This window comes from Eulemur rufifrons, chromosome 30 (assembly GCF_041146395.1).
Source record: "Eulemur rufifrons isolate Redbay chromosome 30, OSU_ERuf_1, whole genome shotgun sequence".
In the NCBI taxonomy this organism is placed as follows: Eukaryota; Metazoa; Chordata; class Mammalia; order Primates; family Lemuridae; genus Eulemur; species Eulemur rufifrons.
Window position 1 is genome coordinate 17,744,290 of NC_091012.1, and position 144,179 is coordinate 17,888,468.

The 144,179-nt window shown below is 40.5% G+C and overlaps 2 protein-coding genes and 1 non-coding gene across 4 annotated transcripts; 1 reads left to right on the plus strand and 2 right to left on the minus strand.

Annotated features, from left to right (window-relative positions):
• Nucleotides 1-37,183: 37,183 nt before the first annotated feature.
• Nucleotides 37,184-101,996, minus strand: VAMP7 (vesicle associated membrane protein 7). 2 transcript variants are annotated; one of them, XM_069463359.1, is made up of 8 exons: nt 101,936-101,996; nt 94,822-94,976; nt 88,829-88,886; nt 86,269-86,406; nt 83,605-83,695; nt 64,723-64,790; nt 40,892-40,984; nt 37,184-38,899 (listed from the first exon to the last, which is right to left on the minus strand). In XM_069463359.1, exons 2-8 carry the CDS (start codon nt 94,965-94,967, stop codon nt 38,831-38,833), a joined length of 663 nt encoding a protein of 220 aa, XP_069319460.1. In that variant the 5' UTR covers nt 94,968-94,976; nt 101,936-101,996; the 3' UTR covers nt 37,184-38,830. The 2 variants fall into 2 exon arrangements, with proteins under 2 accessions (XP_069319460.1, XP_069319461.1); XM_069463360.1 differs by lacking the exon at nt 88,829-88,886 and having other exon boundaries at nt 94,887-94,976.
• On the minus strand, nt 98,552-98,737 carry LOC138379191 (U2 spliceosomal RNA). The gene has a single exon (XR_011231987.1). It is a non-coding gene; the product is annotated as a U2 spliceosomal RNA (small nuclear RNA).
• A 35,128-nt stretch (nt 101,997-137,124) lies between the features above and the next one.
• LOC138378804 (DNA fragmentation factor subunit alpha-like) lies at nt 137,125-139,616 on the plus strand. The gene is given in 3 exon segments (XM_069464148.1): nt 137,125-137,260; nt 137,570-138,219; nt 139,347-139,616. Coding segments are annotated over 3 exon segments (1,056 nt in total).
• Nucleotides 139,617-144,179: the final 4,563 nt, after the last annotated feature.

Sequence of the window (144,179 nt, forward strand, 5' to 3'; positions counted from 1 at the left end):
CACACACCACACACTCCGCACACCAAGTACTGCACACACATACTACATACGCCACATACAATGTGCTACAGATGCATACCACAGAGTCTCACACACCACGTGTGACACACGCATACCATACACTCCACACACCAGTTGCTATACCCACATACCACACACTCAACACACGATATGCTACACATGCAACCACTCACTATGCACCAAACATGCTACACACACATACCACAGAGTTTCATGCACCACATGCTACACAGGCATACCACACACTGCGCTCACCACATGCTACAGACGTATACCACACACTCTGTACAGCACGTGCTACACATGCATACCACAGACTTTCACACACCAAATGCTACACACACATACCACAGAGTCTCACACAGGACATGCTACACATGCATACCAGAGGCTCGCATACACCACGTGGTACACACACATAGCACACACTTCACACACTATGTGCTACAAACACATACCATGCACTCCATACAATAGGTGCTACACAAGCATAACAAACACTCAGCACACCCCATGCTATACACGGATACCACACACTCTGCACACCATGTGCTACACACGCATACCACAGAGTTCCACACACCACGTGCTACACATGCATACTACACACTCTGCACCCCACGTGCTACACATGCATACCACAGACTCTCACACACCATGTGCTACACAGAGATAACACATACTCCACACACAAAGTCCTACACATGAATACAATACAGTAGGTACTCGATGTGTGAGACACACATATCACACACTGTGAATACCATGTGCTACACACGGATACCGCACACTCTGCACACCATGTGCTACACACGCATACCAAGGAGTTACACACACAACATGATACACATGCATACCACACACTCCAAACACCACATGCTGCATATGCATACCACACACTCTGCACACTACGTGCTACACATGCATACCACAGACTCCACGCACCATGTGCTAGACACACAGAGAACTGAGTCTCACACACCACATTCTACACATGCATACCACACACTACACACACCACGTGCTACACACACATACCACAGAGTCTCAGACACCAAGTTATACGCATGCATACCATGCACTACGCACACCATGTGCTACAGAGGCATACCACATACTTCACAAACCATGTGCAACACATGCATACCACGACTCCACACACCATGAGCTACACATGCATACCACACACTCCACAACCCACGTACTACACACACATACAACAGAGTCTCACACTACAGGTTTAACACAGGCATACCACAGACTCTCACACACCATGTGCTAAACACACATAACACCCATTTCAAACACCACATGTTACACACGTGTACCACACACTCCGCACACCTTGTGCTCCACATGAATACCATATATGATGCATGCCATGTTCTACAGATGCATACCAGGCATTCCACACACCACATGCTACACATGCATACCATGCACTCCACACACCATGTGCTACACATGCATATCATGCACTCCGTGTGTGCAGTGTGTGGTATGCGTGTGTAGCAAATGGTGTGTGAGAGTGTGTGGAAGATGTCTAATGGTTTGTCAGTGTGTGAGAATGTGTGTGGGTGTGTTTGAGTGTGAGTGTGTGTGAGTGTGTGTGGGTGTGTAATGGTGTGTGGGGGTGTGTTTGAGTGTGTGTGGTTGTTTGTGTTTATGTTTGAGTGTGAAGGGCGTGTCTGGGTGTGTGTGGATACATGTCAGTGTGCATGAGAGTGTGGGGGTGTGTTTGAGTATGTGTGGATGTGAGTGGGAGTGTTTGAGTGTCAGTGTGTGTGTTTGAGTATGTGTGGTTGTGTTCATTTGTGCTGCAGTGTGTAGGGTGTGTGGGTGTGTTTGAGTGTCCATGGGTGTGTAAGGTAGTATGTGGGTGTGCTTGCATGTGTGTGGGTGTTCTGGGTGTGTTTGAGCATGTGTGAGTGTATGTGTGTTTGAATGTGAGTGGGTGTGTGTTGGTGTGTTTGAATGTGAGTGTGTCTGTGTGGGTGTGTCTGGGTGTGTTAGAGTGTGTGTGGGTGTGAGTAGGTGTGCTGGAGTGTATCTGGATGTGTATGGGTGTGTGTCGGTGTGTCAGTGTGTGTGGATGTTTTTTAGTGTATGTGGATGTTTGTGGGTGTGTTTGAGAGTGAAAGGGTGTGTGGGTTTGTGCAGGTGTGTTTGAGTGTGTGTGAGTGTGAGGGTGTGCGTGGTTGTGTTTGAGTGTCTGTGGATGTGTGTGGGTGTGTGTGTGTGGGGTGTGTTTGATGGTGTGTGGCTGTGTGGGGGTGTGTTTGAGTGTGTGTGGACATATGGGTGTGTGTCAGTGTCAGTCTGTGGGGGTGTGTTTGATTGTGTGTGGCTGTGTGTGGGTATGTTTGAGTGTGTTTGGATGTGTGGGGGTGTGTTTGACTGTGTGTGGGGGTGTTCCAGTGTGTGTGGAGGTGTGTGGTATTTGAGTGTTTTTGAGTGTGTGTGGGTGTATTTGTGTGGGTGTGCCTAAGAGTGTGTGTGGGTGTGTTTTAGTGTGCGTGGGTGTTTCTCAGTGTGTATGTGTCAGTGTTTGAGTGTGTGGATGTGTATGGGAGTGTTTGAGTGTGAGTGGGTGTGTTTGAATGTGTGTGGGTGTGTTTGATTGTGTGGGGGTGTGTAAGGGTGTGGGAGTGTTTTTGAGTGTGTGTGGGTGTGTCAGAGTGTGTGTCTGTGTGTGGATGTGTGGGCGTGTTTGAATGTGAGTGGGTGTGTTTGTGTGTGCGTGTCTTTTTTTGTGTGGGTGTCTAAGGTTGTGTGTGGGTTTTTCTGAGTGTTTGTGGGTGTCTTTGAGTGTGAGTGGTTGTGTGTGTGTTTGAGTGTATGTGGGTGTGTATGAGTGTGTGGTGGTGTGTGTGGGTGTGTTTGAGCGTGTGTGAGTGTGAGTGTGTGTGGGTGTGTTTGAATGTGAGTGGGTGTGTATGGGTGTATTTGAATGTGAGCGGGGGTGTGTGGGTGTGTTTGAACGTGAGTGTGTGTGGAGGTGTGTCTGAATTGTGTGGATGTGTCTGAGAGTGTATGGCTGTGTGTTTGTGTTTGAGTGTGTATGTTTGTGTGGGGATGTGTAAGGGTGTGCTGGGTGAGTTTGAGTGTGTGTGGATGTGTCTCACTGTGTGTGTGTGTGTCAGTGTGTGACAGTGTGTGTCAGTGTGTATGGGACAGTTTTAGTATGAGTGGGTGTGTATGGGTGGGTGTGGATGCCTATGAGTGTGTATGAATGTGTGTCGGTGTGTGTGGAACTGTTTGAGTGTGCATGTTTGAGAATGTGTGGTTGTGTTAGTTTGTGTGCGGGTACGTGTGTGTGTGGGTGTGCTTTAGTGTGTGTGTGTGGGTGTTTCTGAGTGTGTGTGAGTCTGTGTGCATGTGTTTGAGTGAGAGTGGGTGTGTCTGAATGTGTGTGGGTGTGTTTGAGTGTATGGTTGTGTGTGTGTTTGAAAGAGTGTGAGTGTAAGAGTGTGTGGGTGTGTTTGAATGTGAATGGGTGTGTTCGCGTGTTTTTGAGTGCATGTGAGCGTGCACGGGTGTGTGTGGGTGTGTTTGAGTGTGGATGTTTGTGGGTGTGTGTGTTGGTGTGTTTGATTGTGTGTGGCTGTGTGGGTTGTGTGGGTGTGCTTGAGTGTGTCTGGATTGTATGGGTGTGTGTCAGTGTGTGTGGGTGTGTTTCATTGTGTGTGGATATTTGTGGGTGTGTTTTCATGTGAGTGTGTGTGGGTGTGTTTGAGTGTGTGTGGATGTGTTTGAGCATGAGTGGTTGCGCGTGTGTCTGTTTGAGTGTGTGTGGATGTCTGTGGGTGTTTGTCACTGTGTGGGGGTTTGTTTTAGTGTGTGTGGATTTTTGTGGGGTGTTTGAGAGTGAGTGGGTTTGTGTGGGTGTGTGTGGGTGTGCATGACTTTGTATCAGTGTGTGTGAATGTGTGTGGGAGTTTTTGAGTGTGAAAGTGTTTTTTGAGTATGTGTGGGTGTGTTTCTTTGTGTGTGGCTGTGTAAGGGTGTGGGTGGGTGTGTTTGAGTGTGTGGGGGTGTGTCTCAGTTTGTATGAGTGTGTGGGGGTGAGTTTGAATGTGTTTGGAGGTGTGTGGGAGTGTTTGAGTGTGAGTGGGTTTGTTTGAATATTTGTGGGTGTTTTATTTGTGTAGGGGTGTGTAAGAATGTGTGTGGGTGTTTTTGAGTGTGTGTGGGTGTGTCAGAGTGTGTGTCAGTGTGTTTCAATGTGTGTGGACGTTTGTGGGTGTGTATGAGTGTGAAGGTTGTGTCTGGGTGTGTGTGGATATCTCTGAGGGTGTATGAGTGTGTCGGGGTGTGTTTGAGTATGTGTGGATGTGTGTGGGAGTGTTTGAGTGTGAGTGCATGTGTTTGAGTATGTGTGGGTGTGTTAGTTTGTGTGGGGGTGTGTGGGGGTGTGTGTGGATGTGTCTGAGTGTGTGTGGGGGTGGTTGTTTGAGTGTGTGTTGGTGTGTGTGTGTTTGTGTTTATTCATGTGTGGATGTGTTGCATGTGTTCAGCATGTGTGTCAGTGTGTGTGGGTGTGCTTGAGTGTGACTGGGTGTGTTTGGGTGTGTGTGGGTATGTTTGAGTATATGTGTGTGTATGGGTGTGTTTGAATATCTGTCAATGTGTGTGGGTGTGTGTGGGTGTGTGTCAGTGTGTCAGTTTGTGGGGGTGTGTTTGAGTGTGTGGGAGGGTGTGGGTGTGTTTGAGTGTGTGTGGATGTGTGTGGATATGTTTGTGAGTGTGTAAGTGTCCGTGGGTGTATTTCAGTGTGTGTCAGCATGTGATTGTGTGTGCCTTCTGCTTGAGTGTGTGCGGGTTTGTGGGGCTGGATTAGAGTGGCATTGGTTATGTGAGAGTTTGTGTGTGGGTGTGTTTGAGTGTGAGTGGTTGTGTGTGTTTCATACTCAAACATACCCAAACACAGCCACACACAAATACCCACAAAATGACACACTGACACACACCCACACACATCCACACACACAGTCACACTCAAACACACCCACACACACTCACACAAAAATAAACACAAACACACACAAACACCCACACACTCACACTCAGACACACCCACTCACACTGAATCTACCCACACACATCCACACACACTGAAACACACCCACACACAGCCACACAGAATCAAACACGTGCCCACGCACTGAAACACACCAAAATACAGCCTCACAACTCAAAAACACACGCACACTCCCACATACACAAACAGACCCACACACAAACACACCCCCACAAACTGACACACACCCACACACAAACACACCCACACACAGCCACTCACATTCAAACACTCCCCACACACACCCACATATTCAAACATACACACCCACTTACACACCCACACACACTGAAACACACACAACTACTCTCACTCAAACACATGGACACACACTCAGACACACCCACTCACATCCTCAGACACCCACACAGAAACAGACACATGGACACTCACTCCAACACACCCACTCACACTCAAACACACTGACACATATCCACACACACCCAAACACACAAACACCCCCCCACATTCAAACACACCCACACACTGCCACTCAAATTCAAAGACTCCCCCACACACTCACACACACGCTCAAATACTTCCACAAACTCCCACACACTCAAACACACCCACACACCCTTACACACCCACACACTCAAACACACCCCCACACAAACACACACTGACACTCAACACTACTACACATATCCATGCACACTCAAACACACACATACTCATACACACACCCACACACAACCACTAACACTCAAACACACCCACTCACATCCACACACACTAAAACACACCCCCACACACTGACACACACTGACACATACCCACACACATCCACACACACTCAAACACACCCACACAATCTCTCACACACCCACTCACACTCAAAAACAACCCCATACTGCCATACACACTCAAACACATGACACAGCACCTCACACACTGACACAGACACACACCCACACACACTGACACACTGACAAACACCCCAACACACATCCACACACACTAAAACACATCCACACACTGTCAAACACAACCACACACACACCCTCAAACACACCCAAACACACCCACACATACTCAAACACACCCACCCCCCACACACACTCACACTGAAGCACAGGCACACAACTCACACACATGCTCAACACATGCACATAAACCCACACAAAAAAACACAAACACACACACACCACAAATCACACTCAAACAACCCCCCCACAAAGACTCACACTGAGGCACACCCACACACACCCTTACACATGCCCACACACACTCAAACACACCCATAACTCACATTCAAACACACCCACACACTCAGATACACCTACACACCTTAGACACCCACAGAGAAACACACACACCGACAAACACTGAAACACACCCCTCAAACTGAAACACACCCACACTCATCCACAAACACCCACACATACTCAAACACACACGGTCACACTCAAACAGTCCTGCACACATTCACACACAAACACACCTTCACACTCAGACACACTGACACACAACCTTAGACACCCACACACTAACACACTGACACACACTCAAACACACCTGCTCACACTCAGAAACACACACACATCCACAAACACTGACACACACTCAGACACACCCACACACACTCAAACACAGCCACAAACAACCACTCACACTCAAACACATTCACACAAACCCACACACGCCCACACACACTGCCACACATTCAAACACACCCACACACCCTTACACACCCACACACACTCAAACACATCCACACACTCACTTACAAACCCTCTCACCAACAAACACACCCACACATACTGAAACACCTACACTCAACACTCCTACACACACCCACACAGAATCAAACACACCCACACACATTCATACACAAACACACACTCCCACACACAATCACAAACATTCAAACACACACACAAACATCCACACAACTGAAACACACCCACACACACTGACACACACTGGCACACATTCAGAACATTGAGACACAACCACCACACAACCTCAAACACACCCCTGGCACTCAAATACTCCCTCACATACCCCCCCACGCTCAAACACAACACACACCCTCACACACTGACACACACTGAAACACCCCCACACACTCACACACTCACAAACACACCCACACACAGCCACACACAAACACACCCATACACTCAAAGACACCAACACAAAGCCACACACAAACACACCCCCACACACTGACAGACTCCTACACACACACATCCACAAACACTCAAACAAAACCAAACACAGTCACACACAATCAAACACATCCCCACACACTGACACCGACATGCACCCACACATCCACACAAACTCAAACACACCCACACACAGCCACACATACTCAAAAACACCCCCCCACACACACTCACATACATCCACAGACTCAAACACATCCATGCACACCCACACATCTACAGACATTCAAACACACCCGCACACACACACACATACTGAAACACACCCATAGCACCCAGTCACACCCACTCACATGCAAACATCCCACACACACTGACACACATGATCAATACAAGCACACACATCCACAAACACAAAAAAAGTCAAACACACACACTTCCACACCCACACCCACTGAAATAAACACCCCCACACACAAACACTTACACTCAGGCACACCCATACACACCCTTACACACCCTCACACACTCAAACACACCCACTCACACTCAAACGCATGCACACACATCCACGCACACACAAACACACCCACACACAGCCACACACAGACAAACACACCCCCACACACTGACACACACTTATGGACACCCCCACACATCCATGCCCACCCACTTACACTCAAGCAAACACACACACGCTCAACACATGCACACACACCCACACACAAAAAACACAAACACACACACTTGCACACCAACACACACTGAAACAAATCCTCCACACACAAACATACTCAGACACACCCACACACACCATTACACACTCTCACACATTCAAAGACTCCACGCACACTCAAAAACACCCACACACATGCACACACAAAGACACACCCACATAGCCTCTCACACACCCCCACGCACTCAAACCCACACACACTCACAGACACCTAGTCACACTCAAACACACAACACACCCTTACACACTTACACACACAAAAATACCCCCCACACTCAAACACCCACAAACACACCCACACATATCCACAAAAACTCAAATACACCCACACACACCCACACACACACTCATCGCATATACTCAGAAACATGCACAAACACTCAAATACACCCACACACAATCGTACACATTTACACACATCCTCACACACCCACACACACCCTTCACACTCAAACACACCCACAAACATGCACACACACTAAAACAACCCCCCACACACTGACACATACCAACAAGCACCCACATACATCCACACACACTCAAACACACCCACACACAGCTACACACAATGAAAGACACTCACACATATTCACACATACCCACACACATCCACAGACACTCAAGCACACCCACACACACTCAGACACACCCACACACTCAAATACACATACACACACACACACAAACACACCCACACATACTGAAACACTACACTCAAACACTCCCACAGACATCAACACATACTCAAACACACCCCCACACACTCATACACACTGATACATATCCACACACACCCAGACACACCCTTCACACTCAAACACACCCACAAGTATCCACACACACTCAAACACACCCACACACAACCTTAGACACCCATACTCACTCAAACACACCCACTCACACTCAAACACACCCACGCACATCCACACACACTGACGATCAGACACACCAACACACACACACTTAAACACACCCACACCCCTACCCACACACACCCACACACGCTAAAAGAGCCCCACACACAGTGACACACACCAACACACACCCACAACAGTGAGACAAACCCCCAAACACTCAAACCCAGCCACACACACCCTTACACACGCCCATCAAAACAAACACACCCCCACACACTCAAACACACCCCCACACACCCAAACACACTCAAACACACCCAAACACATCCAAAGACACTCAAACACACACACCGTTACACACCCACACACAAACACACCCACCCATACTCAAACACACACACTCACACTCAAACACTCCCACAGACAACCACACACCCTCAAACACACACACACACACACACACACTCGTACACAACCACACCCACCCATACAAATCCACTCACACTCAAACACACCCACAAACATCCACACACAACCAAAAACACCCCACTCATAGAACCACTCACAAAAACAGTCATTCAAACACACCCAAATACAGCCACACATACTCAAAAACAAACACTAAACTCAACCCAACAAACCCACACACACTCAAATACACCCACACACCAACTCACACAATCACACACACCTGAACACACCCACACACACTCATATACCCACATCCACACACACTCACACACACCCCTCACACTCAAACACACCCACAAACATGCACACACACTAAAACTCCCTCTACACACTGAAACACACCAACAAACACCCACACACATCAACACACACTCAAACACACCCACACAAAGCCACACGCAATCAAACACACACACAATCACACACACCCACACACATCTGCAGACACTCAAGCCCACACAAGCACAGCCACACACACTCAAACACACCCAAAAACAGCCACACACAATCAAACACACCCACAAAAACACTCACAACACACACGCTCAAACAATCCCACACACCCACACACACTCAAACACACCCACACACACACTCATACACATCCACACACCCAATAACACCCAAGAAAACCCACAAACATCCACACACAATAAAACACACCCACACACACTCACACCAGCACACATTTATAACATCCACACCCACTCAAACACAACTACACCTCTCACACACATACTGACACTCAAATACACCACCCACACCCCCACACACTCAAATACAACACACACACCCTCACACACTGACACACACTGACACACACTGAAACACACCCACTCACACTCACACACTCACAAACACAACCACACACAGCACCTCACTTTCAAATACACCCACACATGCCCACTCACATTCAAACACACCCACACACATGCTCACACACACTCTAAAACACCCCCCACACCCCCCCACACTCAAACACACCCCCACACACCTTTACATACACACACCCCCCCCACAAACACACCCACCAATACTCAAACACACACACACCCTTATACACCCCTACACAATCAAACACACCCACACACAAACACATGCACACACTCATACAAACTCAGGAACACCACACACACCCACACACACCCAAACACACCCACAAACACCCTCACACACACCCACACAAACAAACACAGGCACACATACTCAAAAACACACAGTCAACCACTTCTGCACACATCCATACATACTCAAACACACCCACAGAGACCCTTAAAAACCCACACATATTCAAACACACTGACACACTCCTTTACACACCCTCACACAAACACACCCACACATACTCCAACCCACACACACTCAACACAGCCACATACATCCACACACACTGAAACACATCCCTACACATACATATACATATACACCCATACTCTCCCCCAAACACTCAAAAACACCCAAAAACATCCACGCACACTTAAACACACACCCACACACACTGACACAAACAGACACACACGCACACACATCCACACACACTCAAACACAACCACACAAACTCTCACATACTCAATGACACCCTAATCCACCCCCACACACCCCCACACACTCAAACACAAGTCACACACTCTCACACTCTGACACACACTGAAACAATCCACACACACACACTCACAAAGACACCCACACACACTCAAAGACACCCACCCACTCACACACAAACTCAAACACACCCAAAGACAGCCACACACAATGAAACAAACCCCCACACACTAACACACATTGACACACACCCACACACAGCCACACACAAACAACCGCAACCCCACGCACTGACGCACTGACACACACTGACACATATCCACACACACTCAAACACACCCCAAAACAACCTTATACACATCCACACACACTCAAACACACCCACCCACTCCCACACACCCTAAAACACACCGACACACAGCCACACACAATCAAACACACCCCACACACTGACACAAACTGATACACAGCGACACATATCCACACACACTCAAACACACACACACAGCCACACACAATCAAACACATCTAACATACTCACACACACCCACGCTCATCCACAGACACTCAAACACACCCGCACACACCCCCACATACTCAAACACACCCACCCACACCCACTGACACTCTGGCACACGCACACACCCTCACACACAGGCTCAACACATTTACACACATGCCCACACAAATAAACACAAACACACATACTTACATCCCAGTGCACACTCAAACAACCTCCCCCACATCCACACACACCCAGACACACCCAAACACCCAAACACACCCACAAATATCCATAAACACTGAAACAGCAGCCATACACAATAAAAAACTCCCCCACACAATGAAACACACTGACATACACCTACACAAAACCACACACAATCAAACACATTCCCACGCATTGACATGCACCAACACACACCCACTCACATCCACAAACACTCAAACACACCCCCACACAGCCAGAGGCAATCAAACACACCCCCATACACTCACACACACCCACACACATCCATAGATACTCAAACACACCCACACACATGCACTCTCATTCAAACACACAACACACACCTACATACTCAAACACACCCCCAAACACCCTTACACACCCACACACACTGAAACACACACACACAATCACTCACACTCAAACACACCCACACAGATTCTCACATATCCAATGCCACTCTAATCCACCCCAACAAATCTGCACACACTCAAACACAAGGCACACACAATCCCACATTAATACACACTGAAACACACCAATGGAAACACACACTCACAAACACACCCACACACATCCACACACACTCAAACACACCCCCACATACTGACACACACCAACACACACGCACTCAAACACACCCACACACAACCAAACACAATCAAACACATCCACACACACACCCACACACATCCACAGATATTCAAACACAGCCATACACACACACACACCCAAACACACCCACTAACACTCAAGCACACCCAAACACACACATGCTGAACACACAAACACACCAAAAAATGTATAAACACAAACACACACACTTACACACCAACACACAAACAAACACACACACTCACACTCAGACACATCCACACAAACCTTACACACCCCTGCACACTCAAACACACCCATTGACACTGAAATTACCCACACACATCCACACACACTGAAAAACACCCACACACAGCCACACAGAATTAAACACACCCCATAAACTGGAACACACTGAAACACAGCCTCACACACTCAAAAACACCGATACTCTCCCACACACACTCAAACACACCCACACAGTGTTTGAGGGTGTGTTTGAGTGTGTGTGGCTTTGTGTTGTGTTTGAGTGTGTGTGGGAGTGTGTGGGTGTTTTTGAGTGTGTGTTGATGTGTGTTGGTGTGATTGTGTGTGTGTGGAAGGGTGTTTGTGGGTGTGTTTGAGTGTCAGTGGGTGTGTCTGAGAGTGTATGAGTGTGTGTGCATTGTGTGTGGGAGTTTGATTGTGTAGGGGTGTGTGAGGGTGTGTTTGAGTGTGTGTGGATCTTTCTGAGTGTGTGTCAGTGTGTGTGTGTGAGGGTGTGTGGGGGGGTGGGGTTGCGTGTGGAAGTGGTGTGTTTGTGGGTGTGTTGGGGTGAGTTTGAGGGTGTGAAGATGTGTGTGGATGTATTGTAGTGTGAGTGGGTGTGTTTGGATATGTGGGGGTATGTGTGGGCTGTTTGCGTTGGGTTGTGTGTGCACGTGTGTGAGTGTGTGTGGGTGTATTTGGGTGTGTTTTAGTGTGTGTCGGTGTGTGTGGATATGTGTGGGTGTGCTTCAGTGCGAGTGGGTGTGTTTGAGTGTGTGTGGGTGTCTAAGGTTGTGTGTGGGTGTGTCTGAGTCTGTGTGGGTATGTTTGAGTGTCAATGGTTGTGTGTGTGTTTCAGTGTGTGTGGGTGTGTAAGGGTGTGTGGATGTGTGTTTCAGTGTGTGGGTGTGTGTGGGTGTGTTTGAGTGTGTGTGTGTGTGTGTGTGTGTTTGAATGTGAGTGGGTGTGTATGGGTGTGTTTGGGTGTCTTTGAATATGTGTGGGTGTGTTTGAGTCTCTGTGGATATGTGTGGGTGTGTGTGAGTGTATAGGTGTGTGTTATTGTGTGTGGCATTGTGGGGGTGTGTTTTTGTGTGGATGTGTGTGGCTGTGTGTCGGCGCATGTCAGTGCATGGGGTTGTGTTTGATTGTGTGGCTGTGTGTGGGTGTGTTTCAGTGTGCCTGGATGTGTTTGTGTGTGAGTGGGTGTATTTGAGTGTGTGTGGGTGTCTGTGAGTATGTTTGTTTTTGTTGGGTTTTGTGTGGCTGTGTGTGTGTGTGTGTTTGATTGTGTGTGGGTGTCTTAGGTTGCTTGTGTGTGTGTTTGTGTGTGGGTGTCTAAGGTTGTGTCTGGGTGTGTCTGAGTGTGTGTGGGTTTGTTAAAGTGTGAGTGGTTGTGTGTGTTTCAGTGTGTGGGGGGGTGTGTTTGAGTATGTGTGTGTGTGTGTGCATGTGTTTGAATGTGAGTGGGTGTGTATGGGTGTGTTTGGGTGACCTTAAGTGTGTGTGGGTGTGTTTGAGTGTCTGTGGATGTGTGGGGGTGTGTTTGACTGTGGCTCTTTGTCGGTGTGTTTGAGTGTGTGTGTGGAGTTGTGTGGGTGTGTTTGAGTGTGTGTGGGTGTGTTTTTGAGTGTGTAAGTGTGTGTGGGTGTGTTTCAATGTGTGTCAGCATGTGTGTGTGCCTTCTGTTTGAGTGTGTGGGGTTGTGTGGGGGTGTATTTGAGGGTCGGTGGGTATGTGAGAGTTTGTGTGGTTGTGTTATACTTTGTGTGGATGTGTGTGAGTGTGTGTCTGTGTCAGTGTGTGTGGCTGTGTTTAAGTGTGTGTGGATTTTTGTGGGTGTGTGTCAGTGTGTCAGTGCATGGGGTGTGTTTGTGTGTGGCTGTGTGAGGGTGTTTGTTGGTATGTTTCAGTGTGCGGGATTGTTTTTTATTGTGTGTGGCTGTGTGGGTGTGTTTCAGTGTGTGTGGATGTGTGGGTGTGTTTGAGTGTGAGTGGGTGTGTTCGAGTATTTGTGGATGTGTGTGGGTGTGTGTTATGAGTGTGTGGGGGTGTGTTTCAGTGTGTGTGGATATTTGTGGTAGTGTTAAGTGCGAGTGTGTGCATTTGAGTATGTGTAAGTGTGTTTGTTGGGTGTGCGTGTATGCGAGTGTGTAGGTGTGTTTGAATGTGTCGGAATGGTTAGGGTCTGTGTGGGTGTGTTTGAGTGTGCGTTTTGAGGTATGTATGGGTGTGTTTGTATGGGTGTGTGTAAGGGTGTTTGTGGGTGTATTTGAGTGTGTGTGGGTGTGTTTGATTCTGTAGTCGTGCATAAGGGTGTGTGAGGGTGTGTTTGCATGTGTCTGAGTGTGTGTGAATGTGTGTGGATGTGTTTGAGTGTGAGTGGGTGTGTTTGAGTATTCGTGGATGTGTGGGGGGTGTGTGTATGAGTGTGTGTGGGTGTGTTTGAGTGTGTGTGGATATGTGTGGTAGTGTTGAGTGTGAGTGTGTGGGTTTCAGTATGTGTTCATGTGTTTGTTGGTGTGGGTGGTTAAGGGAGTGTGCGGGTGTGTTTGAATGTGTGGTGGTATGTATGGGTGTGTTTGAACTTGTGTGAATGTGTGTGTCGTGGTGTGTTTGAATGTGAGTCGATGTGTGATTGTGTGTTTGAATCTGAGTGGGTGAGTGTGGGTGTGCTTGGGTGCCTTTGAGTGCATGTGAGTGTGCAGGTGTGGTTGAGTGTCCATGTGTGTGGGTGTGTGTGATTATATTTGGGTGTGTTTGTGTGTGGCTGTGTGTGGGTGTTTTTCAGTATGTGTGGATGTGTGTTGGTGTGTGTCAGTGTGTGGGGGTGTGTTTGATTGGGTGTGACTGTGTGTGGGTGTGTTTGAGTGTTTGTGGATATGTGTGGGTGTGTGTCGGAGTCTGTCAGTGTATGGGGGTGTGTTTGATTGTGGATGTGTGTGGGTATGTTTGAGTGTCTTTGGATGTTTTTGTGTGTCGGAATCTGTCAGATTGTGGGGATGTGTTTGATTTTGTGTGGCAGTGTGTGGGTGTGTTTTATTGTGTGTGGATATTTGTGGGTGTGTTTGAGTGTTAGTGGTTGTGTATGTATTCGTATGAGTGTGTGTGGGTGTGTTTGAATGTGAGTGGGTCTGTGTGGGTGTGTTTTGGTGTGTGTGGTTTCGTGTGGGTGTGTCTGGGTGTTTGCGGATGTGTGTGCATGTGTTTGAGTGTGATTGGGTGTGTTTAAGTGTGTGTCAGTGTGTTCATTTGTGTGTGTTTGTCTAAGGTTGTGTGTGGGGGTGCGTTTGAATGTGTGTGGATGTGTGTGGGAGTGTGTGGGTGTTTTTCAGTGCGTGGGGGTGTGTTTTATTGTGCGTGGCTGTGTGTGGCTGTTTCAGTGTGTGAGGATGTGTGTGGGTGTGTTTGAGTGTGCAGGGGTGTGTAAGGGTGTGTGTGGGTGTGTTTGAATGTGTGTGGGTGTGTGTCAGTGAGTATGAGTGTGTGGGAGTGTGTTTGAGTGTGTGTGGATGTGTGTGTGTGTTTGAATGTAGTGGGTGTCTTTAAATGTGTTTGCGTGTGTTTGTGTAGGGGTGTTTAAGGGTGTGTGTGACTGTGTTTGACTGTGTGTGGGTGTGTATGTGTCACTGTTTGTGGATGTGTGTGGGTGTGTTTGAGTGTGAGTGGGTGTGTTTGAGTGTGGTGTCTAGGGTTGTGTGTGGGTGTGTCTGAGTGTGTGGGTGTGTTTGAGTGTGAGTGCTTGTGTGTGAGTGTGTGTGGGCGGGGTGTGTCTGGATGTTTTTGAGTCTGTGGGGTTGTGTGTGGGTGTGTTTGAATGTGAGCGGGTGTGTTTGGGTGTCTTTGAGTGTGTGTGGGTGTTTTTGGGTGTGTGTCTGTGGATGTGTGTGGGGGTGTGTCAGTGTGGGGGTGTGTGCTTGATTCTGTGTATCTGTGTTGGGGTATGTTTGAGTGTGTGTGGATATGTATCAGTGTGTTTGATTATGTGTGGATGTATGTGGGTGTTTCTGAGTGTGTGGGCTGTGTTTGATTGTGTGTGGATGTGTGTGGGTGTGTGTCGGTGTGTGTCTCTGTGTGGGGATGTGTTTGTGGATCTGTGTGGGTCTGTTTGAGTGTTTGTAGAGGTGTGTGGGTGTGTTTGAGTACGAGTGGGTGTGTTTGAGTGTGTGTGGGTGTGTTTGTGTGTGGGTGTCTAAGGTGTGTGGCTGTATCTGAGTATGTGGGTGTGTTTGATTGTGAGTGGTTGTGTGTGTATTTGTGTGTGGGTGTGTAAGGGTGTGTGTGGGTTGTTTGAGTGTGTGTGTGGGTGTGTTTGAATGTGAGTGCGTTTGTTTGGGTGTGTTTGAACGTGAGTAGGTGTGTGGGGGTGTGTTTGGGTGTGTTTGAGTGTGTGTGAGGGGCCAACAATCCCAGGGTGACACACTGCACACTGGCCGATCCCTCCCGCCCCCCGTGAACATCTGAACACATGCTGACACCTCCCGCGTGACCCTCTGCTTGCGGGCTGACATCACATGGTCACCATCTGCACACAGGATGAAACCCCATTGGTGACCCTCTGTAGATGGGCCAACACCACACAGGTGACACTCTAAACTCACGCCAACATACCCTGGGTGACCCTCCGCACTCCTTCAACACCCCCTGGGTGAACCTCTGCACACGGTCCGACATCCCCCAAGTGACCCTCTCGACATGGGCTTACACCCCCCCCCCCCGCGTCCTTGTGCACAAGGACTGACACCTCCGGGTGGCCCTATGCATATGCAAACCCCGTGGGACACCCTATGCACACTGGCTGGCACCCCCAGTATGACACTCTGTGCACGGGCCAAGAACCCCTGGGTGACACTCTACACCCAAGCCCACACCCTGATATGCACCCAGCCTCACCCTATGCACAGAAGCTGACAAGCACCGTGTGACCCTCTGCTCACGGGCTGAAACCCCCTGGGTGACCCTCTGCACACGGTCCTACAACCCCGAGCTGACCCTCTCAACATGGGTTCACATCCCCCAGGTGACAATGTACACATGGACTGACACCCCCCGGTTGGCCCTGTGTACAGAGGATCAAAGCCCCCAGGGAAATCTTATGCACACTGGATGGCACCCACAGTGTGAAACTGCGCACAGGCCAACAACCACCGGGTGACATACTGCACACCAGCCGACCCCCCCCCATGAACATCTGCACACATGCTGACACCTCCCAGGTGACCCCCTGCTTGCGGGCTGACATCCCCCAGTCACCCTGCCTGAACAGGCCAACACCCCACTGGTGACCCTCTGGAGACGGGCCTACACCCCACAGGTGACATACTTCACACAGGCCAACATGCTCCGGGTGACCCTCTGCATTCTTGTCAACTCCCCCCTGTTGACCCTCTCTACATGGGCTGACAACCCCCAAATGACCCTCTTGACATGCGTTTACAGCCCCAGGTGACCCAGTGCCCATGGACTTAGAACCACCTGGTGGCCCTAAGCACATGGGACCAAAACCCCCCGGAGACCCTATGCACATTGGCTGGCACACCCAGTGTGACACTTTGTGCACGGGCTGACAACCCAAGTGTGAACCTCTGCACACAGGCTGACACCCCCCAGGTGACCGTCTGCTCTTGGGCTGACACTTCCCGGTCCCCTCTTTATAAAGACCAACACCCCACCCCGACACCCCACAGGTGACAGTCTTCACACAGGCCAACATACCCCGGGTGACCCTCTGCACCCCTGTCAACACCACCCGGGTGACACTCTGCTCATGGGCCAACAACCCCCAAATGACCCTCTCGACATGGGCTTACACCCCCTCGGGTGACCCTGTGCCTTTGGACTGAGAACCGCTGGGTGGCCCTAAGCACATGGGACTAAAGCCCCTGGGAGACTCTATGCACACTGGCTGGCATGCCCAGTGTGACACTCTGCACATGGGACAACAACCCCTGGGTGACTCTCTGCACACAGGCTGATACCACCTTGTGACCATCTGCATGGAGGTTGACACCCACCTGTGTTCCTCTGCAAATGGGTCAACACCCCACAGGTGACAGTCTTGACACAGTCCAACATACCCCAGGTGACCCTCCACACTCCTGTCAATACTCCCGGGGTTGTCCCTCTGTTCACGGGCCCACACCACTCGGGTGACACTCTGGACAGAGGCTGACAACCTCCAAGTGACCTTCCCAACATGGGCTCACACAACCCTGTGACCCTCTGCACACAGGCTGACACCCCCTTGGATGACCCTGTGCTCACAGGCTGACACCCTCCGGGTCATGCAGTGCACTCAGGCTGACACCACACCCGACACCCCACAGGGGACACTCTTCACATAGTCCAACATACCCTAGATGACCATCTGCATTCCTGTCAACACTCCCTAGTTCACCCTCTGTACACAGGCCTACTCCACCCAGGTGACCCTTTGGACACTGGCTGACAACCCCCAAGTGACCCTCTCGACATCGGCTTATACCCCGCTGGTGACCCTGTGCACATGGACTGACATCCCCCGGGTGGCCCCATGCACATGGGACAAAAGACCCTGGGAGAAACAATGCACACTGGCTTGTACCCAAATGTGACACTATGTGCAAGGGCCAACAACCCCAGGGTGACACTCTGTACACAGGCCGATACCCCCCGAGAATCTATGCACACAGACTAACATTCCCGGGGTGACTCTGCTCATGAGCTGACACCCCCTTGTCGTCCTCTACATACAGGCCAACACCCCACAGGTGACCCTCTGCAGACCGGCTGACGCTCCACAGGTGACACTCTTCACACAGGCCAACATATCCCGGGTGACCCTCGACTCTCCTGTTAAACCCCCCCGGGTGTCAGCCTGTGTATGCACATGGTCACCCAGGGAGTGTCAGCCCTTGTGCAGAGGGTAATCCGGGTGATGTGGACCCGTGTGCAGATGGTCACCTGGGGGGTGCCACCCGTGTGCAGAGGCTGACCTGGTGGCTGTCGGTCCGGGTCCCCAGAGTTACCAGTAAGGTGTAGGCCAGTGTGCAAAGGGTCACGAGCAGGGTGTTGCCCCGGATGCAGAGGGTTACCCAGGAAGTGTCACGCACTCTCCACGTCTGGCTTTCTGACCCCACGTCTGGAGTCTGCCTCTGCACGTGTGCCTGTGGGTTTGGTCGTGGGGGTGAGGGACAGTGGTGTGTCCATCTGTTTGGGTGGGGGGTGTGTGTGAGTGCTCCCCTAGCAGGCATGCTGTCAGTCTCCCCCTGCCCCCGATGCAGACAGGTGATCTAGGGAAGTGCCAAGGCAGGGGGCGGGCAAAGGCGTCGCTGCGGCGCCGAGGGCGGGGTCCTTGTGGTGGGGGCCTGACCTGCGGTGCTGGAGGGGGGCGGGGCAGGGGGCCTCCAAGGGCAGCGGCGGCGCCAGAGGGGTTGGTGGGTGGGGCCAGATGGGGCCCGCCGGAGGGGTGGGGAGGGACCGGGCACCGGGCACCGGCGAGGAGGCCGGGTAGGGTGGCGGGCAAGAGGGAAGTGCCAAGGCTCCCGTGGTCCCGAGCCCTGAAGCCCGAGTGGACCGCAGCCCGTCCTGAGCATGGTTGGTCTGCTGGGCTGACAGGGAGTCGGTGGGGTGTGTGAAGGGCCCTAGCGTGCAGGTCTGGAGAAGCGACTGGGAGGCCGGGCACCCGGTGTGACAGAGGCCTCTGGCGCTCTGCCGTGCAGCGGGACAGTGCCACGCTTGTCGGTTGGGGCAGAGGGCGCTGGGAGGCGTGGGGGCGATTCGTGTGCCCGGCAGCCCGCCCCCCTGCCCCCGGCCCTGCGGCCCACAGACCTTGGGCCGAGAAGGCGAGGCCAAGGGTTAGCGCTGGTGCGGGGGCAGCGGCAGCAGGCGGGACTGGGCAGGGAGGGACCCGGAGCAGCTCGGCCTCTTGGGGCATCCAGGGGCAGCCTTCCTCGTCTAGGGCCACACCACCCTGAATGCGCCCAATCTCATCTGCTCTCGGAAGCTAAGCAGGGTGGGGCCTGGTTAGTACTTGGATAGGAGACCGCCTGGGGTGCTATCGGCTTTTGCCTCTTGTTTTGTCCGGCCCGCCAGCCTGCGGGTAGGGGGAAGGGGGGCCCCTCCGCCCGCGCGCCCCGCCCTGGCTCCCGGCCCCTGCGCCAGTCCCTGCCCCGCGGCCTGCTCCCGTCCCCCACTGCAGCACTGCCACGCAGCGGCAGAGCATCCCAGCCCCTCCTCCTCGCAGCCAGGCCCCAGCCCTGGGCCCACACTGGGCTGGAAGCCAGGGTACTTAAGTGCTTCTGGGGCTCCCCACCCCCTCCCCCCCCGCACACCGGGACATCCCGTACACCAGGCGCGGGACAGCCCACGGCAGAAAACCGTCACCTGGGCTCCCGGACCCCTAGCCCACCGCGGACTTTGTCTCCACCACACACCCAGTCCTCAGGCCCAGGCCTCACGCTGGGCACGCACCTCACCAGGGTTCCCGAGAGACAGACTGGCGCGCGCGCACACACACAGCAAGTCGCCGGCCACCTGGGCACAGAGGACACGCAACAGGAAACCAAGGAACGCAGGGAGGACCATTTGTGCAGGGTCATGGGGGGGGGGGGGGGTGCCGGCCCATGTGTAGAAAGTCACCATTCGGGTGTCTTCCCATGTATGGTCACACAGGGTGTGTCAACCCATGTTTGGAGGGTCACCGGGGGTGTCGACCCGTGTACAGAGGATCTCCGTGAGGTGTCGGCCTATAGGCAGAGTGTCATGTGGTGGGTATGGGTCAGTGTGTGGAGGGTCACCCAGGTGGTGTCTGCCTTGTGCACAGGGTCACCACTGGGTGTCGGCCTCTGAATGCAGGTCACCCGTGGGTGTCGGCTCTTGTGCGGAGGGTCACCCTGGGTGTTTTGTCCCATGTGTGGTTTCTCACCCTGGATGTATCCACCCATGTGCAGGGGGTCACCCGGTGGTTGCTAGTCTGTGTGCAGACAGTCCCCTGTGTGGTTTCGGACCAAGTGCAGTGGGTCACCCATGTGGTGTCAGCCTGTATGCACAGTGTCACACGTGGCGTGTTGGCCTGTTGCAAAGGTTCAGCCAAGGTGTCTTGGCCCATATGCAACGGGTCACCTGGGGGGGTGTTGGCACATGTGCCGTTTGTCACTGAGCTGTGTTGGCCAGTGTGCAGTGCATCTCACACGGGGTGTTGCCCATGTGCGGAGGGTCACCCTGGGGGGTTTGCCTTGTATGTGAAGGTCACCTCTGGGATGTCCTCCTGTGTGTAGAAGGTCCACCGGGGATGTCGGCTCGTGTGCATGGGATCACCTGGGTGGCTTCGGCCTGAGTGTGGAGAGTCACACGTCGGGTGTTGGAACGTGTGGTGAAGCTCACCCAGGGGGTATCGACCCCTGTGCGGGAGGTCACCTGGGATGTGTCGGCTATGTGCGGTGTGGCACTAAGTGGGTGTTGGCCAGTGAGCAGAGGGTCACCTGTGGGGTGCTGGACATGTGCGGAGGGTCACTTGGGGGGTCTGGGCCTGTGTACAGTTGTGGGTCACCTGTGGGGTGTCAGCCCATGTGGGGTATATCACCTGGGGGTGTCAGCCCCTGTGCAGAGGGTTACCCAGTAAGTGTTGGCCCTTGTGCCTAGGGTCACCCCAAGGGTGTCAACCCATGGAGTCACCACGGTGGAGTCGGCCCCTGTTTTCAGGGTCACCAAGTGTGTGTCGGCCCATGTGCAGTCAATCTAAGGGTATCAGCCAGTGTACAGAGGGTCACCTGGATAGTGTCAGCCCTTTTGCCGTGTGTCACGTGGGGGGTGTTGGCCCCTGTGCAGAGGATCACAATGGGTTTGCCTGCCCGTGTGCAGAGGGTCACACATGGGGTGTCAGCCCATGTGCAGTCTTTTACCAGGTGGGCGTTGCCAGTGTGCAAAGGGTCACCCAGGGGGTGTCAGCAGGTGTGCAGACGGTCACCTGGTGGGTGCTATTCTGTGTTCTCATGGTCACCCATAGGGTGTTGGCCAGTGTGCAGAGGGTCTCCCAGGGTGTGTCGTGCCGTGTGCAGAGAGTCACCCTGTGCTGCTTGGTCCATGTGTAGAAGGTCACCCGTGTGGTGTCGTTCTGTATGGGCAGTGTCACACATGGCATGTTGGCCTGTTGCAAAGGGTCAGCTAAGGAGTATTGGCCCATATGCAAATGGTCATCTGGGGGGGTCGGCCATGTGCATAGGATGACCTGTGGGGCCCCCGTCAGTGTGCAGAAGGTCACCCGGGGGTTTTGGCATGCACATCACACCTTTTAAAATTATTAAACTCTAAAAACATGACACACCATTGCTACAGGAAAACACAGGAACTCTCATTCACTGCTGGTAGAGAGTATAATGGTACAGTCACTTTAGAAGACAATGTAGGAGACCAGAATATGCCACCCCAAAATGTGACTATAGAAGACCACAATAGACCACCCCAAATATACCTTTTTTTTTTCTTGAGACAGGGTCTTGTATGGTCACACAGGCTGGAGTGTAGTGGCACAATCACAGCTCACTGCCACCTCGAACTCCTAGGCTGGAGCCATCCTCAGCCTCCCAAGTAGCTGGGATTACAGGCATGCACCACCACACCAAACTTTTTTTTGTGTGTGTGCAGACGGGTTCTTGCCATATTGCCCAGGCTAGTCTTGAACTACTGGCCTCAAGTGAGCTTCCTGCCTTGGCCTCCCAAAGTGTTGGGATTACAGACATAAACCACTATGTCCAGCCCAGCATGATTATTTTGAGAAACTACAGACACAGAAGAAGCTCTGAAAACAGGGTAGAAGTTACCTTTTTGTAAAGGAAATTTACATCCATCAAGGAAACCTACCTCCATTTGTAAAGGTGCCTCCCACTCATAGCAAGAAGGGAAGGATGACTAAATCATGAGAAATGCTTATCAATGCAGAAGGCACCACTTAAATCTGGATAACAAACCTTGCTGTTGTTTACCTTGTTTGTCCTGGTTACATTCCCACTACTGACCCCCAAAAGACCCATTCTTTCTTTGTTGCAGGTGAAGATATATATATCCCTGAACTCAAAGCCACCTCTTGGAGATTTATTCATTTTTCCTGGGTATTTCCCATGCATACATAAAGAAAAAATTATTCAATTATACTTGTTGAAGCCTGGTAATGTAAACTAAAATAAAGTCCTTAGCCCCATGCCAACTGAATGGACTTTCTCTTAGCCAAGCAAACCTCAGAAAACCCTTAAAACTGAGTTCCAGGAACTTAGATAAAATTGACCAGCATTAATTAAAAAAAGGCAACCAGAGATCATAAGACTAAGAAAACAGTTTCTTTGTGACAATAACATACTAAATTATTAACACGACCCAACCCCTAACCCTAAACCCTAACCTGAACTCGAACCTGAACCCGAACCCAAACCCTAACCCTAACTATTGACTCCTGCCCCCTGACTTCTAACCCCTGACTATTGACTTCTAATGCCCCACCCCTAACCATTGTCTAACTTAATTCTAACTGTACTACAAAGTTAAACCCATATCCAAATTTGAATTTTAACCTGATCCTATTTTCAAGTGTTTTGGAACCATAATTCACATTTTCACCTGATCCCCAATTCTTTTCCTTTTTCCCTATTTTCAAATTCTCCCTAATTTAACCCTGAATCAAACATTAATTTTTAACACTCTCCCTAACCCTTCATTGCCTTTCTTGCATAGTCTAACAATTTGTCCCACCCTCATCCTAAAACCTCATCCCAAATCAAGCCTCAACATCCTATATAGACATTACCTCATTCTCCCTGACTCTAGTTCTAACTTCTCATCTCTAAATTTACCCAGGACTCTTGCAGACTCCTGAAACCTCACCGAACCCCAACCCCAACCTCAGGAGGGTTTACCCTGCCTGATCCTGCCAAGTATTTGCCTGGATCTTCACCCCATTCTCTACATGAATCCACAGTTGAACTGGAAACAGGGCCCAAAGACGATTTATAGAAGTTCCCATTTTCTTTTGAGCCCTCCCGCCAGTGTACCCCCAGCCCACATGGCATACAAGACATGTTGTTCTCACACCCTTGCACACAGCAACAGCAGCATGGAGGGGTTTTGTTTTTTGAATTTTTTGCTAAGTTTTTATTTAATCCAAGGACTTTGCTTCATATAAAATGTCATTATAGAAACAATAGCAGAATCCAAAGTTTGGCTGATAAATAGTACTCAGGCAGCAAACTAGTCAATCACACAATTTTTTTTTTTAAGTAGGTCCCAGGTGTGTTGCATGGTTGGGATGACTTTTTTTTTTTTTTTTTTTTTTGAGACAGAGTCTCACTCTGTTGCCCAGGCTAGAGTGAGTGCCGTGGCGTCAGCCTAGCTCACAGCAACCTCAAACTCCTGAGCTCAAGCGATCCTCCTGTCTCAGCCTCCCGAGTAGCTGGGACTACAGGCATGCACCACCATGCCCGGCTAATTTTTTCTATATATATTTTTAGCTGTCCATATAATTTCTTTCTATTTTTAGTAGAGATGAGGTCTCGCACTTGCTCAGGCTGGTCTCGAACTCCTGAGCTCAAACAATCCGCCCACCTCGGCCTCCCAGAGTGCTAGGATTACAGGCGCGAGCCACCGCGCCCGGCCGACTTTTTTTTTTTTTGAACACCGTTCTTAGATATAAAGTTTTGCAATAAACCTTTGATTCATATCATATATAATTAAAAATTAACAAAGAATACATTGTATCAAAAGTACAAAGATATGCATTTTCATGCACAGACTTGTATATACGTATATATTTTACATGCGCACACAACTTGTTCAAACTATAGCCACTGCTTGACTGGTTCCAGATGCATTTCAAATTCGGCAACTCACTATGAGATTTCAGGGGAAACATGACACTTTGATAAGAGATAGTACAGATACAAACCCCAAAGTCAGGAAAACAAGACATAATATCTCCTTTCTCTCTTCCATGTAATTTTCATCACTTTCAATGCCTAGAAGATTTCAGACAAACCAGCTAAGTAAGCTGTGTGGGTCTAGAAAAGAGGATTCTGGACCAAATATGGCCCAGGGAAACGACTGTGGTTCTGCACAGAATGGATACATTGGACGCCCAAGATAATATGTGCCAGAGGTGAGGGGAACGAGAGATATCAAATCAGTATCAAAATACACGTCCTTCTGCTTTGCAACATGAACACAGCGATCACATGCACAGTCCAAGCTTCCTGTTTAATTTTATTCTATTAGAATAAAATACTCTATTACCTCTAAAGTTTCAGAGTGCTGTGCCTTCACATAAGGAGATTCTATAAAAAGGTTTGGTCACAATCATTCTGAAAGCTGAGACCAAGTAGTGCTCTTGTGTCTCTTATTTCTATTAAATGTGTGTCTTTTCTGCATAGCCCTATGGGTCACAATCATTCTGAAAGCTGAGACCAAGTAGTGCTCTTGTGTCTCTTATTTCTATTAAATGTGTGTCTTTTCTGCATAGCCCTATGGGTCAATGACATCCACTCACTGAACACACCACCACACATACTACATCTTCTGTGAGCACAGACACATGCACACACAGACACATCACACACAGTTTCTTTGAGAAGAATCATGCCAAGAATCCAACAAGATCATCAAATTTCAAAACATGGAGGACACACCAGAATCAGCTTGTCTAAATGCTGTCTTTCTTCATAACACAGGGGGCCTCCCAGTGTTTGGTGCACATTGAACAACATCCCAAGTATGGTTTTCCCCTTTTGAGAGTGGCCCTGAGGTTAGATTTCATTTTGCTGCCTGCTGCAGGAACAGTGTGGGGCCCAACCTCAGCTGTGGAGGCTGAGTTTCTCCATCAATTGCCTGCTCTGAGTTTCAGCCAGGGCTCCCTCCCTCCTGCCCTGCTGCCCCACATCCCAACCCCTGGTCCAGTGGCTCCCTCTTCCCTGTTAGCCTGTCCCTGTCTTCAGGCTTATGCGGAAAGAGACTCATTTCACACTTGGTAGGCACCCATCCCTGAGAATCAGATACAGAACAATTTGAAACCCCTCACACAAGCACACGGTCTGCCGCTCTGAGCTTCCCCAGGAACTCTTCCCTTCAGGGGAGGAAGAAGCCAATGGTTGCCGTGTTTCCGACCATAGTGTCCTGCTGCATCTCATCTCATGTTCTCCACTGACATCAGCTTTCTACCCAGTTGCCGTTTTAAATCGTTTTCACAAAACCCACCTGTGGCGGTTCCCAAGGCCTCCCTCACACCACCACGCCCAGGAGCCTGGTGTGCAAGGGCCCGGAGGTCAGGCACTTGGTCAAGAGCAGCAGGGGCCTAGGTCATCTGCGGGGCCACATGGACTGGACAAAGTCTATCCAGGATCATCTCCTCACACAGGTTACAAAAACACAATGAGAAGTTGACATCTTTCTACAGGTTTGATTTTTTAGAGTTATATTAATGTTTTCTTCCCATTTTTCTGGTGTTTGATTTTTTCTAAATAAGTATATAGAAGTGACAAAACAATGAACGGTGTTGTGATTAAGACCAAGACCAACATCAGGAACACTTCCCAGATTTGGTCCTTGTTGGGGTTAACAGTGTTTAGGGGGAAGGACAGAGAGCATCTGAGTGTGTTTCTAGTGAACATTTGCTGTTCAAGTATAAAGAACAGCAAGGAAATGTGTGTCTATTGGTGCTGAATAGGGCTGTGCAGGGCCCCAGCTGGACTCTCAGGCCTTGCCCTGATCACCACTGACTCCACCCAGAGGCCGTGACATGATTTTGGCCATGCCCTGCTCCCCCAGACCACATGTCTGGACAAAGGGTGCCCCCCAACAAGATTTAGACCTCCTAAAAAAGGGCCCGAGCACCTCTCCTGGATGCTGGAGCTCAAGACTCAGGATTTGGACTTGCTAGGGCATTCTCAGCCACACTGAGCAACTTCGTGTTCAAGATCTGAGGTATGGTGTGAGACCCAGGAAGGCAGCACATGATGGGGAGAGAGAGCCACTTCCCTTCATAAAGGGCGTTATTAATCCATCCAGCACAAAAGAGGAGGGAGGGAGAGAAGAATCTCCACCCAGGGGCAAGGCCTCTCCTCCCTGGGGCTGTCTCGCCTCACTGCTCCTGAGTGTCCATGGGAGCACAACGTGGACCTAACCCTAACCCTAACCTCAACCGTAACCCCAGCCCAACCTCAACCCTCTAACCCCCTAACCCTAACCACAACCACAACTCTAATCCTAACCTCTAACCCTAACCTCAACTCAAAACCCAAACCCTAACTCTCACCCTAACCCCTAACCTCAACCCTAACCCTAACCCCAACCCTAACCCCCAGCCCCCTAAACCTAACCACAACCACAACTCTAACCATAACCCCTAATCCTAACCCCAACCCCTAACCCTCTTTCCAAGGGGATCCCCCCCCCCAGAGAAAAACCTTAAAACTGAGTTATCAGCTATGACAAGATAGGACATATAAAAGACAATTACACATGTGCGTTTTCTTTTCATAAATATTCATGACTCCTATAGCTTATTAAATATGTATATTTAGCTACCCCACTGAGTATAAAATTCTATTCCGTTTTATCTCTCCCTTGAAACATGTGCTCCTAGCTTATGGCAGGAACAGTGTTTCTCAGCCTGTCAGAATGGCCACTGTAGATTGAGAACCCTTCACAAGAAATAAAGATCTTCTTTTTCCAAAGTATAAACCTCATGTTTTGTTATTTTTTAGTTAACAACTCTAATCTAACCCCTAAACCCTAAAATCAAGCCTCGATCAGAGCCCACACACAGGCCAGGATATGAACTCTGATCCAAACATGAACAAAATCTCAACTCCAATTCCACTCCTAACCCTTGCCATAAACCTCAGTCTTGAACTCAGACCCAAATCCTGTACCCTAAACCCAAACCCAAACTCTGAATTCCAAACAGACCATGACTTGAACCCTGACCCTTACATCAACCCTAAATCCTTAACCAGAATTGAACACAAACGCAAACTTTAAACCCATAATTTAACTTGACCAAAAAACCTAAACTTTAAACCCAAGCTCAAACCTGAAGTCAAACAGTAAAGCTGAACAAAAATCCTAGTCCAAACTCCTAAACTTTAAAACTGAACTTAAGTCAGGACTGAAACCCGTATGTAAACCTGAACCAAACCAAGCCCAAATCAAAACCCAACTCCAATTACAACCATAACTGTAACCCTAATCCTACCCGTAAACATTAACCCTGAACTCTAACTGAAACCCCAAACCCTTAACAGTTAAACCCACATCTGTGCCTGTGCCTCTGGATACATGGCTCCTCCCTTTGTGTTCATGGCTTCTACCTCTGAACCTGAGACTCCTCATCTGGGCCTGAAGCTCAGGCCTCTGCTTATGGTCATGTGGCTTAGCCCTCTGTTTCCCAGACTTCACCATCTGGATCCAGGCCCTTTCCTCTAGCTCCAGGGCTGTGCTGCCTGGGGCCAGGCATTTTAGCATCTGCCTCTTGGTCAGCAGTGCCACCCTTTGGCCCTAAGACACCTCTACCCTCTAAACTCAGGATCCATCCTCTGCACTCTTGGCTCTACCATCCTCTGGGTTAATGGCTCTGCTCTCTATCACTATGTACTTGGCTCTCTGGTCTCTGAAGTGGAATGCTAAACTTGAGATAGCAGATTAACCATAACCCCTACACACTGAAACTGAGCATGACTGAGAGTCCAAGATCAAGTCCAAACACAAACTCCAAACTAACCCAAACCTGAACCCCATGCAAACCCCAGAACATTATTCTTACATGTGAACCAGAATACGTAGCTGAATCCCTACACCCTAAAAATAAGTTCCAGAACCACAATTGAAATCTCAACCTGACCACCAACCCAAACCCCAAATTCATTCCAACACTAACCCTAACCCGAACTAAAAACCGAACAGTGAACATGAGTCAGAACCTAAGCCTAAAACATTTGAACCCTAAAGCAGAGCCCAAGTAAGAGCCCCAGCCTGATCCAAAACTCCAATCCATACTCATACTAATGCTGTCCCCAACCCCAAACCAATGGCAACCCTAATCCAAACAGCAATAATCCAAAGCATTCCCAACCCAATCCAAGTCGAAGTTCTAGTCAAAACCACCACCAGCTCCAACACCAATACCAACCCAAGCCAAGCCCTACCCTCAGCTCTAGTACTAACTTGAGCATTAACCCAAATGTTACAACAACCTGGACCAAAACAGCAATCCTAAACTCTAAAATCATACTTGACTCTCACCCAGATCTCACATATAAACACTAAAGACAACCCCAAAGGACAATACAAACCCGAACCCTAAACTACAAAGCCTACTCAAACCCAAAGACAAACTCTGAACCAGAATCTGAACCTGAGCTCTAACCCTAAAATTTAACCTTAACCCTAAACCTGAACCAGAGCCTGAACTCTAAACCTGAACAAGAACTGAAAACATTAAACCTTAAAATCAAGCCACACCCTGAACTCAACCTAGCGCCTCAAAGAAAACCAAAGCATGAATCCAAATCTGAACTGGCACCCTTACCCTAAACCCAAACCCCACACGTAACCTGAACACTAAACCTTACCACTGGCTGGGCGCGGTGGCTCACACCTGTAATCCTAGCACTCTGGGAGGCCGAGGTGGGCGGATCGTTTGAGCTCAGGAGTTCGAGACCAGCCTGAGCAAGAGCGAGACCCCATCTCTACTAAAAATAGAAAGAAATTATATGGACAGCTAAAAATATATATAGAAAAAATTAGCCGGGCCTGGTGGCACATGCCTGTAGTCCCAGCTACTCGGGAGGCTGAGACAGGAGGATCCCTTAAGCTCAGGAGTTTGAGGTTGCTGTGAGCTAGGCTGACGCCACGGCACTCACTCTAGCCTGGGCAACAGAGTGAGACTCTGTCTCAAAAAAACAAAACAAAACAAAACAAAACCTTACCACTAACTTGAATATGAAACTTAAACCAAGCCTGAGGAAAAACCCAGGCTGAGGCATCATATTCTGATCCCATTCAAAACCCTGACCTGATCATTTACCTAGACCCTGATTCCAACGCTAACCTCGACCCCAACCCTTTCCACAGTCCCAAACTCAAACTCAGCCTCAACAGCAGCCCAAGTACCATCCCCGGCCAGGTCACCAACTCTAGTTTGAGCAGAGCACTAGTCCAAACTGGAGCCCAAGTTGGAAAACCAAACTTTTAACCACACCTCAAGCGCAACCACAACCACAAATTAGAACCAACACTGTCCCCAGGCCAAAAACCTAAACCCAAACCTGAACTCAACTTGACCTCTGCATCTAAACCAGATTACACTTGAACCTGGACTCCTACTCCAACCATGCACCCAATACCTGACCCATGTGCCGAATCTCACATGGAACCAAACAGAAACCCTAACTTGAACTTGTACCTAAACAAAAATCCGTAAAAATAAAGGAAAGCCAGAATCTGAGCCCAAACCCAAGCCCAAGCCAGAAACCCAATCTAAATCTAAACTCAAAACATGACTCAAACCCTGAACTAAACCCTAACACTAACTGTAATCTGAAACCAAACCCCAAACAAATCTGCTCCTAGACTCTGACATGGAATAAGAGTGAGATTCTAGCCTAAAATTTAAAACCAAACCCGAGTAAGAGCTCAAGCACAAACATAAATTGAAATCCCAATCCATATCCAGACCAGAATACTGTCCCCAACCCAGACACCAACCCTGACCCTAATCCAACCACGACCACAATCCCAGCCTGACTCTAGGCCCAGATCTAGTCCCAGACATAACACCAGCCTGAACTGAGCCTAAACCCTAGCCTTAGTTCAATCCCAACCCTGAGTACAAATACAGCCCCTCATTTCCACCCTGACCTAAACTCCAACCTAAACCACAAATACTACCGCCACAACTCTAATCATATCTATACTTGTACAACTATAAATCCATACCCAACTCCAACACTGATCCTAAACGTAAACCCTAATCCTTGAACCCAAACCCTAAATTGTAAATCTGAACTCAAACCTGAACCTTGAACCCAAACCACTAAACTCTAAAATCAAGCCAGAGCCTTAACCTGAACCGGTAAACCCTAAATCCAAGTCAGAACCTAAACTGGAATCCAACCCCAGCCTAATCCCAATGTCAGCCCCAGTCCCAGCCCCAGCCCCAAGCTAGTGTGAAGCAGGTTCACTGTGCACTGGTTACCAACTTGTCTGAGTAAAACCTACACAAACACACACACACACACACACACACACACACAATTACATGAAGCAAGTTTAGTACCTATAGATAGGGAGCAAGGGACAATAGAAAGCTAGGATTTATTGTGAGCCAGTCCCCCAAGGCTCAAAAAAGCTGCCCAGGGAAGATGGAGTCTCATCTGCACATGCCCTACTTGCACTGCCGCTAAGGGACATTGGATGGAAAACAGTCTGCCCTGGGTTTTATACCCTGGGGGACCCAGGAACCACTGCTCTAAAGCATTGTAGCACATCCTGTCCTGAGTGAGGGGCACTGAAACAGAGCCAGGGTGTTCTGGCCATCTCCCCCTTATCTCACTCAGGATGTTGCATTCCCAACACATTCTAAAATTATTCTTGAGAACCACAAGCGAGAAAGGAGAGGGAACTGGAATGGTCCAAGGCCACCTGGAGAACTATCCTGCACCTAGCCTTATCCCAAGGCCCTGATCCAACCTCAGTCTCAGTCAGAGCACTAGCTTCAGCCCAAACTGAGCTCTAGTCAGAGCCCCATTATGAACTGGAGTCCAAGCCTGAGCTTGAACACAGACCACAAACTGAACCAGACTCCAACCTGAAACCCCAACCCCAACTCCAACCCAGAACCAAACTTCATTCTCACCCTGTCTCTTACCCGAACCCCAAATCCTAAACCCAAATATTAACCTAAATTCTGAAACTGAACGAGAACCCAAGTCTGAATCCATAAACCCAAAAACCAAACTCCAGTCATAATCTAAGCCTGAGCGCAAATCAAACCGTAAACCTAGCCCAAATACCAAACTCAACATACATACACACTAACCCTAATCCAAACTCTATACCCTAAAACCTAACCATAAATATAAACCTTAATTCATAACTCAAACCCCAACCCAGACCTGAACCCAAACCCCTAAACCCTAAAACTGAGCCAGAGTCTGAACCTGAAAGAGAACTCCTAAACTCTAAGTCCAAACCCGAACCTGAACTAGAAGCTCACTCAAACCCCTAAACCCTAAACCTGAACCTATGGCTATAACTGGACCAATCCAAAACCAAGCATACACTCTGACCATGACCTTAACCCAAAACCTGAACTTAACTCCAATCCCAAATCCTCAACCTGAGTTTGAATTCAAACCCTAACCCCAATCCCTGATGTGAACACTAATTCTAAAACAGACCCTCATACTGAACCTGAATGCAGTTCCCTAATCCCAAACCTGAAACCTCAATCCAAACTTTGGGAAATAAAACATTGTGTTTTATGCCACTAAGTTTTGGGGTTGTAGTTATGCAGCAATACATAATTGATAAACCTGAAGTTCGTGGTTTATGTTTCTCATCTCTCACTGTATAACTGGAAACAATTTTGCACTGGCAAGATGGAGGAAGCACACTCTACTGTGTGTGTCCCATGGAATGCAACTACCAATCCTGGACAGAATGTATGAAGCAGCTAATTTGAAGACTAAAAAATTGTGTTAACAGGCAGATTAGAGACCGGAATCTGAAGTACCAACAAACCTGAAGTGAGCATTTCATTTATTTTTCTTCCCATACCATGTGGGCTCCTAAGGGAACCCAAAACCTAACCCCTAGACCCTGAACTACTAACCCTAACCTCTAGTCTTAAACTGTAAACCTGACACCTGTTGAATTTACCCATTTTTCATTATGAAACAATCTTCTTTATGCCTGGCAATATCCTCTGCTCTGAAATCTACTTCATCTATTATAATAGGTACTATAGTTTTCTTTTGATCAGTGTCCACATGGTATATTTTCTCAAGTTTTTACTTTTAACCTACTTTGTGTATTAATGCTAAAGTTGGTTTATTAAAGGCATCAGAGTTGACTCTTACTTTTTAAAAGATCCACTTTGACATTTAACACTTTATCTTTTCATTGATGTGCTTAATTTTGGATAGTTTCTATTGCAGTGTCTTCATGGTCAGTAATCTCTACTTCTGTGATGTCTGTAAACTTATCTAGTGTATTTTAAATTTTTTTTTATTTCAGCATATCATGGGAGTACAAATGTTTAGGTTACGTATATTGCCTTTGCCCCACCCGAGTCAGATATCCAGTGTATTTTTCATCTCAGAAATCCTAGTCTTCATCTCTAAAAATTCAAATGGTCACATTTTATTTCATGTCTCTGCTTACCTTTTTGAACATATGGAATACAATATTAACAACTGCTTTTCTGTCTTTTCTAATTCTAATATCTGTGTCTGTTCTCCATTTATTGCAATTGGTTGGTTTTTCTCCTTATCATTGGACATATTTCCTGCTGCTTTGTGTGACTGGTAATTTTTGACTTGAGACCTGACACAGTGAATTCCACCTTGCTGTGTGCCATGTTTGTATTTCCATAAATATATTCTTGAGGTTTGTTGTGTGATGTAGTTACCTGGAAACAGTTTGATCCTTTCAGGTCTCACTTTTAAGATTTATGAAGCTGGATGAGAGCAGTGTTTAAGAGCAGTGGCTCTCAACCAGGGATGACTTTGTCCCCCCAGCTTTGTGGGAACATTTGGGACATTTTTGGTTGTCAGAACTGGGGAGAGAGTGCTCCTGGCATCTAGCGGATTGAGGCCAGAGATGCTGGTAAAATTCTACAATGCAAAGGATAGCCCCCCACAACAAAGAATATCTGGCTCCAAATGCTGACAGTGCCAAGGTTGAGAAACCCTGATCTAAGGCTATTTATTCTCCACTGCTGAAGTAAGACCTTTCTGGGTACTCTCACAAATACTGTGAATCATGAGGTTTTTTCCAGTCTCTATGAATGCATACAGGCACAACTACTCATCCTGTATGAATGCAGGGTACTCTGCTCTCTAATCTTTTTTGGGTGGTTCCTTCCCTGGCATTCGGTAAATTCCTCAGATCTAGAGTCCTTTCTGTGCAGCTCTCTCCTCTCCAGTACTCTCTCCTGCAAAGAATATGTGCCTTGATCTCCCTGGAAATTTCAAGTCGTATCTTAATCCAGAGAATCTGTCAGGCTCTATCTACCTGGGTTCTTCCTCACTATATTGTGGCGTAGATACTCTCAATACAGTAAGCTGGGACAATGTAGGGCTCAATTCTTTAACAATATCACTGTCCTCTGTTGCCTAGTGCCCAGTGTCTTGAAGACTATTGTTTCATATATTCTGTCCTCTTTGGGGGGTTATTTCAGGCAGGAGGGTGAAAGTAGTCCCTGCTACTCCATCTTGGCCAGAAGTGAAAATCTGTAAGTGGCAGCCTTGATTTTAATATTAAAAAGTGCATGAGACTTTTTTAAGTTTTCTTTGTGCTTCTCTAAACTTCGAATGGGAATAAAAAAGGCAAATCAGGGTGTCAGCCTGTGCATTTAACTTTCTTATCCAGAGCATTGTGATTTTCCTTCTCTTTTGCAAAGAGATGTAGGAAGTCATAGCATATTTTGGATTTAGATTGTTTTGGTATAATGAACCCCATGGACTCAAAATAATGTTGTACAATGTACTCTGACCACAAAAATTGTTTTAAGTTATCAAAATTGCCTTGACAAAGCAGTAAGTAGAGCCAATCCTATGAATGAGTCTATGAAGAACTGGACTATACTGGACTGGCACCACTGCTCTTGCCAGAAGCTGAGAATTTCATAGAATCCTCTTACACTAAATGGTTTTAGGATTAGGTTTTGTCAATGAGATGTACTTATGTGACTTCGAAAACATAAAAGAAGCAGAGGACATTACCTTCCAGAGCACATAAAGATGTTTAGATGCCTTGTATGTCCCAGATTTTCCTCCATCTTCTCCATTCCACATCCAACTCATTCTCCAGAAAGCTGGCCCTGTTGACCCACTGGGGCTACAAGCATACCATCAGGTACACTTGGCATTAGGTCTACTGAGGCCGTGGCTTTCACAAACCTTTCCACATATTCCTCCACGCTAACTGTGGCAACCAGACATACAGGGATTCTCAGGTTTTCCAGCAAGCTCCAACCTGTCCACCTGTGTCAATGCTTCAAGTGGAAGTGCTCTGGATAAGAAAGTTAAGAGTATTCCTCTGATGCCCTGGTGCCTCCCTTCCAGACCTTCACTTCCTGGTTTGTCACACATTTGTGTAAGCTTGAATACTACATTAAACACGTTGTTTCCGTAATACTTGTCTTGGTTCTGTTTTCCTCACTGAATTCAAACTGACACACAGGTCAACCACAACCACCATTTATTAATCTTGAGGAGATAGAGTGTGAGAAACAGACCTGTTTCTAATGTAGAACACTGTTGTAGGGTCTAGGGCTGCTATTATTGTTGTTACATTCATTTGCAGCGAAATACCCTGGGAAACAACCCAATATCTTTGTCTATCTCCAGGCCAGGAAAGACAGGTACGAGCATGGTCAAGCAAGGAGGAACCACTACCTAATGCAAGCAACAACCATTCATTTCTTAATGAAACCTCTGGATTGTGACATTATTTGACCCTGGGGCCAAGGGTTTTAAGAGAAATAGCTGGTGTTACTTCTTCCTTTGTTCATAACAACCAAGTAAATAACCATCTCTTTTTTTTTTCTGAGTGTCTGGTTAGAGAATGCATACTTCAGTTGAAACCTGGATGAGACCTAGGGAGAACTTAGGCTGTTTTTAAGCTATTCTACCTGTACAAAAACATATTCTGCAATACCTGACTTCAGACATCTTAGGTTCAAAGGCCACAAGTGACTGTTCTGTTATGGCCTAACTTTTTGTATATTTTATCTATGCCCCTTTTTCTTTTTTTTCTGTTTAGCTAGGCCTGTTTGCAATCACGAATTATTCTTTCCTACCCTATTATGCCTTTCTTTGAAATATCTCTTTCACAACTAGTCATTTAACTTTAAATAGAAAGATTTTTCAGAATTGTGCTAAATTAGATGACAATCTCTGGGGTTCTTTTTCTGTTTTGACTAAATCATGGGCTCAGGATGATAGTTGTAGAGGCTGTGTGATCATTTCAGGATCTTTCATTAGTTTCAGCACGGCCTATATGTATTTTTTTGGGGGGGGGCATTTCATAATGTATCCAAGTGTCTCTCTTAATTTCTATTTCTTCCATACCTGGTGATTACTGAGATTGTCACAACATTTGTGTCCAAGAGCCTTATATAATGTTTGGTTGACTTAGAAAGAAGAGCTCTTTAAAGTCACAACTACGTACTCTGAATTTTTGGTACCATGAAGTGGAGCAATGGTGGGATGATATCAAATGTTGTGTAGTTTAAGTAGGGTTGGTATATATGCTCTTTTGTCTTATATAGGTGCCTTTTCTTTTTCTTATGGCCTATATATTTTTTAAAGTTCTTTTTTGTCTTTTGGTTTTGAAGAAATTCTACACACCTGAGCCTATATTATAGACTGTTACTGAATGGCTCCAGGTACCACTTAATACATTTTCAGCAAAAGTAAAATACTTTTCTTCTGTACACTGTGGCAAAATGTCATCAGAAGAAATTAGATTCCAGGAAGAACTTCTAAAACAAGCAACCCATTGAATTACTCTTAAATTTTATTAATGTCTTCAGTTGTGCATCATTTAAAATGAGATTTGTGCTTTAAAAAGCATTCTTATACATAAATAGACCAAGGAACAGTTAAGTAATTGATCCCTAAAACATGCACATCAATTTTATACAGGTGTATATAAGAAAGGGAAATAAGCTTTAAGTTTTTTTCTTTGGATTAAAAACATTTGGAAATTATTATTCAGGAATGCCAAATGTTTTTCTGGAACAAAAATGTATTACTCAATAGGAAATGCTGACATAATTAAAATGCATTAGTGTTGATAAAGAGGACTGGAAAAACATTTGTGCTATATGCATGATCAACAAGAAAAGAGTTAACAGTGGACCTAAGACACATGTCAAATAAATGAATCAGGTAGCATGAATTGAAGGATTCACATGGAATAACAGGTACTGTGAGCCAGATTAAGGGACACATATATTCAAGGCACATGACTAGGCTAAACAGGTGGCTAGGTTCTATAGACTAATTGTTCTTTCATTGGGAAAGAGTAAAATGTAATATAATTTCCACTTAATGGCACTTATTGATAAATAAATACAATGAGAGCTAGGGCAGCAAATGTCTTCCTTTCAGATACACACCCAAAGTACATACTAGGTAACAGATGCCAGAATGGCTGAAGTAGTATGACTACAGTCCAATTTTCTTACACTGCAGTTAAATGGATGTTAAACTATTTTGTATTGTTTCTATACATCATACTGTCTATTCTCTTTCAAGTTTCACAAAAGAATTCTTCAAAACTAGCCATATTAAAGAATTTATTAAAGCCCAAAGAATGCTCAAAATATTGTTTAACAGAAGTCAAACCCAAACCCTTCAATTGACTGCTGACTATGTTCAGTTTGGGCTTTTTCCAGAATGGAAAAATTTTCCCACATTACTTCTCTTTGTACAACTAAAATGCTAGCACATCCACTGTGGTTCCCTTCTTTTTCTTTAGTGAGTCAGAGGAATTTGCCTCCCCACCCCTCCACTACCCATTCTATTAACAATTGCCCTAAATATCCACAGAAGAAAAAGGAATATATAAAAAAACCTCAACCTTCAACAATACTTAAACCATCATCTTCTCAAATCAACTATAATGGGGAATGATTGAAATAAGAATATTTTGTACTTTACCCAAGTTTCAAGCAGCACCAACAATCTAATTCCCCAAATAAACAACTATTCTCCATTTCTGTTGTTTTGAAGCACCTAAAACTCTTCAATAAGGAAAGACATTAAGATGAGATGTTAGCAATACTATCTGTCTCTTGAATACTTTTGTGTGCACATACAAAGTTCCTCCATAGTTTTAGCAGACAGCTGAAAAGACTGGTGGATTCCACATTGGCGATAGCTTTGTGCAATTAAAAATAAAAATGCTTCTCTAAGTAGATGACACTAGTTAACAAACCAAAGAAACAAGCAAAAGCCCCTTTAAGGCTACTGCAGCAATGAATGGTTCAATCTGACATTCACTGGAATAAAATGGTTGACAGGACACAGATAAATCTTGAGGCATAGAAAAAGATTTAAAAAAAAAAAGAAAAAGTGAGAAGAGGGTTGAAGAGACTGGCAGACACTATCTGTCAGTACTGAAAGGCTTGAGTCACACAGATTGCTTTTAACTCCTTGTTCTCTCATATCCTTGGTTAATGACAACTTTTTCTTATTTCTTCACGCAGTTTGGCCACGTAAATCCACCACAGAGAGGTGACACAATGATATAGATGAATACCTGGAGGGAAGAGGAAGGCAATTTTATTTTTCTTGGATCTATTTATTATATGCTCCTAAATAATATATAAAGGACAGTAAAGCTCTATTAAGAAATACTCTGGTTACATTAGAGTAACAGTTCTATAGTAATATAACACAATAATCAAGTATTTTCGAAGACAAAAGTGGAGTTAAAATGACCCTTTCGAGTATAACTCTTACCAATTTGAATTCCACTATGTTTTCTTCAGTGGGAGGGAAAGCAGTGGAGCTGTTGCTCTTCCCTGGTAACTAGGCAGACTCGAGGCTTTATGAGCAACTCTTACTGATGTATTGTTAACAAGTTACAAACATCACAAATAACCATGATTCCCTTTAAGTATGGTTTTATTAACTATTAATATATTTTTAGATTTTGAACATGGATTTAATTTTTCCTTATTATGATAGGGATACATGAAAAAAGCACAAGTACAGGCTATACATCCGTACTATGCATGACCAAGAATGCTGCTATCAACTGTTTGGTGGATAATGACACGATAATTATGATTACCAAACCAAAGAAAATTAGATGATGCAAGTAACACTGTAAAACCGCTGGTTCTGTGACAGATGTGTAAGTTTTTTAGTGGTAGTATTGTAATTTTAAATTATAATATTGTGAAAAGTCTCTACTTGGTCACGTTATTACATTACAAAAAAATAGATTTAGGGTTCACTGCATTAAATTAGTCATTTTATTTTGATTTAAATTACAACTTTTTGAGATCTTTAAGTGACTAATTTCATTACTCACATGCTTGGGAAAAAATGCATTTATGAATTCCATCCCCCCTTCTGCCTCCCCCACTCCAAAAATAAGGAAAGGATTTTGCCTTATTTCCCTACAAATGTTGTGGGGTGGGGGTGGGGAATTACAGCAAATTGTGGTTATTAATGAATCAGTTAAACTACTCACATCATATTCATACATACACACACATACATATTCCACAAATGTTAAGTTTACCAACTTGACATAAAGTTAAACTATTTCCCACAGCTGAAATATAAAGATTTTCAAGCTGAAGTATAGTATGTTAGGTGACAACACCTTTTGGCAAAGATTTATACTGCACTTAGAGCAGTGTTCTGCATGTAATAAGCAGTCAGTAAATATAATCTGAATTTAATAATAATTCAGCTGCATAAATCAATCTAAATTCCCAAACAGACGAATAAGAAAGAAGCTAAGCTCAGGAGGCTAAAATGTGCCTTTAGAGTGAAGATCTTGAGCAAGGAAACATTCAAGTCCATGGTAACTTTTTCCAGTATAGAATTTATAGATCTATGACTGCTATTGTCTGTTAAATAAATCCAGTTCTCTAAGGTGGAGGATCTTCAAGCAGAGGTCGAGGAGAAGTGAAGCAGAGTCAGAGTTATCTAGTTTTGCAAGTGACTGGAGGATGGGGAGGAAGCACAGCTTTACGTATCCATGAACCAGGGTAAGGCATGCCCCCCACCCTGCTTTAGCCATAGTTCTCAAACGTTTGGTTCAGGACCTCTTTTTTTTATTATTTCAGTATATTATGGGGGTCCAAAGTTTAGGTTATGTATATCAGGACCTCTTTATACTCTTAAAAATCACTGAGAACACCAAACAGCTCTTGTTTAGGGAGATTATAACTACTAACATTTGCCATATTAAAAATTAAACATTTAAAAACACATAATTAACTTTCAAATAATAATAAACCCATTACATATAAACAGAAATAATATATTTATTAAAAATAACTATATTTCTGTGAGGTCAGTTTTATTTGTCTCCTTACATATACTAATTCTCAACAGGGAAGAGGGGTTTAAGTATAGATCATATGTCATAGTGTCTTCATAGGAAAGCCTGTGTTTCACCATTAAAAGACATCTGTAGCTCATTTCAGGGTGTTTCATTGAGAAATAATTCTAATATCTAATTTCTTAGAGATTGAAAAATAAAATCTACACTACAGATACAAAAACTTACAATTGATACGATGATGATGATGATAGTAAGCTTGAGATTCTTCATACACATGGCTCGGGCAAGATTTCTGCTAGTAGTTTTGAAGGTGACAGACTAGAAAAAGAGCATAAATTGTTTAATCCTTGGCACTGACTACATGGGTGATTTGCAGTAATACTCTGCAGAAATTTTACTTTTATTAATTATATTTATAAAGTTCCAATGTTCTTTGCCCCTTCCCTCTCTTTATAAGTAGAGACTGACCATTCATACTCACTGGTTTCCAAAAGCAGAACTCTACCAGGCATATCATAAGCAGTATGAGCCCAGTAGCAAGGCTTATCTCTTTTTTCTTCTCCACTGTAGCAATGCACATGATGTTGAGCGCCAGAAGTAGTTCTTTCCGCAAGTGAAAAAGCATTCCCCTCTCTATACTTCCAATAAGAAAGGCTCCTTCTAAGTCAGCTGGCTGCAAGCACATTTGCCTATTTTCCCCATTATATAATAATTCTGGGGCTTTGAGACATAAAACGATGTTAGATTTCCATAGGAATGTATGTATTTACTTGTGTGACAGCCAAAACCCATAGGACTTCATTCCTTCAGTTACCCGTTTTCATTTGCATCATCAATTTCTCAAGATCTACTAACCCACCAGGGCACAAACAGTTTAAAACAAAAAGGCAAACAAACAAGCAAACAACCACACTTGTTAATAACCTTGCAATTCCACTCCCAGGTATATACACAACAGAGACCTATGCACAAGTTCACCAAAAGACATATATAAAAATGTTCCAAATATAAAACCATCCTCATATAGCCATCTAATCTTTGACAAAACAGACAAAAACATACTCTGGGGAAAAGAATCCTTATTCAATAAATGGTGCTGGAAAAATTGGATAGCCACATGTAGAAGACTGAAACAGGACCCACAGCTTTCACCTCTCACAAAAATCAAATCACGGTGGATAACAGACTTAAACCTTAGGTGGGAAACGATTAGAATTCTAGAAGAAAATGTAGGAAAGACTCTTACAGACATGGGCCTAGGCAAAGAATTTATGAAGAAGACCCCTAAGGCAATCACAGCAACAACAAAAATAAATGAATGGGACCTGATTAAATTAAAAAGCTTCTGCACAGCCAAAGAAACAGTCACGAGAATAAACAGACCACCTACAGAATGGGAAAAAATTTTTGCATACTACACATCAGATAAAGGACTGATAACAAGAATCTATTTAGAAGTCAGGAAAATCAGTAAGAAAAAATCGAACAACCCTATCAAAAAGTGGGCAAAGGACATGAATAGAAATTTTTCAAAAGAAAATATAAGAATGGCTAACAAACATATGAAAAAATGCTCAACATCTCTAATCATCAGGGAAATGCAAAACAAAACCACAATGAGATATCACTTAACTCCAGTGAGAATGGCCTTTATTAAAAAATCCCAAAACAATACATGTTGGCGTGGACATGGAGAGACAGGAACACTTACACTGCTGGTGGGACTGCAAACTAGTGCAACCCCTATGGAAAGCATTATGGAGGTATCTTAAACAGATTCAAATAGACCTACCATTCGATCCAGCAATCCCATTATTGGGCATCTACCCAAAGGAACATAAGTCATTCTATGACAAAGACACCTGTACCCAAATGTTTATAGCAGCACAATTCACAATCGCAAAGATGTGGAAACAACCCAAATGCCCATTAATTCATGAATGGATTAGTAAATTGTGGTATATGTATACCATGGAGTATTACTCAGCTATAAGAAATAACAGTGATACGACATTTCTTTGGTTCTCCTGGAGAGAGCTGGAACCCATTATATTAAGTGAAGTATCCCATGAATGGAAAAACAAGCATCACATGTACTCACCAGAAAATTGGTTTCCCTGATCATCACCTAAATGCACATTTGGGAATGATACCAATAGGATATCAGACTGAGGTGGGGGGTGGGGGGAGGGGATGGGTGTATGCCTACATGATGAGTGCATTGCACACCATCTGGGGAATGGTCACGCTTGAAGGTCCTGACTCGGGGAGGGGGGGTGTGAGGAGGGGATGGGTGTATACCTACATGATGAGTGCAATGCGCACTGTCTGGGGAATGGACACGCCTGGAGCTCTGACTTGGGGGGATAGGCGGTACATGGGCAACGTATGTAACCTGAACTTTTGTACCCCCATAATAAGCTGAAACAAAAAAAAAAAAAAAGAAAAAAAAAAAGATTGGGAATAAGAAGATACTATCACTGCACTGTTTAAAATGGCACTGGTGGTCTTTCCAAGCTTTAAGAAAAGGAAAAAAAGAGGTGCAAGAATTGGAAGGGAAAAACACAAAGCCCTTATTATTTATATCTTGGTGGTGAGAAAGGACTTCCTAAAAAAATTCAGAAGCACAAATCATAAGGCAAAAATTATTAATAAAAAATTTAAAGTGTAAAAAAAAAAGCATCCTCAGATATAAGACATCACTGCACTGATTTAAAACAAACTCATAAGTTGGGGTACATAAAAAAGAAGTTAGATAATATTTTAAAAATGTATTTTAATAAAATGATTGGCATAATTTAAAAAATTATAAATAGCAGAATATAAATGACCAAAAGAAGCTTCTGTGGGAGCAACTCAAAAAATTCTCTCAGAAAACAGAGCAAAACATCTAGGTTACAAATTATGAAAGATGTTTTAAGATACATGGAAAACTGATCAAGCAAATTCAGGATCAATTTATACAATAAACAGATATTTAACAAGTGCTTACTATGTGCCTGGTCCTGATTTAGGTACCTGTTAGCAGTTATAGAAGGAGAGAGTACAGACAAAAAAGAAGAATCAATCATCAGGGGACTAATAGATGAAAATATCCCCAAACTAAGAAAGACTTGGCTCTTCAGATTGAAAGGACCTACCCATTATGTGGCAAGAATATTGAAAGTTAGCACATACTTCCTATCTCTTGGTAAGATTTCAGAACTACATGCTTTTATTTGTTTCTATTTTACTTTTTCTGCTTTGAGGTATCATTGACAAAAATTGTATATATTTAAGGTATACCACATGTTTTGGTATATGTATATATTGTGAAATGATCGCCCAAATCAAGCTAAGTAACATATTCATCACCGCATATACTTTTTGTGTGTGGTGAGAATGCTTAAAATCTATTCTCATAGCGTATTTCAAACATCCAATATATTATTAACTACAGTCACCATGCTGTACATTAGATATCCAGAGCTTACCAATCTTATAAGTCTGTACGCTTTGACCAATATCTCTCCATTTCCCCTACCCACTGGCACCTGGCAACCACTTATCTACTCTCTGCTTTTATCTATCAACTTTTAAAAAATTCCATATATAAGTGAGATAATACAGTATTTCTCTTTTTGTGTCTGTCATATTTCACTTAGTATAATGTCCTCTAAGTTCATTCATCCATGTTGTTGCAAATGGCAGAATCACCTTCTTTTTTTAAGGCCAGATAATATTTCACTCTGGATGTATGTGTGTATGTGTGCGTAGATAACACAATTTCCTCATCTATTTGTCCATCAACACTTAGATTGTTTCCAAATCTTGGCTATTATGAATAATGCTACAATGAACATGGAGCACAGACACCTCTTCAAGGTACTGATTTCATTTTCTTTGGGTATAATATACCCTGAAGAGGGAGGGATTCCTGGATCATATGATAGTTCTATTTTTAATTTTTTGGAGTAACCTCCATGCTGTTTTCCATAGTGGCTGCATCAATTTACATTCCAACCAATAGTGCACAAATGTTCCCTTTTCTGTACATCAACACTTGTTTTCTCTTGTCTTTTTGATAATAGCCATTCTAACAGATTAGGAGGTGAAATCTCATTGTGCTTTTAGTTTGCATTTCCTTGATGATTAGTGATGCTAAACACCTTTCCATGTATCTTTTTTTTTTATTTCATCTTATTATGGGGGATACAGAATTTCAGGTTACATACATTGCCCAAGTACCGCCTGTCCCCCCAAGTCAAAGCTCCAGGCATGTCCGTTCCCCAGACAGTGCACGTTGCACTCATCATGTAGGTATATACCAAGCCCCTCCTCACTGTCTCCCCTCCCCGAGTCAGCACCTTCAAGCGTGACCATTCCCCAAACGGTGCGCAATGCACTCATCATGTAGGCATACACCCATCCCCTCCCCCCACCCTCTACCTCAGTCTGATATCCGATTGGTATCGTTCCCAGATGTGAATTTAGGTGATGATCAGGGAAACCAATTTTCTGGTGAGTACATGTGATGCTTGTTTTTCCATTCATGGGATACTTCACTTAATAAAATGGGTTCCAACTCTCTCCAGGAGAACCATAGAGATGTCGTATCTCCGTTATTTCTTATAGCTGAGTAATATTCCATGGTATACATATACCACAGTTTACTAATCCATTCATGTATTGATGGGCTTTTGGGTTGTTTCCACATCTTTGCAATTGTGAATTGTGCTGCTATAAACATTCGGGTACATGTGTCTTTGTTATAGAATGACCTTTTTTCCTTTGGGTGTATGCTGAATAATGGGATTGCTGGATCAAATGGTAGGTCTACTTGAATCTGTTTAAGATATCTCCATAATGCTTTCCACAGGGGTTGCACTAGTTTGCAGTTCCACCAGCAGTGCATAAGTGTTCCTGTCTCTCCACATCCACGCCAAAGACTCAATACCCTTCAAAATAGCAACAAAGAAAATAAAATATCTAGGAATATATCTAACTAAAGAGGTAAAGGACCTCTATAAGGAAAACTATGAAACACTGAGAAAAGAAATAGCAGAACTTGCAAATAGGTGGCAAACTATACCATGCTCGTGGATCGGAAGAATCAACATTGTTAAAATGTCTATGCTACCCAAAGTGATCTACAGATTCAATGCAATCCCTAATAAACTACCAACATCATTTTTCACAGATGTAAAGAAAATAATTACACACTTTGTATGGAATCAGAGAAGACCCCGTATAGCAAAAGCAATTTTAAGCAATAAAAACAAAATGGGAGGTATTAATTTGCCAGACTTCAAACTATACTACAAGGCCGTGGTTCTTAAAACAGCCTGGTACTGGCACAAGTGCAGGGACACAGACCAGTGGAACACAACAGAAAATCCAAACATAAAACCATCCTCATATAGACACCTAATCTTTGACAAAGCAGGCAAGAACATACTCTGGGGACAAGAATCTCTATTCAATAAATGGTGCTGGGAAAATTGGTTAGCCACACGTAGAAGACTGAAACAGGACCCACAGCTCTCTCCTCTCACAAAAATCAAATCATGGTGGATAACAGACTTAAACCTTAGGTGTGAAAGTATTATAATTCTAGAAGATAATGTAGGAAAGACTCTTACAGACATTGGCCTAGGCAAAGAATTTATGAAGACCCCTAAGGCAATCACAGCAACAACAAAAATAAATGAATGGGACCTGATTAAATTAAAAAGCTTCTGCACAGCCAAAGAAACAGTCACGAGAATAAACAGACCACCTACAGAATGGGAAAAAATTTTTGCATACTACACATCAGATAAAGGACTGATAACAAGAATCTATTTAGAACTCAGGAAAATCAGCAAGAAAAAATCAAACAACCCTATCAAAAAGTGGGCAAATGACATGAATAGAAATTTCTGAAAAGAAGATATAAGAATGGCTAACAAACATATGAAAAAATGCTCAACATACCTAATCATCAGGGAAATGCAAATCAAAACCACAATGAGATATCATTTAACTCCAGTGAGAATGGCCTTTATCAAAATTCATGTATCTTTTGACCAGCTGCATGTCTTTTTTGGAGAAATGTCTACACAGATTCTTTTCCCATTTTCTAATTGGGTTATTTGTTATTTATTTATTTATTTATTTTTTAATTATTATTTCTTGTACAATGATATGAAATAATATGGGAAATATTCATGATAAATTATTAAGTGAACAATGCAAGTTAAAAACAACAGTTTCATATTTTTATTTGTTATTTTATTTTATTTTTTTGCTATTGAGTTGTATCAATTCCTTATATATTTTGAATATTAACCCCTTATCAGGTATATGGTTTGCAAATATTTTATCCCAATCTGTAGGTTGCCTTTTCATTTTGTTGATTGTTTCCTTTACTGTGCAGAGTTTTTAAGTTTGATGTACTTCCATTTGTTTTTGCTTTTGCTGCTTAAGCTTTCAGTCACATCTAAAAAATCATTGTTTACAACAATGTCAAGGAGCTTTTTCCCTCTTTTCTTCTAAGAGTTTTATGTTTTCAGGTTTTATTTTTATGTCTTTAATTCACTTTGAGTTGATTTTTGTATATGGTATAAGGTAAGGGTCCAATTTCATTCTTTTGCATGTGGATATCCAGGTGTCCCAACACCATTTACTGAAGAGAATATTCTTTCCCCATTGCATGTTTTTGGCATCCTTATGAAAGATTAGTTGACTATATATGCATGAGTTTATTTTTGGGCTCTCTATTCTTTTCCAGTGGCCCATGTGTCTATTGTTATGCCAGTACGATACGGTTTTGATTACTATAGCTTTGTAATATATTTTAAATCATGAAGTGTGATCCCTCTAACTTTGTTCTTCTTTCTTAAGATTGCCTTGGCTATTCAGGCTCTTTTGTGGCTCCATATGAACTTTAGAATTTTTTCTATTCTGTGAAAAATTCCATTAGAACTTTGATAGGGATTGCATTGAATCTGTATATTGCTTTGGGTATAACAGTATGGACATTTTAACAACATTGATTCTTTTGATACATAAACATGGGGTATCTTTCCATTTATGTCTTCTTTAATTTTTTCATCAATGTTTTATAGCTTTCAGTGTATAGATTTTTTTTTTACCTCCTTAAACTTATTCCCAAGTACTTTACTCTTTTTGATGCTCTCATAAATGGGATTATTTTCGTGATTCCCCCTTCTAATAGATAGTTATCTACATAGTAACAATGTGATTTATGGTGGTAACTGGTCACTCCAGAAAAATGAACAATGTGATTTAGGGGGCTTTGGGTCACACCCAAGAGAGGTGGAGACAGAGATCAAACCCGAGGGTCATCAGTCAAACTTGTCTATGTAATGAAACCCCAATAAAATCTCTGAACACTAAGGCTTGGGTAAGCTTCCCTATTGGGCAATACTCTGTGTATGTTGTTACACATTGATGCCAGGAGAGTAACATGTCCTGATTCCATGGTAAGAGGACAACAGAAGCACTACATTTGCTTACTTCCCAAACTCCATTCCATGCATTTCTTCCCTTGGCTGATCTTAATATGTATCTTTTGCTTGTAATAAACCATAACTATAAGTACAACAGTGTTCATGGAGTTCTGTGAATCCTTCTACTGAACTATCAAACCTGAGGGTGGTTGTGGGAATCCCCAAACTTGTAGTTGGTATCGGAAGTAAGGGTGGCCTTAGGAGCTGTGCTGTGTAAACTATACAGCTGATCGTGCTGCAGCTCCATTGTAAGTGGATGGCCTGACTGAGATCCTGGTGCTCTGCCCCTTTGTGTTGCCAATCAACCCAGCCTTGAGACCTCACTAAGTTTTTAAGCCACAGTCCTTCTTCTCTTTCCCTCCAATGTTGGAAGAGATTACTTTGGCAATGAGCCTTCCCAGGGACATGGGACAAATTTACATTTAAAATGTTGATCATCAACGCTTTCAGAAGAGAAAAATGTTCAGCAAAAGGGGAAAATGAGAAAAGAAAACTGGCTCTGGGTATGCCCAAGGGCAATCTGTTCCTGACTACCTGCCTCACCCATTACCTTCATTACCTCCACCTCCTCCTGGAATTTGTGATACAAAGAGCAATGTATAGACAATCAATAACTTGTTATTTTAATGTAAATTTTTGGTAAACAACTTAAGAACTGTCTTTTTTCTTTTAAAAATCCTCTTGTAACTGCTGCTATTCGAAGTGTATTTCAGTGCAACATGAATCTATACTGGGTTGCGATACTCAAACTCGGCTCAAATAAACTCTCTACTTATGTTAAAAAAATAAACTGTACAGTTGTTGAACTTCTCAGTTGCCTAAACTCTTCATGATTACTTACAAAATAAAAAGCACTGAAATGCAGCAATATGCAGAGAATTTCAAGAGAAATGACCTGAATCTTAGAATTCTATACCAGCTAAAACATTGTTCAAATATAGAGTGAAAGAAGAAAATTTTCATTATTGAAGGGATTGAGGATGTATTACCACCCCCAGACCCTTATGAAGAAGATTTGTGAGGATATACCAAAAACAAAATCACAATAAAGAATCCAAGAAAGACAAAGATAATACGCATAAGAAAAAGTAGTGAGCAAAGAAACCAGTAAATCTAAATATAGTTGTGTGATTCAATAGGTTGGGATGAGGATTCCTCCGCAATCTTCAGGTCAATGTTTGAACACTGACAAATCACCTGTTTAAAAATCAGTTCAGCTATAAAGAACAATTGTTACACCTTTATCAAAGCTTCCCTTGGGGCTAGGGGTGGGGGTAGGTGGAAAAAAACAAGACACAAAAGTCTCTGTGAGAATGACAAGGAAAAGCTGAACAGCCCAATGGCCTCTTCACTCCATATAGAGCTTCATGAGCAGCTGTATAGAGCCCTGGAAACCTGCAAGTCCCATACCTTTGTAGTGGGCAAATGACATCATAAAGGTTACAGGAGGAACTTAGATGGAGATTTCACACACACACAGGAGAAGGTGATGTGAACCCAGAGAAAGAGACAATAGTGATACGCCTATAAGCCAAGGAATATTGGCAGCCCCCAGAAGCTGGAAGAGATAAGAAAAAGATTCTATCCTACGGCTTCTGGAAGGAGTGCAGCTCTGCTGAAACCTTAATTTCAGCCCAGTAAAACTGATTTTGGACTTCTGGAATCCAAAAATGGAAGAGAATAAATTTTCGTTGTTTTAAGCTACCAAGTGTGTGATAATTTGTTACAGCAGCCACAGGAAGCTAATAACCATACATAAAAGGCTGAAAACCAAATATAAAAGAAGCTCTTAAAAATAGCTAGAAGAGGGTCAAGAATCCTTATCTTGAAGACAGGAATATTAAGAGGGATAGCAATCTCCTCAAGAGAACACATGGAAGCCAAATAAAAATAAAGTGGCATTTTTAAAGCACTAAAAAACAATTTTTAAAAAATTGTCAGTGTAAAAAAACTGTATCCAGAGAAAGCATCCTACAAAGAATGACAACACAGATTTTCAGATAAACAAAAGCTTAGAGAATCTGGTGTTCAATAGATCAACACTATAAAAAATAATAAAAGAACTTCCTCAGTTTGAAGGGGAAAAGGCTTCAATGGAAACAGAACTACAGAAGGCAATTAAGAACAACAGAAAGAATTATAGGCATATCTCATTTTACTGTGCTTCACAGATACTGCCTTTTTTACAAATTGAAGGTTTGTGGCAACCATGCATCGAGCAAGTCTATCAGCACCATTTTTCCAATAGCATGTGCTCACTTCGTGTGTCTGTGTAACATTTTGGTAATTATTGTAATATTTCAAACTTTCTTATCATAATTATATCTGTTATGGTGATCTGTGATCAGCGATCTTTGATGTTACTATTGTAATTGTTTTTTGGTGCCATGAACCACGCCCATATTACGATGGCAAAGTTAATCGATAAATGTCATATGTGTTCCAACTGCACCACCAACCAGCCATTCCCCCTCTCCTTGGGCCTCTCCTAGTATTGAAATTAGGCCAATTAATAATCTTACAATGGCCTCTAAGTGTTCTCATTTTAAATCAAAAGATAGAAATAATTAAGCTAAGTGAGAAAGGCATTTTGAAAGCTGAGACAGGCCAAAAGCTAGGCCTCTTGCATCAAACAGCCAAGTTGTGAATGCAAAGGAAAAGTTCTTGAAGGAAACTGAAAATGCTACTCTAGTGAACACACGAATTATAAGAAAGTGAAACAGCCCCTTATTGCTGATATGAAGCAAGTTTTAACAGTCTGGATAGAAGATCAAACCAGCCACAACATTCCCTTAAAGCAAGGACTAATCCAGAGCAAGGCCCTAACTCTTCAATTTTACGAAGGCTGAGAGAGGTGAGGAAGCTCCAGAAGAAAAGTTTGAAGCTAGCAGAGGTTGGTTCACGGATTTAAGGAAAGAAGCCATCTCCATAACATAAAAGTGCAAGGTGAAGCAGCAAGTGCTGATGTAGAAGCTGCAGCAAATTATCCAGAAGTTCTAGCTAACATAATTGAGGAGGGTAGCTACACTAAGCAACAGATTTTCAATACATTAGGTAATTAAATATGAAATGTCCAATTTTGAATCAAAAGGTTAGTTTATTATATCTCAAACAAGAAGCAGTATAATTAATCAATGTGCCTAAACTATCGACACAGTTTTGCCATCTTAACGGTAGCTTGCTTAAACCAGCCGGAAAAAAACCCTGGCGAGCGAGTGGCGATGAAATCGCCAAAGGCATTTTCCACAGCTTGTTGAGAATTGAATATCTTCCCTTGCAAGAAGTGGTCCAAAGCCTGGAAGAAGTGGTAGTCAGTTGGTGCAAAGTCTGGTGAAAATGGTGGATGACAGAAAGCGTCCAAGTCCAGGTTCTGCAGTTTGAGCAGCACTGTTTTTTGAGACGTGGTCTTAAAAGAGGATTTTCCTGTCTCTATTGACCAATCTCAGCTGCTTAATCGCAAGCATCCTCATCATTTCATCCAATTAGTTGTAGCAGATATCTGCTTTAACTAAATGACCAGGTTTCATGAAGCTAGTGGATAATATCAGCATTGCACCACCAAACAGACACCATTAGATTTTTTTGATAAATATTTGGTTATGGACTGTGTTTTTGGCACTTCATCTTTATCCAACCATTGTGCCCAATGCTTGCAATTGTCAAAAAGAATCCATTTTTCATCACACATAACAATATGGTGAAGAAATTGACAGCAAAGAAAGGCAAGCTTCGAGGCGACTCCTCTTCTGATACTTGTTTAATTCACGCAGTACCCATCTATCCAGCTTCTTTATCTTGGCAATTTGTTTCAAATGGTCCAATATTGTTGGAATAGTAATGTCAAACTTTGCTGCTAATTCACATGTAGGTTGAGATGGATTCGCTTCCACTACAGCTTTCAGTTCATTATTATCCACCTTGGTCTCAGGTCACCCACATAGCTCATTTTCAAGATTAATATCATCAGAACGGAACTTTTCAAACCACTGACATTCTATGTGTCCATTAGCCATATCCTTCCCAAACACTTCGTTGATATTTTGAGCTGTCTGCACTGCATTGGTTCACGACGGAACTCATATTTGAAAATAACATGAATTTTTGATTTATCTATGGTTTCACAAAAATTGCTCTAAAAAAATTTGAAAGATAATCACAAGCCAAAATATGTGTTTGAAAGAATGAGGATGTATCTTCACAATAAAAAAAAAAAACCAAGAAGTGTCAAAGTGAAATGTCAGTGATATCAACTATCAAACTTAGTACTTAAGGAAATTGGACATTCCATACTTGATAATAGATGAAACAGTCTTCTATCCGAAGAAGATGACATCTAGGACTTTCACAGCTAGAGAGGTGTAGTCAATGCTTGGCTTCAAAGCTTCAAAGGATAGGCTGACTCTCTTGCTCATCTGCCATTCCAAAAATCCTAGGGTCTTTAAGAAATATGCTAAATCTATTTTGCCTGTGCTCTACAAATGGAACGACAAACCTGCAAGACTGCATGTCTGTTTACTGCATACTTAACTGAATATTTTAAGCCCATGTTTGAGACCTACTACTCAAAAAAAAAAGAGATTCCTTTCAAAATATTATTGCTCATTGCTAATGCACATGGTTAACCAAGAGCTTGGATGGAGAAGTACAAGGATGTTAATGTTGTTTTCATGCCACCTAACATAACATCCATTCTTCAGCCCATGAATCAGGAGTAATTTCAACTTTCAAGTCTTATTGTTTAAGGAATACATTTTGTAAGGCCATACCTGTCATAGTGATTCCTGATGGATCTAGGAAAAGTAAATTGAAAACCTCCTGGAAAGGATTCACCATTCTAGATGTCATTAAGAACATTCATGATTCATGGGAAGAGGTCAAAATATCAACATTAACAGGAGTTTGGAAGAGGTTGAGGGTTTGCAGGGTTGTAACCCTCCTGGATGACTTTGACAGGTTCAAGACTTTGTGGAAGAAGTAACTGCAGATGTGGTGGAAATAGCAAGAGAGCTAAAATTAGAAGTGGAGCCTGAATTTGTGACTGAATTGCTGCAATCTCATGACAAAACTTGAACAGATGAGTTGCTTCTTATGCATGAACAAAGAAAAGTGGCTTCTTGAGATGGAATCTACTCCTATTGAAGATGCTGTGAATATTGTTGAAATAACAACAAAGTATTTAGAATATTACATAAACTTAGTTGGCAAAGCAGCAGCAGGGTTTGAGAGGACTGACTCCAACTTTGAAAGAAGATCTACTGTGGGTAAAATGCTATCAAACAGCATTGCATGTTACAGACAAATCTTTTGTGAAAGGCAGAGTCAATCAATACAGCAAACTTCATTGTTGTCTTAAGCAGTTACCACAGCCTCCCCAACCTTCAGCAACCACCACCCTGATTAGTCACCGGCCATCAATATTTAAGCAGCAACCTCCACCAGCAAAAACATTGTAACTTACTGAAGGCTCCTGTGACTGTTAGCATTTTTTAGCAATAAAGTATCTTTTAATTAAGGTATGTTCATTGTTTTTAGACATAATGCTATTATATACTTAATAGACTACAGTATACTGTAAACCTAACTTTTATATGTATTGGAAAACCAAAAAATTCTTGTGACTTGTCTCATTACAATATTCTTTTTATTGTGATGGTCTGGAACTGAACCCACAATATCTCCGAGGTATGCCTGTATAATGTTGTAAAGTTCTTGTATTGTTTGGGGTTTAGTAAAGCACTAATTTAAGATAGACTATAATAAGAATGCATGTTACAATCTTTAACCACTAAAATTATAAAAAACCATAACTAAAAAACAACAAATTCAGCAGAATATTAAAAAGATTATACATCATGACCCAGTGGGATTTATTGCTGGAACGCAAGGATGCTTCAACAAATGAACACCAGTCAGTGTAATAGAATGAAGTGGAAAATACCACATGATCATCTCTATTCATGCAGAAAAAGTACATGACAAAATTCAACACCCTTTCGTAATACAAAGACTCGATAAACTAGGAATAGAAGGAAACTTCCTCAGCATGAAAAAGGTCATATGTGAAAAACCCACAGCTATCATCATACTCGACAGTGAAAAACTAAAACTTTTTCTCTAAGATCAGGAACAATGCAAGGATGCCTCCTCCCACTACTTCTATACAACATATTACTGGATGATCTAGACAGAACAATTAGGCAAGACAAAGTAATAAAAGGAATACAAATTGGAAAGAGAAGTAAAACTATTAATATCTGTGTTAAAGATAACATTATTTTATGTAGAAAACCCTAAAGAATCCATAAAAAATTAGTAAATACATGAATTCAGTAAAGTTGCAGGATATAAAACGAACACAAAAAAATTAGTTATATTTCTAGACACTTCCAAACAGCAACACAAAAAGGAAATTTAAAAATACCCACTTACAATAGCATCAAGGATGAAATACTTAATACTTTCATAAAAAAATTGTGGTAAGCATATCTGATGTGATATCCATCCTCTTAAATTTTTAATTGTATAGTACGTACCACAGGCACAACGTTGTAAAGATCTGTAGAAGTTATTCATCTTGCAAAACTGAAAATTCACATTTGTTAAAAGGCAAATCCTCATTTCCTCTGCCCCTAGCCCCTGACAACCACCATTATATTCTCTGTTTCTATGAGTTTGACTATTTTATATACCTCACATAAATGGAACCACACAATATTTGTCCTATGACTGGCTTATCTCATTTGCATAATGTGCTGCAGGTTTTCAAGTTGTTGCACATGGCAGGAATTCCTTCTTTTTAAAGGCCAAATAATATTCCATTGTATGTACATGCCAGATTTTCTTTATTCAAAATCCGCTGATAAACATTTAGGTTATTTCCCTCTCTTGTTTATTGTGAATAACACTACAATGAATACTAGAGCGCAGATATCTCTTTGAGATCCTGACTGCAATTCTTTTACACATATATGCAGAATTGGGATTGCTAAATAATATGATAATTCTATTTTTCGTTTTTTCAGGAGCCTCCATGTTTTCTATAGCAGCTGTATCATTTTACACTAGCACCAACAGTATACAAGGGTTCCAATTTCACGACATCACCAACACGTTTTTTTTTTTGAAACAGCCATCCAAATAGGTGTGAGGTGATATCTCCTTGTAGTTTTGACTTGCATTTTCCTGATTAATAATGTTGATCACTTTTCATATACCTGTTGACCATTTGTATGTCTTCTTTGAAGAAATGTCTACTCAAGCCCTTCGCACATTTTAAAATGAGGTTGAGGTTATTTTGCTATTAAGTAGTAGTTCCTTATATATTTTGGATATTAACCCCTTATTAGATATATTCTTCGCAAATATTTTCTCCCATTTGGTAGGTTGCTTTTTCTATTTATTATTTCCTTGGGTATGCTGAAACTATTTAGTTTGATGTAGTCCCACTTGTCTAATTTTGCTTTTGTTGCTTGTGCTTTTGGTGTCATATCTAAGAAATCACTGCCAAGCCCAATGGCATAAAGTTTTTCTGCTATGTTTTCTTTTAGTTGTTTAGTAGTTTCAGGTCTTATGTTTACATCTTTAACTCTATTTTGAGGTGATTTTTTTTTTTTTTTGGTATATGGAGCGAAATATGGGTCCAATTTCATTCTTTTCCATGTAGCTACCCAGTTTTCCCAATATCACTTGTTGAAGAGACTATCCTTTCCCCATTGTGTACTAACATTTGGCCATATATGCCTGGGTTTATTTCTATTCTCTTTATTCTGTTTCATTGGTCTCTATATCTGTTTTTATGCCAGTACCATGCTATTTCAATTATTGAGGTTTTGTAATATATTTTGAAATCAGGAAGTGTGATGTCTCTACCTTTTTTCTTGCTCAAGATATTGCTATAAATATTCAGAGTCTTTTGTGGTTCCATATGAATTTTAGGATTGTTTTTCTATTTCTTTAAAAAATACCATTGGGATTTTGAAAGGTATTACAATGAATTTATAGATCATTTAAAAAATATTAAGCTTCCCAATCCATGAACATGGATGTTTTTTCATTTATTTGTTTTCTTTAATTTCTTTCAGAAATGTTTTATAGTTTTCAGTGTACAAGTTCTTCACCTCCTTGTTTAACTTTATTCCTAAGTATTTTATTCTTTATGGTTCTATTGTAAGTGGAATTGTCTTAATTTCCTTTTGAGATAGTTTGTTGCTAATGTGTAGAAATGCAATTGATTTTTATATGTTGACTATGTATCCTGTCACTTTACTGAATTCATTTATTAGTTCTTACAGGTTTTTTGGGTGTGTATGTGTGTGTGTGTTTGTGTGCATGTCCGTGCATATGTGAAATCTTTAGGGTTTTCTACATACAAGATCATGTCATTTGCATACAAAGATAACTTTACTTCTTCCTTTCCAATATGGATGCCTTTTATTTCTTTTTTTCTTGCCTAATTGTTCTGGCTAGGGCTTCCATACTATGTTGAATAGAAGTAGTGAGAGTGAGCACCCTTGCCTTATTCCTGATCTTAGAGGAAGGCTTTCAGTTTTTCATTGTTGAGTGGGATATTAGCAGTGGGCTTTTCATATATGGCCTTTACGTAAATTCCTTCTATTCCTAGTCTGTTGAGAGTTTTTATCATGAAAGGGTGTTAAATTTTGTCAAATGCTTTTTTCTGCATCTTTTGAGATTATCATGTGATTTTCACCTTTCACTCTCTTAATATGGTACATCACATTAATTGATTTGTGTATACTGACTCATCTTTGCATCCAGGGATAAATACCACTTGGTCATGGTGTATGATCCTTTTAATGTACTGCTGAATTTGGTTTACTAGTTTTTTATTGAGGATTTTTACATCTATGCTCATCAGGGATACTGTTCTGTAGTTTTCTTGTAGTGTCTTTATCTGGATTTAGTGTAACGGTAATGTTGGCCTCATAAAATGAGTTTGAAAGTATTTCAACTCTTCTTTAATTTTTCGGAAGAGCTTAAGAAGGATTGGTATTAATTCTTCTTTAAATGTTTGGTAAAATTCACCAGTGAAGCCATCTTATCCTGGGCTTTTCTTTGTTGGGAGATTTTTGATTACTGATTCCCTCTCCTTATTTGCTACTGGTCTGTTCAGGTTTTCTATTTCTTCATCATCACTCTTGATAGGTTGTATGTTTCTAGGAATTTATTTCTTCTAGGTTACCCAATTTCCTGTATATATTTGCTCATAATAGTCTCTTATGATCCTTTTTATTTCTGTGGCATCAGCTGCAATGTCTCCTCTTTCATTTCTGATTTTATTTATTTGACTCAAGAAGAACAAAGTATTTTAGAATAAAATTAATAATTTTATTATAATAATATTATACTCATTATATAATAAAATATGAGTAGAAAGATATAAATTGAAAACTACAAAACACTGCTGAAAGAAATTATAGATGATTTAAATACATGGAAAGACATCACATGTCCATGGATTGGTAGATATATATTGTTAAGATAATACTACCCAAAGTGATCTACAGATTCAATGCAATCCCTATCAAAATCCCAACAGCATTTTTTTTGCAGAAAAAGAAAAACCCGTCCTAAAATTCATATGGAATATGAATAGGGACTTCAAATAGCCAAAACAATCTTGAAAAATAACAAACTTGAAGAACTCACACTTTCTGATTTCAAAACTTACTACAAAGATACAGTAATCAAAACTGTGTGGTACAGGTATAAGGATAGACATATAGATTATGGAACAGAAAAGTGAGCCCAGAAATAAAACTTCACATATATGGTCAAATGATCTTCAACAAGGGTGTCAAGATCACTCAAGGGGGAAAGGACAGTCTCTTCAGCAAATGGTGTTGGGAAAATTGTATAGTCACATGCAAAATAAAAGAATGAAGTTGGACTCTTACCATACACTGTAAACAAAAATTAACTCAAAATAGATCAAAGACTTAAACTTAAGATCTAAAACCATATAAAACTCTTAGAAGAAAACATAAGGGAAACCCTCACGAAAGTGGATTTGGCAATGATTTCTTCAAAATGACAGCAAAAGCACAGAAATTAAGGAAAAAATAGATAAACTGAACTTAAATTGAAAAACTTTTGTGCATCAAAGGATACTATTAGGAGAGTGAAAAGACAACCCACAAAACTGGAGAAAGTATTTGCAAAACATATCAGGAGTTATTATCCACAATATATTAAAACAGTCCTACAACTTAGTAACAAATAACCCACTTTATTAACAAAATGGGCAGAGGATTTGAATAATTTCTCCAAAGAAGATATATAAATAAACAATAAGCACATGGAAAGATGTTCAACAGCATTAGTTTTATCGTATACATTTTAAAATTTTTATGTGCATTATGATGTTTTGACATTAAAAAAAATTTAGATCCTGAGAGACTACCCCTCTTAGGGTCAGTCAGTTCTTAGAGAGAGCAAAGGGCCTAGCAGTCAGTATGCCTTTGATATGCAAACTGTCCAATCCAGAGTTGTACCTCCTCTCTCCAGCCTCTACACCCCAGAGGCAATATTCTTCTGCCTTAATCATCCCAGGGCCAGGAACCAGGTAACTAGAGACCACCCCTACAGCTTAGAACCCACTGAAATTATTCAAACTAGCCAATCTGAAATGTTTTTTTCCTGCCCTACCTTGCCTTTCCTGCAAAAACCCCAATAAAGGATCTAGCTTTGGCTTTCCCTTTCTCTTGCCCCTTTTGCCTCCTGACTGTCCTGGTGTTTTCCCCTGCAACCATGTGTGACATGTGGTGACCTAAACTTTGGGTACTGTGAGCATAATAAACTTCTTTCTTCCAAGCCTAGGTCCAATCTCCTCCTGTGGTCTATTGACTTTACCATACCATATCTAACATATGTATTATTAGAACATTAGTCATCAGGGAAATATAAATCAAAATCACACTGACATACTAGTCAATAGGATGTCTATAATGTAAAAATGGAAAATAAGTGTTGGCAAGGGTATGGACAAATTGGTACCCTTGTACATTGCTTGTGGGAAAGCCAAATGGTACAGCTGCTATAGAACAGTTCAGCAGTTCCTCAAAAAGCTAACACAGAATTACTATATGACCCAGAAATTCTACTCCTAGGTATGGACCCAAAGGAACTGAAAGCAGGGACTTGAACAGATATTTGTATGCCAATGCTCATTACAGCATTATTTACAATAGCCAAAGGTAGAAACCACCCAGGTGTCCAATAAATGAATGGATAAATAAAATGTGGTATATACATAAAATGGAATATTCAGCCATAAGAAGGAATAAAGTTCTGATACAAACTGCAACATGGATTAACCTTGAAAACTTTATGTTGGGTGAAATAAGCAAGACACAAAAGGACAAATATTATATGATTCTATTTATATGAGATATCTACAATAGGTAAATTCATAGAGACAGAAAGTAGATTAGAGTTTACTTGGGGCTGAGGGTAAGGGGAATGGGGAGTTATTGCTTAATGATTACAGAGTTTTTGTTTGGAGTGATAAAAAAAAATTCTGGAAATAGGTAGTAGTGATGGCTGCACAACATTGTAGATGTAATTAATGTCACTGAATTGCACACTTAAAAATGGTTACAATGGCAAAATTTTATGCTGTATATATTTTACCACAATTAAAAAAATAGTAATATACTAATCCCAACCGAATCGAACACTTACTATTTTTTCAAATTAAACTTTAACAAAATTTCAATAGATTTAGGGGATGCAAATGTTTTTTTGTTACATGGATGATTTGTGTAGTGGTGAGGTCAGGGCTTTTACTGTACCCATCACCCAAATGGTGTACATTGTACACGACAGGTAATTTTTGATCCCTCATCCTAAATTACACATTTTAAATGGGCATTTTGTATGGTCTGTGAATTATTTCCCAATAAAGGTATTAAAAAGACCAATAGAAGTGATAAAATGAAACAATTTTAAAAATACTTGAATAATCAAAAAAGTTGGGGCAAATAAAAACCAAAAAGCAAGGTAGCTTACTCACACCTAACTCTATCAAAATTTACATTACATGTAAGTAGAATAAACACTTCAATTACAAATATACTTCACATATTCAAAAAAGTAGAGGAAAGCATGCACGTGTGTATGGCATGGCATACATGACATGATATAAAAAAAGTTTCAAATCAAAGTTGTAAAGATGAAAAATACACAGGATAGGATTAACAGCAGATTCTAAACTGCAGAAGGATAGATAAGTAAACTTGAAGACACAACATTACAAACTATCCTAAATGAAACACAGAGGGAAGAAAGACTGAAAACCAGAGCATCAGTGAGTTGTGGTACAACTTCAAGTAGCTTAATATATATGTAACTGGAGTCTTAGAAGGAGCTAAATATGTTCATAATTTGATGAAAACTACAAATACACAGTTCCACAAACCCAAAGCTGCAGAAATATAAAGAAAACTACACCATTTCTCACCACTAAGCATGTTAAAAAAAAATAACTACGCCAAGGCATATTGTAACCAAATTTCTTAAAACCAAGAATAAAAAGAAAATTTTAAAAGCAACCAGAGGGAAAAAAAGACACATTATGTATGTAAGAATGACAGCAGAATTCTTGTCAGAAACAATGTAAAAGACAGAGATGAACCATCTTTAAAGTATTAAAGGAAAAAATTGTTGACCTAGAATTCTATACTCAGTGAAAATCTTTCTTTTATTTTTAAATTTTAAAGACATTTATTCTGAGCCAAATTTGAGGACCACGACCCGGAGCCATGCCCAAGAAGCCTTGAACAAGTGGACTCCAGTGAAAATCTTTTTAGAAAAAAAGAAGTGAAATAAAAACTTTTCAAACATACAAAAGCTGACAGAATTCACTTCCAGCAGACCTGCAGCACTACAAGAAATGTTAAAGGAAATCCTACAGGCACAAAGTAAATGACACAAGATGGGAACTTGGATCGACACAAAAGAATTAAGAGCACCAAAATAGTAACTACATGGGTAAATAGAAGAGACTTTCCTTATTTAAATTTCTTTCAAAGATAATCAACTGTTTAAAGAAAAATAATAACAATGTATTGTGAGGTTTATATGTATAAATAAAAGTATGGCAACAATAGCATAAAGGGCAGGAAGGAAAAATGGAAATATACTATTGTAAGGTTCTTGCACTATTCACGAAGTGGAACAATACCACATGAAGGTAGACTGTGATAAGTTCAAAACTTATCCTGTAAACTCTAAAGCAATCAGAAGTAACAAAACAAAGAGCTATAGCTAATAAACTGACAAAGGAGGTACAATGGAATAAGAAAAAGTACTCAATCCAATGGAAGGCAGAAAAAGAGGGAGAAGGGAACAAAGAATAGATGGAACGAATAGGAAACAAAAAACAAGATTGTAGACTTTAAATATTCCCACAAAGAAAACTCCAGGCCCTGTCTGCATCATTGGTAAATTCTTCCAAACATCTAAGGAATAGAGAGTAATGACAGTACCTAAACTCAGAGGATAGAGAGGTAACACTCCCCAATTTGTTTGATGAGGCCAACATATCCCTGATACCAAAACCTAAAAAGAAATATAAATTACAGACCAATATCCCTTTTGAACAGAGATGCAAAATTCCCCATCAATAGCAAATCCAACAAAGTGTTACATAAAAAGGATAATACACCATGACCTTATAGGAATGCAAAGTTGATTTAATATCAAAAATCAATGTAATTTACCATATTAACTGAATAAAGGAAAAAAGCAAACAATAATCTCTATATATGGAGAAAAAGCATTTGATAAAATCATGAATAACATTCTCAAATGAGGAATTGAGGGGAACTCTTCCATCTGATAAAGGGTACCTACAAAAATCTCCAGTGAGCTACATACTTAACTATAAAAACATTGAATTTTGCCCCATAAGATGGTCAATAGGAAAGGATGTCTATTGTTTTCACTTGTATTCAATATTGTGTAGAAGGTTCTAGACACTGCAAAAAGGCAAGGGAAAGAAATAAAAGGCAGGAATCTACCAAAAAAGCTACTAGAACTACTAAGTGAATTTTGCTATGTTGCAGGATACAAAGGCGGCCAATATACAATAACCAATTTTATTTCTATATACTAGCAATAAAGAATGGGAAAATGAAATTTAAAAATTTACAACAGAATACAAAAGCATAAAATTCTCAATGGTAAATTTAACAAAATATATATAGGACCCGTACATCAAAACTGAAACACTGCAGAGAAAAAATTTAAAAACACTATTCAAAAGTAAAGATATGCCATATTCATTGATACAAAGACTCGGTACTGTCAAGATACCAATTCTCCCTAAATTGACCTATATATTAGATGAAGTCACAAAGATACAAGTTGTTGTGTGTGTTTTTTTGAGAGATGGAAAACAACAAGCTTATTGTAACACATAAATGGAAGTGCAAAGAACCTAAAAGAGTGAAGACAATCTTGAAGAAGAGCATAGTTGGAGGACTTACATTGCCTAATTTCAAGAATTCTATAAAGCGACAGTAAACAACATAATGTGGTACTGGCATAAAGGTAGACAAACAGATCAATGGAACAAAATAAAGCATCCAGAAATAAAGCTCCACAGAGGAGAATGGATAAACAAATTGGGGTAGCTATATTCATACAATGGAATAGTACAAAACAATAAAAAGAATAAACTATTATGATAATCAACAACATGGATGAATCTCACAGACATAATGGTGAATGAAAGCAGCCAGATACAAAAGAGTACATGACATATGATTCCATCTCTATAAATTTTAAGAACAAGAAAAACACTATATATGGTGATATAAGTCAGAAACACGGTTACCTCTACTGGGGATTATTAACTGGAAGGAGCATGAGGCACTCCAGAAATTTTATTGCATGTATGTTATTTTACCATAAAGAGAGACACCTGTTAGTTTATTAGTACCCTATGTTATTCTGGGTCATGTAGTCAACAAAATTAAGAAGAGTTTCATTTGGAAAGTACAGATTATACTAGTACTGGTCAAACACAGACTATTCCAGGTAAGTAGGATACTCCCAGATAGCTGAGAGATAGACTGGAAGTACCAAATAAATTGGTCTGCAGATTTGAGATCAGATACTTCTTTGATCTCTTTGTCACCCCACCCCCAGCAATGGGTCATAAAGTGAGATCTAGAACCCAGGTTTTCTGACTTTCTGCACGGTTCTATCCTTCCTTCAATTACCACATGCTTTGATGAAAACAACTGTTATAAACTGCTACAAAATCCAGTAGTAGTCTGTACATCCTCTTAAGACCTGCTGTTAATAGATGTTCCTGTAAAATTCACAATACGAAGAAACATTTAACACATTGACTGCCACACTAGAAAAAATTGTTTTCCTTAGGGCACAGTGTTTTATTATGAAAATAGAATAAAAACTTTGAAAACAAAATGATCCTTTCTAATTTAATGAAAAATTTTATTTTTTTATTGTTTTCAGTGCATGAGTTATATCCAACTTGAAAAATAGTTCATGTGGCTCCCAAGGTGAAGAGATGTGAGTTACTATTCTCCATGAGCCCCTGAGCTCAAAACTAGCATGCTTTAAATACAACTCACAGGGCAGTTAATGTATTAAATAGTTCTTATACTATGTACTAGATACTATGCTAGACTGTGTTACTGTGTTAGGCACTTTATATGCATTACCTTATTTATTTCTCAAAATGCTATAAAGTAGGTACATATCCATTTTACAGAAGATGACAACTGAGGCACAAAGAGGTTAAATAACTTGCCTAAAGGTCACACAACTAGGAAGTGGCAAAGGTGGAATTCAAATCCAGGCAGCTTGATTCTAGAGCTCGTACTCTTAAATACTACAATACAGCTGCCAGTCACAATGAACATGACCAATCACTGATGTATTTCAAGGTGTAAACTTCTATTCTGCATTTAAATTTATAATTATGTAGACCCCAATTCTAACTGATCTCTGCTCTCCTTCTGTTCACCATATATCTATCATCTTTCCTCAAAATCTTCATCGACTAACCACATGGAAAATGTGAAGGCACATATAGAACTGTAGCATAAATAGCTCACAGGGACACACTGCCTCCTTTAAGGCTTATTGGCCCTTCCCAATCCATGCCTCTTGCTTGATACAAGCAAAGATCAAGCTATCATTGTAAGTGAAAAAAATGAATTGTCCAGTTTTCAGGATTCATACTGGGTCACAACCAGCTTGCAAATTGGTTTCATGTTTTATAAATTTGTATGGAGGGCAGACTGGTACACACAGGTGATAGGCATCAATCCAAAACTTTAGAAAATTGTTTCTGTATACTGATTATGTTTTTCAAATCAAAGCTACCTTAATGGCTATTAATGGACCATGGCTTTTTCTATGCTTCATTGAATCACATAATAGAGATGAGAAAGGAAAAAAAACAAAACACCAAAGTATTGAATTTAAGGCATTTCCCTATTATGTCAGCCATCATCCATAGTTTCTCTACTTTACATCCTGAAAAATAGTATCATATTCCATACTTACTGAATCCACGAGATTTTCTGTTTTGTCTATCAATAATTCCAATCTTTCTCCCCGCTGAGCTACCAGATCTGAAAATATTGGAAAAACAGAAAAGACCAGATTTTATATTACATATCTGCTATTTTTGTCTTTGCTTAAATCTAAATCTGATTTTAATTATAGCTGGTATTCTTGATGGTTCATATGTACTACAGAAGTGCTTATACCTTTAGGTAATAAGAGTTTTTAGTAAAGCTTATCAATTAAAGTAGGGATTGGCAGTTTTTTTCTGTAAAGGGTCAGACACTAAATATTTTAGGCTTTATGGGCCACATGGTCTCTGGTGTAATTACTTAACTCTGTTTGACATAAATGACATGTAATGAATGGGTACAGCTGTGTTCTAATGAAACTTTAACTAGAAAAACAGGCAGCAGACCAGACTTAATCCAAAGGCCACAGTTTGAAAACCTCTGAATTAAGGGTATGATCTGAGAGAAAAAAACACAGGACCCCTAAAATGAGTAAAAGACACTTCCAGAATTGCAGCTTGGAGAGCTCCTCAGACTCTCTCTACCACCACGACTGCTGAAAATTATAAAAACAAACAACAACAACGATTTTTAAAAAGTCTCTGCTGCCCTGCACTGTCTAGGGAATGGACACGCTTGAAGCTCAGACTCGGGGGGATGGGGGGGCATGGGCAATATATATAACCTGAACTTTTGTACCCCCATAATAAGCTGAAATAAAAAAAAAAAAAGAAAATGGCAGTTCCTGGAGCTGACCAATCACTGTGCAATTAAAAAAAAAAAAGTCTCTGGCAACTGTGTATGTCCTATCCTAAGGGCATATAGCAAATAGAGAAACATTTATAAAATAAAATCAGCTAATTCTCTGTAAGAACTGTGAGAGTCTATGGCAATTGAGTCATGACCTGTTCCCTCCCTCAGCTCACTCAGATGAGAGCTCTACCCTTGACAAGTACAGTCTGGGGGCTTCCTTTCCCCCGCAGGTCCCAGTAGGGGTCTACACTCTCTCCCCAGGAAGAGCAGGTCAGTAGCATCCCACTCTGCCCCTAGCTCTGTGTTGCAGAAGCTCTGTTCTAGGAAGCTATAGCTGATAGGTCTAGGACTCTTTTCTTCCTCTTAGCCCCTACTCATAGGGCAGAAGCTCTACCTCAGGTGATAGACCAAGAATACTGGGCCCTGACTGCCCCTTCCCTGACTTACTCATGGAGTTTCCATGCTGGGAGAAGCAAGCCAAGAAGTACAAGGTTACTCCTCACTCCACTGGCAAAGCAAGGGTGTCACTCCAAGAGAAGTAGTTCACTGTCCTTGCTCATAGCTCCACAGCAGTGTCTCTGAGATTGTTCTCAGGGGGAGAGGTAGGCTTTAAGAACAGAGAGCTTTCCCTAGGGGAAAAACTTTATTTGGAACAGAGTATGGGGAAATTGAAGCCTAAGGGTGCTGCCAAAAACCATGGAGATTTTGAAGGTAAGCAAATAAGTCTGGTAACTTCATAAGAACAAGCTAAACTGTAGGCCACCTAGAAGTTTAACAGAGATAACCAAGGCAAGAGATAGCTAAGAAGGGGTGTCCTGGGTCAGAGCAAGTCTCCAAGACTGCCCTTACAATGGAGCCCAAATCTAATCAGATGTGACCAGAGCAATTTATGTCTGGAGCACTATCAAAAGCAATAGAGCAAATAGCCAGCAATTAGTGCAGACTAGTAGCTGGGGTGAGATACCAGAGGCAGACCAGCTAGAAGCTAAACAGGAAAATCAAAAAAAGAGACACTTAAAGAGAATTGTCACTCCAGAGTGACTATGAGCATGCCCAAGGCTGTTCCCCTGGAGGAGTGACATTAGAAGATACATACTATGGGAGAAATAGATTTCAGTGAAAAATTCCAGTCACTAAATACATAAACAAACAAACATAAAATCCTGGGCCATGGGACTCACTACCCAGAGTTGCTACAATACAGTATCTAAAATGTCCTATTTTCAACAAAAAATTATAAGATATGAAAAGAAACAGGAAAGTGTGACCCAAACACAGTAAAAAGAATGGGGAATAGAAACTGACTTTGAGGAGGTCCAGCTGTAGGACTTAGCAAAAACTTCAAAGCAATCATAATAAATATGTTCAGTGAACTAAAGGAAACCACCTTAAAGAAGTAAAAGAAGTTATGATGACAATGTCTCACCAAACAGATCAATAAAAGGATAGAAATTATAAAAAAAGAACCAAATGGAAACTCTGAAGCACAAAAACAGAAGTGAAAAATTGACTGGAGGAGGTCAACAGTAGATTGCAGCAGGCAGAAAGAATCAGCAAACTTGAAGACAGGTCAATTGAGAGTGTCCATTCTGAAGAACAGGGAGGAAAAAAAAGGAATGAAGGTAAACGACAGGGCCTCAGGGGAACATGGGACACCATAAATGCACCAACACGTGAATCTTAAACAAGAACAAAGTTGGAAGATTAATATTTCCTGATTTTAAAACCTACTACAAAGCTACAGTGATCATGATAGTATGGTACTGGCATAAAGATAAATGGAACAGAACTCAAAGTCAAGAAATAAAGCCATACATCTATGGATAACTAACTTTTGATAAGGGTATTAGGACCATTCAATGGAGAAAGAAAAGTCTTTTCAACAAATGGTTCTGGGACAACTGGATATACATATTTAAGAGAATTAAGTTGGACCCCTTCCTTACCCCACATACAAACATTAACTCAAAATAGATCATAGACCTAAAAGTAAGAGCTAAAACTATAAAACTCTTGGAAGAGAACACAGGGGTAAAGCTTCATGTTCTCAGCTTAGGTGATAGTTTCTTAGAAATGAGATCCACAGAGGAGCCAAGATGGCCAGCTGGAGACACAGCTTGTTGGACCATCTGGGCAGAAGAGTAGATGGTTAGGCTGAGAAGAGTAAAGAACAATTACTTCTCAGAAGTGAACCACAGGGACAGACACCAGTTGAGTCTGGGGACCCTACCAAGAGGTGCTGTGAAGCTGAGAGAGAGGTGGACAGAAAAGAAATAGGAGGCATGAACCAAATCCAGGGAAGCCTGGAACCAATGAAAGGGTAAGGGAGCTCCCCTCTCCCACTGGGTGCCTCAAGCCATCACTGGCACACAGGGCTCTCATCCCACGGGAGAGTGCCACAAGGGACCAGAGAGCCAGCATCCCTGCATCTGGACGTCTCCTCCATTGTTCCTGGAATCCCAGAAAATAATTCTGGGTCAAGCCAGCTTGAAGCTGTGGCCCCACCCTCCCCATAGCAACCACGAAAGCGCTCTGTGCTGTGAGACTTATTTCCCAGCAACGGGGCGAGGGAGGGGGGGCATTCCCAGCTGAACCCACTTCAGGGAGTGTAGCTGCCACAGCAGAAGCTGAGACAGATGGGTGGGAACTGGTGCCCACCTGATATGACAGGGTGCAGGGACACCACAGCCCCTCCCTCACTATAGTGGCCACTAGAGTGCTCAGTGCTGAGAGCCCTGCTTTTCAGTTTCAGGGGCCCTTCTGGCCTGAGCTAGAGCTGGTGGAACAGCTACACTTTGTGATCTTCCTGCCCACAGGCATTCAGTGCCTTCACCTACTGACGGCTCAGACAGGCCAGCTGAACCTGGTACCTCCTGGTTGCAAGAGCAGGGTGGGGAGATGTAGAGGAGAGGTCATGGTTCCAGGCTTGGGTGGCAAGAGAGAGCCCTCATGGTCATACCCAACAGGAGGAGGGCAGAGGAGCAGGAGGCTGTGAGTGTACCCCATTCCCCCCCACTAGATAATTACCATACTGGAGAAGGCTGCGGAACGGGGACTGAATGAGCATAGGCCTGGTTCCCATGAGAACCTGAGCAGAGGCCCCTCCCACCACTCACTTCAATAGGAGTGCAGCTTGATCCAAGAGACTCGTGAGCCACCACTACTTCTCCAGTGGGAGTGTGCCCCTGGTAGAGACCTCTGTGGATAGAAAGGCCTACCCTCCTCTCATTGGGGTCTAGTGATGGAAAAGGGGTACACAAATGGAGATCCCCCTACCTGCCAGCATCACGCAGAGACGAATGCCAGCAGGTCAGACACAGAACTGTGGGGTAGCCCGAAAGCCGGTACTGGGTGGGGAGGTAACTCATGTAGACCAATCAGAGGGGAAAGGGCTGTGGAGTTCCAGGGAACAAGTGGAGAGAGAGCACATCCCACTCCACAGAGAAACCAGGTTAGTAGACAGGGATGCGAAAAGCCAGGCTAGGGGCCTCAGCAATCACATGATTAGGCCCCTCCCATCAGAAGCAGCTAACCAGAGATAGTCCTAAATTCCGTATCAGCGACTCCCCCTAGCAGCTGGATAAGCAACCTGTGAGCTCTGTAGAGGCTCAGCAAAGCCCTTCACTCGGGCTCTCACATCCCAGCCAAGCTCTATCTTGCTCCTCCTCCTATCTCAGGGGGAGTAGGGTCCAAGCAACTCCTGGGGGCTACAAGGCCCCTCCTAAAGCACTGGGCATTTGTGTACCCCACCTGGGGGACAAGGCCTACCATGAGAAGAAAAGGTTTCCTCAGCAACTGGCTCTTCCACGCAAACTGCAATCAATGACAGTGGGAACAAGCCTATAGCTAAACATAATGCCTTCCATCTCAAGCTATTAGGGAGTGGCAGATTCATACACACAAGAACAATTCGCCAGCTCAGAGATTAAGCTGAGGGACCAAACTCACCACATTCCATTGGGAAGAGGTGAAGAAAACAGGTCAGAGGTACCCTAAGAGGTTCATCAAATCTACAAAAACACTCCAAAGGCAACTCAGGATCAGCGTTCCTCTCCCTGACATGGTCAGGGATCAATCTTTGGGGACTTGGAGGCAGGACCATAAACCAGACCTAGCACCCCCAGCTCTCAACCAAGAGGCCAGATGAGAAGGAATAAGTGAAAGAACTCTGGAAATATGAAAAATCATAGCAAAAAGACACTCCCAAAAGAAATCAATAGCTCCTCACCAATGGATATCAACCTAAACAAAAATGGTTAAAATGACAGATGAAGCATTCTGAATACAGATTGCAAGAAAGCTCATTGATATACAAGAGAAAATAGAAATCCAACACAAAGAAACCACAAAAACAATGCAGGAAATGAACAAAAACCTCTCTAAAGAAATCAAAGTATTAAATAAAAACCAAACAGAAATTCTGGAAATGAAAAATGCATTCAAGGAATTACAAAACACAGTGGCAAGCCTTAAGAATAGGCTAGATCACGCAGAAAAAAGAATCTCAGAGCTTGAACATAAGACGTATGAGCTAAACAAATCAGTCGAAGAGAAGAACACAGAAACAAGGAGCATGAACAAAGCACGTAAGAAATGTTGGATTATGTAAAGAGGCCAAACAGAGAATCATAGGCATCCCTGAGGGCAAAGAAGAAAACACACAAGGGTTGGAAAACCTATTTGAGGGAATAATTGAGGAAAACTTCCCTGGCCTAGCTAGAAATCTAGATACCCAGGTACAAGAAGCACATAGGACTCCTGGGAGATTCATTGTGAAAAGGCAATCACCATGTCACATAGTCATAAGGCTGGTCAAAGTAAACACGAAAGAGGCAATCCTATGAGCAGTAAGGCAAAAGCAGCAGGTAACCTACAAAGGGAAACCTATCAGACTAACTGCAGACTTCTCAACTGAAACCTTACAGGCCAGAAGGGACTGGGGACCCATCCTCAGTCTTCTAATACAGAATAATGGCCAGCCTAGAATTTGATATCATGCAAAACTAAGCTTCTTATATGAGGGAGAAAGAAATAAGACTTTACCAGACAAGCAATCACTGAGGGAATTTGCAAAGACCAGACCTGCCCTGCAGGAAATACTCAGACCTGCATTATACGCTGATTAGCACAGTGTAAAATCACCCAAAAGCTAAAGTCCAGAGCCCAGATACAATGGTTCAAGAGACAAAACAAAGCAGTAAGGGTCTACCTACCCATCAGGATGAAGAGAAATCCACGCCACATAAAATTCTCTCAATAAATGTGAATGGCTTGAATTCCCCACTGAAGAGACATAGGCTGGTTAAATAGATTAAAAAAAAATTCAAGCCAAGTAAGTGTCTGCTGTCCCCAGGATATGCATCTAACCCACAAGGACTCATTCAGACTCAAGGTGAAGGGATGGAAAACAATATTTCATGCAAATGGAAACCAAAAGAAATCTGATGTAGCCATTCTCATATCAGATAACATAGACGTTAAATCAACAAAAGTAAAGAAAGACAAAGACGGTCACTATATGATGGTGAAGGGAACAATTCAACAAGAAGACTTAACAATCCTAAACATTTATGAACCCAACACAGGAGTGCCCAGATACATAAAGCACATCTTGCTTGATCTAAACAAAATAATAAACAGCAACTCCATAATGTCAGAGACTTCAACACCCCACTGACAGAACCTCTGAACAGAAAATAAACAATGGACTTAAATAGAACTGAAGAACAAACAGGCCTAACAGACATTTACAGAACATTCTACCCAAAAAACACTGAATATTCATTTTTCTCTTCAGCTCATGGAACTTTCCCTAAAACTGATCACATTCTAGGCCACAAAACAGATCTCAACAAATTTAAAAAAATAGAAATTATGAAAAGACAGGGAAAATGGCAGAGTAAAGGTGACCTCCTGGCTCTCTGCTCCCAGAGAAAGAGGTGAAGAACTCGGTCTGCTACGCACAAGTGGATCACTCCCCCACAAGAACAGCGTTGTGAAACTGCAGAGAAACAGCGTGGGACACACGACACTGGGAAAAAAAAGAAGGTGAATGGGAGATAGGATCATGAAGTCTAGAAAGTGCGAGATAAACAATAGACAATAGAGCGTGGGATGGCTGCGCCAGACCGGCCAGCGAGTGCAGTGGGATCAGACCCACAGGAGAATGTCCTGCTTCCCCACTGACCTCCACACCCACTCAGACAGGGACCTGCCTGAAGTCAGCGCAAAATCGCGGCCGGAGACGTTGGGCTCAGTGGAGAGGAGACAATAGTGGGAAGCATCTTGAACCCAGAGCTCTGTGCTAGGACTGCACTGGGCCAGGGAGGGACTGGTCGGAGCTACCACTCGAGGGAGTTAGGAGATAGGCAACTCGCCTCTGGTGGTCAGCAGGACCAGAACAATGGAGGTGAACACTGAAAAGGGGGAAAGGGGCTCTACCCTGGAAACAACTGCAGAGGATTAGGGCGGCTCAGAGTGCGTCAGAAAGAGCAAGACCTCCTGCTGGACAGGCGCAAGATTGCGGGAGGGCAACACACAAGAGACAACAGGCATCTTGTTGACTCAGCTCCCCAATTTGGCATCTGCCAACTCCTGAATAGTTGCCCCCAGCGCTAGTGCTCTGCAGGTAGGCGGCCACCATTTTTTTGGTCCACAACCCAGATGCTGTGGTGTGCTATGGTTTCGGGCAGCTCCCTTCCCCCAGCCTGGGGATTCTCGTGGCAGGCTCCACCCTTCCATGACCTATAGTCAGCTAGAAGGGCCAGTTTTGATGGGCGAATTTTGAGTGCTTCCCCAGTCATGGTAGGCTACCACCTCTGGGATTCCCAGGCACTGGGGCGATGGGCAGTCTGGACATCACACCTTCCCTAGTGCAATGACTTTCACGCCAAAAGTGGTGGGCTCCAACCCTGGAGATAGGGAGAAGCAAGAAAAGCCACTTTCCCTGTGCGACTGGCATGAATCTGTGGGGCCTTGGTGCAGATCAATAGTTGACAGCCCAGTGATTCGGCCTGTCAGACCGGCTCAGGTCATCCAGTAGGATCATAACTCTGGGACCTGATCTCCGTGTCCGGGTGGCTGCCAACAGTGGGGCTCACAGTCAGTGAAGGAAAATCCTGGCCAGAGGCCACAGCAGGTGCACCAAGTAACCCCTCCCATCAGGAGCAGCCTCCCAAGCGCAGTGGAAGAACCCTGAATAACGTATCAGTGGCTTCCCCTAGCGGCAGATCAAGCAACCACAGAAACATACACATCCAGGCTGGTAGGCAGAGGCCATGATCTGCCTTGCTCCTACCACCACTTTAAGGGGGAACAGGGTCCAATCCAAGTAACCCTTGGGTGTGACAGGATCCTTCCTAAAGATCAAGGCATTAGTATTCCTCACCTGGGGACAAGAAACCAACACAGAGGGATCAGATTACCTCTGGCTCCTCCAAACAGTCTACAACGACAGAGAGGGTAACCCCATAGCTCAACACAGTGCCCTCCATCTCAAGCTATTAGACGGCAGTAGAGCTATATACACAGGTGCGATTCACCACATGAGAGTTTAAGCTTGGGGACCAAACTCACTAATATCCACTGACAAGAGGTAAAGATAACAGGTCAGAGGTAACCCAACTTGCCAAAATACCTCTAAGGCAATATAAGACCAGTGTGCCTCCTCCCACTACTGCTAAGGGGGCTTGAAGTTAAGGGCACAAACAAGTCCTAGCACTCCCAGTCCTCAATCAATTACTCTGATGAGAAAGAACCAGAGAAAGAACACAGGGAATATGAAAGAGCAGATAGAAAAGTCACTCCCAAAAGAAATCATAAGACCCTCAAAATGGGATACTAATTTAAATGAAATGATTAAATTGACGGAGGAAGAATTCTGGATATGGATTGTAAGGAAACGCAGTGGAATTGAAGAGAACATAGAAACCCAACACAAAGAAACCACGAGAAGAATACAGGAAATGAAAGAAAAATTCTCTAAAGAAATTGAAATATCATGAAAAAATCAAACAGAAATCTTGGAAATGAAGGAGGCATTCAAGGAATTTCAAAACACAGTGGAAAGCCTTAAAAATAGAATGGATCATGCAGAGGAGAGAATCTCAGAGCTTAAAGATAATGTCTATGTGCTAAACAAATCAGATGAAGAAAAAGAACACAGAAGCAAGAAATGTAGGATTATGTAAAGAAACCAAATATAAGAATTATAGGCATCCCGGGGAGAGAAGAAGAAAATACACAATGGCTAGAAATTCTATTTCTTGGAATACTGGAGGAAAATATGCCTGGCCTGGCCAGAAACCTACATATCCAGATACAAAAAGCACACGGAACTCCTGGGAGACTCAACGTCAAGAGGCAACACGTATCCCAAGAATGGAAAAACAAGCATCACATGTACTCACCAGAAAATTGGTTTCCCTGATCATCACCTAAATACAAATCTGGGAACGACACCAATTGGATATCAGACTGAGGTGGGGGGTGGGGGAGGGGATGGGGGTATGCCTACACAATGAGTGCATTGCGCACCTTTTGGGGAGTGGTAACACTTGAAGGTGCTGACTCGGGAAGGGGGCGTGGGGAAGGGAGGGATATATACCTCATGATGGGTGCAATGCGCACGACCTGGGGAACAGACACGCCTGGAGCTCTGACTTGGAGGGAAAAGCGGTACAGGAGCAACGTATGTATCCTGCAATTCTGTATCCCCCATAACAAGATAAAATAAAAATAAATAAATAAATGCCAGATAAAAGGAAAAAAAAAAACATATTGACTATTGATGCAAAGCCTACCCTCTTGTGCTTAGCCATTTATACTCAGACATTCTTTCTTTTCCTGTTTTGATTATTGACTCTGGTCCAAGGCAGAGAGTCTATATTTTGAGCAGTAGAAAGACAGGACATTATTAAGAAGGAATATGAGCGAAAAACAATGCATGTGTAAAAATCCATGTCGAGCTAGGAGATTCCTGTGGGGAATAAATGATGCCTTCCTGCTAAATTTTGACGGTGTTCTCTAGAGTAAGGGGAAAATGCATTCATATATCTGGAAAAAGTATTGCTTATTTGACTTTTGAAATTCTTTTGCCTATGTTTACCTGTAAGCATTCATAATTACAGATGCTTAAGGATTGTAATGAACTCTTGGCACCACTGAGCATGCTTTGCTGCAACTGCAATACCATCTGGCCAGCATATCACTGAGGTGGAATATTTTAATTATGGAATTTATGCCTCTAGAGACTGATTTACATTTTGAGAGCTGGGATGCTTAAAAATAATCATTCAAATATATTTGAATAAAATACAAATATGTGTATGGTGTTGGGTATGCACAATTTACTTAATAAATTCCTAACCTTCGACTTGTAAAAAAAAAAAAAAAAAAGAGGCAACACATCACATAATTATCAGATTGCCAAAGTAAACACGAAAGAGGAAATCCTCACAGTAAGACGAAAACAACAGCTAACCTACAAAGGAAAACCTATCACACTAACTGCAGACTTCTCAAATGAAACCCTACAAGCCAGAAGGGACTGGGGACCCATCTTCAATCTTCTTAAACAGAACATGGCCAACCTAGAATTCTTTACCTGGAAAAACTGAGTTTCATCTACGAGGGAGAAATAAAGACTGTTCCAGACAAGCAATTACTGACGGAATTTGTGAAGACCAGAGCTGCTCTGCAGGAAGTACTCAGACCTGCATTATACACTGAACAGCACAATAGACACTCACCAAATTAAAAACACTCAAGAGTTAAAGTCCAGAACCCAGATTTTACAATGACTCAAGAGGTAAAACAAAACAATAAGAACTTACCCAACAATATGAACAGAAATCTACCCCAAATATCAATCCTCTCAATAGATGTGAATGGCTTGAATTGTCCTTTGAAGAGACATGGACTGGCTGAGTAGATAAAAAATTATAAGCCAAGTATCTGCTGTCTCCAGGAAATGCATCTAACCCACAAAGACACTTTCAGACTCAAGGTCAAGGGTTGGAAAACAAACTTTCAGGCAAATTGGAAACCAAAACAGAGCTGGGGTAGCAATTCTGATTTCAGACAGCATAAATTTTAAAATATCAAAAGTAAAGAAAGACAAAGATGGTCACTATGTAATGGTGAAAGGAAAAATCCAACAAGAAGACTTAACAATTCTTAATATCTGTGCAGCCAACACAGGAGCACCCAGATATATAAAGCAAACCCTGTATGAACTAAATAGCATGATAAATAGTAATCCCATAGTAGCTTGGGATTTCAACACCCCACTGTCTGAAATGGACAGATCCTCCAAACAAAAAATAAGCAAAGAAATAATGGACTTAAACAGAGCTCTAGAACAAATGAGTCTAACAGACATCTACACAACATTCCACCCAAATAAAGCTGAATATACATTCTCCTTGTGAGCTCATGGAACTTTCTCCAAAATTGACCACATCCTAGGCCACAAATCAGATGTCAACAAATTTAAAAAATAGAAATTGTGCCATGTATCTTCTCAGACCATAGTGGTATAAAACTAGAGATCAATTCCAACAGAAATGCTCACCACTTCACAAAGTCGTAGAAACTAATTAATCTATTGCTGAATGACTGCTGGGCGAAGGAAGAGATTCCGATGGAGATCAAAAAATTCTTTGAATTAAATGATAACGGGGACACAAGCTATCAAAATCTGTGGGATACAGCAAAAGCATTCCTGAGAGGAAAACTAACAGCATTAAATGCTCACATCCAAAAGACAGAAAGCTCACAAATCAACAAACTAATAAACCATCTCAAGGAACTGGAAAAGGAAAAGCAAATTAATTCTAAACCTAGCAGAAGAAAGGAAATAACTAAAATATGACCAAGTAGCCTTCTTCCCAGAGATGCAGGGATGGTTCAACATATGCAAATCTATAAATGTAATTGACCACATAAATAGAAGCAAAAACAAAGACCATATGACCCTCTCAATAGATGCAGAAAAAGCATTTGAAAAATTCAGGGCTCTTTTATGATAAGAACTCTTAACAAAATAGGCATAGATGGTACATACCTCAAAATTATTACAGCTATATATGACAAACCCACAGCCAACATTATACTGAACATGGAAAAATTGAAAGCATTCCCACTTAGAACTGGAACCAGACAAGGCTGCCCTCTATCACCTCTTCTATTTAACATAGTGCTGTAAGTCCTAGTCAGAGCAATCAGACAAGAGAATGAAGCCAGGGCATCCAAATGGGGAAAGATGAGGTCAAACTATTATTGCTTTTTGCTGATGATATGATCTTATATCTAGAAAACCCCAAAAATTCAACCAAGAGACACCTGGAATTGATAAATGCAGCAAAGTCTCAAGCTACAAAATCAATGCACACAAAGCTGTAGCTTACATATATGCCAGTAAGAGTCAAGCTGATGAGCACATGTGATGCCTATTTTTCCATTCTTGGGATACTTCACTTAATAGAATGGGTTCCAACTTTCTCCAGAACTGAGTGCACATTTGGGAATAACACCAATTGGGTATCGGACAGAGGTGGGGGCTGGGGGGGAGGGATGGGTGTATACCTACTTGATGAGTGCGATGCGCACTGCCTGGGGAATGGACACACTTGAAGCTCAGACTCAGGGGGATGGGGAGGCATGGGCAATATATATAACCTGAACTTTTGTACCCCCTAATGAGCTGAAAAAAAAATTAACTCTGAACAAGCCCACACAGTTCTGTTTTCCATTCATTCATTCACTCATTCAACAAATAGATATTGAGTGCCTACTTTAAGCACTATTCCAGTCGTGAGAAATACATCAATAAACATATTTCAATGACATATAAGCTAAATTAGGAAAATGCATTGATGCTAGACAGTGACAAGTGCTGATGACAAAAAAAAATAGATCAGGGAAGAGGGATGAGATATAAAACATTGGGGGGGGGTACTTAAAAAAAAAGAGTCAAGCTGAGAATCAAATCAAAGACTCAATACCTTTCACAATAGCAACAAAGAAAATAAAATACCTAGGAATATATTTAACTATGGAGGTGAAAGCCTCTACAGGGAGAACTATGAAACACTGAGGAAAGAAACTGCAGAGGATGTAAACAGATGGAAAAACATACCATGCTCATGGATCGGCAGAATCAACATTGTTAAAATGCCTATACTACCCAAAGTGATTTACAGATTCAATGTAATCCCGATTAAAATACCACTGTTATTTTCTGCAGACCTTGATAGTTCTACACTTTGTATGGTAGCAGAAAAGACTCCAAATAGCTAAAGTAATTTTACGTAATAATAACAAATTGGGAGGCATCACTTTACCAGACTTCAAGCTATACTATGAGGCTACAGTAACCAAAACAGCGTGGTACTGGCACAAAAACACAGACATATTAATAGATCTATGGATCAGAACAGAGAACACAGATATGAGTCCATCCTCATATTGTCATCTGATCTTTGACAAAGCAGACAAAAACATACTCTGGGTAGAAGAATCCCTATCCAATGAATGGTGCTGGTGCAGGCCAGTGGAACAGAACAGAAAATCCAGATATAAAACCATCCTCATATAGACATTCAACCTTTGACAAAGCAGACAACAACATACTCTGGGGAAAAGAATCCTTATTCAATAAATGGTGCTGGGGAAACTGGATAGCCACATGTAAAAGACTGAAACAAGACCCACACCTTTCACCTCTCACAAAAATCATATCATGATGGATAACAGACTTAAACCTTAGGTGTGAAACTTAGAATTCTAGAAGAAAATGTGGGAAAGATGCTTATAGACATTGGCCTAGGCAAAGAATTTATGAAGAAGACCCCAAAGGCAATCACAGCAACAACAAAAATAAATAAATGGGACCTGAGTAAATTAAAAAGATTCTGCACAGCCAAAGAAACAGTCATGAGAGCAGACAACCTACAGAATGGGAAAAAAATTTTCGCATGCTACACATCCAATAAAGGGCTGATAACTAGATTCTATTTAGAACTCAGGAAGATCAGCAAGAAAATATCAAACAACCCTATCAAAAAGTGGGCAAATGACATGAATATAAATTTTTCAAAAGAAGATAGAAGAATGGCCAATAAACATATGAAAAAATACTCAACATCTCTAATCATCAGGGAAATGCAAATCAAAACCATAATGAGATATCACTTAACTCCAGTGAGAATGGCCTTTATCAAAAAGTCCCAAAACAATACATGTTGGCGTGGATGCAGAGAGACAGGAATATTCATACATTGCTGGTGGGACTGCAAACTAGTGCAACCCCTGTGGAAAGCAATATGGAGATACCTTAAACAGATTCAAGTAGATCTACCATTTGATCCAGCAATCCCATTATTGGGCATCTACCCAAAAGAACAAAAGACATTCTATAAAAAAGACATCTGCACCAGAATATTTATAGCAGCACAATTCACAATTGCAAAGATGTGGAAACAACCCAAATGTCCATCAATACATGAGTGGATTAGTAAAATGTGGTATATGTATACCATGGAGTATTACTCAGCTATAAGAAATAATGGTGATATAGAATCTCTTTTGTTCTCCTGGAAAGAGTTGGAACCCATTCTACTAAGTGAAGTATCCCAAGAATGGAAAAATGAGCACCACATGTACTCACCAGCACACTGGTTTCCCTGATCATCACCTAAGTGCACATTTGGGAATAACACCAACTGGGTGTCGGGCAGATGTTGGGGGGGAGGGGATGGGTGTATATCTACATAATGAGCGTATTGCGTACTGTCTGGGGAATGGACATGCTTGAAGCTCTGATGGGGGTGGGAGGCATGGGCAAAATACATAACCTAAACTTTTGTACCCCCATAATATGCTTAAATAAAATAAATAAATAACTAAATAAATAAATAAAGGGTGCTGGGAAAATTGGATAGCCACACATAAAAGGCTGAAACAGGATCCACACCTCTCACCTTTCACAAAAATTAATTCACGATGGATAACAGACTTAAAGCTAAGGCATGGAACTATAAGAATTCTAGAAGAAAATATTGGAAAAACTCTTACAGATTTTGGCCTAGGCAAAGAATTCATGAAGAAGACCCCAAAAGCAATCACAGCAATAACAAAAATAAATAAATAAATGGGACCTGATCAAATTAAAAAGCTTCTGCATAGCCGAGAACACAATGATTAGAGCAAATAGACAACCTACAGAATGGGATAAAATGTCTGCATGCTACACACTCAATAAAGGTCTGATAACCAGAATCTACAAAGAACTCAAGCAAATCAGCAAGAAAAAATATCAATCAACCCCATTAAAAAGGGAGAAAAGAAACTTGAAGAGAAATTTTCAAAAGAAGATAGACCAATGGCCAAGAAACACATGAAAAAATGTTCAATGTCTCCAGTCATCAAGGATATGCAAATCAAAACCACAATGAGATATCACTTAACTCCAGTGAGAATGGCTTTTATCAAGAAGTCCCAAAACAACAGATGCTGGTGAGAATGCAGAGAGAAAGGTACACTTACACACTGTTGGTGGGACTGCAAACTAGTACAAACTCTATGAAAAGTAGTATGGAGATACCTTAAAGAACTATAAGTAGAACTATTATTTGATCCAGCAATCCCACTACTAGGTATTTACCTAAAGGAAAAAAAACATTCTATAAAAAAGACACTTGCACTTGAATGTTTATAGCAGCACAATTCTAGAATCACAAAGATGTGGAATCAACCCAAATGCCCATCAATACATGAGTGGATTAATAAAATGTGGTATATGTATACCATGGAGAACTACTCAGCCACAAAAAAATGGTGATCTAGTATCTTTTGTAACAACCTAGATGGAACTGGAGGCTATTCTTCAAAGTGAACTATCACAAGAATGGAAAAACAAACACCACATGTATTCAATACTAAATTGGAATTAATCAATCAACACTTATGTGCACATATGGAAGTAAAACTCAAGGGAAATCAAGTAGGTAGGAGGGGGCAGTGGGGTGGAGAGTACGGGTAAATTCACACTTAATGGGTATAATGCACCTTAACTGGGTAAAGGGCACACTTATACCTTTGACTCAAACTGTACAAAAGCAAATTATGTAACCAAAAGGTGTGTAGCTGTATAAAATTCTTAAATTAAAAAAAAAAAAAGAAATGACATCCAAAGCATAAGGAACTAAAGAGAAAAACATATTGGCATTCATAAAAATTAAAAATTTTTGTGTTTCAGAGGATACCATCAAGAAAGTGAAAAGACAATCCACAGAATGGAAGAAAATATTTTCAAATCATGTATCTGTTAAGGGTCTAGTATACAGAATATATAAAGCAGCACACATTATATAAAAGGCCATGCATTATATGGTTCTATTTACACAAAATGTCCAGAATAGGCAAATTTAGAGAGACAGAAAGGAGACTGATCATTGCTTAGGTCTCAGGGTTGAAGGGAAATGAGGAGTGACTACACATGGGTATAGGGTTTCCTGTTAGGGGTGATGAAAATATTCTAAAATTGACTATAGCAGTGGTTGTACAATTGTGGGAGTACAGTAAAAACCACTGATTATATAACTTAAATGGGTGAACTGTATGGTATGAATTATATTTCAATTAGCTGTTAAAAATCAAAGGGAAATAGTTGGAAATGTTTTTGCTACATTTTAACTTTGCTGTTTCTATAACTCTAAAAACAAATAAGTCACTTAAAAGTTGATTAAAACGTTGATTTTTCTGGGAACTTTATGCATCTGCAATAAATAATATTGTAGCAGTTGGCTGCTTCCACTTTTAGGCAAAATAAATACATTTGGTAACAAAAAAAGTGAAAAGAAGTATTAGCAGTTTTCTCAATAGATTCTCTAATTTCTATCTAGATGTATAATTAAAACTAAAATCAATCAAAGGAAATCATTTTAAATAGCCAAGAGACATACATATCAAGAACTGCAAAAATGTTTCTGCATTTTGATTATTAATCCCATTCCTGAGAATCTCAATAAGAAAAACATAATAGGCACCAAAACATAACAGTACTGTTAGTGTAAGACAAACCTCTAAATCAGTGCTAAAGAGTGTTTGCAATTGGTTCAACCAAGTCTCTAACCATACTGTTCAGTCCAATTAATAATATTTTCATAGTAAGAAGTTCTCAATGAAGGAAGCATAGCATTGATTTGCATTCCTCAGCAAGCTCCTTATCTGGTTGCAAAACAAGACTCCGAGTAACATTGGTCTAAAGAACCTATGTGTCCGTGCTGTGAGCTAGGCTGATGCCATGGCACTCTAGCTCAGACAACAGAGTGAGACTCTGTCTCAAGGAAAAAAAAAAAGAACCTGTGTGTCCAAAATAAGGACATGGTTAGGTAATCTGTGATATATTAACTCAATGAAATACTATAGGAGCATAAAAAGGACTAATAATAGCTATCAATTATTCAGCTCTTACTATTTGCCAGGCACTGTACAAAGTTCTTTACATACATTACTTCTTTTAAACAGGTAAGCTTACGTTCTGTTATCATCTCCTTTTTGCAGATTAGAAAATAAAGCTCAGAGAGGTTAGAGGATTGCTGAAGGGCTAAAGAGCAGATGGGAAGTGAAATCGAGACTCACATTCAGACACACAGAAATCCAAATCTTGATCACTTTATCACACTGCCTCTACAAAACTGAATATAAACCATGATTATAACTATGTATGTATAGATGTATTAATAGATAAAAATTTAAAGGAAAGAAAATGGAAAAGAATCTTTAGGATGGTGAGACTAAATTTTTTAAAAAGTCTTCTCATGATTTGTAACTATTCTAAGAATAAATATAAAAATAATTCAAATAGTAAACCTAAGATTATAAATAAATTGACATTTATGAAATTTAACAACGCCTCAATTAAATATCTTATAAAGCAATTATGTAGCCATTTTCATTCAATTTTGTAAAAGTTATTACCTTCAGAAGATGTATTTAAAAGAGTGGTTCTCAAACTTGAGTATACATTAGAATCCTCTAGAGGGCTTGTGAAAACACAGATTGTTGGGTCCCACTCCCAGAGTTTCTGATTTAGTATGTCTACAGTGGGGCCAGAAAACTTGTACTTCCAACAGGTTCCCAGGTGAGCTGATGCTGCTAGTCCAGGGACATTATGAGAACCAGAGCTTTTTAAAAAACTAGCATCATCATAAATCTAAATATCACTGCATAAATCAATTAAAAATAAACTTAATGCAATTTTTTGTATTATTGTAATGTGCTAAATGGTTTTGATAAGATAAACATAGGCCATTAGATGGAAATTATAATATAGTTTATTCTTTTGAAGGATACAAAGAATCCTTTGGATACAGTTTTTTGGTCCAATCCTTTCTTTTTTTTTTTTTTTTTTGAGACGGAGTCTCACTTTGTTGCCCAGGCTAGAGTGAGTTCCGTGGCGTCAGCCTAGCTCACAGCAACCTCAAACTCCTGAGCTCAAGGGATCCTCCTGCCTCAGCCTCCCGAGTAGTTGGGACTACAGGCATGCACCACCATGCCCGGCTAATTTTTTCTATATATATTTTTAGCTGTCCATATAATTTCTTCCTATTTTTAGTAGAGATGGGGTCTCGCTCTTGCTCAGGCTGGTCTCGAACTCCTGAGCTCAAACGATCCGCCCACCTCGGCCTCCCAGAGTGCTGGGATTACAGGCGTGAGCCACCACGCCCGGCCCCAATCCTTTCTTTCAATCAAGAGCCATAAACTTTTTGAGGAAGTCAAATAGTTGTATCTACTGATAATATCAGTTATCTGAGTATCTCCAGCCAAAACTGACCAAATTATTCTGCACTGCTGAACTATCACAAGGTTTTTGGAACTTAGTCTTGCTAAGCAAACTAACAAATTTAGAATAAAGAATAGTCACAAGTACTAAGAAGAAACCATTCATACAAGCAGACAGTATCATGGGTAAGTAACCTCCATATCTCAGCTGACAATTTCCAATAGTAAGAATAAGGAAGTGCTGTTTCAGCCTCTCTAGAATAATTTGACCTCAATCAAGTATCTGCTATCATTTTTGCCCACATGCATGAAACTATGCCATGGAACATACCTATGTTTCTCACCATGATTCCTTTCAGTTCATCCACTTGGGCTTGAGTCTCCATCACTTTGTCTAGGCCCTTATTCTCAGAGTGATGCTTCTATAAGAAAACAAGTTTTAACTCATGGTACCCAGACATTATTTACAATAGGAAAACAAAAATAAGAAGAATGACAATTTACACTGAGGAATACTAAGTTATGTCTCTATTGATATAAAAGATGTATGTCACTTCACTGGAAAAATGTTACCAGACTTAGGAAAAAATATGGGCAGCATAAAAAATGCTTCCATAAGAACTATAATTATTATAGTTTAAAAATATCATGTTATTTTAAATATAATAAAGCTAAATATATTATATCAAATATAGGGCTGAGGTTCTTGGGGCAGAAGTTGGAGGAAATATAATCTGTGCTCAAAGAAGAAATGGGAAAAAGAAGACTACAGTTGGGGTATGGGGGAGAAGACAGGGTTTTCCAAAATCGTTCTACATTTCTTAAGTATGATGAGGTAGGGGCTGGCCCAGATTCTTTGCACCTGTTCTTTTATCTGCTGGGATCCCAGCATGCATCCTATTTTCATTGGCTTTTCATAGGATCTAGAATCTAAGATACTGATAATATATATTTTGAAGTTATTATCTGTAGCTAACAATTATGGAGGTCTTAATATACAATGTTCCAGTCACTTCACTGTACTAAGTACTTCAAGCAGGGGATATTGTTTAATCCACCCCCCAACTATATGATGAAGATGATATAATTATCTACATTTATAGAGGGAACTGGCACAGATCTGTTCAGAGGGTCATACACAGATCTGGAGCTAATGACAAACTGGCTAATTTGAAAGTTTTGCTGCCAGCTGACCCCATTTAATGTTGACTGTGCATTGTTTTTTTTTTTTTCTTGGTAGTGTTGTGTACAGTTTCACACAGATGAACGTTTCCTAGTGAGCAGTATGAAACAAATCAATTGCCTGAATAATAAAGGTATATAAAATAACCAATTTAAAGGAACTTCATTCCCAGAGGAAAATATATCTATATACACATGTATACATATATGAGCATAATACTCAAAAAGAGTATTAAAACATGCAGGAGAAGTGAGAAGTATTTAATTATAATACATCTTTATTTTCATTCATAACAAAATCACAGCTAGAGCCTATGTCTTTGTACTCAAATAGTTTCATGGGTAAAAAGCATTTTAAAAAGTGTTCAACATCATTAGTCATCATGAAAATGTAGATTAAAACCACAATGAAGTACCACTACACACCCACTAGAATGGCTAAAATTAAAAAGACAGACCACAACCGGTATTGGCAAGGATGCAGAAATACTGGAACTGCCGGTGAGAATGTAAAATGGTACAACCACTTTGGAAAAGAATGTGATGATTTTTTTTAAAAATTACATATCACTTACCATATGGCCCAGCAATTCCATTCCTAGGTATTTACCAAAGAGAAATAAAAACATATGTCCACACAAAGACTTGAACATGGAGTTTCAGAGCAGCTCTATTCATGACAGCTGAAAACTGGAAGCAACTCAAATATCCACCAACAGGTGAAGAGATAAACAAATTGTGGTACATGCATATACTACTACTCAGCAAAAAAGGGAACAAACTACTGATTTATACAACATGGATGAATATCAAAAGCCTTACAATGAGCAAGACATAAAGAGTACATAATGGGCCGGGCGCGGTGGCTCACGCCTGTAATCCTAGCACTCTGGGAGGCCGAGGCGGGTGGATCGCTCGAGGTCAGGAGTTCGAGACCAGCCTGAGCAAGAGTGAGACCCTGTCTCTACTAAAAATAGAAAGAAATTATCTGGCCAACTAAAATATATATACAAAAAATTAGCCGGGCATGGTGGCGCATGCCTGTAGTCCCAGCTACTCGGGAGGCTGAGGCAGTAGGATCGCTTAAGCCCAGGAGTCTGAGGTTGCTGTGAGCTAGACTGACGCCACGGCACTCACTCTAGCCCGGGCAACAGAGCGAGACTCTGTCTCAAAAAAAAAAAAAAAAAAAAAAAAAAAGAGTACATAATGTATGATTCCATTTATAGAAAACTCTAGAAAAGACAAAACTAATTTATGGTGACAGAAAATGAACAGTGGTTGCCTGGGGCAGAGTATAGGGGAGAGGATTGACTAGAAAGGGACATGAGGGAATTTTTAGGGTGACAGAAATGCTTTCTGTCTTGACTACAGTGATATTTCAGAGGTATACACATATATACACCTTCACTGAGCTGACAATTAGGGATTCATAGAGTTGAACAGACTTTCAAACAATTAATTTGAGTTGTTCAAAAATTAAATTTGCCTCATGGAAGGGTAGAAAGTTTATGTATAGGTTAAAAGGCCATTTGGCATGTTGAGTGCATTTACCATTAGATGGGTGGTTGAACTAGATGATGTTTAATGTTCTTCCTAATCCTGAGATACTCTGACCACTATTAATAGAGAATATCACTGTTTTCTACCCTAAAATGGCCCCTTTACATTTTATTTTAATCAGGAAAGTTTTATTATGTTGGCATATAGTAACACAATCAGAAAAGTATATTTCATGTTAGGGCCCCATACATTCATCATGTTTTAAGGTAATAAAAAAGAAATACGAATCAAAATATCCTGAGAAAGATCTTACCAGCTGTGCAGCCAAGACACTTGAGAACTCACTATTCATGGCATATGGAAGTGCTGTCTGTGCTCTTGAACCATAAGTAGTCTGGAACCTCTTCTTTATCTCATTCAGAAAATTAAATGCTCGGGAACGTTCAAAATCCTGGAAAGAGACCAAAACAGGGTTTACATTTAGAAAGTAAACAAAGATGATGTGGATAATTAATAATAACAATAAAACAGCTAATATTTACTAAGCAATGACTCTATGAGAAGAAACCAGCATTGATATCATTTTAAAGATAAGGAAACAAAGGCTCTGAAAAGGTAACTAACTTGCCAAAGGTCCAACAAGTAATAAATGAAAGAGCTTAAAGTCAAATCCAGATATGTCATGCTAGATAATGGTACCTAGATTATTCCTGCATATCTTTCATAGGATCTATTAGAAAACTCAGCACAAGAAGATGTTCAATAAATCCATAATAATAGTACAGTCTTTCACACACAAAGATAATGCTACTGACATAAACTTTGAATTGATATTTTTCAAAAGTGGTGGTGCATTTGAAAAGATCAAGTGATATACCCTTGTCTAGTCCCAGCCAGTCAAAAAGTAGGTGTGTATGTGTGTTTATGTATGTGTGTGTGTATCAAATTAGAAATATGAGGCTCAACTATACCCTAGACTTCACGATATTTTTCATCTATTCTGAGCTCTTTCACATCAGTCATTTCAGATATAGCTGGATTTTTTTTCTGATTTTAGAAAATACTGTGAAGCTAGGAATAAAAATCATTGTGATGATCACTATGGTTGATAGTCATTTCGATTTTACCCAAAATGTTTAGTCTAGGTCAAGGGTTCTTAACTTTTGGTCAATGATCCAAATTCAAATGACTCTTGTACTTGGATAGAAAAATAAATCACATCATTATTTGTACCAAACTTTTACTTAAATTTCAATTGTGAACAGAGGTAGCACATTCACAACCTAAGTATTAAACAGTACTGTAACTCTGTCACCAAAAGAAGTCTTTTTTCATATACCATCACAGTAATAGATATCTTAAAATATCATTTACACTCATCACCATTTCAAAATTATTATTAGTTATTGGACCATGACTAGATCTTATTAATGAGTTCATAAAGAAGCATATACATTATTATATCAACTTAGAAAATATTTTGAATACTATATTTTTTCAATATAATTGGTTTTGTTAGAATCATATATGTTTTATTCTATATAGCTAAAAACATTCTGGGAGGGGCCCATGAGTGACAAAGGGGTCTGCGACACAATAAAGATTAGGCACCCCAATCTATGGAAATCATACCAATTCCTGCTTCTTGTCAGTGATCAGTTTAGAAATAAGCATGTCACCAATAAGACATGAAAGGAAGACCACTCTGAAAGCAGGCAGAGGAGAGGGCATGCGTCTGGGAAGTTTCCTCATTCCCACAATAAGAGAATCAAGAAGCCACGGTCCCGACCGGGCGTGGTGGCTGACGCCTGGAATCCTAGCACTCTGAGAGGCTGAGGCAGGAGGATCACTCAAGGTCAGGAGTTCAAGACCAGCCTGAGCAAGAGCGAGACCCCGTCTCTACTAAAAATAGAAAGAAATGATTTGGACAGCTAAAAAATATATATAGAAAAAATTAGCTGGGCATGGTGGCGCATGCCTGTAGTCCCAGCTACTCGGGAGGCTGAGGCAGGAGGATCACTTGAGCCCAGGAGTTTGAGGTTGCTGTGAGCTAGGCTGATACCACTACACTCTAGCCTGGGCAACAGAGTGAGACTCTGTCTCAAAAAAAATAAATAAATAAAAATAAAAAATAAATTAAAAAAAAGAAGCCACAGTCCCTTTTCTGTGGACAGGAATAAACAAACATGTAGCTCCATGCAGTCATAAGGGTAACCTGTCTGGGAAAAAGTCAACACTGAGGAAAGCAGAAGAGAGAAAGGATCTTGATGACATCATTAAGTTATTGAGCATTTTGGGTCTAGAGCCTACAAATACTCAAAAACCAATCCAACCAATGTAAACTACAGTTTTACATAGCTGATTGTAATGTATTGTGATTTTGTTTTTCCAAAGTCCTTGCACATTAAAAATTTCATTAACTATTGATTGGAAGAATGAAGTTATCTAATTTGACATCTCCCATCCAAGTACTAACAAGGCCCGACCCTGCTTAGCTCCGAGATCAGACGAGATGGGGCGCGTTCAGGGTGGTATGGCCGTAGACTAATTTGACATCTCAGTTAAACAATTTTTGAGAAGCTTTAATACCAAAGAATCATACTTATGAACACCAATTCTCACTACAATAGGATAAATGTAGAGTTGCTAGAGGTTAAGCTAAAACTTTACCAAAACAAAGCTAATTTTCACATACCCACGTATCAAGTTTTCTTGTCATGTGCTGCTCTATAGGGCAAATGCAAAATATAAAAAAAAATTTCCAGCTGTAAAAAGTTTGTATTACCTTTATCCATCATAGGTATAGATAATTAGGAACTGACTATATTAACAATACACATAGTTAAACAGCAATATGTCTTCAAGTTACTTACATCATCAGTGATACAAAGATATACAATCCTGTCTTGGCAGATGTAATGAAACAAATAACTGTAGAATAAAAGATATAAAACTTACTGTGGTTATAAGCAACATCTCTTTTACTTCTATCTTCTATCTATGTATAAGCAAGTTCAGTACTGCCAACATCACCATATTATTTACAGATATAGTCTATTTTCTCTCTCCCCTCCCCCATACCTGTTTCTTTCAAGTCAAACTGATAGGAATAAATAAGAAATTAAAAGAATGTCTCTACCCTAGCTACACAGCATAACAGCATGTGTACCAACCATTAAAATGACAGCTCCAAAAGTATAATTGGACTCTTAAGTCCTGAATAAGAGATGACATCTTAGGAGGGGCATGTAATTAAGATTAACCCCAATGGGCCATAGAGTCTTCCTTGCTTTTACCTAAGATCTCAAAGCAAACACCTTTTCTACCAAATTCTCAACAACATTTGTTTGAGTATCTACTTTGAGCTAGTTACTGTGCTGGATGCCAAGGATACAAAAAAGAAAAACTATCAGTCCTTGTCTTCACAAGGATCACAGCGCAAGGAATTACAATGTAGCATGGCAAACAGGATGACAAGAAAGCTAAAGGCGGTGCATGGTGCTCTGGGGCCACAGAAGAGCACATAATGGAGATTTGCCAAAGGATAACAGGAAAGACTTTCTGGAATAAGCGATGTCTGATCTGAGATCTGAAGAATAACTAAGAGATAGCAAAGTGAAGAGTGGGCAAAGAGTTTTCCAGAGAGGAACCAGCAAGCATAATGGCCTGGAGATAAAAGAGCACACAGGAAAGTAAAATTGACTCACATGACTAGAGTTGAATGTGAGGAAAAAATGAATTGCCTGGACAGATGAGGCTGGAGAAGTAAGCAAATACCAGATTACATAAGACTTTATAAACTACACTGTGCATTATCCTAAGAATAATGGATAAGCATCAAAAGGTTTTAGCCTGGGAGACTGTGATCAGATTTGCACTTTGAAAACGATGCTTTGGCTACAGTGTACAGAACTGACTGAAAGGAAGTCCAGACGGGAAACTACTACAATGCATCAGTTAAGAAATAATGAGGGGCTGGGTGCGGTGGCTCACGCCTGTAATCCTAGCACTCTGGAAGGCCGAGACGGGTAGATCATTTGAACTCAGGAGTTCGAGACCAGCCTGAGCAAGAGTGAGACCCTGTCTCTACTAAAATAAATAAATAAATAAATAAGCTGGACAACTAAAAATGTATAGAAAAAAAATTAGCCGGGCATGGTGGTGCATGCCTGTAGTACCAGCAGCTACTCGGGAGGCTGAGGCCATAGGATTGCTTGAGCCCAGTAATTAGAGGTTGCTGTGAGCTAGGCTGATGCCACAGAACTCTAGCCAGGGCAACAGAGTGAGACTCTGTCTCAGAAAAAGAAAGAAAGAATGAGGGAAATACACTAAAGCAATATGGGCAATGAAGAAGAGACAGAGAAGAGAGATAGGAGATACCATTTACAGAACTTGGTGACTGACTACTGCAGAAGAGACAGAAGAATAACTAAATCTTGCCTTCCAGATTTCTACCTTGGACAAATGGGTAGACAGCGGTACCTGTTGAATTATATTAATGTCCACATAGAGGCCTGATATGAATTACAAGTATGGAAACTCAGGAGAAATGTCTTCCTCTACTGCTCTGATACTGTTCACACCAATTCCACCATTGAATTCCATGTTGCCATATCCAGTGGCTCTCTCTGAAATATTTGATAGTGTTGACCACTTCCTTCTTCTTTAAATTCTTCTGTAAAGTTTTTTCTCTTCACTAGACTTCTTGACACCAGGCTTGCCTGTTGGTATGGAGTGAATTGTAGTCCTTTCAAAATTCATATGTTAAACCCCTTACCCTCAGTGTGACTATATTTGGAGATGAAGCCTTGGGAGGTAATCGAAGTTAGATGAGATCCTAAGTGTGGCCCTTATGATAGGATTAGTGTCTTTAAAGAAGAGGAAGAGAGAGAGAGCACTCTCTCTCCACATGAGGAAACAGGTAGAAGGTAGCCATCTGCCAACCAGGAAGAGGGCCCTCACCAGGAACTGAATTGGCTGGCACCTTGTCCAGCCTCCAGAACTGTGAGAAATAAATGTCTGTTGTTTAAGCCACCCAGTCTATGATATTTTGTTACAGCAGCCTGAGCAGACTAATATACCTGACTTATATCATAATCTCTTTCCCTCTATGCTGATGTTTTCTAGCATCCTTAGCTCCCTGCTTTTCTCACACTCACTCCCCAGAGGGCAGCATCCACTCTCATGTTTTGTTGTTGATGTTTGTTTTCAGCTACCACAATTACACTGACGATTCCCAAATCTAGACCTGACTTATCTTCTGAGTTCCAGGCCTACACACTACTGCCTACTAGACATATCCAACTGGACATACCATAGACAACTTAAACATGACATGTTCAAAATGGAAGTTATCATTTTCCCCATAAAATTTGTTTCTCCTAAACCAGACTGGGGAGTCACTTGGTACACAGGTCACAAAAGGTAACAAGGTATGATGCCTGCTATCAAGGAGCCTACAGTCAGGGGACAGAGACAAACAATCAAAACTACAATTATAATCCAGTATGATAGGTGTTACAATACGAATCAACACTAGATGCCATGTAGACACAGGTGCCTCTGACTGAGGAACCTGGCCAAGTCTTGGAGTTCAGGAGTTTCTAGAAGAGGAAACATCTAAGCTCAGGAACATTAAGCCAGATTTAAAAAAAAAACAAGTATATATACATATTTTCCAATAAAAGATAACAGTTATTGCAAAGGCTAAGAAGAGAGAAAGAACCTAACATTGAACTGCAAACAGCTAAGTATGGTTGGAAAACAAAACTGAGGACTAAAGTAATAAGAGATGAGGCCAGAGAAGTAAAAAGGGCCAGATCTTGAAGAATCTTCCAAGTCATGTTAAGGAAATTTACGCTGAGGGCAGGGAGTACATACTGAAGGAAGAGACATGAACAGAACGGCCCTTTCAGAAGGATAAAGTAAAAATTAAGAAAGTATTTCATTTGGAACCAATAAAGTGAGCAAACGTTTACAAGGTGGTCTATGAGGGGAATGATATTCCCAGAAGATACAAAAGCACAGAAAAAAAATTTACCAAAGCTCAAAATAACACAGCTAGGTGAAGGAATGGCAAAGGGTCTTATGGAGATAAGGATAGAAAAAGGTGAGGAATGTACAAAATTGTGAAGGGTGAGTTTGGGGTTTTATTCTAAAAGCAGTGGGTTTGGAACAATAAAGTATCATCATAGGAATGTGAAATACATATTTAAGATGGAAGCAACTAGAAGCAGGAAGACCAGTTAGGAGGAAGATGATCAATGAGAAACAATGAAGGCCTAAACTAACACTGTGACAGTGGGATAGAGAAGAGGGAATAGATTGAAATACTTCTTGTAGGAGAATAGCAAGGATTTGGTGAAGAAGTCTAATATGATTCTGAAGTTTTAGGCTTAGCCGATCTAAGTGGCCAGTAATGCTATTAAAGAAAAATGGAATAGCAAGAGAAAGAACAGATTTCAGGGGAAAAGTGTTTAATATGCAGTAAAATGGAATTTTTCTTTTGGTATACAGTAATAAGATTTTTTTTTTGGAATGATGGAAAATGATTATAAGGGGAAAAGAAAACTCAATGCAGACAGTTAAAAATAAAAAAAATCTCAATGATGGAATCTCACCACAGAGGATAGACAGGAGGACTATATCCGGACACAGCTAGAGAGGCATGGCAGACAGATAATACCTCCTTCTACTGTAACAACATTTTAATTGGATTACATATTCTAGCTTCTCTTGTAGCTAGATATTGTGATATGACTTAGTTCTGGTTGACAATATGTGAGCAGAAGATACATGCCCCATTTCCTAGTCTTGCCTCTAAAAGGACTGTAAGTGCTTTCCTTGGACATTTTCCAGGGAACTGACTAGAAACACACAGATTATAAGCCTAAAACATTTTTGAAGAAACTATAAAGCCAGAATCACAAGAGGCTGGGATTATTTAACCCCTAAAGCAACCTCTGGGCCCCCAAATGCACACCAGCAGGAAGTAGACTACAAAACTTATATAGTTCCCAAATATGACATACTCTCTAACACCCATTTTGGATGTGGCCAGAAAGGATAATGGACCAGGAAGAATCTCCTGGAGAACAAAGCCAGGAGTCAGGGAAAAAAGATGAGAGAGTTCCTCCAAGAAGGCAGAACCACTAACCATTCCCCAGTCAGAACAGGGAGTCTTTGAAATTGCTGTGAGGCAGTTGTTTTATCATTGCTAGAAAGTGGTGACTTCTATGTGTTTCTCATTCTTCCCTTTTTCAAATGGGAGTTTGAAAAACGGGATCACTCTGATCCTGCTTTTATTTCACCATTGTCTATCGGGTTAGGCTGGAAGAACAGGAAAAAAAAATATGACCTGTCTTTTAGCGGGTCACAGGACACATCCCTGGGTCTGATAGAAAGGACCGTGTTTCACCCAGTTCTGGACTTGGAGCTAAACACAGCACCTAGATAGGTCTTTGGAGCTACCTTCCTCAGAGAAGAAGTGTATTCTATGGTTGGGAAGAAGAGTTTACCCAGATATTTGGATAGTCAGAAGAGTAGAATGAAAGGCTGCAAGTGATCCCCTGATATCCTATAACTTCCTCCACAGTAACATACATTTAGCTATATGACTACATGGCCAGAGATGACATTTTCTGGCCTTCCTTCTAGCTAGGTTAGCTACATGACTACGTAGTGAACAATAAAATGTGAGCAGAAAGTTCTGAACAATAAAATGTCAGGCCACTTCTGGGCCTTGCCTTTAAAATTACTGGGCAAGCATTGGGATTTAACAAGAACTGAAGGAGCTGCCTTAGACAGAGTTGGAAGGCACTAATTGAGAATGGCAGAGCCCTCCCCCCCCAAAAAAAAAATCCCCAAACCATCATCTCTGGACTATCACATTTAAGTCAACACTATATATCAGAGTCTCTCTCACAGTAGCTTAGACTAGACCCTAAATTGTGCAAGGCATTAGCCCTAGAAAGAAATAAGGACTTTCTTCTGAGATAAGAACTAAGGAAATAAGGATAGCTTATGTAACAAAAGATTTTTATGTATTGATGAGGAAGGTTGAGGCACTTTTTATCTGATTACTAAGATTTCCCACCTATACACTCTCTAATCAGCCACCAGAGTAATCTTTCTAAAGCAAAACCTGACCATATCATACCCTGGCTGAAAATCCTAAATGCCTTCCCACGCCCACAGGGTAAAGTTCAATCTCTTAACATGGCCTATGAGGCCCTATATGACTTTTTCTCTACCCATCTCTCTCGCTTTATCATCACCACCCTGGGCACCAGTCACAGAGAACAACCTGCAGTTCCCCAAATATACGCTATGATCTCATGCCACCATACTTCTCTAACTGCTATTCCTTCTACCTGGAATGTCATCCCCCTACCCACTACCTCCCACCCTCTACTATAATTATCTATGGATTTGACTGTTTCCCTCATTAAACTATAACCTCTATGAGGGCAAATACTGCATTTCTTGTTATATCCTCAGCACTTACCAAAGTGCCTGGCAATAGTTAAATGCTCAGTAAATATTTACTGAAAGAATGAACAAAGGAATATTATTTATGTTATCTGTATCATTTTACATATCCTTGAGCTCCAGAGCTAAGTCATTTTTACATTTAACATTTCCATATCTTTCTTAAAGTAGTATCACTTCAATGATAGAATACAATAATAGCAAGTTAAATGTATAAGTAATAAAACTAGACATTTTCAAAGGTGGTGAAGGTTACTGTTTTGTCAGCCTATTCAAATTATCTATCTATAAGCTTGTTTTCTAGTTTTCTACTGTTCTAACTATAATAATAGAATTCCCTTCTTTCAACCCCTACCCCATGCAAAGCAGAACTCACTTGCCATGTGAGTACGTTAGTTTGTTATTTTCAGAAGGTATCTTAGCCAGAATCTGCTCTGTCACCTCCAGGAAGTTTCCTCCACACCAAGCATGTTTGGCAAGGATAGTGGTCCCCCGGGCAACAACAGCAAAAAGAATGGCCATGGCTTCAATCTAACAAAAGGAAAAAAGACACAAATTTAGAATATTCCTTTGACACGATCTTCCAAAAGTCACTTACTATTATTTATCAACATCTACCTGTAGTATCAAACAAGGTACTATAACATGGAACTTAACACACTTAACAGACTTAACAAGAAGGTCACAATCTTCTACAAGCTTACAACCTAAGCCATGCTGATATGCATACATATAAAGAGACACACAAGATACATACACAGACACATACACACACCCATTGATAAATATGTTGCATTTACAAATTACACAACACAAACTGATATCACCCTTTTGAAAAGCAATGACCATAAATAGCAAAGGGACATAAAGATGTCTTCATCCTTTAATGATGTAATTCCATCCTGAAAATTTATCCTACGGAAATAGTTCAACAGAAGTTAAGATTCTGGATTCACAAAGACTATTATTAACAATAATAATAGCCCATACTTATTAAGTGTTTACTACATGTCAGGTACCACTTTAAGTACTTTATAATTATTAATTCATTTAATCCTCACAACTCAATGAGATTATACACTATTATGATACTTCTATTACAGATGAGGAAACTGAAGCACAGATGAATTTAATTTGCCCAAAATTACAGAGCTAGTAAGTGACAGACCTGCTATTTAAATCCGGGCAGTACGGTTCTAGAACCCACAATCTTATCCCTTTACTGTATACTGCCTCTAGTATTGAGGCATTATCCATAACAGGAACAAAGTGAAAATAACCAAAACCTTCCACAAGAGAGGAATGGTTTTAAAAATTATGGTAAGATCCTTCATAAATAAAACATTACTAAAACAATTTGAGTTTAAGATTACTTTCCTTATGTTTGGTTATGAATATGTGCTTTTTTTCCCCCACACAGCAGCCCAGTTTCTCTGATTTCATGGCATAAACTTATAAAAAGAGATGAACAAATGCCTTACTAGTATTCAATTAACTGTTTAACCTAATGTTATTTGTTAACATGTTCAGTTTCACTCAACAGACCAGTGGTTCTCAAACTGTAGTGAGAATATGAATCATCTTACGTGGCAGAGTAAGAGTGATTTGCTAAAAATGCTAATTCTTGGCATCATTTCCTGAAAATTCTGATTCCGGAGGCCTGAGGTGGGGTCCTGGAATCTGTATTTAAAATAAGCCTGTCTGGGTGCAAGTGATTCACATAGTCATACTTTGTGAAACATGGTACCAGACTATAAAGTGCCTGAGGTCAGGAAATTTGCTGATCCTTTATTGGAATCCCAGAACTGAAGGACAGCACAGAGAACAGAAGGCGCTCATCTATCTCGTGAGCTGAATGCCTCCCAGAATCTCTTCTTCATTCTCTCCAAATGAAGTTGTTCCCCGAGTCATGTGCTCAGCCATCTTCTTTCCAGAATTCTTACACATATGTAAGAAGTTATGGTTTCCAAATCACTGTCTCATACTTTAACTCCTTTGATCCTAAAAGCCTCCCTTGCCATATCATACTGTTCTATTTCTTAAAATCATTGCCTATACACTAGCTCTGCTTCTCTACCTTCTTTTAACTCTTCAGCTTACTACAATCTGGTTTTCGCCCTTAACACTCCACAAAACCAGGATTCCTAAGATCACCAACAGCATCTACATTGAAAAATACAGTGGTCACTTCTCTATTCTTACCTTACTCGACCTCTCAGGAATAGTGAACACCACTGACCAACCCTCCTTCTTGAAACACTCCTATGTCTCTAGCTGCTCTTTCTGTCCTGTTGCTGACTTGATTCCTCTTCTACCTGACCTCTAACTGCTAATTTTTCTTAGGGATTGATTCTGTGCCCTTTTATTACCAGATGAGCTCATCTAGACCTGCCATTATAAACACGATTATTTGCTGAAGATATATTGCATACAGAAAAACAGAATAGTGCCAAAGGTAAACCCAAAGCACAACCAACGGTTGAGGAAAGGTAGATAAAAAAAGACCCACAAAGAAGACTGAGGAGGACCAACTAGGAAAGTGAGGAAAGCCAGAGAAGCCAAAGAGAAAGAAAGCTGTATGAAGGACAAGTGTCAGCTACTAGCTGCATTTACTCATGCAGAGAATGAAGATTGTAAAACAGTCAATGAAGTTTTATAATAAGAAAAAAAGTCATTGCTTAGGGTGAAAAAGATATAGTGGAGAGGAACAAAAACACAAAGAGAAACAGAGATGAGAAATCATATGATCCCTGAGATAGACAGATTAAAAAATAGCAGCCTAAGTCCCTGAGCAGCTTTAAGAAAACTGAGCTCGGCAACAATTAATACAAAAAGATCAAGTGTTTTAGTGGACCATAAGTTCTTTATGAACCAACAAGAGATACTGCTTAAAATGCTTACATAATCTTAAATTATATTAACAGGGTATCTTGATCTCTTTAACTACCATTGCCATTACTCTCTTGTGCTTATTAGAACACATGTGGAATAATGAATTCAGTTCTGGGTATAATATGTATTTTAAGATTGGACAGAAGGCAGACAGTATGAGTGAGAGACATGGAGACTGTGTCACCCAAAGAATGGCTGGAGGAACTAGAGATATTTAATGTGAAAGAGAAGACTTAGAAGGTACATGATAGTAGTTTTCAAACTTATATGAAGTACGATCTCCTGGAACAGGAAGCACATTATTCAGACTATAACTAGGAACACTGGCTGTAAGTTATAGGGAAGCAGTGTTTTATTCAACAAAAGCAGTCTCCGAGTAAAAAATGGCTGTTAAACACTGGGTACATGGTAACAGAAACTTTACTCTCCTCCCAGATGTCACTAATAGGAATTCCTTCCTCTCTCCTATACTGCTAAAAATCCCACCTATAATCAAGTCTCACCTGACCCCATTGTAACTCTCTTGCAATAGACTCTGTAACGTCTTGGTGAATATTGAGATAACAGTGAGATAACAGAAACAACTGTGGCACAGAGAACACTGCATCTGAAGTCAGAAAACCAGGCTCTGCTAATTAGCAGTAAGTGAATGCCAGTTTATAAGCCATAAAGTGCTATGTAAATATTCAAGAAGAAAAAAAAATGAAAAGATAAGCCAGAGAGAGAGAGAAAAAAAGATAATGCAATATAAAAGAAAGCCCTGTTTCAACACTGTTCCTCCCTGTTCTCCCATTCACTCATCAATTGGTCCCAGAGCCATCATCCCAATTCTACTTCATTCCTACTAAGAATCCTGCATTAGTTTTCTGTGGCTGCCATAGTAAAGTACCCAAAACTGGGTGGTTTAAAACAACTGAACTTTACTGTCTGACAGTTCTGAAGACCAGAAGTCCAAGGTGTGGGCAGAGCCCTGCTCCCCCTGAAACCCGTAGACAGAATTCTTCCTTGTCACTTTCTAGATTCTGGTAGTTTGCTGACAATCCATAGTATTCTTTGGCTTGGAGCTGCAGCACTTTAATCTTTGTCTTTGAAGTCACACGGCATTCTCTATATCTGTGCCTTTACATAACATTCGCTCTGTGTCTCTTTTCTTCTTATAAGGACACTAAGTCACATTGGGTCAAGTGTCCACTCTACTTCAATATGACCTCATTTTAAATTATACCTCAATGACATTTGCAAAGACCCTATTTCTAAATAAGGTCCCATTCACGGGTGCCAGGGATTAGGTGTTCAACACAACTTTTTGGAGGGAACAATTCAACTCACACCCTCTCCCCATTTTAAACTGGCAAGAAGAGATACTACACTTGACCTTTGCCAAAAGGCTGGGAAGTGATGCAGACTTCCATTTTAGAAACTCACTGTTCTTTCCAAATCAATCCTACTCTTCCCTTTCTATATACTCACATCGCCCCAATTTGCCTCCCTCTCCTCTCCAAAACCTCTATCCCATCTTTTTTCCTCACTCATATTAGAGGCCTGACATTAGAGCTATGGGCCAGAAGAGTAACTTACAACAGCCTGGCCTTAGGAAAGCCTGTTTCTAACTGTGTTAACGTTCTAAGGAAAGGATATTTTTATTCCAGTTGCTGAGATTCAAAAAAAAGATATGCTATGGAGCAATCCAAATGAGAATTCTAGATGCATTTTTAATAGATGAATTATTATAAAGATGTTACTGGTTTGCATAAAAACCTAAATTGTCATGCATAGCATTATTTATAGAGAAAAATGCACCCAGAGTTTCAAACAATAAGGTTACAAAGGAACTTTTGGAACATGTCCATTTGTGCCTAAGGGAGTGCCTGTGTAAAAAAACTTGGTAATAAACTAGAACAGCAACGATGAAAATGCTCTTCCTCAGTGGAAGCATCTTCAAGTAGAGGTTGAAGACAGTTTCAGGAAACTGAATAGGGGGAAAGGCCAAGTCAGTTTCTCACATTCAAATCCAAGTGTTCTGAGAATTTTTTAATTCTGTATTTTTACTTCGATAACAAATGAATAACAATATTCTGGATCATCTGCATGTACATCTTATAAATGGGCAATGGCACACAATCCAGTGTTGCACTTGCATTCATGTCTATGAAGGCACAGGTGTCAAGAAATCCCCTAAAATGACTGTGCTTATTTTTTAATATCTTAGCAGCATATCTGGCTGATATTATGATGGCACATCCTAAAAACATAATGACAGACATGACTCAAGCACTCTTGTACTCCTATTGTGTTTTTAATGAGTTAGAAAGACAAAAATTTGTCTTTTGCAGTAATGCTTTACAATTGAAAGATATGTGGATGGAATAAAACTTTAAGAATTGAGACTTTTATCTCACATTCTAAAAAATGACAATGTGGCAAAATGACATTAATGCATACATTATCTCAGGCTAAGGAGAAAATAATATTCAAAGATGTTTGTACCAAGTGGAAACCAAATGATACCATAACATGCTGTATGAACAAAGGTTATACAAATGTTCAAATAAAGAAGTGGAAGAATTAATTCATCACATAGCACATGGTAACAATTAATGCAAACTCAAAAGAAAGCATTCTATATCATTATTTATACTATTGCAAGGGGATGTATTATGTTAATTCTAGTAAGAGTTCATTAGCAGAATGTTTCATAGAAAATACACAATGGAAATTAAATTTTTTCCATCATAAGCATACTATTAAATTAATTGGTCCACTAAATTAAAGGGGGGTATGCAAGGTGCTCAGGAAAGAGATGGGAACTCATTTTAGAAGGGACTTACGGAACAAGAGAAGGCAAAGAGCTGAGAACAAGCTAAGAAAGGTAAATAAACTAGCCTGATGAGATGGAACAGTCCACATCTGGTAAACGAGAAGACTGAGGGATAAGGCTTATGGCCTTACATAAAGAAGGCCTTGTATAAATTAATTCACTTGCATTTGATCAAATAGTCTATTTCAGTTCAACACATACGTACTATATGATAGCCAAAGTAGTAGACACTAGAGGTATAAAGTTGAGGAAGAAGGGACTCCTCTACTCAAGGAAGCCATAGTACAATGGGGAAGGCACATAAAAACAAATAAATGCAAAAAAGTGTAACAAGTGAATAATGTAAGAATGTCCATAATAGTTCAGGGGATTTCTAAAAGTTTTGTGATTATCTCACCTTGGATTAAAAAAAGAAAGAAATGTACATGTCAGCCTATGCATTAGGAACCTCCTCAGTATACTGTTAGGATTATTTCTCTTTGGAAGAGACAGTAACACCCTCACTATTTCCCCAGTGCTCAGCACAGTGCCTGGCATGATATTCCTTCAAATATCTGTTGAATAAACAAGTGCACATTGAGAATATTTTGGTTTTAAATATATTATAAATGGCAGATAACTTTATATTCAGTAGGACACAGTAAGAAGAATATTTTCACTAACGTTTTTCTAAGTAAGATAAAGCAGTTGAGCTGATAGTAATCCAATCCCCAACTCTTCTGTCCGGGTCTTAGAAGGAAATAAGGCAATGATAGATAAACCACAAATTCTGATGCAATAACCTTGAAGGATACAGAAGAACAATTAATAAACACTGCTATGACAGGGGAAAAGAAGAGGTGTTTAGGAGAAGTCAGGCTACAGATCAAGATTATTCTTGGTATGACAAATATTTTTTCTGGACGATGCTCTGAGACCCAGCCCAATTCCTTTGACTTTCTCAGAATTGGATCCTTCCCTGTCAAGTCAACCACCTGTTTTATTTTGCATTAACCAACATATAACATCATCTTGATTATTCCTGTTTGCTCCCCTAAACACAGGTATTCAAAGGGAAAGAATGTTCCAAACATGACAGTATCCTCTGAGATCAAGGGTGTGAGAATGGAGGTACAAGTAGTTGAAAGCAATTAATAAGACAGAACAAAAAGGACTTGATAATTGTTTGTGGGAGTTTGGGGAGAGGGAGATGTAAAGCATTTATCAAAGAGTCTCGTATGTGTTTGGAGTTTGATAATCATTGGCTATTAATAAAAATATCAGTAACATACAGTTCTGAAGTTGAGGAAATAGGTCTGGGCGAAGATATAGTTCCTATCCCAACTGAGGAAGAGGAGGAATGTCAATACTGGGCGGTAGGGTGAGTAGGGGGCTACGAACCCACGAAGGAGCATAAAGCAGAAGGCGAAGCAGAAAGTTACGTCATCGAACAAGGATGCAGAGGGTTTTGGGGGAGACTCAGTCGATCTCAAGAGATTCAAACGCTACAGAAAGGTCTTGCAGAATACAAACTGAGGGCAAGTTAACATTTTTTTCCCTCCTGTAATGACAACTTAAGTGACGCACTCTGACATTCTTTAACTTGAGGCCTTTTCAGCAGCATAAAATGCACTTCGCCGAAACTGGATCTGCTCGACAATTCGAACTGTAGACACCAGAGAAGCCCGAGTCACCCTTGCACTGACTCCTTGCTCCACCCCAGCACCTTCCCATCTACACCTCCGCCCTCCCTCCGCCATTGTCTCCCTGCCTTCCGCAGAGTGCATCCCGCTCCATTTACCTGTCCGGGCACCCTCTGAGGGCGCGCGGGCTCGGGACGAGGGTCGCGGGTCAGCGCGAGGTCGCCGACTACCCACTCCCAGAGGAGGATGGGACCGGACGCTGCTGACTTCCGCGTAAAGCGCCCCGCCTACGCGTGGCCTCCTGGGAGTGTGTGCGCTCCTCCAATAGGAGCAGGCGGTGGGGCGGGGCCTTCACGTTCCCAGCGCCCCCTACTCCCCGCACTTCCCAGTAGCCGTACTGCATTCCGGGAGTGGTAGTTCCGACTGGAGTATCTCTGAGTGTAACACGTTGCCTTAACGTCAAACGCCGTACAAGGAATCCAGGAAAACAAGAGGATGCAGGGCTGCAAAAACAATCTACCAGCATTGAGCCGGCAGCATAAATCAAGACCAGGTTTGCCCCGCCATCTCCTCTGCTTAGTCTCAGCTGGTAACGTCGTCGCCTGTTACTTCACAGACATATTAGAATTCATCCGACAGGAACTCCCGCTACTTTCGCCATTAAATTTTCTAACTTCCTGTACCCCTCACCAATCCTTTCTGCCATTCTTTTGCAACAACAACATAATAATAATAAACAATTACTTTCCAGTCTACCCCGCCCCTTTGCATCCCTATTCCTTCTTGCCGACTCAGCAGCAAACCCTTCTGTCCCATGGTGGCTCAATGGCTCTTGGCTGACTCGCTTTTTATTATCAGCATTTAAAGACTGTCAAAATTTTTCTCATCTAAAACATTCTAAAGTCACCTTTCTCAACCCCAGACCCTGAGCCCCCTTACCACTCACAGGATTAAGCTAGTGGTCTTTCTCCCACCTCTCCTTTCCAGCCCAGATTCTCCACAGTGTTGCTGAAACAAATAGATACTTTTCTGCCATTACCACATGTCAACTCTGCAGGGCTTTCCATTGAATATTCCCTCCTTTTTGAAACCTTTTATTCTCTTAGCTCTTTCCAACATGCTACACCCTCCTGGTTCCCTTCCCACCTCTATGGCTGCTCTTCATTTTCTTTTGAAATGTTCTTGTTCCCTAGGGTTCTCCTTTTTTTTTTTTTTCCTGTCTCACTACTTGAATTGGAACATCTCATCTCATCTTCTGCACTTGGACTGGGATTTACACCAGTGGCTTCCCTGATTCTCAGGCCTTCAGACTCAGACTGAATTATATCCTTGGGTCTCCAGCTTGCAAATTACAGATTGTGGGACTTCTAAGCCTCCATAATCATCCAAGCCAATTCCTCCTATCCTCATAATAAATTTCTCTCCCTCTTTCTCTTTCTCTGTCTCTCTCTCTCTCTCTCTCTCTATCTCTACACACACACACACAAATTTCCTATTGCTTCTGTTTCTCTGGAGAATTCTGACTAATGCAGGGGCATTCATTCACCCATCCATCCCTTCAACAAATATGTACTAAGTGCTTGCTATGAGCCAGGGCCTGCTCAGATGTTGGACATATAGCAGCAAACAGGACAGACGATTTCCTTGACTTCATGCCTTTGTACATGCTGCCTCCTCTCTTACCATTTCATCACATTACCAAAGAATGGAATCTCTGTCTTTGTAATCCATGATTTTAGGTAGTTTGAGTTTATGGAGTAAAGGTTTTACTTGCCATTTCAGTTCTTACATCTACTGAGCCTGGAATTATAGAATTGACAGTTTAAATGATCTGATACAACTGTAAATATGTGAAATCTGCTTAGCTTTTTAATCTTGACAAAGACTAAAAATCTAAGAAGAGATGGAGCCTTGATTACAAACCAGCTCTCCTATACTAGGTGCTCCAGAAATGTCTGTTGGACTAAATAAAAAAAGATACACTTATGACACAGAGCTCTAGTCATATCTGAAACCCTGGTTTTATGTTCTGCTTAACAGGATTGGATCCTGATGTGTTATTTTGTGGCTTACAAACAAATCTAGTGACTCTGTTGCTTTGCAATAAAATCATTCACATTATTGCAGCGTATCACTGATCACCAGTGCTGTTTACGCTTCTTTTCTTCTGGGTGTTTGGACTTGGGCAACTTTTCTTCCTGTTTTTCTGTGCTCAAAACAGACCTATGTCAAGGATGCCTGTTCTCACTTGAAATTGAGAATGAACAGAGGAAGCTAACACATTATCAATATCTACAAAATAATTGACATTTGAGTATGAGACAGATTCTCTTTGCACTGAGTCATCATGTATCCCCCTCTGTTCATCTGAGTCATCGGTGGTTCTAATACTAGCTTTTGCAAAGCAGTTGTGAATTACTTCCAAGGTGTTTGTGTCCCACACAGCAGTAAGATTTCTCATTACATCATGAAAATGCCATTTCTTTATATCTGTGATAGGAACAATGCTTCTCATAATGTACTAAGCACTTCCAGCATCCAACTTTTGATTATTTGTTATATCTCTGTCTAGTGGCTGCAGGTAGCTATGGTGCTGGCAGGCAAAAAAAAATTTAAAGGCCACAGCCTTGTTTTAATTTAAATCTTCAGTAACTATATGCAGCTATCATTAAGAGTGTTCACATTCTGGTAAACCATTTTTCTCTCATTGAAGGAGCCATTCTCCAAACCACCTGCCAGATAGTGCATTTTTGTTAATTTCATATACACACAGTTATGTATATAAAGAGATTTTTAGCAATTTTGTATGAGTGATTTTAATTTCTTGTTTCTCTTAGCACTCTAGCAAAAGAACGCTGATGACCCATCTCTCTTTACATATTGTTATTCTCCAGGGCAATATTCTTCTGTCAGAGCATGCTTCTGACTTGGTTGCAGATTAGAGAGGTGCGTTAGATGTGCCCCATGGGTGCATCAATTCAGATTTGTCCTCCAATTTTCAAGATCTTCGGCAGAGTTATTGTAGATGCTTTACCTCTTAGGTAAAGTGACATGATATTGCGACAATGCTCATTGTCACCAGCCATAAAGACTTGACCTCAACTCCCATCTGGAGAGCAATTTCATTAGCCTTTTCTACAAACCAGTGAGGATCCAGATATAAAAATACCTGCTCTGATTTGGCAAAATTATTTAAGTGTTTTATTTGCTAAGTTAGCATGTTTACCTCCTCTCATTCTGTTATCAATTTCACCTCCCTTGGCTGCTTTTTATCTTTTCCTAATTTTTAAGAGACATATGGAATATTCACAAGGAAATACCAAATTCTGAGACCATTTTACTGTTTGACTTTTATTTCTTATCCACTAACTTCTAGATCTAGAAAAATTGGGAGCTCACAATGTTTTATCTTTAATGCTACAACTAATACTTTGCATGGAGTGTAACAGAAAAGGCCTGCTTCACAGAAAACAAACGTTCTAAAAAGGAAAATAAACTAAGGGCAAGCTCAGGGCTAGGTGCAGAAGGTAGAAGTGCAGCACTGAGAAGGTAATTCATTCTCTTAAGTTTCAAAGTTTCTTAAAATAGCAAAGGTTATGTCAACTTTAGCAGGAAAAGCTAATTTGAATTATCTTAATAACCAAATCAAAGAATAAGGGATACTAATGACTTTGAGGTAGATGCTGCTGCTATCAGATATTGAGTGATTAGGTTTAAGACATAAAAATGATGAAATTGAGGGAAAGCACTGTTTTGACATTATCCTCCCTTAAAATTCTGATGGAAAATTATGACTACTTCCAGTTCAAAGTTTTAAGCATAAAGTGCAGGTATGTTCCATCTGTTGGCTCTCTTCTTAAATTTGATATAAAGAATCCAAGGAAAGAGCCACACTCTAACAGAATTGCAAAGCATGAAACTGGTATCCCCATGAAAAAGGATTGCCATTAGATTTCTTTCCTCCTTGGCTTATTTCCAGTTGTTCAAGATTTTGACTAAAAATCATTTAGCATTGAACAAATTATTTGTTGGTGGAAGAGGGGGCTGGAACTGTTTCTCTGTACATATACTCATCTTTTTCACCACTTTTATAATGAGAAAACAGCTGGGACACATTGCCACATCTTCCCTATTCTCCAACTGTTTCTTGATGAGAATGAAGAAGCCTATGTAAGTTATCCCTACATGTGCAGGGGCAGAAACACACCTCTGAGTCATCCTCACATAGCAAGTCCATGATTTCCACCTTGGAACAGACCAAGCAGGTTCTCACCTTTGAGTTTTTGCATCAGCTATTTACTCTGTATTGAATGCTAAATCTCCAAATCCATGTGTCTTTCTTGTCATTCAGGTTCTGGTTTACAGGCCCCCTCCTCAGATGAATTTTTCCTGACCACTGGCTTCTCTTTAGCCACTTGCCACATGTTCTCTCTGTACATTTTCTTGTTTTATTTTCTTTACAAAATTTGTAACAATCAAAATAATTTTTATTGTTTACTTCCTTATTGTCTGTTTACTCATTAAAATATAAATTCCATATGGGCAAGAACCTTATTACTCTTATTCACCACTCTTATCTCCTCAAGGTAGCACAGAGCTTGTGCTCAACTACAGGTTGTTGAAAGAATGCATACTAACGACAAGGGTTAACACACCTCGTTAGCAAACAATATTTTAAGGTAGATATCTATTACTGCATTTAATCATCGCAGTAATGAAGTGTTAATAATTATTATCAACAACCCTGTTTATTAGATTTAAAAAACCAAGGTTTCAAGCCACGCAGATACTGAGAGGGGTCTGAGATTTGCCTCCCACCATCTTGGGTTCCCGACTCCACCCCTCTGAATTATATGCCGAGGCTCCTTAAGAGGGAACACAAAGTGGAATGGGCAATCAGAGTTGATTCACTGGAGCGAATAGTCAGTCCTAGGTGGATACATAATGTGTTTGCTTCCGCGAGCCTCCTCCATTTCTGTTCCTGGCTCCTCCTCCGCATATACTAGATAGCGGACCTTCACGACGTAGACTCCGGGATCGGGAGAGGGAGCAGGAAGCACACATTCAACAGCAAAAACGTTAGAAGACAGTGAGTAAATGCTAGCAAGGGGCAAAATGTTTCCGAATATACAGCCCAGGGACTTCAACAGAAATGCTTCAGGGGCTGCAGAACTGGAAGGAAGCGAGGCCGCGGGGAGAGGGACCGTCTGCAGCTTCTCTGGGAAGGGTGCGCTGGAGGGATTGGACAGGGCGCCCACCCTGTCGTTCTCTTCAACCTGGTCCCTGAATGCGCGGTCGTGGCCCAGGTTGAGGAGAGCGGCGGGAAGCGGACCGATGCTGCAACCTTCTTCCAGCGGCAAGGAGACCAGCGAGGGGATGTAACACTCATCTAGACCAGGTTGGCTTTGGTATTCTTTTGTCTCCTCCCCACCCTGCTCGAATTCACACATAGCACTTCTCTGAAAGAAAGGCGACTGCAGTTAAAATAATGGGGGTAAACCACTGACGAAGTGTACACCCATAGTCTAATACAGTAAGGCCCAACGGAATTACTCTAAATCACCCCCGAGTTTGAGGATTTGGAGCTGGGACTACAACTCCAGCTAGAACGCGGCTGCATCGTGGACCCTTGCTCTCTCCAACGCATCCGCAACAGTTAGTTTGTTTGTTTGTTTGTTTGTTTTTCCTTCCTACTAACGCCCTCAATTTTATTTCAAATCTTTGACTGCTGTGGTTCCCTGTAAGGAAAAGAACAAAACCTTCAGGTAGCACACATGTAAAGGTAATAGTTTTCATATTATATTTTAGAGTGTTTGAAAGTCAGTCCATATGTAACAAATGAGATGAGGGGATGTGTTTTGTTTTCTTTTGTTTTAATATGTCCATCTTACTCCCTACTAGAAAGTAATTGCAGAGTGTTTGGGGAGTTCTATTAAAAAAAAAAAAAAAAGTGGGCCGGCGCTGTGGCTCACTAGCACTCTAGGAGGCCGAGTTGGGAGGATCGCTTGAGGTCAGGAGTTTGAGACCAGCCTGAGCAAGAGCAAGACCCGATCTCTACTAAAAATAGAAAAATTAGCCGGGCGTCATGATACATGCATGCAGTCCCAGCCACTCAGGAGGCTGAGGCAGGAGGATCCCTTGAGCCCAAGAGTTGGAGGTTGCTGTGAGCTAGGCTGAGGCCACGGATCTCTAGTCAGGGCAAAAGAGTAAGACTCTGTCTCAAAAAAAAAAAAAAGTGGCTGGAATTCATTCACACACATCTCTCTGCTCACAGGATCACTAGGGTACACTTTTGCTTAGTTCTGCATTGAAGATAACTACATCCTCTTCACACAGCTGTGCAGATCATTAACTTTGTTGAGAGATGAAAATACTTTTTGTAAGAACACAGTAAATTTAGAAGTATAATGGAAAGTCATATACAAAATTAAGAGGGCTGTAAAATAGATAAATATGCATGGTATGACCATAATTGATATGAGAGGTTTTTGGCTTTTTAAGAAAAATTTAAAAATATTAAGGGGATACAAATGTTTTTGTTACATGGATACCTTTTGTAATGCTTAAGTTGGAGCTTTTAGCGTGCCCATCACCCCAATAGTGTTCACTGTACCCAATAGGTAGATTTTTACCCCTACCACTCCCTCCAGAGATAGTTTATGAACAAAGTAGGCAGAGGAAGGAATGGAAACAAATTAACATTTTTATTTATTGAACATTATTTATTGAGTTTCTTCTATGTCTAGGGTACTAATACAATAATGCACAAAACCAAGTTCCTGCCCTCTGGGAGATTGCACTTTACATGTGTTGAGTACCTACAGTGTCAGGCAAGCTTTCTTACAATCTGTCTTACATTCTGTTTTTTTGTTTTTGTTTTTGTTTTTGTTTTTGTTTTTGTCTTTTGAGACAGGATCTTACTCTGTCCCCCAGGATGGAGTGCAGTGATCATAGCTCACTGCAGCCTCACACAGCCTTGAACGGGGCTTAAGCAATCCACCTCAGCCTCCAGAGTAGCTGAGACTACAGATGCGTGCCACCCATGTCCAACTGACTGGCTGCCTGGCTGGCTGGTTGATTGATTTTTAATTAATTAATTAATTGTTCTCTCTCCTTCCTTCCTTCTTTCCTTTTTTTCTTTCTTGAGACAGAGGTCTAACTGTTTTGCTCAGGCTGGTCTTGAACTGCTAGGCTCAAGTGATACTCCTGCAACAGCCACCCAAAGTGCTGGATTACAGGCATGAGCCACCGCGCCTGGCCTGTTTTTTTTTTTTTTTTTTTATACATGGTCTTGGTTAATATTCCAACAACCCTACATAGTATCATCTTGAGGTCCATTTCTTGAAATTTCAGCAACAACTAGAATTTTGAAAACCATCCAAAGACATCTCCATAATGTAAATGTATGGAAGGACATATTGAACAATGGTAAGAAAATTTAGGTTTGAAGAGGTTAAGAATCTTAATAGCAGAGATGAAATTCACATCTAAAATGTGTACTCTGGCTGCAAATTACCCTTTATACAATGTAGCTTCCTATGGCCAAGCCCAAGCATACTTCGCAACTGAACGGCACCTTAAAGCTGCAGTCCCCAACCCCCAGGGCCATAAACCAGAACTGGTATGTGGCCTGTTGGGAACTGGGCCGCACAACAGGAGGTGAGTGGTGGGTGAGCGAGCAAAGCTTCACTTGTATTTATAGCTGCTCCCCATTGCTGGCATCACTACATAAGCTCAGTATAACCAAGTGTATTAGTTTTAAGGAATTCATTTAGTTTTCATTTACCAGGAGATAAATTAAAGGAAAGCAATGAAGATACCTAAAGCATGCCGAATGGTAGTGGCACTGGAATTGCAAAAGACTCTATGCTCTCCCAAGCATCCACATGTCATAAATATGAAGTCATGCATGCAGGGGACTGGTCCAATGTTTGCTTCATACCCACAAATCCAGACGGGTCCCCTAATGCCTTCTCCTAAGTCCACATCATGAGAAGATTTATGATAGTGGCAGGCCAAGGTGAGGTCTTGTTACAAAAACTTTCTTCTTTGGGAAACGCATGATGAAATAGAATTATAATTTAGCTGTACCATTTATTTTCTTATTTCAGAATGTTACAGCGGTATAAATGTTTTGGATACATAGATTGCTTTTCTACCATTTGAGTCAAAGTTATGTGTGCCCATGCCCTAGATAGTGTGCATTGTACCTGTTAGGTGTAAATTTACCCATCCCCCCACCTGTTTGATTTCTGATGAATATTGTTTCCATATGTGCACATAAGTGTTGATCCATTAGTTCCAATTTGATGGTAAGTACATGTGGTATTTGTTTTTCCACTCTTGCAATAATTCACTTAGAAGAATGGTCTCCAGTTCTGTCCAGGTTAATACAAGAGGTATTAGTTCACCACTTCTTTTATGGATGAGTACTACTCCATAGTATACATATACCACATTTTATTAATCCACTCAGATATTGATGGGCACTTGGGTTGTTTCCACATCTTTGCAATTGTGAACTGTGCTGCTGTAAACATTTGAGTTCAGGTATCTTTTTTGTAGAATGTCTTTTTTTTCATTTGCATAAACACCAAGTAGTGGGATTGCTGGATCAAATGATAGTTCTACTTTTAATTCTTTCAGTTATCTCCATACTACTTTCCATAGAGGTTGCACTAGTTTGCAGTCCCACCAATAGTGTATAAGTGTTCCTATTGCTCTGTATCCATGCTAGCATTTGTTGTTTTGGGACTTTTTGATAAAAGCCATTCTCACTGGAGTTAAGTGATATCTTATTGTGGTTTTGAGTTACATTTCCCTGGTGATTAGGGATGTTGAGCATTTTTTATATGTTTTTTTGGCCATTACTGAATGATAGTTGGGTCAAGGAGGAAATAAGATGGAAATCAAAAATTATTTGAACTAGATGATAATGGGGGCACAAGTTGTTAAAATCTGTGGGATACAGCTAAAGCAGTCCTGAGAGGAAAATTCATAGTCATGAATGGCTACTTCCAAAAGACAGAAAGATCACAAATCAACAAATCTAATAAATTGTCTCAAGGGACTGGAAAAGGATGAGCAAACCAATCCCAAACCAGGGAGAAGAAAAGAAATAACCAAGATGAGACCAGAACTAAATAAAATCAAGAATAAAAGAACTACATAGAAGATTAATGGAACAAAAAGTTGGTTCTTTGAAAAGATAAACAAAATTGATAGGCCTCTTGCTAGATTAACCAGAAGCAGAAAAGAAAGGACTCTAATAAACTCAATTAGGAATTAAAAAGGAGAAATTACAACTGATACCACGGATATACAAAATATCATCTCTGAATACTGAAAAAATCTATATGCACATAAACTTGAAAATGTGGAGGAAATGGACAAAGTCTTAGAAACACACAGCCTCCCTAGGCTCAATCAGGAAGAAATAGAATTCCTAAACAGACCAATATCAAGTAATGAAATTGAAGCAGCAATAAAAAAAAATTCTTCCAACAACAAAAAGAAAATTCATGGACCAGATGGTTTCACACCCAGGTCTTACCAGACCTACAAGAAGAACTGGTACCCATCCTGCAGAAATTATTCCATAACATTGAGAAGGAAGGAATACTCCCAACACATTTTACAAAGCTGACATCACCTTTATACCAAAGCCAGGAAAGGACTGAACAAAAAAAAACTACGGACCAATACCCCTTATGAATATAGATGCAAAAGTTCTCATTAAAATCCCAGAAAACCAAATTCAGCTGCTCACAAAAAAAGTAATCTATCATGACCAAATGGGCTTTACCCCAGAGATGCAGGGATGGTTCAACATATGCAAATCTGTAAATATAATTTACCACATAGATAGAAGTAAAAACAAAGACCATATGATCCTCTCAATAGATGCAGAAAAAGCTTTTGACCAAATTCATCACCCTTTTATGATATGAATGATTAACAAAATAGGCATAGATGGGACTTACCTCAAAATGATAAAAAGCCATATATTACAAACCCAGAGCCAACATCGTACTGAATGGGGAAAAGTGGAAAGCATTACCACTTAGAACTGGAACCAGACAAGGTTGCCTACTGTCACTACTTCCATTCAACACAGTGCTGGAAATCCTAGCCAGAGCAATCACACAAGAGAAGGAAATCAAGAGTATACAAATGGGGGAAGAAGTGGTCAAACTGTCACTCTTTGCTGATATTATACCTAGAAAACCCCAAAGATTCTGACAAGAGACTATTGGAATTGATACATAAATTCAGCAAAGTCTCAGGTTACATAATCAATGTACACAAATCAATAGCATTCCTATACTCCAACAACATTCAAGCTGAGACCAAATCAGAGACTCAGTAACTTTCACAATAGCAACAAAGAAAATAAAATACCTAGGAATATATTTAACTAAGGAAGTGAAAGACCTCTACAGGGAGAACTATGGAACACTGAGGAAGGAAATAGCAGAGGACGCAAACAGATGGAAAAAGTTACTATGCTCATGGATTGGCAGAATCAACATTGTTAAAATGTCTATAATACCCAAAGTGATATACAGATTCAATACACTCCCTATTAAAATACCAACATCATTTTTCACAGATCTAGAAAAAATAATTCTACACTTTGTATGGAACCAGAGAAGACCCCGTATAGCCAAAGCAATCTTAGGCAAAAAGAACAAATTGGGAGGCATCAATTTACCATACTTCAAGCCATTCTACAAGGCTATCGTAACCAAAACAGCATGATAGTGGCACAAGAACAGAGACATAGACCAATGAAACAGGACTGAGAACCCAGATATAAAACCGTCCTCATACAGCCATCTGATCTTTGACACAGCAGACAAAAACATACACTGGGGAAAAGAATCCCTATTCAATAAATGGTGCTGGGAAAATTGGATAGGCACATGTAGAAGACTGAAACAGGATCAGCACCTCTCACCTCTCACAAAAATCAACTGATGATGGATAACAGACTTAAATCTAAGACATGAAGCCATCAGAATTCTAGAAGAAAATGTTGGAAAAACTCTTATAGACATCAGTGTAGGCAAAGGATTTATGAAGAAGCCACCAAAAGCAATAATAGCAACCACAACAATAAATAAATGGCACCTGATCAAATTAAAAAGCTTCTGCACAGACAAGGAAACCTTCATTAGAGCAAATAGACAACCTACAGAATGGGAGACAATATTTGCATGCTATACATATGATAAAGGCTGATATCTAGAATCTATAAAGAACTCAAGCAAATCAGCAAGAAAAAAAATCAAACAACCCCATTAAAAAGTGGGCAAAAGACAGGAATAGAAACTTAGGTGTACTATTTAAAAGAGATAAGTATGTGTTCTATGCCACCCAGGTTTTGCTAAATCTCAGGGCTTTAAATCTTCTTCCCTTCCTTGCAAATTTACTCATTTTGCTGAGGAGTGGTGTGCGGGTGGAAGCCATGGGCCAGAATGGAATTCTTCCCATCTCCCACATTCATGAAGCTCCCTGCCAGAACAGGACTCTCTAAATCTTGCCTTATCTTCACTTTCCAGATTTTCGAGAAAGTGGTCTCTTGCGTGGTCAAGTGTCTGAATAGCCACTGATATTCCAACTTATTGTCTGGGTGTAGAAACCAGGTACATAAAGTTGGACCTAAACCTATGAGCAATACTATTGGACTTTTTTTTTTTTTTTTTTTTTTGCCAACAGAGGGACATTGTGATTGAAACATGTTAAGTTGGATGCACAGAAAGAGGCAGGGGGAGAAGATGCAATAAGTCATTGCTCAGATTTGCTTTGGGGTAGGAGGCCCTCAGATTCCTGGCACGAGGAGGTGAGAGGGGCTGACTGTATATGTATACCCATCTAAAACCCACCAAGCAACCAACCATGTAGGATGCTTCCAAGGAGGTCAGTCCCAGAGAGAGGTGAACCAGCAACAGCAATTCATGCTGAAATGGTGGGGGCATTGGTGGTGGTGTTTGAAGTCCATGAGTGGAGCTCCTCAAGACCCATGACCCCTGCTCAAAGAGTCTTTCTCTTTTACCCTGGGACAGGCAGGACATATCATGCCACTTGACACCGGGAGATATTTCCATGAGGCTCAACTACAAATGAGGATAGTCAGGGCCGGCTACTCTCTCCTCCTCCCATCCCACGAGTAAAAACTGTAAACTGCCAGTTACCCCAAAACTGCTCACCTCGGGGGCCCTCAGACTCCAGAAGATTAAAAAAATCTGACTTTCATATTCTTCCCCACATGGTTCTGGTCATCGCATGATTTCCTCCCAAACGTGACTTAGAAGCTATTTTTGAAACTTGTAGTTTTACAAAACTGTTTGAGCCTCTTTCAAAGGCTAAAATAATCATTTAAAAATTCTACATTACGTGTACAAATAAGTAGGATAAAAGCCCTAAATCTGCGCGACTTCAGGAATACTCCTGCACCCTGAAAGCCACATCAGTTCATGTTTACGCTTCACATTGCAGCTGGGAAGCCCACTGTCGCAACAGTGTCTCCTGTCGGGCATCACGGAACTAGAAAAACAAATTCTTAACCAGCACATTCACTTATTTGTTTGCAGGTGCCATTTATTCCGTGCCAATCTCTGAACATATAAAATTGGAGAATCAAAGCATGAGAGTTGGGGACCACTTAACAGAAACTCTAAAGCCTCTCCTGAGATTCGAGGAAGATTTTTCTCCGTGTAAAACATGCTCCTACCTTTTGTCTCCTCCGACTGCGTGCAATGGGTTTCCATCCTTCTTCTCGAGATGTTTTCTCACAATTTACCATCAATACCCCTTGTCAGACATATTTCCCTGGCTTCATCCCTGCATTCTCCCCTTCCTCATTCCATCCCAGTCCTAATTATAACTCCTCACCCTATGCTAAGTACTTCTCTACTCTCTTCGGTCTTTGTGTCTTTCAAGTATTCATAGGTAGAGAGGAGGACCGCCCCCCCCCCACCCCCCGCCCCAGCAGGGACTCAGCCAAGCTGCACCTATTGGAAGCCTTTAGTCATGCCTCATGAGCCAATCTTGCCTCTCCTTAATGACTGGAGTTATTTTCTCTAGAGTCTGTCCAATTAGTCAACACCTGACTATCCTCCACAGAAAGCACGATGCAGCAGAAGTTGTCCTGGAGCTTCCAGAACCCCCTCTTGTCTGAGCCATGTGGCATTTCCTCTGCAGAAGCCCAGGGCATGCAGCAGCCACTCACAGACCAGAATAGTGAATCTTCTTTGGCAGCAGCTCCCAAATCTCTCCCACCCTGCTCCTGTCTGCCTTGCCTATCATCTTCCCATGAGTCTTCTACTTGCCCCACGGTGGCCGTGTTTTGATATTCTTAGACCCACACTTCTAACCTCCCTGAGTTTCGTCTCTTGGCTTTTTATTGATGTTGGAAGCATTTGCTTCATCTGCAAATGGCATCGGGATGCTATTTGCCCTTTAAAAAATTTTTTTTGAGGCAAGATTCACATAACATAAAATTCATCATTTTAAAGTGAACAGTTAGGAGACATTTAGTGCATTCACCATGTTGTGCAACTGTCACCTTTGTCTAGTTTCAGAATGTTCTCATCCTCCCAAAAGGAGACCCCATCCCCATTAGTGGTTACTCCCCAACCCTGGCAACCACTAATCCACGTTCTGTGTCTGTGGATTTGCCTGATCTGGACATTTCATATAAATCTGTGGTCTCCAACCCCTGCCCCGAGGACTGGTACCTGTTTGTGGCCTGTTAGGAACCAAGCGGCACAGCAGGAGGTGAGCCGCGGATGAACGTGAGAAACTTCATCTGTATTTACAGCCACTCCCCATGAATCCCATCACTGCCTTAGCTCTGCCTCCTGTCATATCAGTGGCGGCATTAGATTCTCATAGGAGCACGAACCCTGCGGTAAACTGCACATGTGAGGGATCTAGGTTGCACGCTCCTTATGAGAATCTGATGATCTGAGGTGGAGCTGCTAGTGCTGGGGAGCAGCTGCAAATACAGATTATCATTAGCAGAGAGGTTTGCCTGCACAATAAATGCAGTGTGCTTGAATCATCCCAAAACCATCCCCCCACCCCAGTCCGTGGAAAAATTGTCTTCCATGAAACTGGTCCTTGGTGCCAAAAATGCTGGGGACTGCTGTCTTAAAGGATGAATTGGGGCAGAGATGTAATAGGGAAAAGGTTTCTGCTTGTGTAATACATTCCACAAAAGGGACCTCTTTTTTCAGTCATTAAGGTTACATGATTTAGTTCAGACTTACTGAGAGAATTATTCATACAATTTTAGCTTGACAAATTAGAAAGGCCAACATTCTAAGAATATGTTTTTCAGAAGCTTCACTACTTGCAATTAAACAGAGCAGTTCAATTCAACAAACTTTTATCGAGGTATTGTGTGCTAGGAAGTATGCTAAGTACTAGAGATACATGCTCTCAGGGAACTCCAATAATATACATAATTGATTCATTAAATATATGCTAAAATGGAAAAACATGCCAATGTGAGGAGTCTAATTCTATTAAAGCCTCTTAGCCTTTACATATGTTTTTCATTTTCCTTTCCTTATGCATTCTAGATTTTCTCAATCTTATCTTTCAATTCACAAATTTGCTCTTTAGTTATTTCCATTATCTCATCTATCTTGATCTTTATTTTTAATGTGATCTTTTCCTTTGGTTCTTTTTATATTGTCTTGTGCTTGTGTCATATTGCTAATATCTTCTCTTGTGTGTTATCATATGTTTATTATGCTGAAGTTCTTGGTGTACCTATTTTAATGGTTATGCTTCTAGTGGAATCTACAATCTAACTGAGAATACCGGTACCATAAGTCTGAGTTATTTATTTTAAATATCACTATGTAATGTTTATTGAAACTTGTCATTTTAAACCAAGGCAGAGAACACATTTCCAGAGCTAGAGGAGTAGAGTATAAAACTTCCTCCTTCTGAAAGTAAGCTCCCCCACTACAAGCTTGGCATTTTCTCCAGCTTCCCTACTCCAATACTCCAGTATAGGAAATGGAAAGCTTTTCAATTATTATGAAGGAAATTTGCAGCTGCCTTCTAGGAAGTATAGATCTTGTTTTAAAAAAATAGGAAATGTGATTTTTTTTTCTGACCTTGTTGATAGGTTTGGATATGCTAAAGCAGACATAGAGTGGAGCTTGGGAGTAGACGCTAGGGATCTCTAAGAAAGGTGCTCACCTGTGGACCAATAAATTGCAGTTAGGGACATGAGAGCATGTAAAAATCTAAGAGATTCTATTCAAATCGTATGGTGGGAGTGAGAAGAAGATCCGTTCCCAGAAGAAAGGTGGTACTAGGCAAACAAAACAGTAGCTGTTCACTACAGCTGAATTGTTTGCTCCCATTCTCCACTACTTTTTTTTTTTTATTGAGGTGTTCATCTTACTCATTTGTAAGGACATTCTATATATATTTAGGACAATAACCCTTTTTCTGTCTTATATTTTGCAAATATTTTTTAAGATATTGTTAATATTTTATTTTAATTACAGGACTTTAAAGAAATTTTAAATTTTATGTAATCAAATATATAATTCTTTTTACTATTTCTGCCTTTATTGATGCTTAGGGGAAAAGGCCTACGTAAATATTCTCCTATATTGCCCCCCCCTTCTTTTGCTTTCATTTTTTAATATTTAACTATTTTATCTACTTGTAGTATATTTTGATGTATGCTTATGCAGAAATGATCAAATTTTATTTTTACTATAACTTACTAAATAACTTATTCTGTTCCAACTAATTCAAAATGGCATAGTTTATTATATAGCAGACATTTATGCATAATTGCATCTATTTCTTCCATTCTATTCTTTGTTTCCATTATTTTACTGGTAAAAAATATTTTAATTATTGTAGATTTATAATGTTTTAATATCTGAAAGTGCAAATCCCACCCTGGCTATTCTTATCTTTCCCATATGAACTTAAACTGGGAAGAATTAATAACCTTATAACACTGAAACCTTATGACATTTCCCCCTCTAGGAACATGGTAGATCTGTCCAATTATGCAAGTATTCTTTTAGGTCACTCAGTAAGGCTTTAAAAGTGTTGTATGTACATTTTCTTGTATTGTAGAGATTTTTTGTTTTTTATTGTATTGTTTTGTTTCTGAAGGGGTTATTTTTCAGTATGTATTCTAAATGGTTATTTTTTATACATTGGAAAGCTATAGGTTTTAAATTTTATTTATATTATAATACAATACTAAATCCACTTATGAGTTCTAATTGTTTTTCGGTTAATTGCCTTGGGATTTTCAAAGTGCAGTAGACAACAGTGAATTCTACAAATAAAAATAATTATTTCTTCTTGTCAGTATTTGTAAATTTTATTTCTTTTACTTATTTTATTACATTGAAAAGGACTTTCAGAGCCATGTCATATTGGTAATGGTCATCTTTGTCTTGTTTCTAAGAATGAGTATTAGTTACAGATATGCAGTCTGTTTCATGTTAAGGAAATATTTTATCATAGATTCCTGAGATTTTTTAAAACATTAGTTATGGGATGATATATTTTATCAAATAACTTTTGGCTATCTTTCATGATAAGGAAATATTTTGATGTAATGATTTGTATTCTAGATTTCCTAGTATTAAATCATTCTTTTATTCCTGGTGTAAATTTCAGTTGGTTGTGATGTATTAAATATTATTCAGTTTGCTAGCATTTTTCAAAGGGTTTTAGTCTAAAGTTATGTTACATTTTGTAACTTTATAATATGTGGAATCTTTTTGGATTTTGGTATTCATTTTTTTTTATTTCAGCTCATTGTGGGGGTACAAAAGTTCAGGTTATATATATTGCCCATGCCTCCCCATCCCCCCAAGTGTTGGTATTCATTGTATAGAAAGAATCTGCATGCTATTTATCAGTTTAAATGTTCTGGAAAGAATCTGGATGTAATTTATCAGTTTAAGTGTTCTGGAATCATTAAAATATTATGAGGATGTCTATTCTATGGAGGTTTATATTAATAATAATGTGCCTGAAAAACCTTATTTTCCATAAACATGACTTCTTTCATGTTCTTTAATCTACTTAGATTTTTTATTTCTCCTAGAATCAGTTTTGGTAGTATTTTTCTAGATAATCTTTTTTCATCAATATTTTAGAATTATTTTTATAGAGTCATCAGTGCTTATCCTTCTTTTTTCTTTTTTTTTATTTCAGCTTATTATGGGGGCACAAAAGTTGAGGTTATATATATTGCCAATGCCCCCCATCCCCCTGATTCTGAGCTTCAAGCGTGTCCATTTCCCAGACAGTGCACACCGCACTCATCATGTAGGTACACACCTATCCCCTCCCCCCAACCCCCACCTCTGTCCAATACCCAATTGGTGTGATTCCCAAATGTGCACTTAGGTGATGATCAGGGAAACCAATTTGCTGGTGAGAATATGTGGTGCTTGTTTTTCCATTCTTGGGATACTTCACTTAATATAATGGGTTCCAACTCTCTCCAGGAGAACAAAAGAGATGCCATATCACCGTTATTTCTTATAGCTGAGTAATACTCCATGGTATACATATACCACATTTTACTAATCCATTCATGAGTTGATGGACATTTGGGTTGTTTCCACATCTTTGTGATTGTGAATTGTGCTGCTATAAACATTCGGGTGCAGGTGTCTTTTTTATAGAATGACTTTTGTTCTTTTGGGTAGATGCCCAATAATGGGATTGCTAGATCAAATGGTAGGTCTACTTGAATCTGTTTAAGGTATCTCCATATTGCTTTCCACAGGGGTTGCACTAGTTTACAGTCCCACCAGCAGTACCAAATTAAGGACTCAATACCCTTCAAAATAGCAACAAAGAAAATAAAATACCTAGGAATATATTTAACTAAGGAGGTAAAGGACCTCTATAGGGAAAACGACGAAACACTGAGGAAGGAAATCGCAGAGCATGTAAATAGGTGGAAAACCATACCATGCTCGTGGATTGGAAGAATCAACCTTGTTAAAATGTCTATACTGCCCAAAGTAATCTACAGATTCAATACAATCCCTACTAAATTGCTAACATCGTTTTTCACAGATATAGAAAAAATAATTTTACACTTTGTATGGAACCAGAGAAGACCCCGTTTAGCAAAAGCAATTTTAAACAATAGAAACAAAATGGGAGGTATTAATTTGCCAGACTTCAAACTATACTACCAGGCTGTGACTATTAAAACTGCTTGGTATTTGCACAAGTGCAGGGACACAGACCAGTGGAACACAACAGAAAATCCAAATATAAAACCATCCTCATATAGACATCTAATCTTTGACAAAGCAGACAAAAACATACTCTGAGGACAAGAATCCTAATTCAATAAATGGTGCTGGGAAAACTGGGTAGCCACATGTAAAGACTGAAACGGGACCCACAGCTTTCACCTCTCACAAAAATCAAATCATGGTGGATAACAGACTTAAACCTTAGGTGTGAAATGATTCTAGAAGAAAATGTAGAAAAGACTCTTACAGACATTGGCCTAGGCAAAGAATTTATGAAGAAGACCCCTAAGGCAATCACAGCAACAACAAAAATAAATGAATGGGACCTGATTAAATTAGAAAGCTTCTGCACAGCCAAAGAAACAGTCATGAGAATAAACAGACAACCTACAGAATGGGAAAAAAATTTCGTGTACTACACATCAGATAAAGGACTGATAACAAGAATCTATTTAGAAGTCAGGAAAATCAGTAAGAAAAAATGGAACAACCCTATCAAAAAGTGGGCAAATGACATGAATAGAAATTTTTCAAAAGAAGATATAAGAATGGCTAACAAACATATGAAAAAATGTTCAACATCTCTAATCATCAGGGAAATACAAATCAAAACCACAATGAGATATCACTTAACTCCAGTGAGAATGGCCTTTATCAGAAAGTCCCAAAACAATACATGTTGGCGTCAATGCAGAGACATCAGTGGTTATCTTTCTTAAAATTTTCTTTGTTGAGTTTTCACTGGTTATATCTACTTCCTTATTTTGACTTTTGTGTAATCTTTTGTATCTTATTTTTCTTGGTCAAACTTGCTAGACATGGTACAATCTGTATTCCATTATACTTTCTGGATACATAACCAGACTACATTTTCCAGCTTTTCTTGACAGAGTGGCCAGTTTGGAGTGGCCATATGACTGAATCTGGGCCAGTGGAATATCAACAAGTGGTGTATGCCACTTCAGGTCTGGCACATATAAATCTTCCATTCACCCTCCTCTATGCTTGTTTCTTCTTTCAGTGGATTGGAATAGAGATAATCAATGCAACTTTGGATGCCATATATTGACGATGGAAGAGTCTCTATTAGCTTGGATCTCTGAATGACCATGTGGAGATAAACCATCACTTGCCCACTAAGCACATCCACCTTATACTGTTACATGAATGAGGAACTTTAATTGTACTTGAACCATTAAACATTTTGAGATCTACTTGTTTTTTATACCCCCAATATTTATATATTTATATTTTTTAACAAGAGGTTTCAAGTTATCAATTTATTTGTTTTCTAAGGAATTACATGCGGTTATTTTTATTAATTACTTTTTCCTGTCTATTTTGTTGTTGTTGTTACTATTGCTTTTTTTTTTTTTCTTGCAACAAGGTCTTGCTCTGTTGCCTGGGCTAGATGCAGATCATAGCTCACTGCAACCTCAAACTCTTGAACTCAAGTGATCCTCCTTCCTCAGCCTCCTGAGTAGCTGGGACTATAGGTGTACACCACCACGCCTGGTTAATTTTCCTAATTTTTTACAGACAGGGTCTCACTCTTGCTCAGACTGATCTCAGATTCCTGGACTAAAGCAATCCTCCCACCTTGGCCTCCCAAAGTGCTAGGATTATAGGTGAAAGCCACCATGCCTGGCTGTTTTGTTATTCTCTAACTTATGGAATTCAATATGTATTAATAGTACATTTAGTTTCAGGCTTGTTTAGTGATCAGGGTATTTAGGGATTTATAAGTTCTTCAGACTACAGTCTTTACTGCAGCCCATAAATTTTGAAAAGTAATATTCTCATTGCCCATGTTTTTAAATAGTCTGTAGTTGTAATTTTGATTTCTTATTTGATCCAGGATTTATTTTCAGGATGTTTTAAAAAATTTCTGAGAAATTGAGGATATTTTACAAACACTTATTAAATTTCTGTTTTGTTTCTTTTTTTAGCATTGTGATCAATGTATTTCGCTTATATGATCTGTGTTTTGAGACTCAGTTGAAGTTTCAATTATGACATGGTACATGATCAATTTTCCATAGTGCTGAAAAAGAAAACTTATTTTCTTGTATGAATGTGAATATTTAGCCACATTTATTAATTTTTTAGCTTCTTGTTTATTTTTATCTACATAATCTTTCAGAGATTGTAAAAAATGTCTGAAAGTCTTTAAAATAGACAAAAATGATTGAATGTCCATTTAGTGGAATACTAGACAATGGAATTCCAGGTTATCTGATTCTATAGAGTTGTGTATCTTTGTCTTTGACATGGCTATTTTACAACTCTAAAAGTTGTAGAAAACTGATAGTAGTATAAATGATTTTTGTCCCTATAAATGCAAATGAGTATTGTCCAGTAGAGACACAATTGATCTGCACACGATATAGAAAACATAATTCTAAAAGAGTTATCTATTAAAAATTTATTCAGTATTTTCAATTGCACATATATAGTGTGTGTGTATATACATATATTTATATACATATGTCTGTTCTTTAGATTTTATTTTAAATAAATTTTAACATCTTACTGGTTCCCTTATTAATTAATAAGCTAAATAAAATCTTTGACACATATTGCTTTTATATTTGTGTGAATCATAAGTTTACCTTTTTGAAAATCACACATTAACAACCATAAGACAAATTTAAATTCTTTCTATTAGCATTGTTTTTTCTCATATTCTATATTTCTAACACTTTTTGCTTTATGTTTTGATGAAATTGCTATTTTACATACAAAAAATATATAACTGTTACATTATGAATTAACACCTTATCTATATAAAATGGCTTAATTAAGCCCCTTTATTGTTATTTGCTTTGATGTTTTTTTCTTTGATGTGCTTATTGTAGACTTGCTTCTTAAAATCACTTTATTTATTTATTTTTAATTTTCCAGCTTTTCTTTTTTAATATTAAGATTTTTCTACTTTTTTTTACTCTTTTATTTATTTATTTTTAAAAATTTCAGAATACTGTGGAGGTACAAACATTTTGGTTACATATAATGACTGCCTTGTGGAAGCCAGAGCTATAAGTGTGCCCTTCCCCCATACTGTGCACTCCACACCCATTAGTTGTGAGTTTATCCACCCCCTCCACCCCTCTCCCTCCTGCCTGGCACCTGATTAATATTACTTCCATGTGAGCACCTTAGTGTTGATCAGTTGGTACCAATTTGATGGTGAGTGCATGTGGTGCTTGTATTTCCATTCTTGTGCTACTTCACTTCAAAGGATGGGCTCCAGCTCTATCCAGGATAATATAAGAGGTGCTAGTTCATTGGTTTTTGTGGTTGAGTAGTACTCCATGGTATACATTTACCACATTTTATTAATCCAGGCATATATTGATGGGCAATTGGGTTGTTTCCACATCTTTACAACTGTGAATTGTGCTGCCATAAACATTCAAGTGGACGTGTCTTTATTATAGAATGTCTTTTTTTCCTTTGGGTAGATGCCTGGTAGTGGGATTGCTGGATCAAATGGTATTTCTATTTTTAGTTCTTTGTGATATCTCCAAATTACTTTCCATAGGGGTTGTACCAATTTGCAGTTTCACCGGCAGTATAAGTGTTCATATCTCTCCACATCCACACCAGAATTTGTTGTTTGGGGACTTTTTGATAAAGGCCATTCTCATTGGAGTTAGGTGATATCTCATTGTGGTTTTGATTTGCGTTTCCTGAATGATTAGAGATGTTGAGCACTTTTTTATATGTTTGCTGGCCATTACTCTGTCTTCTTTTGAAAAGTTTCTGTTCATGTCCTTTGCCCATTTTTTAATGGGGTTGTTGATTTTTTTCTTGTTAATTTTATTAAGTTCTATATAGATTCTTGTTATTAGTCCTTTATCAGATGTGTAGCATGCAAATATTTTCTCCCATCTGTGGGTTGTCTATTTGGTCTAATGATAGTTTCCTTGACTGTGAAGAAGCTTTTTGGTTTGATCAGGTCCCATTTATTTATTTTTGTTGCTACTTTGATTGCTTTGGGGGTCTTCTTCATAAATTCTTTGCCTAGGCTGATGTCTATAAGAGTTTTCCCAACATTTTCTTCTAAAATTCTTAAGGTTTCGTGCCTTAGGTTTAAGTCTGTTATCCATCACGAGTTGATTTTTGTGAGAGGTGTGGATCCAGTTTCAATGTTCTGCATGTGGTTATCCAGTTTTCCCAGCACCATTTATTGAATAGAGATTCTTTTCTCCAGTGTATATTTTTGTCTGCTTTATCAAAAATTAGAGGATGAGGGTGGTTTTATATCTGGGTTCTCAGTCCTGTTCCGAAGGTCTATATCTCTGTTGTTGTGCCAGTACTATGCTGTTTTGATTACTATATCCTTGTAGTAAAGCTTGAAGTCTGGTAGAATGATGCCTCCCAATTTTTTTCTTTTTGCTTACAATTGCTTTGGATATTCTAGGTCTTCTCTTTTCCATACAAAGCGTAGAGTTATTTTTTCTAGGTATGCAAAAAATGATGATGGCTGTTTAATAGGGATTGTATCTAGTTTTTCATTATATAAAGAAATCCCTGCTCTTTGTAAAGAATATAAGCAATAAAGAAAGTTATGAGGTGATTAGTAAAATTCTTCTTTTCTCATACTTCTCATCTCCACAGTAACACATTTCAGAGGTAGCCCCCCCTCTTCATTATTTGCACAAATACTTTCACTCAATAAACGATATTATGCCATTTGCTTTGTTCATTTACTTTTTCTTAGATAACTTTCTATACATGGCTCTACTCCATTATTTTAAAGGACTATGTAGTATTTCATTGTATAGATGTACCATAAATAATTTAACACATCTCTTTGTGATTTACATTTAGGCTATTTCCATTATTTTTTTCTTTGTTATGATGATCAGTGCTGCCATAGATTTTATTTATGCATTCCTTGTATGTTTATTGAATCTCTGGGATGTATTTTATTCACAATATGAAGTCACAGAGATGTTTTAAGCAGGAGTATGACGTGCTCTGATTTGGACTTTTAAAAGATCACTCTGGCTGCTGTATGGAAAATAAATTGTTGGAGTGTAGGATTTGGAAAATATTTTAAGAGTACATGACCTAGACTAGTTGTAAATGAAATAGAAGTGTAATAATCCAATATCTATGTGGAAGGCAGAGTTGACATGATTTTATGTTGAATTAACTATGGTTTCATATTTATATATAAATCTTTGGTCCATCTGAAATTTACTTTGGTGTAAGGAATAAGATAGAAATTAAGCTTTGTCTTTTCTTTACAGCCAGTGAATTATCCCACCACTGTTTGTTGCATAATCTATTTTCCCCTCATTGATTTGAACTGATACCTTTATCGAATATTATATTCTTACATGTATTCAATATATATTTGATACTATTTTGGACTCTTTCTTCTGAGCCATTGCATTTCTGTGTATTGTTGTACCAGTACCAAGTTGCTTTTAATTATTATAAATTTTGTGATATCTTTTAGTATCCAGTAGGGCTAGCCCCTCTCATGACTCTTTTTTTAACAAAGCACCAACCACAAAATCATGACTTTTTAAAAATTGTACTTGTTATTCTAGGATGATTCAAAGCATATACAACTTTCTGAAGAACCTTGTCCCAGCTCAGCAAGGTATTGCCACCTAGCTGGCACTGGTAACTGGGTCTTCAAAAGGCCATTCCACCATTCTATCAAACCAGCTGTTCCAGGATGGTAGGTACTATGGTAAGACAAGTGAATTCCAGGAGTATGGTCCATTGCCACACTTCTTTGTGTATAAAGTGAGTTCCTTGATCAGTAGCAATGCTGTATAGAGTACCATGATGGTGGTTAAGCCATATTGTAATGCCATGAATCATAATTTTGACATAAGCATTGTGTGCATGGAAAGCAAGTATGTATTAAGAATAATTGTCTATTCTAATAATAAAATGCTTCCCCCTCCATGATGGAGGTGATCCAGTGTAATCAACCTGCCACCAGGGAGCTGGCTGTTCACCCTGGGGAATTGTACCATGTCAGGGATTCAGTGTTCATCCATCCTGCTGGATGGTTGGACACTCAGCAGTGGCTGTACCAAGGTCAGCCTTGGTGAATGGAAATCTGTGTTGCTGAGCCCATGCATAACCTCCATGCTGGCCAGCATGGCCCCTCTGTTCATGAGCTCATAGGCTGATGACAGGGTTGGCTGGGGAAAGAGGTCGACTGGTATCCACAGAACAAGTTATCCTGTCTGCTTCATTTTTAATATCCTGCTTTGCTGAGATCACCTTTGGCCAGCTGGCCCTGGAAGCACCAGACAGTTACATGAATAAGTGGCCCAAAGGCCCATGGTCCCCACACCTGCTATGCTGCCTTTTCTCTCCCAGCCTACACTTTCAGCTTCAGGGAGCTGCTTTGATCAATAGACAGAGGAAGAGAAAGAAGACTTCAGGCCTAGTTGGTTCTGCACAATATGCAGACACCACCTGGAAGTGGACAGCTGTGGTACTACAGCCCTTTTCTGGGACAATCCCTAAGGTCAATTTTGAAGGGAAATTTCCCAGTGAACAGACTCCAGGTAGTGCACTTGGTTGTTTACTTTGCTTGTAAATAGTAACACACCCAAATGAGGAATATGTTGCCTCCAAAATCCAAAGAGACCTAGGAGGAATTGTGCCTCTTTCTTGGTTATAGGAGGGGCCAGATGCAAACAACTTATCCTTCACCTTAGAAGGGATATCTCAATGTGCTTCACAGTACTGGACCCCTAGAAATTTCACTGATGTGCAAGGTCTCTGAATTTTAGTCAGATTTATTTCCCTCCTTCTGACACACACATCTTTACACAATGTTTAAGTCTAGAGTAGTTGCTACTTTTTGCCCACTAAGTCCAATAAGCATAATTTCATCAACGTAGTAGACCAGTGTGATATCTTGTGGAAGGGAAAGATGATCAAGGTCTTTGTGAACTAAATTATGACATAGGGCTGAAGAGTTGATGTATCCCTGAGGTAAGACAGTGAAGGTGTATTGCTGGCCTTGCCAGCTCAAAGTACACTGCTTTTGGTGGAACTTACTGACAGGTATGGAGAAAGAAAGCATTTTTCAGGTCAATAGCTGCATACCAGGTACTAGGAAATGTGTTATTAATAATTTGCTCAAGCAATGTAATCACATCTGGTCCATCCACTGCAATTGAAGTCACCACTTGGTTAAGCTTGCAATAATTTACTGTCATTCTCCAAGATCTTTAATCTGCACAGGCCAAATAAGAGAGTGATGAGAATAACTATCTCCACCCCTTTTAAAGTACTACATCTTTCAATTTCTCCCTGGTGGAACCACTAATCTTTGATTTGGTATTGCTTTTTGTTTACTATTTTCCTAGGTAGATGCAGTTCTGGTGGCTTCCACTTGGTATTTTCCACCATAATAGCCCTCACTCCACAGGTCAGGGAACCAATTTGGGGATTCCACCAGCTGCTGATTTTATCTGTTTATTCCAAATATGCATTCCGGAACTGGGGAAATAATCACAGCATGGATTCAGGAATACTCTGGGCCCACTGTGAGATGGACCTGAGCTAAAATACCATTGATCACCTGACATCCATTAGCCCCTACTCTAACCCCAAATTAGTGTCTGTTCAGAGCTAGTGTCCAATAATCCCTGAAAGGTAGGATTATTTCCTTTTCACTAACGTTCAGTTACCCTGTTTTTAAAAAAAAAAACCATAGGTCCCTATGGGGAAGGTTTGGAGAAAGAGTAACAGTATAACTTTTTGGCACTGTATCTGAGTTCTTTCTTAAGGGGATACAGCCTCCCCTTCTTCATTCAAGGGGTTCTGGGTCTGTAAGCTGGCTCAGGTCTGGGAATTGATTGAGGGACTGTGGCTCTGTTTTTATGATTCAGGTTAGACTTTCGTTCACTTGACCTAGAACTTTTCTGCTTATATAGGTCAAGTAAGAATTTAGGAGGCTTCCTATATATTTCACTTCTAGGAACGCAATGATCCACTAGCCAACACAATAAGTCTGCATGTCAGACTGTTCTGATTGCTGCTTTGACTCTGCTGTCCATGATGGCAACCATGCCAACCTTGCCTTTGGTGATTGAGTGCCACCACTTGGCCCCTGCCACCTCAGAGTATAATTACTCCCATTGCATTTGGGTTTCCCAATTCAGTGACTGCAGTTCCCACTGTAAGGTCTGACCTACAGAGAAGAGTAATCATTAAACTCTTCAGGGATGCCGAGATTCCCCTCACAGATCTATTTCTCTTAATATCCATTTCCACACATGTTTCCTGAATTTATTTCTGTATAAATTAGAAAACTCAAGTAGTTCTTTTGGAGTGTAGCACAACTCCTCAATGGTCATACTTTGTACACTTTTAGGGGCCTGCTGGGACCTGAGTGTAGTTACATATCTAATAACAAAGAGAGGTGCTAGGGGTGAGTCTTGAGGATGATCAGCATGGTCTTGCATGGCAACTGCCTCAGAGGAGGCCATTACAGTTTCCTCAGGCAATGCAGGGTTAATTCTGTCTGATTGCAGTGGAAAGACTGCTACCACCAGGGTTGGGGATACCACTTCCACTGGTAAAGAAGACTCATCTGTATTTAGGGGCTCAGTGTCTCCAGCTTCATCAGGTTCTTCCACACATACCCATTCCAACTTATAGGATCCCATTCTTTCCCAAACCTCACCCAATACCCTCAACTTAACAGTAGACACTCTGCAAGGCTGCAAGTTCAACTTCCTTTGTAATTCAGCCAGTCATGGGGTAAGATTGGGCCTTTGATTTTCAGCAATCTCAGCCCTGAGGCTACAGAAGATAAGGGTATCCTGCAGGACACACAAACAAGCTTTCAGGTCATGTATGTAGTGTTTGAGCTTAAATTAAAATCCCTGAGCTTTTCTTTTACCACTTTATCCAGTGACATTAGAAGAAACCATCCTGTCAGGAAATGTAAGGGAAAAAAAGAGCAACTAGCCAATCTCATTATATTCATTAGTTTCCAAAAATGTTTGAATACATCATATATATAGTAACCTTTCCTCCTTGCCTCTTTTAAGTGATTGGTTAGGAATATCCAATGGAAATATTTTGCATATCTCTATTGTCATGTCACACTGTGGACTATCAGTGCTCTCTTTATTACTGGAAATAAAGTCATTAGCATCTTCAGATCTAATCAGATTAAAAAGCCACTTCCAGAATCCCCAGAACCAATTTAGAAAATTTAACATTATGTTCCTCTAGAATCATTCTTGGTACCAAAATTGGTCGTATTAGTTAGAGTTCCCCAGAGAAACAGAGCCAATGGAAATATATCTCCTATTGAGGAGTGTATCTATCTATCTGTAGAGATAGATTTATTATAAGGAATTGACTTACATGATTATGGAGGCTGAGAAATCCCAAGTTTTGCAGTCAGCAAGCTAGAGACCCAGGAGAGCTGATGGTGTAATTACACTCAAATTCTGAAGGCCCAAGAACCAGGAGAGCTGATGGTATAAGTTCCAGTACTCCTGAGTCCGAGTTTGAAGTCAGGAGAAGACTGATGTCCCAGCTTGAAGACAGTTAGACAGGCCCTCTCTCTGTCTTTTGTTCTATTCAGATCTTCAACAGATTGGAGAAGGCCCACCCACATTGGGGAGGACAATATACGTTATTCAGTCTTTCAGCCTACCAATTCAAATGTTAATTAACCTCATCTAAAAAGGTCCTCACAGACAGACCCAGCATCTTAGTCCATTTTGTGTTACTATAAAGTAATATCTGAGGCTAGGTAATTTATAAAGAAAAGAGGTGTATTTGGCTCACAATTCTGATGGCTGGAGAATTCAAGATTGGACATCTGCATCTGCTGAAAGCCTCAAGCTGCTTCCACTCATGACCCAAGGTAAACGGGAACCAGTGTGTGCAGAGATTACATGGCAAAAGAGGAAGAAAGAGAGAGTGGGGAAGTGCTAGGCTCTTTTTAACAACCACCTCTCTTTGGGAAATAATAAAGTGAGAACTGACCCCCAAGAGAAAGTATTATTTTATTCATGAAGGATCTGCCCCTGTGACACAAATGCCTCCCATTAGGCCCCACCTCCAACATTGAGGATAGAATTTCAACATGAGGTTTGGAGGGGACAAAAATCCAAACCATAGCAACCAGAAAAATGTTTAACCAAATATCTGAGCACCCTGTGGCCCAGGGAAGCTGACATAAAATTAAACATCACACTTATAAATTAGTAGCATTCTTCCAGTTTTAACAAATAGTGATGACAGGGATTAAAACTTAGAGAATTTATTAATACAGGCTTCCCTGTACTTTTTTTTTTTTTTTTTTTTTTTGAGACAGAGTCTAGCTCTGTTGGCCTGGCTAGAGTGCAGTGGCCTCACCATAGCTGACTGCAACCTCAAACTCCTGGGCTCCAGAAATCCTCCTGTCTCAGCATCCCAAGTAGCTGGGACTACAGGTATGTGCCACCATGTCTGGCTAATTTTTCTATTTTTTACAGTGACAGGGTCTCACTCTTGCTCAGGCTGGTCTTAAACTCCTAACTTCAAGCGATCTTTCTGCCTTGGCCTCACAGAGTGCTAGGATTACAGACGTGAGCTACTGCACTGGGCCATTGCCTGTACTTTTTTTTGGCAAGTATTATCCTATTTCATTGTAAGATTTTTCTGTCTTCATTAGCAGCATTATAGTTTCCCTTAAGTAAATGATGATTTATATAAATTTGTCTCAGTTTATCTGACCTAAGTTCAGGCAAGACTTTTCTATGCCGACACCTGCAATCAAGGTTCAAGCCATTTCTTTTTTTTTTAATTTTAATTTTAATCTTTTAACTTTTTTTATTCAGGATATTATGGGGGATTAATAAAATGTGGTATTTGTATACCATGGAATACTACTCACTCAAGCCATTTCTTTTTATTTTATTTTATTTTGTTTCCAGATATTATGAGGGTACAAACGTTTTGGTTACATTTTATGTCTTTGCCTCACCCAAGCAAGGATTAGAGGCATGCCCTTCCCCTCTACAATGCTCACTGCATCCATTAGTTGTGAGTTTACCCCCCCCAACCCCCTAATCCCTGGAAAATATTACTACCATGTGAGCACCATAGTGTCGATCAGTTAGGGCCAATTTGATGGCGAGTACATGTGGAAGCTATTCCTCCGATCTTGTGATACCTCATTGTGGATAATGGGCTCAAGATCCATCCAGGAAAATATAAGAGGTGCTAGATCACTGTCGTTTCTTATAATTGAGTAATATTTCATTGTATACATATGCCAAATTTTAATAATCCACTCATGAATTGACAGGTACTTGGGTTGTTTCCACATCCTTGCAATAGTGAATTGTGTTGCCATAAACATTGGGGTGCAGATGTCTTTATTATAGAATGTCTTTTGCTCTTTTGGGTAGATGCCTAATAGTGCTATTGCTGGATCAAATGGTATTTCTATTTTTAGCTCTTTGAGGTATCTCCAAATTCTTTTCCACAGAGGTTGACCTTGGAACTAAGCAAAAGGGGACAGATTGCTGACTTGGTACAGCGGGTTGGTTTTGATCATCTGATAAGGTCATAAAACAAGGGCTTTCCCTTGGTGCCTAGACTGTTGCCAGCTTACGGGCTTCTGGTCTGGGAAGGAAAATCTTGACCAGAGTCCTTAGCAATTACACCAATTGACACCCCCCATCAGGAGCTGCTTCGTAAGAGTGGTGAAATAGTCCTGAATAACATATTAGCAGCTCTCCCATAGCTACAGATCAAGCAACCTCTGAAGTATACACTCTTAGGCTCACTGGTACCTGTTGTTCTTCTCACCCCATCTAAAGTGGTAACAGGGCTCAAGTAACCCTTGGTAGTGGCATGACATTCCCCAAAGACTGAGGCACTGTATATCCCACTTGGGGGTTTAGAGCTCAATATAAAGATATTGGAATACCTTGATAACCAACTCATCCACGCAAACTACAAGCAACAAAAGAGAGGGTAACCTCATAGCCCAACACAGTGTCTTTCACCTCAAACTAGTGGTCAGCAGCGGAGTCACACACACACACATACACACACACATGAGTGATCCAACTCCTGGAAGTCTAAGCAAGGGATCCAAACTCACTAATCTCCATAAGCAGAAGGTGAAGACAACAGGTCAGAGATAACCCAACAGCCTAAAACACCTCTAAGACAATACAGGACCAGAGTGCATCTCCCCAGAATTGTGAAGGAACATCCCTTTGGGGTCCCAGAATTAAGTCCATAAACCAGTCCCAGCACCCCAGTCCTAGACAAAGTAGCCTGATGAGAAAGAATCAGTGAAAGAACACAGGAAATATGAAAGATCAGAGAGAAAAGTCACCTCCAAAAGAAAATATTCGATATCCATCAATTGATACCAACTTACACAATATGATTAAACTGACAGAGGAAGAATTCTGAATATGGATTGTAAGAAAACTCAATGGAATTTAAGAGAAAATAGAATCCCAACATAAAGAAACCACAAGATCAATTCAGGAAATGAATGAAAAATTCTCTAAAGAAATTGAAATACTATGGAAAAACCAAACAGAAATCTTGGCAATGAAGGACACATTCAAGGAACTTCAAAACACAGTAGAAAGCCTCAAGAATAGAATGGATCATGCAGAGGAAAGAATCTCAGAGCTTGAAGATAATGCCTTTGTGCTAAACAAATTGGACAAAGAAAAAGAACACAGAAACAAAAGACAAGACCAAAACATACAAGAAATGTGGGATTACGTAAAGAAGCCAAATATAAGAATCATTGGCATCCCAGAGGGAGAAGAAGAAAATTCACAAGGGCTGGAAAACTTATTTCATGGAATACTGGAGGAAAATATGACTGGCCTGGCCAGAAATCTTGATATCCAGATACAAGAAGCACACAGAACTCCTGGGAGACTCAATGTAAAAAGGCAAGCACCACGTCACATAGTTATTAGGCTGACCAAAGTAAACACTAAAGAAGCAATTCTCTGAGCAGTGAGATGAAAGCAACAAATAAACTACAAAGGAAAGCCTATCAGACTAACTGCAGATTTCTCAACAGAAACTTTACAAGCCAGAAGGGATTGGGTGTCTATCCTTAATCTTCTAAAACAGAATAATGCCCAACCTAAATTCTTTGTCCGGCAAAATTAAATTTCATCTATGAGGGAGAAATAAAATCCTTCCCAGACAAGAAATCACTGATGGAATTTGCAAAGACCAGACCAGGCCTACAAGAAGTACTCAAATCTGCATTACACACTGAACAGCACGACAGATACTCTTCAAAGTAAAGTCATTCAAGAGTTAAAGGCTAGAACTTGGACTTCATGATGGCTCAAGAAGTAAAACAAAACAACAGGATTTCACCCAACAATGTGAATGGGAATCTACCTCAAATTTCAGTCATCTCAATAAATGTGAATGGCTTAAACTGCTCTCTGAAGAGACATAGACTGGCAGAGTGGATAAAAATCCACAAACCTAGTATCTGCTGTCTGCAGGAAACACATCTAACCCACAAAGATGCCTTCATGCTCAAGATCAAGGGATGGAAAACTATCATCCAGGCAAACGGAAGTCAAAATAAAGCAGGGGTAGCTATGCTATTTTCAGATAACATAAGCTTTAAAATAGCAAAAGTAAAAAAGGACAAAGATGGCGACTATATAATGGTGAAAGGGAAAATCCATCAAGCCCTTTCTTAAACCTACCAATAATTATTCTCCCTATCAGTGTTAAATGCATGATTTTTCCCAACTGTGGCTTTGTGATAGTGGGGCTTTATGTTTATAAGCCAACATGTTAAAAATTATGTTATTTTTATATATGAGTTTTTCAGATTGTATCTCTGAAATGGTACATGGCAATCATCATTCTTATCCACTGAAAACCAACGTAGTTTTATGGAGCAGCACAGAGAAAAATGAAGCTACTTACTCTTTACCTTTCAATATAGGGTTAGGATTTGATCTCCTACCCCCATATGATTTAAACCAGTGTTAATATGAATCTTTTATATAGATTGAGAGAATTGAGAATCTACTATACACTGAGAAAAAAGAGACTTGAAAGTATGATGATATGCTTACCTTCCCCAAACTAATGATATTTGGCTTAAAAACTTTAGAAGGAGGTACAGGCTACATAGTATAAAACATGTGTGCGAATTTCCTTCAGCAATTCTCAATACCACAGCAATGTTTTCTGAACGACCAGAAGTAATTATAGCTACCTTAGCAGATTGCTTTTCTTGAGATATAATTCACACTCTACAAAATTCAAGTTTTTACAGTTTACAATTCAGTAGTTTTTGTTATATTCTCAATGTGGTATAACCATCACTACTATCTAATTACAGAACACTTTCATCACCCCAAAAAGAAATCCCATGCCCATTAATGGTCACTCTTTCTAGGGGAGTTTTTAAAGTTGTCTTCAGACTTCTTAAATTTATTTCTAGGTTGTTTAACTTTTTTGCTAGTGTTAATGAATTTTTACTTCAATCATACTTTCTTTTTAATTAAAAATAAAGTTACAAAAGTATTGCGTTAATGCAAACTGTCATAAGGAATCCTCTTCCCCCCTTGAAAGTAAACATTTTAGATTTGGTGTATATCCTTCTAGAGCATTTTATATGTTTGCATAGTTTTTTAAGTTATAAATAAGACCATGTCACAAGTATTTCTATGCTTTTTCCTCACTTTTTTTTTATCTTCACATGGCTCAGAGAATTTTCCAGTGTCTGTAAATATAGATCTACTTGCTTCTTTTAAAGTGTTGTACAGTAGGCCATTGTATAGATGGTCCATGATTTATTTACCCATTTCCTGAGAGCTGAACATTTTTAGGTTTTTCTTATTGTAATCCTTTTCAAACACTGCTGCAACAAGCATCCTTGCACATAAGCCTTTGGTTCCATGTGCCAGTACTTCATGGTATACATACTTAGAAGAATTGATGAGTCAAAGAATGTCAACAATTTTAACTTCAATATATTTCAACAGATTATTCTAATAGTCTATTCCAATTTGTGTAGCCATCAACAGCACTATGTCCATTTCCCCATGTTCTCCATAATATTTTATTATCAATGCTTTAAATTTTTGCTTTGTGAAAATGGTATTGTTTATTTTAGAACTGGTATGTCTTTCATTACTAGTATGGTTGAATATCTATTTAAATGTTTGTTTTTCATCAATATTTTTGTCTGATCTGTCTATTCATTAACCTTTACCTGTTTTCAATTTTAACGTTTTAAAAATAGATTTGCCATGGCTCTTAGTACAGTATAGGTGTCAATCCTTTGTTATATATGTTGTATGTTTCTCTGGTCACTTGTATTTTTAAAAATATTTTTAGTGTAATTTATTTCCAACAAAATTCATAGATCCTTTAGTTCAATGACTTTTGACAATTGTATACACTGGTGGTAGGCTAAAAAACTGCCCCCTGCCCCTGACATCCATATCCTAATCCCTGGAACCTGTGACTTACCTTATATGGTAAACAAAAGTGATCTTTGCAGATGTAATTAAATTAAGGATCATGAGATGGGAAGGTTATCCTTGATTATTTTGTGGGCCCTAAATTCAATCACAAGTGTCCTTGTAAGAGAAAGGCAGATGTAGATTTGACACATAGAAGAGAAGGCAATGTGAAGATGGAGGCAAAGATTGGAGCAATGCTGGCACAAGCCAAGGGATTCCAGTAGCCACTTGAAGCTGGAAGAGAGAAGGAATGGATTCTCCTCTAGAGTCTCTGGAGGGACTGAAGCCTTGTTGACACCTTGATTTTGGTACAGTGAGACTGATTTTGGACTTCTGGCCTCCAGAACTATAAGAGAATAAATTTTTGTTATTTTAAGCTACCAAGTTAGTGGTAATTTCTTATAGCAGCTATAGGAAACTAATACATGGAGTCAACTGATTTTTTACAAAAGCACAAAGTCAATTCAATGAGGAAAGGAAAATCTTTTAAACAAATGGTGCTGGAGAACTGGATATCAATATGGAAAAAAAAACCCCATAACTTCTCACTCCCATTATAAAAAATCAATCTGAGATATATCATACTTATAACACCCAGAACAATAAAGACTCTAGAAGAAAAGATAAAAACAGTATTTTCACAAGCTCGGAGTAGGCAAAGATCTGTGAGATATATATAAGACTCTGGGTATAATGCATCTTGGACCAAATTCTTCTCCACCTGTGGACCTGTCAAACTAGAAAACAAGTTATCTGTCCCCAAAATACAATAGTGTGACAAACATAGTTTTAGAGTTATAGACATACCTAATTCCTAAAGGGAGAAAATGAAAGGATGAATGTGTTTACCAATGCCAAGCAATTTGAAACTCCAGCAGAGCAAATCCCATTAGGTTTCAAGCTCTGGGAGTATTTCTCTATGGCTGGAAATTCCATCTTCTGCACTCAAAGCTCCACCCTGTGGGCCTGTGACTCTGCAGTGCCCCTAGCTCTGCCCTCTGTAACTGTGGCTAGGGCCTCAGCTTCTGTACTTTCTGCTACCAACCTTAACACTGAATCTTAACACAAACTTGCACTCCTAAACACTAAAACCAAGCCTCACACCCTCATTCAAGCCCCAACATTAACCCCAATCCAAATTTCAAATTGAACTCTTACTCAAGCTCCAACCCAATACCACACTAACCCTAATCCAAACACTATGCTCTAAAACCAAACTTGAACTTGAACCTTAAATCTGGACCAAAACCAGTACCTGAACCCCTAAACCCTAAATATAAGCCCTAGTCAGAGCCCAAGCCAGAGAATGAAACAAAACAACAATCTAAACCTCAACCTGACCACTTCCTGAACCTCAAACCCATCCCTAACATTAACGCTAACCGTAACCCTAATTTGTAAACCCAAATCTGAACCCTTAGGCCCTAAAACCCAGCTCAAGTCAGAGCTCAAGCCCCAATCCATATCCTCTCCAGAACTCAACACCAAATGTGTCCTCAACCCCCACCCTAATTCAATCACAACCACAACCCGAAGCCCAGCCTCAAACCTAACCCTAGGAAAAGGATGGAGGTGACTGAGAGCACCAGGACTCCAGAACCCAGCAAGATCAGGAATCTAAAGCCATGTCTGCTGCACCGCAACCACAGCCGCGAACATCATGGTGTGGCCACCTCCTGCCTGGAGGAGCTGAGGAGCAAGGCAGAATTTAAGGCTGGCCATAGTGGCTCACACCTGTAATCCCAGTGCATTGGGAGGTTGATACAGGAGGATTGTTTGAGGCCAGGAGTTCAAGATCAGCCTGGGCAACATAGCAAGATCTCATCTCTACAAATTTTTCGTTTTTTAAACTTAGCTGGGCATGCTGGTGTGCACCTGTACTCCTAACTAGTCAGAAGGCTAAGGCAGAAGGATCACTGGAGCTCAGTAGTTCAAGGTTTCAGTGAGCTGTGATCACGCCACTGTACTCCAGCCTGGGCAACAGAGGGAGACCCTGTCTCTAAAAACATAACCTGTGACATTCTGGCCATTGGTAAGTCCCTGACACCAATCACCCTGGTCCTGGCAAAGGATGGCACCATAGTGGATGATGATGATGATTACTTCCTGTGCCTACCTTCTAATACTAAGTTTGTGGCATTGGCCAATAATGAGAAGTGGGCATACAACAATTCAGATGGAGGTACAGCTTGGATTTCCCAAGAGTCCTTTGATGTAGATGAAACAGACAGTGGGACAGAGTTGAAATGGAAGAATGTGGCCAGGCAGCTGAAAGAAGATCTATCCAGCATCATCCTCCCATCAGAAGAGGACCTCCAAGTGCTCATCGATGTTCCATGTTCAGACCTGGCTCGGGAACTATGCCAAAGTTGTGCTGCCATTCAGGGGCTCCAGAACACGCTCCAGCAGGTGCTTGACCAGAGAGAAGAATCCCGTCAGTCCAAGCAGGTCCTGGAGCTTTATCTCCAGGCTTTGGAGAAGGAGGGCAGCATCTTGTCAAAGCAGGAAGAGTCCAGAGCTGGCTTCAGTGAAGAGGTAGATGCAGTTGACATGGGTATCAGTGGAGAGATATCCTCTGAAATTACACTGATGAGCCAGATCCTTACTGCACTGAAGGAGAAGCCTGCTCCAGAGCTGAGTTTATCTAGTTAGGATTTGGAGGTGGGCAAGAACCAGGGTCCCTGAACTTCAGAGAATGATGTGCCTTGAAGATGTAGGATTACCATGCAGAGGCATGTATGGGATTTTTTTTCACCTCTGCAGACCTTGAATCATAGCTGCCAATTTGCCTATTATATACTAAAGCATTTAAAAACATTTCATTTAATCTAAATCAAAATGGCTTTTAAAAAAAATGAGTACACTTCCTCAGATCATTAAACACTACCCTCTGGTCCAGAGTCAGTAATGAAATGACTAAACCTGACAGGGAGGACTGGAAGGGCTCCATCTTCTGAGATGGCTTCCGCGTCTGTCAGTGGTCAAAGATCCATAGTCAATCCTGAGGTCTGTACAATACCACATGAAGAAGCAAACTTGAGGGTATCATTTGTGCTGGCCATCTAAGACCAGGGAACTAGAAGCTTGACGAAGGGAACCCTTTGGGGTGGGTGTTACTAATTCTTTTCCTTGTACTTGTACTTGTCCTTGTCCTTGTCCCAAGTACCTCCATATTGTAGACAGAAGGGAAGGAAACTGTTGACGTGAGCTTGGCTAAATTTCCTGTAGGTGGAGGACTTTAGAGTTGCTCCAAGTAAACTTCTTTCCAAAGATCCTTTCCTGTTGGTATTGTATGGTAAGAAAAGGCACTTGACCATTTACTGTGAAAGAAAGCTGGCATTTCAGTGTTAAGAGATAACATAAACTGATGTTGTTTAGTCACATTTCCCTAAAGAACATTATGAGAGGCAGGGCGCCTATAATCTCAGCACTTTGGGAGGCCAAGGACAGGAGGACTGGTTGAGGCCAGGAGTTCAAGACCAGCCTGGGGAAGATAGTGAGACCCCACCTCTACAAAAAAAAAAAAATGTAAAATTTAGCCAGGTGCAGTGACATGCACCTGTGGTCCCAACTGCTCAGGAGACAGAGGCAGGAGGATTGCTTAAGCCCAGGAGATCAAAGTTGCAGTGAGCTGTGATCGCACCACTGCACTCCAGCCTAGACAATAGAGGACACTGTCTCTTAAAAAAAATAAAATAACTAATTATCTTTTAAAAACAAAAATCAAGAGAGCAGCAGGTAAGGAGCACAGAAGTAGTGGTTCTCAGTGGTTCTTATTTTTGCTGCAGTTGGTTACCAAAGAAGATCCCAAAGCACTGGCTGTTGCTTTGAACTGGGATATAAAGAAGACAGAAAATGTTCAACAGGCTTGTAACCAGGAGCTCGCCCTGCGCCTGCAGCAGATGCAGAGCTTGCATTCTCTTAGGAACATTTCAGCAAGGAAGAATTCACTACCTGGAGAACTGCAGAATCCTAAACGAGCCAGACAAGATCCCACATATTTACAGCTGGAAATATGCCAAGGAGAATGCTGTGGCCTTGGTTTTTGTTATCTGTAAATACCTTCAGCCTGGTGATTTTACTACCTACATACTACTCTACCCGCTGCCTTAGAGTATGTTCTGGATCGGGCTGGAAGGCTGGATTTATGCTCCCTCCAGAAAAGCGATTCCAGGTCTCAACATGTCCTTCTACCAGTTTTGAATGATACAGTTGCACCAACAATATCCCACCTCTTCTAATTACATATTCTATGTTCCTTGTTTAAAAGTAATCGTCAAGGGCAATGAAAAGAAATTGTCATATGTTTGGACTCATTATCCTTATCCTAAAGATAGAATTGCAGAATTTTAAACACAGATAGAGGTATAAAAAGTGACATAATAGAGTATTGATTATGCCCATAAAGTTGTTTCTCAAGTTAATGAATTTTTTTGTTTCTGTAAAGGCACACATTAAGTTTGCAGACCATAGGGACATACAGAGTCTACTTCACCATTTCTAATATCTAATTCAGTATTGTGAAATTATATCTGTTACCACTGTGAAACTCTTTGGTTTTCTAATATGTTTTATCAGCAGGGGGTATGAAAGGTCATTAAAGTGGTTTCCATGCGGAAAAAAAAAAAAAAAAAAAAAGCAACCTAACGCTAGCCCAAACCCCAGGCCCAGCCTTAGCTGTAGCACTAGCCCATGCCAAGCCCTAGCCTCAGCCTTGGTGTGAGCCTTAGCCCAAGCAGGAGTACAAAATCAAACTTCCACCTGAACCACATGCCAACTCATTACCAATTCTTTCAATATCACTCATTGAAAAGAATTTTTTTTCTTTTTGGAATTGCTTTTGCACTTTTGCAAAAATCAATTGGCCACTTTTTGTGCATCTATTTCTGGACTCCATATTCTGTTGTATTAATATTAATCTAATGTGTCTATCTGCTCTTTCAGTAGTGTGATTCCTCTTTGTTCTTCTTTTCTAATTTTTTAAAGTGATTTCCTTTTTTTGTAAATTGTAGAATCATCTTGTCCATTTCTTCTTTAAGTTTTTGGTAGATTTCCTAGTAAAATCTTTTGGGCCTGAAGATTTATTTATCAGAAGATTTTAAAATAATTTAGTTCCTTTAGTAGTTATAGGGCTATTCATGTCATCTATTTCATCTTGGATGAGTTTTGGCAGTTTGCATTTTAAAGTAATTGGTCCATTTCAACTTAGTTTTAGAATTTATGTATGTGAAGTTGTTCATAGTATTCCCTGACCCATTTAATGCCTGCAGGATCTTTAGTTGTATATGCTTTTTCCTTCTCAATATTGTAATTTTTGTCTTCTGTATTTTTATTTTTGTGTGTCTTGCTAGAAGTTTATTGATTGTGTCGATATTTTAGAAAACAAACTTAGTTTCACTGATTTTTCTGTTGAGTTTTCTATTCTCATCAATTTCTGCTTTATATTGTTTCCTTCCTTCTACTTGATATGGATTTATTTTGATCTTATTTTTCTAGTTTTTTTAGACAGAAGTTTAGATTATTTATTTGAGACCTATTTTCTTTTCTAATATAAGCATTTCATACTACAAATTTCCTCCTATGCACTTCTTTAGTTGCAGTCCACAAATTTTGATATGTTTTCATTTTCATTCAGTTTAAAATATTTCCTAATAATTCCACTTGAGGATTATTGAAGTAGGTACACTATCCTTAGTAGTCTCAACACAGAGCACATATCTTTGTAAATAGTCTTTTGGTAACTAAACTTTCCACAAATTATCCTAATTTGAGTGAGTCATATGCTTCCTGTTTTGCCTGATGTAACTTTATTGGCATAGGTGCTCAACCTATGATAAGGCCTCAATCAATTGCCTGTCTCTGCTTCAAGAATAGTACAGGGTACTTTGATTGATAGTTCACCAGGAGCAATATGGAATGAATAAAGATTGCTAAAGGAGGGATGCTGTGCAACATTATAAACAATATTATGTCATCAGTTTCTCCAAACAATCCTAGGAGATACATACAGGTATTTTCCCCCTTTTAAAGGTAAGAAATTGGCATAGAGAAGTTAAATAACTTCCCCAGTGCCACATATATAGTATGTGATAGTAGATATGTAGGTCAAGAGTTCTGTTCAGAATTTTAACTTAGATATCTCATTATTCTATCGTGGCCCCATTGTGATGTTTTATTCTTGATGATGTTAAAATATTCCTTCTTGACATTAAAGTGGAGTTTGGGTGGTGGCGAAGTGTGACCAACTTGGATCTAGGAAAACTCTAGTAAAACCATAATATGATATAGAATGGGATTTTTTTTTCTTTTCCTCAAATTTTGTCTAAGACATCAAAGCTGAGGAGAATAAATGACAATTGCCCACCGATTCTGAAAATACATGGTAGGCCATCCATGTAAGAAATATAAACTAGTCTGGCAACCATTTCCCACATACACAATGTAAGAGACAGCTAGTGATTTATTAAGACAATCCATTAGGGGTAGATTATTTGAAATGAACGCATAATAGAGGAAAGTATTATGGTATTTCTTGGGTGTTAGGGTGGGGGAGGGAAAGAGATACTCCCCTCCCCAGGGCAAGTGAGGAAGTCTCCAGGAGAATACCTTGGCGATAGTGAAGATGCTAGTGAGAAGGGAAAACTGGTATCTTATTCCCTCTCTGGATGTTTATTGATTTTCAAAACTATGGGTTCTGATGGTGTATGGGACAGGAGCAGAGCAAAAGTTGAGGGGTGGAGAGAGAGTTCTTGTGATAATCTGACTTATGTCTTCAAGATTGCTGTCTGCCTCTTCCCTGGAGGATTCTGTTAGTGCAAGAATGATCAGAGTCTTCTGTGACAGCAAGAAGAAGCAGAAGAGGTCAGCAATTGATTGAACTACACTCCCACCACTTAGCAGAGCAACATTTTTCCCTGAGGTCAAGTGGATGCAGCAGTAAAAGCATCTGGATTTGAGTCACTTTGAAAGGACTTCACCAGAAGACTGATTCTTATTCTGCATTGGTTGAGGGTTGAGGCATTAACTCCCTCATACTACTAGACTGCCTGTGCATAGTCTGAGCATGATGACCTCCAATTCCATTGATATTTCTGCAAATTACATGATTTATTTCTTTTTTTGTGGTTGAATAGTATTCCATTTTGTATACATACCACATTTTCTTTATCCATGCACTCATTAGATGGACACTTAGATTGATTCCATATCTTGGCTATTATGAATAGTGCTGCAATAAACATGGGGTTACAGATGTCTCTTCAATATACTGATTTACTTTCATTTTGATAAATGCTCAGTAGTGAAATTTCTGGATGATATGGTAGTTCTATTTGTAGTTTTTTGTGGAATCTCCATACTGTTCTCCATAGTGGCTGTACTAGTTTACATTACCACCAATAGTGTATAAGAGTTCTATTTTCTTCACACCCTCTCCAGCATCTGTTATTTTTTTGTCTTTTTTATAATAGCCATTCTAACTGGAGTAATATGATATAATATCTCATTGTGGTTTTCATTTTCATTTCCCTGATGATCAGTGATACTGTGCATATCTTATATACCTGTTGGCCATTTGTATGTCTTCTTTTGAGAAATGTCTATTCGTATCCTTTGCCCACTTTTTAATGGGCTTGTTTGTTTTTTCCCTGTTGAGTTGTTTGAATTCTTTGTATATTCTGGGTGCTAGTACTTTGTCAAATGAATAATTTGCAATTATTTTCTCACATTCAACAGATTGTCTCTTCACGATGTTGATTGTTTCCTTTGCTATGTATAAATGCTTTTTCATTTAATGTTAATATAATCCCATTTGTTTTTGTTTTTGTTGCCTGTGCTTTGAGGTCTTAGCCATAAAATATTTGCCTAAACCAATGGCCTGAAGTGTTTCCTGTATGTTTTCTTCTAGTAGTTTTATGGTTTCAGGTTTTATGCCTAAGTCTTTAATCCATCTTGAGTTGATTTTTGTATGTGGTGAGAGACAAGAGGTTCAGTTTCATTCTTCTTCATGTAGATATTCAATTTTCCAGCACCATATATTGAAGAGGGTGTATTTTCCCAGTGGATGTTCTTGGTGTCTTTGTCAAAAATCAGTTGGCTGTAGATACATAGATTAATATATGGGTTGTCTATTCTATTCTATTGGTCTATGTGTCTGTTTTTATACCAATACCATGCTGTTTTGGTTGCAATAGCCTTGTAATATGTATTTTGAAGTTAAATAATGTGAGGTTTCAAGCTTTTTTTGTCCCCTCAGGGTTTCCTTGGCTCTTCAGGCTTTTTGTTGATTCCATATGAATTTTAGGATTGTTTTTTCTATTTCTGTGAAAAATAACATTGGTACTTTGGTAGGGATTGTACTGAATCTGTAGATTTCTTTGGGCACTATGGTCATTTTAACAATATTAATTCTTCCAATTGATCAGCATGGTATGTCTTTCCATTTGTTTGTGTCCTGTTCAATTTCTTTCATCAGTGTTTTGTATTTTTCTTTGTAGTGGTATTTCACCTCCTTGGGTAAAATTATTCCCAGGCATTTTAATTCTTTGTAGCTATTGTAAATGAGATTGCTTTTTTGATTTCTTTTTCAGCTAGGTATTTATTAGCATATAGAAATGCTACTG

Bases quoted from the DNA above. Each gene is read 5' to 3' on its own strand.
- VAMP7 (XM_069463359.1), bottom strand. From the start codon at position 94,967: ATGGCCATTCTTTTTGCTGTTGTTGCCCGGGGGACCACTATCCTTGCC. The intron at 64,791-83,604 runs GTATGTTCCATG...CAATATTTTCAG, and splicing joins AATCATGGTGAGAAACATAG to ATCTGGTAGCTCAGCGGGGA. The intron at 38,900-40,891 runs GTAAGTTTTTGT...TCTTCCCTCCAG, and splicing joins TCATCATCATCGTATCAATT to GTATTCATCTATATCATTGT.